General features: G+C 54.0%; 3 protein-coding genes across 4 annotated transcripts; 1 reads left to right on the forward strand and 2 right to left on the reverse strand.

Annotated features, from left to right (window-relative positions):
• Positions 1 to 9,155: 9,155 nt before the first annotated feature.
• On the forward strand, positions 9,156 to 70,337 carry LOC141079311 (calcium-transporting ATPase type 2C member 2-like). The gene is made up of 27 exons (XM_073565311.1): positions 9,156 to 9,470; positions 22,201 to 22,311; positions 30,566 to 30,682; positions 30,850 to 30,939; positions 31,022 to 31,057; positions 37,827 to 37,888; positions 38,590 to 38,698; positions 42,126 to 42,275; positions 51,413 to 51,481; positions 56,523 to 56,598; positions 57,194 to 57,260; positions 57,331 to 57,455; positions 58,677 to 58,774; positions 58,854 to 58,955; positions 59,123 to 59,212; positions 61,242 to 61,343; positions 61,550 to 61,706; positions 61,837 to 62,007; positions 63,025 to 63,122; positions 63,201 to 63,251; positions 63,351 to 63,517; positions 65,103 to 65,171; positions 65,655 to 65,771; positions 68,599 to 68,746; positions 69,124 to 69,219; positions 69,302 to 69,443; positions 70,070 to 70,337. Exons 1-27 carry the CDS (start codon positions 9,186 to 9,188, stop codon positions 70,186 to 70,188), a joined length of 3,024 nt encoding a protein of 1,007 aa, XP_073421412.1. The 5' UTR covers positions 9,156 to 9,185; the 3' UTR covers positions 70,189 to 70,337.
• Positions 70,338 to 70,351: 14 nt separating this feature from the next.
• LOC141079312 (MTOR-associated protein MEAK7-like) lies at positions 70,352 to 84,638 on the reverse strand. 2 transcript variants are annotated; one of them, XM_073565313.1, is made up of 8 exons: positions 84,367 to 84,638; positions 75,491 to 75,639; positions 74,823 to 75,050; positions 74,566 to 74,713; positions 73,652 to 74,077; positions 72,649 to 72,767; positions 72,233 to 72,412; positions 70,352 to 71,975 (listed from the first exon to the last, which is right to left on the reverse strand). In XM_073565313.1, the coding sequence occupies exons 2-8, from the start codon at positions 75,626 to 75,628 to the stop codon at positions 71,859 to 71,861; spliced, it is 1,356 nt and encodes a 451-aa protein (XP_073421414.1). In that variant the 5' UTR covers positions 75,629 to 75,639; positions 84,367 to 84,638; the 3' UTR covers positions 70,352 to 71,858. The 2 variants fall into 2 exon arrangements, with proteins under 2 accessions (XP_073421414.1, XP_073421413.1); XM_073565312.1 differs by having other exon boundaries at positions 84,351 to 84,638.
• Positions 84,639 to 117,430: 32,792 nt separating this feature from the next.
• On the reverse strand, positions 117,431 to 129,633 carry LOC141079313 (coactosin-like protein). Its single transcript, XM_073565314.1, has 4 exons — positions 129,305 to 129,633; positions 124,525 to 124,607; positions 119,145 to 119,302; positions 117,431 to 118,512 (listed from the first exon to the last, which is right to left on the reverse strand). Exons 1-4 carry the CDS (start codon positions 129,379 to 129,381, stop codon positions 118,402 to 118,404), a joined length of 429 nt encoding a protein of 142 aa, XP_073421415.1. The 5' UTR covers positions 129,382 to 129,633; the 3' UTR covers positions 117,431 to 118,401.
• Positions 129,634 to 138,193: the final 8,560 nt, after the last annotated feature.

Raw genomic sequence — 138,193 nt, forward strand, 5'->3', positions numbered from 1 at the left:
TAATAGTGGTAATAGTGGGGTAGTAGTGGTAATAGTGGGGGTAGTAGTGGTAATAGTGGGGGTAGTTGTGGTAATAGTGGGGGTAGTAGTGGTAATAGTGGTAATAGTGGGGTAGTAGTGGTAATAGTGGGGGTAGTTGTGGTAATAGTGGGGGTAGTAGTGGTAATAGTGGTAATAGTGGGGTAGTTGTGGTAATAGTGGTAATAGTGGGTGTTGTGGTAATAGTGGGGGTAATAGTGGGGGTAGTAGTGGTAATAGTGGGGGTAGTAGTGGTAATAGTGGGGGTAGTAGTGGTAATAGTGGTAATAGTGGGGTAGTTGTGGTAATAGTGGGGGTAATAGTGGGGGTAGTAGTGGTAATAGTGGGGGTAGTTGTGGTAATAGTGGGGGTAGTAGTGGTAATAGTGGTAATAGTGGGGTAGTTGTGGTAATAGTGGGGGTAGTAGTGGTAATAGTGGGGGTAGTAGTGGTAATAGTGGTAATAGTGGGGTAGTTGTGGTAATAGTGGGGGTAGTAGTGGTAATAGTGGGGGTAGTAGTGGTAATAGTGGGGGGTAGTAGTGGTAATAGTGGGGTAGTTGTGGTAATAGTGGGGGTAGTAGTGGTAATAGTGGGGGTAGTAGTGGTAATAGTGGGTAATAGTGGGGTAGTTGTGGTAATAGTGGGGGTAGTAGTGGTAATAGTGGGGTAGTTGTGGTAATAGTGGGGGTAATAGTGGGGGTAGTAGTGGTAATAGTGGGGGTAGTTAGTGGGTAATAGTGGGGTAGTTGTGGTAATAGTGGGGGTAGTAGTGGTAATAGTGGTAATAGTGGGGTAGTTGTGGTAATAGTGGGGGTAATAGTGGTAATAGTGGGGGTAATAGTGGTAATAGTGGGGTAGTAGTGGTAATAGTGGGGGTAGTAGTGGTAATAGTGGGGGTAGTTGTGGTAATAGTGGGGGTAGTAGTGGTAATAGTGGGGGTAGTAGTGGTAATAGTGGTAATAGTGGGGTAGTTGTGGTAATAGTGGGGGTAATAGTGGGGGTAGTAGTGGTAATAGTGGGGGTAGTAGTGGTAATAGTGGGGGTAGTTGTGGTAATAGTGGGGGTAGTAGTGGTAATAGTGGGGTAGTTGTGGTAATAGTGGGGGTAATAGTGGGGGTAGTAGTGGTAATAGTGGGGGTAGTAGTGGTAATAGTGGGGTAGTTGTGGTAATAGTGGGGGGTAATAGTGGGGGTAGTAGTGGTAATAGTGGGGGTAGTAGTGGTAATAGTGGGGGTAGTTGTGGTAATAGTGGGGGGTAGTAGTGGTAATAGTGGTAATAGTGGGGTAGTTGTGGTAATAGTGGGGGTAATAGTGGGTAATAGTGGGGGTAATAGTGGTAATAGTGGGGGTAGTAGTGGTTAATAGTGGGGGTAGTAGTGGTAATAGTGGGGGTAGTTGTGGTAATAGTGGGGGTAGTAGTGGTAATAGTGGGGGTAGTAGTGGTAATAGTGGTAATAGTGGGGTAGTTGTGGTAATAGTGGTAATAGTGGGGTAGTTGTGGTAATAGTGGGGGTAGTAGTGGTAATAGTGGTAATAGTGGGGTAGTTGTGGTAATAGTGGGGGTAATAGTGGGGGTAGTAGTGGTAATAGTGGGGGTAGTAGTGGTAATAGTGGGGGTAGTAGTGGTAATAGTGGGGGTAGTAGTGGTAATAGTGGGGGTAGTAGTGGTAATAGTGGGGGTAGTTGTGGTAATAGTGGGGGTAGTTGTGGTAATAGTGGGGGTAGTTGTGGTAATAGTGGGGGTAGTTGTGGTAATAGTGGGGTAGTTGTGGTAATAGTGGGGGTAGTTGTGGTAATAGTGGGGGTAGTTGTGGTAATAGTGGGGTAGTTGTGGTAATAGTGGGGTAGTTGTGGTAATAGTGGGGGTAGTAGTGGGGTAGTAGTGGTGCTCTGCTGTGATGGGGGCGATGCTGTGCAATGATGGGGCGATGCTCTGCAGTGATGGGGGCGATGCTCTGCTCTGTTGGGGGTGATGCTCTGCAGTGATGGGGGTGATGCTCTGCAGTGATGGGGTGATGCTTTGCAGTGATGGGGCGATGTTCTGCTCTGTTGGGGGTGATGCTCTGCAGTGATGGGGGCGATGCTCTGCAGTGATGGGGTGATACTCTGTTGGGGGCGATGCTCTGCAGTGATGGGGGCAATGCTCTGCAGTGATGGGGGCGATGCTCTGCAGTGTTGGGGGTGATGCTCTGCAGTGATGGGGGCGATGCTCTGCAGTGTTGGGGCGATGCTCTGCAGTGTTGGGGGCGATGCTCTGCAGTGTTGGGGGCGATGCTCTGCAGTGATGGGGCGATGCTCTGCAGTGTTGGGGGTGATGCTCTGCAGTGATGGGGCGAGTGTTGGGTGTGATGCTCTGCATTGTTGGGGGCGATGCTCTGCAGTGATAGGGGGCGATGCTCTGCAGTGATGGGGCGATGCTCTGTAGTGTTGGGGGGCGATGCTCTGCAGTGATGGGGGCGATGCTCTGCAGTGTTGGGGGCGATGCTCTGTAGTGTTGGCGGCGATGCTCTGCAGTGATGGGGGTGATGCTCTGCAGTGTTGGGGGCGATGCTCTGCAGTGTTGGGGGCGATGGTCTGCAGGGATGGGGGCGATGGTCTGCAGGGATGGGGGCGATGCTCTGCAGTGATGGGGTGATGCTCTGCAGTGATGGGGGCGATGCTCCTGCAGTGATGGGGGCGATGCTCTGCAGTGATGGGGGCGATGCTCTGCAGTGATAGGGGGGTGATGCTCTGCAGTGATAGGGGGGTGATGCTCTGCAGTGATAGGGGGGTGATGCTCTGCAGTGATAGGGGGGTGATGCTCTGCAGGGATGGGGGCGATGCTCTGCAGGGATGGGGGTGATGCTCTGCAGGGATGGGGGCGATGCTCTGCAGTGATGGGGGCGATGCTCTGCAGTGATGGGGGTGATGCTCTGCAGGGATGGGGGCGATGCTCTGCAGTGATGGGGCGATGCTCTGCAGGGATGGGGGCGATGCTCTGCAGGGATGGGGGCGATGCTCTGCAGTGATAGGGGGGGTGATGCTCTGCAGTGATGGGGGCGATGCTCTGCAGGGATGGGGGCGATGCTCTGCAGTGATAGGGGGGTGATGCTCTGCAGTGATGGGGGTGATGCTCTGCAGTGATGGGGGCGATGCTCTGCAGGGATGGGGGCGATGCTCTGCAGGGATGGGGCGATGCTCTGCAGTGATAGGGGCGATGCTCTGCAGGGATGGGGGTGATGCTCTGCAGTGATGGGGGCGATGCTCTGCAGGGATGGGGGCGATGCTCTGCAGGGATGGGGGCGATGCTCTGCAGTGTTGGCGGCGATGCTCTGCAGTGATGGGGGCGATGCTCTGCAGTGATGGGGGTGATGCTCTGCAGGGATGGGGGCGATGCTCTGCAGTGATAGGGGGGGCGATGCTCTGCAGGGATGGGGGCGATGCTCTGCAGTGATGGGGGTGATGCTCTGCAGGGATGGGGGCGATGCTCTGCAGTGATAGGGGGGCGATGCTCTGCAGTGTTGGGGGGCGATGCTCTGCAGTGATGGGGGTGATGCTCTGCAGGGATGGGGGCGATGCTCTGCAGTGTTGGGGGGCGATGCTCTGCAGTGATGGGGCGATGCTCTGCAGTGATAGGGGGGCGATGCTCTGCAGTGTTGGGGGCGATGCTCTGTAGTGTTGGCGGCGATGCTCTGCAGTGATGGAGGTGATGCTCTGCAGTGATGGGGGCGATGCTCTGCAGTGTTGGGGGCGATGCTCTGTAGTGTTGGCGGCGATGCTCTGCAGTGATGGGGGTGATGCTCTGCAGTGATGGGGGGTGATGCTCTGCAGGGATGGGGGCGATGCTCTGCAGTGATAGGGGGGCGATGCTCTGCAGGGATGGGGGCGATGCTCTGCAGTGATGGGGGCGATGCTCTGCAGGGATGGGGGCGATGCTCTGCAGTGATAGGGGGGCGATGCTCTGCAGTGTTGGGGGGCGATGCTCTGCAGTGATGGGGGGCGATGCTCTGCAGGGATGGGGGCGATGCTCTGCAGTGATGGGGGTGATGCTCTGCAGGGATGGGGGCGATGCTCTGCAGTGATAGGGGGGCGATGCTCTGCAGGGATGGGGGCGATGCTCTGCAGGGATGGGGGCGATGCTCTGCAGTGATAGGGGGGCGATGCTCTGCAGGGATGGGGGCGATGCTCTGCAGTGATGGGGGTGATGCTCTGCAGGGATGGGGGCGATGCTCTGCAGTGATAGGGGGGCGATGCTCTGCAGTGTTGGGGGGCGATGCTCTGCAGTGATGGGGGGTGATGCTCTGCAGGGATGGGGGCGATGCTCTGCAGTGTTGGGGGGCGATGCTCTGCAGTGATGGGGCGATGCTCTGCAGTGATAGGGGGGCGATGCTCTGCAGTGTTGGGGGCGATGCTCTGTAGTGTTGGCGGCGATGCTCTGCAGTGATGGAGTGATGCTCTGCAGTGATGGGGGGCGATGCTCTGCAGTGTTGGGGGCGATGCTCTGTAGTGTTGGCGGCGATGCTCTGCAGTGATGGGGGTGATGCTCTGCAGGGATGGGGGCGATGCTCTGCAGTGATAGGGGGGCGATGCTCTGCAGGGATGGGGGCGATGCTCTGCAGTGATGGGGGTGATGCTCTGCAGGGATGGGGGCGATGCTCTGCAGTGATAGGGGGGCGATGCTCTGCAGTGTTGGGGGGCGATGCTCTGCAGTGATGGGGGCGATGCTCTGCAGGGATGGGGGCGATGCTCTGCAGTGATGGGGGTGATGCTCTGCAGGGATGGGGGCGATGCTCTGCAGTGATAGGGGGGCGATGCTCTGCAGGGATGGGGGCGATGCTCTGCAGGGATGGGGGCGATGCTCTGCAGGGATGGGGGCGATGCTCTGCAGTGTTGGGGGCGATGCTCTGCAGTGATTGGGGGCGATGCTCTGCAGGGATGGGGGCGATGCTCTGCAGTGATAGGGGGGCGATGCTCTGCAGGGATGGGGGCGATGCTCTGCAGTGATGGGGGTGATGCTCTGCAGGGATGGGGGCGATGCTCTGCAGGGATGGGGGCGATGCTCTGCAGTGATAGGGGGGCGATGCTCTGCAGGGATGGGGGCGATGCTCTGCAGTGATGGGGGCGATGCTCTGCAGGGATGGGGGCGATGCTCTGCAGTGATAGGGGGGCGATGCTCTGCAGTGTTGGGGGCGATGCTCTGCAGGGATGGGGGCGATGCTCTGCAGTGATGGGGGCGATGCTCTGCAGGGATGGGGGCGATGCTCTGCAGTGTTGGGGGCGATGCTCTGCAGGGATGGGGGCGATGCTCTGCAGTGTTGGGGGCGATGCTCTGCAGTGTTGGGGGCGATGCTCTGCAGGGATGGGGGCGATGCTCTGCAGGGATTGGGGGTGATGCTCTGCAGTGTTGGGGGCGATGCTCTGCAGGGATGGGGGCGATGCTCTGCAGGGATTGGGGGCGATGCTCTGCAGTGTTGGGGGCGATGCTCTGCAGGGATTGGGGGCGATGCTCTGCAGGGATTGGGGGCGATGCTCTGCAGTGTTGGGGGCGATGCTCTGCAGGGATTGGGGGCGATGCTCTGCAGGGATGGGGGGCGATGCTCTGCAGTGATTGGGGGCGATGCTCTGCAGGGATGGGGGCGATGCTCTGCAGTGATGGGGGCGATGCTCTGCAGTGATAGGGGGGTGATGCTCTGCAGTGATAGGGGGGTGATGCTCTGCAGTGATAGGGGGGTGATGCTCTGCAGTGATAGGGGGGTGATGCTCTGCAGGGATGGGGGCGATGCTCTGCAGGGATGGGGGTGATGCTCTGCAGGGATGGGGGCGATGCTCTGCAGTGATGGGGGCGATGCTCTGCAGTGATGGGGGTGATGCTCTGCAGGGATGGGGGCGATGCTCTGCAGTGATGGGGCGATGCTCTGCAGGGATGGGGGCGATGCTCTGCAGGGATGGGGGCGATGCTCTGCAGTGATAGGGGGGTGATGCTCTGCAGTGATGGGGGCGATGCTCTGCAGGGATGGGGGCGATGCTCTGCAGTGATAGGGGGGTGATGCTCTGCAGTGATGGGGGTGATGCTCTGCAGTGATGGGGGCGATGCTCTGCAGGGATGGGGGCGATGCTCTGCAGGGATGGGGGCGATGCTCTGCAGTGATAGGGGGCGATGCTCTGCAGGGATGGGGGTGATGCTCTGCAGTGATGGGGGCGATGCTCTGCAGGGATGGGGGCGATGCTCTGCAGGGATGGGGGCGATGCTCTGCAGTGTTGGCGGCGATGCTCTGCAGTGATGGGGGCGATGCTCTGCAGTGATGGGGGTGATGCTCTGCAGGGATGGGGGCGATGCTCTGCAGTGATAGGGGGGCGATGCTCTGCAGGGATGGGGGCGATGCTCTGCAGTGATGGGGGTGATGCTCTGCAGGGATGGGGGCGATGCTCTGCAGTGATAGGGGGGCGATGCTCTGCAGTGTTGGGGGGCGATGCTCTGCAGTGATGGGGGTGATGCTCTGCAGGGATGGGGGCGATGCTCTGCAGTGTTGGGGGGCGATGCTCTGCAGTGATGGGGCGATGCTCTGCAGTGATAGGGGGGCGATGCTCTGCAGTGTTGGGGGCGATGCTCTGTAGTGTTGGCGGCGATGCTCTGCAGTGATGGAGGTGATGCTCTGCAGTGATGGGGGCGATGCTCTGCAGTGTTGGGGGCGATGCTCTGTAGTGTTGGCGGCGATGCTCTGCAGTGATGGGGGTGATGCTCTGCAGTGATGGGGGTGATGCTCTGCAGGGATGGGGGCGATGCTCTGCAGTGATAGGGGGGCGATGCTCTGCAGGGATGGGGGCGATGCTCTGCAGTGATGGGGGCGATGCTCTGCAGGGATGGGGGCGATGCTCTGCAGTGATAGGGGGGCGATGCTCTGCAGTGTTGGGGGGCGATGCTCTGCAGTGATGGGGGCGATGCTCTGCAGGGATGGGGGCGATGCTCTGCAGTGATGGGGGTGATGCTCTGCAGGGATGGGGGCGATGCTCTGCAGTGATAGGGGGGGCGATGCTCTGCAGTGATGGGGGCGATGCTCTGCAGGGATGGGGGCGATGCTCTGCAGGGATGGGGGCGATGCTCTGCAGTGATAGGGGGGCGATGCTCTGCAGGGATGGGGGCGATGCTCTGCAGTGATGGGGGCGATGCTCTGCAGGGATGGGGGCGATGCTCTGCAGTGATAGGGGGGCGATGCTCTGCAGTGTTGGGGGGCGATGCTCTGCAGTGATGGGGGTGATGCTCTGCAGGGATGGGGGCGATGCTCTGCAGTGTTGGGGGGCGATGCTCTGCAGTGATGGGGCGATGCTCTGCAGTGATAGGGGGGCGATGCTCTGCAGTGTTGGGGGCGATGCTCTGTAGTGTTGGCGGCGATGCTCTGCAGTGATGGAGGTGATGCTCTGCAGTGATGGGGGCGATGCTCTGCAGTGTTGGGGGCGATGCTCTGTAGTGTTGGCGGCGATGCTCTGCAGTGATGGGGGTGATGCTCTGCAGGGATGGGGCGATGCTCTGCAGTGATAGGGGGGCGATGCTCTGCAGGGATGGGGGCGATGCTCTGCAGTGATGGGGGTGATGCTCTGCAGGGATGGGGGCGATGCTCTGCAGTGATAGGGGGGCGATGCTCTGCAGTGTTTGGGGGGCGATGCTCTGCAGTGATGGGGGCGATGCTCTGCAGGGATGGGGGCGATGCTCTGCAGTGATGGGGGTGATGCTCTGCAGGGATGGGGGCGATGCTCTGCAGTGATAGGGGGGCGATGCTCTGCAGTGATGGGGGCGATGCTCTGCAGGGATGGGGGCGATGCTCTGCAGGGATGGGGGCGATGCTCTGCAGTGTTGGGGGCGATGCTCTGCAGTGATTGGGGGCGATGCTCTGCAGGGATGGGGGCGATGCTCTGCAGTGATAGGGGGGCGATGCTCTGCAGGGATGGGGGCGATGCTCTGCAGTGATGGGGGTGATGCTCTGCAGGGATGGGGGCGATGCTCTGCAGGGATGGGGGCGATGCTCTGCAGTGATAGGGGGGCGATGCTCTGCAGGGATGGGGGCGATGCTCTGCAGTGATGGGGGCGATGCTCTGCAGGGATGGGGGCGATGCTCTGCAGTGATAGGGGGGCGATGCTCTGCAGTGTTGGGGGCGATGCTCTGCAGGGATGGGGGCGATGCTCTGCAGTGATGGGGTGATGCTCTGCAGGGATGGGGGCGATGCTCTGCAGTGTTGGGGGCGATGCTCTGCAGGGATGGGGGCGATGCTCTGCAGTGTTGGGGGCGATGCTCTGCAGTGTTGGGGGCGATGCTCTGCAGGGATGGGGGCGATGCTCTGCAGGGATTGGGGGTGATGCTCTGCAGTGTTGGGGGCGATGCTCTGCAGGGATGGGGCGATGCTCTGCAGGGATTGGGGGCGATGCTCTGCAGTGTTGGGGGCGATGCTCTGCAGGGATTGGGGGGCGATGCTCTGCAGGGATGGGGGCGATGCTCTGCAGTGTTGGGGGCGATGCTCTGCAGGGATGGGGGCGATGCTCTGCAGTGATGGGGGCGATGCTCTGCAGTGATTGGGGGCGATGCTCTGCAGGGATGGGGGCGATGCTCTGCAGTGATAGGGGGGCGATGCTCTGCAGGGATGGGGGCGATGCTCTGCAGTGATAGGGGGGCGATGCTCTGCAGGGATGGGGGCGATGCTCTGCAGTGGTTGGGGGCGATGCTCTGCAGGGATGGGGGCGATGCTCTGCAGTGTTGGGGGCGATGCTCTGCAGGGATGGGGGGCGATGCTCTGCAGTGATTGGGGGCGATGCTCTGCAGGGATGGGGGCGATGCTCTGCAGGGATGGGGGGCGATGCTCTGCAGTGATAGGGGGGGCGATGCTCTGCAGGATGGGGCGATGCTCTGCAGTGATAGGGGGGCGATGCTCTGCAGGGATGGGGGCGAATGCTCTGCAGTGTTGGGGGCGATGCTCTGCAGGATGGGGGCGATGCTCTGCAGTGATGGGGGCGATGCTCTGCAGTGATGGGGGTGATGCTCTGCAGGGATGGGGGCGATGCTCTGCAGGGATGGGGGCGATGCTCTGCAGTGTTGGGGGCGATGCTCTGCAGTGATAGGGGGGCGATGCTCTGTAGATCCCTCCTCGGGCTCCGCCGCAGCCTCGGTGCTGGCTCCGCACATGCGCGGTGCGGCCGGTGATGAGGAGCTGCTCTCCCCGGCCTCCTCTTCCTCCTCCCGGCATGGCCTCCTCCTCCTGTCCCCAGTGCTCGGGCTCCGGGATGGGCCGGCACCTGCTGGAGGAGGGCGGGGCCGCGCTCACCTGTCCCAGGTATAGTCCGGAGCCCCCCGCCCCTCTCCCTCCGGAGCCGCCGCTCGTGTCCCCGGGGAACATGGGGGGGAAGCGGCTGCAGCGACTCCTGCACAACGTGCGCCGCCTGCCCCATAGATACCACCTGCTGGGGGGCAGCGAGCTGAAGGCGGAGGTGAGTGCGAGGAGGCTTCACCTGGGGGGTCACACCGGCACTGGTCACACCTGGGGGGTACACACCGGCACTGGTCACACCTGGGGGGTACACACCGGCACTGGTCACACCTGGGGGGTACACACCGGCACTGGTCACACCTGGGGGGTACACACCGGCACTGGTCACACCTGGGGGGTCACACCGGCACTGGTCACACCTGGGGGCTACACACCGGCACTGGTCACACCTGGGGGCTACACACCGGCACTGGTCACACCTGGGGGCTACACACCGGCACTGGTCACACCTGGGGGGTACACACCGGCACTGGTCACACCTGGGGGGTACACACCGGCACTGGTCACACCTGGGGGGTACACACCGGCACTGGTCACACCTGGGGGGTCACACCGGCACTGGTCACACCTGGGGGCTACACACCGGCACTGGTCACACCTGGGGGCTACACACCGGCACTGGTCACACCTGGGGGCTACACACCGGCACTGGTCACACCTGGGGGCTACACACCGGCACTGGTCACACCTGGGGGGTACACACCGGCACTGGTCACACCTGGGGGCTACACACCGGCACTGGTCACACCTGGGGGCTACACACCGGCACTGGTCACACCTGGGGGGTAGACACCGGCACTGGTCACACCTGGGGGGTAGACACCGGCACTGGTCACACCTGGGGGGTACACACCGGCACTGGTCACACCTGGGGGGTCACACCGGCCACTGGTCACACCTGGGGGGTACACACCGGGCACTGGTCACACCTGGGGGGTACACACCGGCACTGGTCACACCTGGGGGGTACACACCGGGCACTGGTCACACCTGGGGGGTACACACCGGGCACTGGTCACACCTGGGGGGTACACACCGGCACTGGTCACACCTGGGGGGTACACACCGGCACTGGTCACACCTGGGGGGTACACACCGGCACTGGTCACACCTGGGGGGTACACCGGCACTGGTGACACCTGGGGGGTCACACCGGGCACTGGTCACACCTGGGGGGTCACACCGGGCACTGGTCACACCTGGGGGGTACACACCGGCACTGGTCACACCTGGGGGGTCACACCGGCACTGGTCACACCTGGGGGGTCACACCGGGCACTGGTCACACCTGGGGGGTCACACCGGGCACTGGTCACACCTGGGGGGTCACACCGGGCACTGGTCACACCTGGGGGGTACACACCGGCACTGGTCACACCTGGGGGGTCACACCGGGCACTGGTCACACCTGGGGGGTACACACCGGCACTGGTCACACCTGGGGGGTCACACCGGCACTGGTCACACCTGGGGGGTACACACCGGCACTGGTCACACCTGGGGGGTACACACCGGCACTGGTCACACCTGGGGGGTACACACCGGCACTGGTCACACCTGGGGGGTACACACCGGGCACTGGTCACACCTGGGGGGTACACACCGGGCACTGGTCACACCTGGGGGGTACACACCGGGCACTGGTCACACCTGGGGGGTACACACCGGGCACTGGTCACACCTGGGGGGTACACACCGGGCACTGGTCACACCTGGGGGGTACACACCGGGCACTGGTCACACCTGGGGGGTACACACCGGGCACTGGTCACACCTGGGGGGTACACACCGGGCACTGGTCACACCTGGGGGGTACACACCAGGCACTGGTCACACCTGGGGGGTACACACCGGGCACTGGTCACACCTGGGGGGTACACACCGGGCACTGGTCACACCTGGGGGGGTCACACCGGGCACTGGTCACACCTGGGGGGGTCACACCGGGCACTGGTCACACCTGGGGGGGTCACACCGGGCACTGGTCACACCTGGGGGGGTCACACCGGGCACTGGTCACACCTGGGGGGGTCACACCGGGCACTGGTCACACCTGGGGGGTACACACCGGGCACTGGTCACACCTGGGGGGTACACACCGGGCACTGGTCACACCTGGGGGGTACACACCGGGCACTGGTCACACCTGGGGGGTACACACCGGGCACTGGTCACACCTGGGGGGTACACACCGGGCACTGGTCACACCTGGGGGGTACACACCGGGCACTGGTCACACCTGGGGGGTACACACCGGGCACTGGTCACACCTGGGGGGTACACACCGGGCACTGGTCACACCTGGGGGGTACACACCGGGCACTGGTCACACCTGGGGGGTACACACCGGGCACTGGTCACACCTGGGGGGTACACACCGGCACTGGTCACACCTGGGGGGTCACACCGGCACTGGTCACACCTGGGGGGTAGACACCGGCACTGGTCACACCTGGGGGGTAGACACCGGCACTGGTCACACCTGGGGGGTACACACCGGCACTGGTGACACCTGGGGGGTACACACCGGCACTGGTGACACCTGGGGGGTACACACCGGCACTGGTGACACCTGGGGGGTAGACACCGGCACTGGTGACACCTGGGGGGTAGACACCGGCACTGGTGACACCTGGGGGGTAGACACCGGCACTGGTGACACCTGGGGGGTAGACACCGGCACTGGTGACACCTGGGGGGTAGACACCGGCACTGGTGACACCTGGGGGGTAGACACCGGGCACTGGTGACACCTGGGGGGTAGACACCGGCACTGGTGACACCTGGGGGGTACACACCGGGCACTGGTCACACCTGGGGGGTACACACCGGCACTGGTCACACCTGGGGGGTACACACCGGCACTGGTCACACCTATTACATACAGGACATGATGGTGATGCGTGGTATATGAGCAGGGTGTGTATATACACGTGTGTGTTGTGTTTGCGGCCCCCGATCTTGGCTCCACCCTCACCTGGGGGGATTGTATCATGTATAGTGAATGCAGTGCGTCCTGGGGCCGATCATAGAGACGAGGGGTCGGGGGTCCTCATGGATGGCGGGGGGGGTCATCGGTGGATTATTTTTATTACACCCCATGATGATAAAGGATGTGAGTGTTGTTCATCCACCCAGCGCTTCACAGCACTGTCTTCACAGGGTCCGGGTAGTCTGCGCTGCCCCTCGCCCCCTGCGTCGTCGGCCCCAGAGTTGCCGGTGTTGCGTGCTGGTGGTTTGAGGTGTTTGGTGCCTCACTTCTCAGTGTGAGGAGCTGCTCAGCTGTCATGGTCAGTGGCTCGCTGGCAGGCAGCAGCAATTGTCAGGCTGTCATGTCCGCGGGCGCCAGCTGCGCTGTGTACATCTGCTGGATAATGAGATGTGGCAGGTGCTGCGTCCCCCCAGACCTCCCTGATTGGGTGTAAGTGGGGTGCAGTGTCCTCGTGGTTTGTCCTGCGGAGCGCTGCCATCACATGTGTTGGTGATATTACAGGGAGACGCGCAGCCGTGATGACCGGCACGAGCGCCACTTAGTCTCTGCGCAGTTCGCACCCAACAGATGGAGCCACCAGTCAGCGGCTCTGTGGTTTGTGCCACATCCGCTGCGAGTCTCTGCCCTCGGATAGCGCTTCTGTACAGGTGATGGATCTAATGTTACCTGTAATTACCTACTCATGTGAGGGTCCATTCATCCTGACCACTGAACCCTCCTCCTTCCATCTTGTGGCCCCGATCTAACGAGGTCAGATATCACAGGTCGTCCTGCTGCTGAATCTCAGACAATCACAGTACTGGAGTCACCAACTTCTGGCGAGCCCCGTATTTTCAGCAGGATATTTGACTCATGGTTCGGACATTCTCTCATGCTTAGAAAGTCGGGCGACTGGGCCCCTCCCCCCCCCCCCGCTGGCCGGTGGAGTCGGGCGACTGGGCTCCCCCCCCCCCCCCCCCGCTGGCCGGTGGAGTCGGGCGACTGGGCTCCCCCCCCCCCGCTGGCCGGTGGAGTCGGGCGACTGGGCTCCCCCCCCCCCCCCCCCCCCGCTGGCCGGTGGAGTCGGGCGACTGGCCCCCCCCCCCCCCCCCCCCCGCTGGCCGGTGGAGTCGGGCGACTGGGCCCCCCCCCCCCGCTGGCCGGTGGAGTCGGGCGGCTAGGCCTCTCTGGTGATGTTTTCATGCTACTGTGCTACAATGTGGGGCAGGCATGGATGGTTTGGCGCCGTATTCAGGGTAAGGGTCCTTGGCATGCAGAGGTTCTGTCCGGGGCACTGGTCTCCTCATTAGCAATCACACAGGTCACAGGCGTGGTGTCATGGGTTTGGGGTGATTGACACTTCTTCCCGGCTACGTATGACGGTTGCCGCTGTGTTTCAGCCTCGGTGGCGGAGCTTTTCTGGACGCCTCCTGCTCCTCCAGATAAACCTGTTCTTAAACATATAATCCAGCGAGATAAGTGAGCAGTCAGAGCACCGCGTCCGTCCTAGAAGCTTCTTGGTTGTCGTGTGGTCTGGGCGCCAGATAAGGGCCGACCCGGGGTCTGATAATATGGTGGAGTCTGGGCCCCTAGGTCCAATATCCTGATCGTCTGTCTGGAGGAGCCGGCGCGTCCTGCGTTGTACTGACCATTGAGATTAGTCCTCGTTACCCTTGATGCCCGCTGCCAGGTCGCCCCATGATTACAGCTGATCTTATGGGGCACAATCAGCCTGTGCAGCCCCCATACAGTATGTGACTGCACAGCTCGGGGGTCTTACTGTGTGGGGTCACCATCCTCCATCATGTGCTCCTGACCCTTTTAAAGCGAAGCCTTCGTGTAGAGAGCTTGCTGTGACCGGGGTGATTTTCAGGGGGGACAGTGCATTAGTGCAGCACTATGAGTTCAGCTCTGTATAAGTTAATGCTGCACCCGGAGAACCCGTGCCCGGACCGTGTCTAATTCTACATTGTGGTTTTGTGTTTTTGTGTTTGACTTCTGGGCGTTCAGATTCTGAGAATCGCCATCGTCCCACAGAACAATAGATTATTCTGACTGCGTGTCAGGGAAAGCAAATATCGGATTCTGTGTGAATGGACCGAACAGGAATACAGCCGCGAGAGCTCGGGCCGGCACTGTTACCGCTCACCATAGACCTCACAGGCTGTCACTAGACTTCGTCCTGGCGCCCTTATGCCCCCGGGCCTGTGTCCTGGCGCCCTTATGCCCCCGGGCCTGTGTCCTGGCGCCCTTATGCCCCCGGGCCTGTGTCCTGGCGCCCTTATGCCCCCGGGCCTGTGTCCTGGCGCCCTTATGCCCCCGGGCCTGTGTCCTGGCGCCCTTATGCCCCCGGGCCTGTGTCCTGGCGCCCTTATGCCCCCGGGCCTGTGTCCTGGCGCCCTTATGCCCCCGGGCCTGTGTCCTGGCGCCCTTATGCCCCCGGGCCTGTGTCCTGGCGCCCTTATGCCCCCGGGCCTGTGTCCTGGCGCCCTTATGCCCCCGGGCCTGTGTCCTGGCGCCCTTATGCCCCCGGGCCTGTGTCCTGGCGCCCTTATGCCCCCGGGCCTGTGTCCTGGCGCCCTTATGCCCCCGGGCCTGTGTCCTGGCGCCCTTATGCCCCCGGGCCTGTGTCCTGGCGCCCTTATGCCCCCGGGCCTGTGTCCTGGCGCCCTTATGCCCCCGGGCCTGTGTCCTGGCGCCCTTATGCCCCCGGGCCTGTGTCCTGGCGCCCTTATGCCCCCCAACAGATGGCAGGCCTTTATCTTGGTTCTGTATACAGCCGTGTCCTCCCTGTATCCTGTTTCTACGCACCCAGTTCACCATACCCACCCACGCCCACTGACACCCATGTTGACCAGTTTTATGGCCCCTCATGTTGAAGTGATTATGCGGCTTTTATTATCTGTGTCAATACTGAGGATCCGGCCAGCTGAGTGATGGGTCCCTAGGACCAGAGTCGCGTCAGTGTTGTCATGTGCCCGTTGTAGAAGCACAGTGAATTCCCTTGGTGTGAGGCTGCGGTGAGTGGATGGAGCCCTGGTCGCTGCCCCGACATGGCGGATGGACCGACTCCTACATGACGCGCTGCTAGGGCCCGGCCATCAGATGGCCACCTCTCGTCATTACATGAGGGCCATGATTTGGGGTCCGCGCCTTCTCCTATCTTGTGGCCTGCCGCTGCCGTCTCGGGGGTCTTCAGCTTATCACAATGCTGTGAATGGGCTGCATTAAGGGTTAAGCCCATAATCCTCCTGTGCCAGGTCCAGGAGCTGCAGGAACAATGCCCGGTGTGTACCTGTGCCGCCACATTGGGGGAAGCGGTTATCCGCCTCAGCTGCTCACTGTTCCCCTTTTTTTCGGGAAAGTGAAGATTCCAGGTAGCAATGAATAGAGTGGCCGCGCTGGCTCCCCGCTGCTGGATTCTGGCAGAACTAGGTCACCGGGAGGAGGAGGAGGGTGATGGAAGCCGGACGGCTCATCGTCAGCCGCTGATGTCGAGCTGTACGGTCTCCATCTTTGTGGGATGTTAGGCCTGCTTCAAACTTCAGTCTTTTTGCATCAATCACAATCCGTTGCTGGATCCGTTTTTTTCTCATTGACTTGTATTAGCGAAGGATTGTGACGGATCCGTCGGAAAATCTGTGTCCATCGGCCAGAGACAACGTCCATAGGAACGTTTTTTGTCTCCGTTGAAAAGTCAGACAGCGACGGATCCGTCGTCTGCTAGAATGGACACCTATGGGTGACGGATCCATTGCCGTCCGTCATATGATGGAATCCAGCGACGGATTCCGTTTTTTCCATTCATTTATATTAACCCCAAAAGCCTAGCCTTTCCTTTCCTTTCCTTTCCTTTCCTTTCCTTTCCTTTCCTCTGGATCTGTCTTTTCACGGATTGTGACTGATGGCAAAGAGACAGAAGTGTGGAACAGGCCTTAGTAGATGCTTTTTCCAGTCCGGCATCCGCCATTTCAGCAGACAGTAGCGCGGCACTGCTGCATTCTGTGCGGCATTATTATCTGCATGTAGTAATGTGCAGGAATCAGTACACAGCTCAGCCTCCGACTGGACAGGAGGATGATTCCAATCACTCCAGCAAGCAGAGATGAGTAACTGACAGACAGAGGAGGACGGAGCGGAACGTCTCGCCATACACCAGGGACTGCGCCTGTATGAGGAATTGCTGGCAGATGGGGTGTGGGAGGACAAGTCCCAGCATTTCCCGTCATCCTGTGCTGACTCTTATCCCCCAGGATTGTAACTGTACGTGTGGCGCCGCTGATGGCTGACATCTGAGGCCTTGTCACCTGCAGGATGGAGCGGTCACTCTCTGCTGTCACTGGAGCTGTCGCTCAGGTGCGGCACATTGTGCTGTCACTGGAGCTGTCGCTCAGGTGCGGCACATTGTGCTGTCACTGGAGCGGTCGCTCAGGTGCGGCACATTCTGCTGTCACTGGAGCTGTCGCTCAGGTGCGGCACATTCTGCTGTCTCTGGAGCTGTCGCTCAGGTGCGGCACATTCTGCTGTCACTGGAGCTGTCGCTCAGGTGCGGCACATTCTGCTGTCACTGGAGCTGTCGCTCAGGTGCGGCACATTCTGCTGTCACTGGAGCTGTCGCTCAGGTGCGGCACATTCTGCTGTCACTGGAGCTGTCGCTCAGGTGCGGCACATTCTGCTGTCACTGGAGCTGTCGCTCAGGTGCGGCACATTCTGCTGTCACTGGAGCGGTCGCTCAGGTGCGGCACATTCTGCTGTCTCTGGAGCTGTCGCTCAGGTGCGGCACATTCTGATGTCTCTGGAGCTGTCGCTCAGGTGCGGCACATTCTGCTGTCTCTGGAGCTGTCGCTCAGGTGCGGCACATTCTGCTGTCTCTGGAGCTGTCGCTCAGGTGCGGCACATTCTGCTGTCTCTGGAGCTGTCGCTCAGGTGCGGCACATTCTGCTGTCTCTGGAGCTGTCGCTCAGGTGCGGCACATTCTGCTGTCTCTGGAGCTGTCGCTCAGGTGCGGCACATTCTGCTGTCTCTGGAGCTGTCGCTCAGGTGCGGCACATTCTGCTGTCACTGGAGCTGTCGCTCAAGTGCGGCACATTCTGCTGTCTCTGGAGCGGTCGCTCAGGTGCGGCACATTCTGCTGTCTCTGGAGCGGTCGCTCAGGTGCGGCACATTCTGCTGTCTCTGGAGCTGTCGCTCAGGTGCGGCACATTCTGCTGTCTCTGGAGCTGTCGCTCAGGTGCGGCACATTCTGCTGTCACTGGAGCTGTCGCTCAAGTGCGGCACATTCTGCTGTCACTGGAGCTGTCGCTCAGGTGCGGCACATTCTGCTGTCACTGGAGCTGTCGCTCAGGTGCGGCACATTCTGCTGTCACTGGAGCGGTCGCTCAGGTGCGGCACATTCTGCTGTCACTGGAGCTGTCGCTCAGGTGCGGCACATTCTGCTGTCTCTGGAGCTGTCGCTCAGGTGCGGCACATTCTGCTGTCACTGGAGCTGTCGCTCAGGTGCGGCACATTCTGCTGTCTCTGGAGCTGTCGCTCAGGTGCGGCACATTCTGCTGTCTCTGGAGCTGTCGCTCAGGTGCGGCACATTCTGCTGTCTCTGGAGCTGTCGCTCAGGTGCGGCACATTCTGCTGTCACTGGAGCTGTCGCTCAGGGGCGGCACATTCTGCTGTCACTGGAGCTGTCGCTCAGGGGCGGCACATTCTGCTGTCACTTGTATTGCCATCTGGGCATTTCCTCTTAAAGGCACAGTACACCTATATCTTTCTCCTGATAGTCCTTGTGAGGGGCAGTACAGCATCAGTGGTCATTGCTGACATAGAGGTACCTCTGGTGGGTTCTTCAGTCTCCCCACCAAGACTGAATGGTCGCACCTTGTGGATTGTGCGCTGATTACTGTAGGGAAACTGAATGAGCCGTCCAACTTTCTCTGTTAGATCCCCGCTTTCTGTGAGTGATGGGATCCTTGCTGATCTCTAGAGGATGAGGACACATCTGCTTCTGAAGGGTGGTGACCATGCGGCAGAGGTGTGTGCCCTGAGGATCACCATCCACGGCTGCATGATCCGGTGGTGTCCTCGCCTCTGGATAGAATCACTTCTGGTCCTGATGATCCGACTTCAGTGACTGACCCCAGCACAGCGGCAGACCCCTCGCTCTGTGCCCATTATCCAGCTGGAGACCACCCGGCCCCTCACAGCTGCACCCTCTCTGCCTTTCTTGCTTGTCAGGTTCCTCCCCTACTTCAGTTCTTTATATAAACCTTTCACATTCCTGCATCACCTGAGATCTGACACCATTGATCCGCGCATGTCGTGACCTCAATGGAGGATTAATCACATATAGCTCAGAGCGCGTCACTACCTAAGGTGGGGCAGCACTGCGGCGGGCAACTAGGGCAGTCGCCCACAGCCCGAGGAAGAGGAGCCATGTAAGAAACTGCAGGAGCCAACAGATCTCTGGTCACTGTCCAGGATTCTGATACATTGTAACAACTGTGACATTTACATAGGATTAGAGCATTCTGTACTGGGAGTGGCGCTAATGAGAAGAACTACCATTCATGAACCTGTCAGGTGGCAACAATGACCTATATACACCCTGCAAGTACATGGACCCTACCCTCATAAAAAACACAAACCTATCAACTAAATATAACTACTATAATACTGCCCCATACACAAGAATATAACTACTATAATACTGCCCCCTATGTACAAGAATATAACTACTATAATACTGTCCCTATGTACAAGAATATAACTACTATAATACTGCCCCCTATGTACAAGAATATAACTACTATAATACTGCCCCCTATGTACAAGAATATAACTACTATAATACTGCCCCTATGTACAAGAATATAACTACTATAATACTGCTCCCTATGTACGAGAATATAACTACTATAATACTGTCCCCTATGTACAAGAATATAACTACTATAATACTGCCCCTATGTACAAGAATATAACTACTATAATACTGCCCCTATGTACAAGAATATAACTACTATAATACTGCTCCCTATGTACGAGAATATAACTACTATAATACTGCTCCCTATGTACGAGAATATAACTACTATAATACTGCCCCCTATGTACAAGAATATAACTACTATAATACTGCCCCTATGTACAAGAATATAACTACTATAATACTGCTCCCTATGTACGAGAATATAACTACTATAATACTGCCCCCTATGTACAAGAATATAACTACTATAATACTGCCCCCTATGTACAAGAATATAACTACTATAATACTGCCCCCTATGTACAAGAATATAACTACTATAATACTGCTCCCTATGTACGAGAATATAACTACTATAATACTGTCCCTATGTACAAGAATATAACTACTATAATACTGCCCCCTATGTACAAGAATATAACTACTATAATACTGCCCCCTATGTACAAGAATATAACTACTATAATACTGCCCCCTATGTACAAGAATATAACTACTATAATACTGCCCCCTATGTACAAGAATATAACTACTATAATACTGCCCCTATGTACAAGAATATAACTACTATAATACTGCTCCTATGTACAAGAATATAACTACTATAATACTGCCCCCTATGTACAAGAATATAACTACTATAATACTGCTCCTATGTACAAGAATATAACTACTATAATACTGCTCCTATGTACGAGAATATAACTACTATAATACTGTCCCCTATGTACAAGAATATAACTACTATAATACTGCTCCTATGTACAAGAATATAACTACTATAATACTGCTCCCTATGTACGAGAATATAACTACTATAATACTGCCCCCTATGTACAAGAATATAACTACTATAATACTGCTCCTATGTACAAGAATATAACTACTATAATACTGCCCCTATACACAAGAATATAACTACTATAATACTGCCCCCTATGTACAAGAATATAACTACTATAATACTGCTCCTATGTACAAGAATATAACTACTATAATACTGCCCCCTATGTACAAGAATATAACTACTATAATACTGCCCCCTATGTCCAAGAATATAACTACTATAATACTGCTCCTATGTACAAGAATATAACTACTATAATACTGCCCCTATACACAAGAATATGACTACTATAATACTGCTCCTATGTACAAGAATATAACTACTATAATACTGCTCCTATGTACAAGAATATAACTACTATAATACTGGTATGTACAAGAATATAACTACTATAATACTGCCCACCATGTACAAGAATATAACTACTATAATACTGCCCCCCATGTACAAGAATATAACTACTATAATACTGCTCCTATGTACAAGAATATAACTACTATAATACTGCCCCTATGTACAAGAATATAACTACTATAATACTGCTCCTATGTACAAGAATATAACTACTATAATACTGGTATGTACAAGAATATAACTACTATAATACTGCCCCCCATGTACAAGAATATAACTACTATAATACTGCTCCTATGTACAAGAATATAACTACTATAATACTGCTCCTATGTACAAGAATATAACTACTATAATACTGCTCCTATGTACAAGAATATAACTACTATAATACTGCTCCTATGTACAAGAATATAACTACTATAATACTGCTCCTATGTACAAGAATATAACTACTATAATACTGCTCCTATGTACAAGAATATAACTACTATAATACTGCTCCTATGTACAAGAATATAACTACTATAATACTGCCCCCCATGTACAAGAATATAACTACTATAATACTGCCCCTATGTACAAGAATATAACTACTATAATACTGCTCCTATGTACAAGAATATAACTACTATAATACTGCTCCTATGTACAAGAATATAACTACTATAATACTGCTCCTATGTACAAGAATATAACTACTATAATACTGCCTCCTATGTACAAGAATATAACTACTATAATACTGCTCCTATGTACAAGAATATAACTACTATAATACTGCTCCTATGTACAAGAATATAACTACTATAATACTGCTCCCTATGTACAAGAATATAACAACTATAATACTGCCCCCTATGTACAAGAATATAACTACTATAATACTGCCCCCTATGTACAAGAATATATCTACTATAATACTGCCCCTATGTACAAGAATATATCTACTATAATACTGCTCCTATGTACAAGAATATAACTAGTATAATACTGCTCCTATGTACAAGAATATAACTACTATAATACTGACCCCTATGTACAAGAATATAACTACTATAATACTGTCCCTATATACAAGAATATAACTACTATAATACTGACCCCTATGTACAAGAATATAACTACTATAATACTGACCCCTATGTACAAGAATATAACTACTATAATACTGACCCCTATGTACAAGAATATAACTACTATAATACTGCTCCTATGTACATTAATATAACTACTATATTACTGCCCCCTATGTACAAGAATATAACTACTATAATACTGCCCCCTATGTACAAGAATATAACTACTATAATACTGCTCCTATATACAAGAATATAACTACTATAATACTGCCCCTATGTACAAGAATATAACTACTATAATACTGCCCCTATGTACAAGAATATAACTACTATAATACTGCCCCTATGTACAAGAATATAACTACTATAATACTGCTCCTATATACAAGAATATAACTACTATAATACTGCTCCTATATACAAGAATATAACTACTATAATACTGACCCCTATGTACAAGAATATAACTACTATAATACTGCTCCCTATGTACAAGAATATAACTACTATAATACTGCCCCTATGGACGTTTATGTTGGGGGCTTTAGCTGCGCGCTCTTCAGTGTGTCGTATGTTGGGGTTTGGCATTACTTTTCTCAGCTCGGGTAGGCGCTGAGCTCCCGATTGACATATATTAATGATGTCTTATTTCTGCAGGCGGATGATCAGTGTGAGCTAAAATCTGTGGGCCTGGAGGATGAAGTCATCCCGTTACCTGCAAAAGAAGCAAGTCGGCTGGAAGAGAGCGAGCTGCTGAAATATTTGCATGTGAGCGTTTCCTTCACGTTTTGGCGTCTGACCTCCTCTGATTTGCGTTTCCTGGAGCTGTTTATCCTGTTAGATATATTGTTCCATCTTGTCAGTTTTGTGTCCAATGTGACTGGAGCGTTACATAATGTATATGTGTACTAGTGTATATCATGTGCTCATGTTACACATAGAAACCAGAATGATGGCCTCTATTCTTTACACTGCAGGCGGCATCAACAAAACAAAGAAAAATGGAAAGGTTTATGTCATTGTTGCTTTATGACAATGGCTTAAACTGTGACAAGAATGAGGGCTATTAGTGATCGAGAGACTAAAGAAGTTCCTGTCAGCAGTCCCCACATTGCACTTGACCCTGTGTGCAGCGCCCTCTGGCAGTCCTCGCGTGCAGTCGTCCCTGTGTGCAGCGCTCTCGGCAGTCCTCGCATGCAGCGCCTCTGGCAGTCCTCGCATGCAGTCGTCCCTGTGTGCAGCGCTCTCGGCAGTCCTCGCATGCAGCACCTCTGGCAGACCTCGCGTGCCGTCATGCCTGTGTGCAGTGCCCTCTGGCAGACCTCGCGTGCGGTCGTCCCTGTGCGCAGCCCCTTCTGGCACTCCTGGCGTGCGGTCGTCCCTGTGTGCAGCGCCCTCTGGCACTCCTGGCGTGCGGTCGTCCCTGTGTGCACCGCCCTCTGGCACTCCTGGCGTGCGGTCGTCCCTGTGTGCAGCGCCCTCTGGCACTCCTGGCGTGCGGTCGTCCTGTGCGCAGCCCCCTCTGGCACTCCTGGCGTGCGGTCGTCCCTGTGCGCAGCCCCCTCTGGCACTCCTGGCGTGCGGTCGTCCCTGTGCGCAGCCCCCTCTGGCACTCCTGGCGTGCAGTCGTCCCTGTGCGCAGCCCCCTCTGGCACTCCTGGCGTGCGGTCGTCCCTGTGCGCAGCCCCCTCTGGCACTCCTGGCGTGCGGTCGTCCCTGTGTGCAGCGCCTCTGGCAGTCTTCACGTGCTGTCATTCCTGTGTGCAGTGCCCTCTGGCAGTCCTCGCGTGCAGTCGTCCCTGTGCGCAGCCCCCTCTGGTAGTCGTCGTGTGCAGTTGGTCTTTGTGTGCAGCCCCCTCTGGCACTCCTGGCGTGCAGTCGTCCCTATGCGCCGCCCCCTCTGGCACTCCTGGCGTGCAGTTGTCCCTGTGCACAGCCCCGTCTGGCACTCCTGGCGTGCAGTTGGTCTCTGCCTGCAGTGCCCTCTGGCACTCCTGGCGTGCAGTCGTCCCTGTGCGCAGCCCCCTCTGGCACTCCTGGCGTGCAGTCGTCCCTGTGCGCAGCGCCCTCTGGCACTCCTGGCGTGCAGTCGTCCCTGTGCGCAGCCCCCTCTGGCACTCCTGGCGTGCGGTCGTCCCTGTGCGCAGCCCCCTCTGGCACTCCTGGCGTGCGGTCGCCCCTGTGCGCAGCCCCCTCTGGCACTCCTGGCGTGCGGTCGCCCCTGTGTGCAGCCCCCTCTGGCACTCCTGGCGTGCGGTCGTCCCTGTGTGCAGCCCCCTCTGGCACTCCTGGCGTGCGGTCGTCCCTGTGCGCAGCCCCCTCTGGCAGTCCTGGCGTGCGGTCGTCCCTGTGCGCAGCCCCCTCTGGCACTCCTGGCGTGCGGTTGTCCCTGTGCGCAGCCCCCTCTGGCACTCCTGGTGTGCGGTCGTCCCTGTGCGCAGCCCCCTCTGGTAGTCGTCGTGTGCAGTTGGTCTTTGTGTGCAGCCCCCTCTGGCACTCCTGGCGTGCAGTCGTCCCTATGCACAGCCCCCTCTGGCACTCCTGGCGTGCAGTCGTCCCTGTGCACAGCCCCGTCTGGCACTCCTGGCGTGCAGTTGGTCTCTGCCTGCAGTGCCCTCTGGCAGTCCTTATGTGCATTCGTCCCTGTGCGCAGCCCCCTCTGGCACTCCTGGCGTGCAGTCGTCCCTGTGCGCAGCCCCCTCTGGCACTCCTGGCGTGCAGTCGTCCCTGTGCGCAGCCCCCTCTGGCACTCCTGGCGTGCAGTCGTCCCTGTGCGCAGCCCCCTCTGGCACTCCTGGCGTGCAGTTGGTCTCTGCCTGCAGTGCCCTCTGGCAGTCCTTACGTGCATTCGTCCCTGTGCGCAGCCCCCTCTGGCACTCCTGGCGTGCAGTCGTCCCTGTGCGCAGCCCCCTCTGGCACTCCTGGCGTGCAGTCGTCCCTGTGCGCAGCCCCCTCTGGCACTCCTGGCGTGCAGTCGTCCCTGTGCGCAGCCCCCTCTGGCACTCCTGGCGTGCAGTCGTCCCTGTGCGCAGCCCCCTCTGGCACTCCTGGCGTGCAGTCGTCCCTGTGCACAGCCCCGTCTGGCACTCCTGGCGTGCAGTTGGTCTCTGCCTGCAGTGCCCTCTGGCAGTCTTTATGTGCATTCGTCCCTGTGCGCAGCCCCCTCTGGCACTCCTGGCGTGCAGTCGTCCCTGTGCGCAGCCCCCTCTGGCACTCCTGGCGTGCAGTCGTCCCTGTGCGCAGCCCCCTCTGGCACTCCTGGCGTGCAGTCGTCCCTGTGCGCAGCCCCCTCTGGCACTCCTGGCGTGCAGTTGGTCTCTGCCTGCAGTGCCCTCTGGCAGTCCTTACGTGCAGTCGTCCCTGTGTGCAGCCCCCTCTGGCACTCCTGGCGTGCAGTCGTCCCTGTGCGCAGCCCCCTCTGGCACTCCTGGCGTGCAGTCGTCCCTGTGCGCAGCCCCCTCTGGCACTCCTGGCGTGCAGTCGTCCCTGTGCGCAGCCCCCTCTGGCACTCCTGGCGTGCAGTCGTCCCTGTGCGCAGCCCCCTCTGGCACTCCTGGCGTGCAGTCGTCCCTGTGCGCAGCCCCCTCTGGCACTCCTGGCGTGCAGTCGTCCCTGTGCGCAGCCCCCTCTGGCACTCCTGGCGTGCAGTCGTCCCTGTGCGCAGCCCCCTCTGGCACTCCTGGCGTGCAGTCGTCCCTGTGCGCAGCCCCCTCTGGCACTCCTGGCGTGCAGTCGTCCCTGTGCACAGCCCCGTCTGGCACTCCTGGCGTGCAGTTGGTCTCTGCCTGCAGTGCCCTCTGGCAGTCCTTACGTGCATTCGTCCCTGTGCGCAGCCCCCTCTGGCACTCCTGGCGTGCAGTCGTCCCTGTGCGCAGCCCCCTCTGACACTCCTGGCGTGCAGTCGTCCCTGTGCGCAGCCCCCTCTGGCACTCCTGGCGTGCAGTCGTCCCTGTGCGCAGCCCCCTCTGGCACTCCTGGCGTGCAGTCGTCCCTGTGCGCAGCCCCCTCTGGCACTCCTGGCGTGCAGTCGTCCCTGTGCGCAGCCCCCTCTGGCACTCCTGGCGTGCAGTCGTCCCTGTGCGCAGCCCCCTCTGGCACTCCTGGCGTGCAGTCGTCCCTGTGCGCAGCCCCCTCTGGCACTCCTGGCGTGCAGTCGTCCCTGTGCGCAGCCCCCTCTGGCACTCCTGGCGTGCAGTCGTCCCTGTGCGCAGCCCCCTCTGGCACTCCTGGCGTGCAGTCGTCCCTGTGCGCAGCCCCCTCTGGCACTCCTGGCGTGCAGTCGTCCCTGTGCGCAGCCCCCTCTGGCACTCCTGGCGTGCAGTCGTCCCTGTGCGCAGCCCCCTCTGGAACGCCTGGCGTGCAGTCGTCCCTGTGCGCAGCCCCCTCTGGCACTCATGGCGTGCAGTCGTCCCTGTGCGCAGCCCCCTCTGGCACTCCTGGCGTGCAGTCGTCCCTGTGCGCAGCCCCCTCTGGCACTCCTGGCGTGCAGTCGTCCCTGTGCGCAGCCCCCTCTGGCACTCCTGGCGTGCAGTCGTCCCTGTGCGCAGCCCCCTCTGGCACTCCTGGCGTGCAGTCGTCCCTGTGCGCAGCCCCCTCTGGCACTCCTGGCGTGCAGTCGTCCCTGTGCGCAGCCCCCTCTGGCACTCCTGGCGTGCAGTCGTCCCTGTGCGCAGCCCCCTCTGGCACTCCTGGCGTGCAGTCGTCCCTGTGCGCAGCCCCCTCTGGCAGTCCTTATGTGCATTCGTCCCTGTGCGCAGCCCCCTCTGGCACTCCTGGCGTGCAGTCGTCCCTGTGCGCAGCCCCCTCTGGCACTCCTGGCGTGCAGTCGTCCCTGTGCGCAGCCCCCTCTGGCACTCCTGGCGTGCAGTTGGTCTCTGCCTGCAGTGCCCTCTGGCAGTCCTTACGTGCATTCGTCCCTGTGCGCAGCCCCCTCTGGCACTCCTGGCGTGCAGTCGTCCCTGTGCGCAGCCCCCTCTGGCACTCCTGGCGTGCAGTCGTCCCTGTGCGCAGCCCCCTCTGGCACTCCTGGCGTGCAGTCGTCCCTGTGCGCAGCCCCCTCTGGCACTCCTGGCGTGCAGTCGTCCCTGTGCGCAGCCCCCTCTGGCACTCCTGGCGTGCAGTCGTCCCTGTGCGCAGCCCCCTCTGGCACTCCTGGCGTGCAGTCGTCCCTGTGCGCAGCCCCCTCTGGCACTCCTGGCGTGCAGTCGTCCCTGTGCGCAGCCCCCTCTGGCACTCCTGGCGTGCAGTCGTCCCTGTGCGCAGCCCCCTCTGGCACTCCTGGCGTGCAGTCGTCCCTGTGCGCAGCCCCCTCTGGCACTCCTGGCGTGCAGTCGTCCCTGTGCGCAGCCCCCTCTGGCACTCCTGGCGTGCAGTCGTCCCTGTGCGCAGCCCCCTCTGGCACTCCTGGCGTGCAGTCGTCCCTGTGCGCAGCCCCCTCTGGCACTCCTGGCGTGCAGTCGTCCCTGTGCGCAGCCCCCTCTGGCACTCCTGGCGTGCAGTCGTCCCTGTGCGCAGCCCCCTCTGGCACTCCTGGCGTGCAGTCGTCCCTGTGCGCAGCCCCCTCTGGCACTCCTGGCGTGCAGTCGTCCCTGTGCGCAGCCCCCTCTGGCACTCCTGGCGTGCAGCCGTCCCTGTGCGCAGCCCCCTCTGGCACTCCTGGCGTGCAGCCGTCCCTGTGCGCAGCCCCCTCTGGCACTCCTGGCGTGCAGCCGTCCCTGTGCGCAGCCCCCTCTGGCACTCCTGGCGTGCAGCCGTCCCTGTGCGCAGCCCCCTCTGGCACTCCTGGCGTGCAGCCGTCCCTGTGCGCAGCCCCCTCTGGCACTCCTGGCGTGCAGCCGTCCCTGTGCGCAGCCCCCTCTGGCACTCCTGGCGTGCAGCCGTCCCTGTGCGCAGCCCCCTCTGGCACTCCTGGCGTGCAGCCGTCCCTGTGCGCAGCCCCCTCTGGCACTCCTGGCGTGCAGCCGTCCCTGTGCGCAGCCCCCTCTGGCACTCCTGGCGTGCAGCCGTCCCTGTGCGCAGCCCCCTCTGGCACTCCTGGCGTGCAGCCGTCCCTGTGCGCAGCCCCCTCTGGCACTCCTGGCGTGCAGTCGTCCCTGTGCGCAGCCCCCTCTGGCACTCCTGGCGTGCAGTCGTCCCTGTGCGCAGCCCCCTCTGGCACTCCTGGCGTGCAGTCGTCCCTGTGCACAGCCCCGTCTGGCACTCCTGGCGTGCAGTTGGTCTCTGCCTGCAGTGCCCTCTGGCAGTCCTTACGTGCATTCGTCCCTGTGCGCAGCCCCCTCTGGCACTCCTGGCGTGCAGTCGTCCCTGTGCGCAGCCCCCTCTGACACTCCTGGCGTGCAGTCGTCCCTGTGCGCAGCCCCCTCTGGCACTCCTGGCGTGCAGTCGTCCCTGTGCGCAGCCCCCTCTGGCACTCCTGGCGTGCAGTCGTCCCTGTGCGCAGCCCCCTCTGGCAGTCCTTATGTGCATTCGTCCCTGTGCGCAGCCCCCTCTGGCACTCCTGGCGTGCAGTCGTCCCTGTGCGCAGCCCCCTCTGGCACTCCTGGCGTGCAGTCGTCCCTGTGCGCAGCCCCCTCTGGCACTCCTGGCGTGCAGTTGGTCTCTGCCTGCAGTGCCCTCTGGCAGTCCTTACGTGCATTCGTCCCTGTGCGCAGCCCCCTCTGGCACTCCTGGCGTGCAGTCGTCCCTGTGCGCAGCCCCCTCTGGCACTCCTGGCGTGCAGTCGTCCCTGTGCGCATCCCCCTCTGGCACTCCTGGCGTGCAGTCGTCCCTGTGCGCAGCCCCCTCTGGCACTCCTGGCGTGCAGTCGTCCCTGTGCGCAGCCCCCTCTGGCACTCCTGGCGTGCAGTCGTCCCTGTGCGCAGCCCCCTCTGGCACTCCTGGCGTGCAGTCGTCCCTGTGCGCAGCCCCCTCTGGCACTCCTGGCGTGCAGTCGTCCCTGTGCGCAGCCCCCTCTGGCACTCCTGGCGTGCAGTCGTCCCTGTGCGCAGCCCCCTCTGGCACTCCTGGCGTGCAGTCGTCCCTGTGCGCAGCCCCCTCTGGCACTCCTGGCGTGCAGTCGTCCCTGTGCGCAGCCCCCTCTGGCACTCCTGGCGTGCAGTCGTCCCTGTGCGCAGCCCCCTCTGGCACTCCTGGCGTGCAGTCGTCCCTGTGCGCAGCCCCCTCTGGCACTCCTGGCGTGCAGTCGTCCCTGTGCGCAGCCCCCTCTGGCACTCCTGGCGTGCAGTCGTCCCTGTGCGCAGCCCCCTCTGGCACTCCTGGCGTGCAGTCGTCCCTGTGCGCAGCCCCCTCTGGCACTCCTGGCGTGCAGTCGTCCCTGTGCGCAGCCCCCTCTGGCACTCCTGGCGTGCAGTCGTCCCTGTGCGCAGCCCCCTCTGGCACTCCTGGCGTGCAGTCGTCCCTGTGCGCAGCCCCCTCTGGCACTCCTGGCGTGCAGTCGTCCCTGTGCGCAGCCCCCTCTGGCACTCCTGGCGTGCAGTCGTCCCTGTGCGCAGCCCCCTCTGGCACTCCTGGCGTGCAGCCGTCCCTGTGCGCAGCCCCCTCTGGCACTCCTGGCGTGCAGCCGTCCCTGTGCGCAGCCCCCTCTGGCACTCCTGGCGTGCAGCCGTCCCTGTGCGCAGCCCCCTCTAGCACTCCTGGCGTGCAGCCGTCCCTGTGCGCAGCCCCCTCTGGCACTCCTGGCGTGCAGCCGTCCCTGTGCGCAGCCCCCTCTGGCACTCCTGGCGTGCAGCCGTCCCTGTGCGCAGCCCCCTCTGGCACTCCTGGCGTGCAGCCGTCCCTGTGCGCAGCCCCCTCTGGCACTCCTGGCGTGCAGCCGTCCCTGTGCGCAGCCCCCTCTGGCACTCCTGGCGTGCAGCCGTCCCTGTGCGCAGCCCCCTCTGGCACTCCTGGCGTGCAGCCGTCCCTGTGCGCAGCCCCCTCTGGCACTCCTGGCGTGCAGCCGTCCCTGTGCGCAGCCCCCTCTGGCACTCCTGGCGTGCAGTTGGTCTCTGCCTGCAGTGCCCTCTGGCAGTCCTTACGTGCATTCGTCCCTGTGCGCAGCCCCCTCTGGCACTCCTGGCGTGCAGTCGTCCCGGTGCGCAGCCCCCTCTGGCACTCCTGGCGTGCAGTCGTCCCTGTGCGCAGCCCCCTCTGGCACTCCTGGCGTGCAGTCGTCCCTGTGCGCAGCCCCCTCTGGCACTCCTGGCGTGCAGTCGTCCCTGTGCGCAGCCCCCTCTGGCACTCCTGGCGTGCAGTCGTCCCTGTGCGCAGCCCCCTCTGGCACTCCTGGCGTGCAGTCGTCCCTGTGCGCAGCCCCCTCTGGCACTCCTGGCGTGCAGTCGTCCCTGTGCGCAGCCCCCTCTGGCACTCCTGGCGTGCAGTCGTCCCTGTGCGCAGCCCCCTCTGGCACTCCTGGCGTGCAGTCGTCCCTGTGCGCAGCCCCCTCTGGCACTCCTGGCGTGCAGTCGTCCCTGTGCGCAGCCCCCTCTGGCACTCCTGGCGTGCAGTCGTCCCTGTGCGCAGCCCCCTCTGGCACTCCTGGCGTGCAGTCGTCCCTGTGCGCAGCCCCCTCTGGCACTCCTGGCGTGCAGTCGTCCCTGTGCGCAGCCCCCTCTGGCACTCCTGGCGTGCAGTCGTCCCTGTGCGCAGCCCCCTCTGGCACTCCTGGCGTGCAGTCGTCCCTGTGCGCAGCCCCCTCTGGCACTCCTGGCGTGCAGTTGGTCTCTGCATGCAGTGCCCTCTGGCAGTCCTTGCGTGCAGCGCCTCTGGCAGTCTGTGTTTCCTTGACTTTTCCGTGACATTTTGTTGCAGGCCGTGTTACCTGAGCGTCCCCGCGCCCTCCCTCTGTACCCGGCACATTCTTCTCGCTATTGTCTTTGTTGTGTGGGAATGTGTCTCGTCCGTGGGGCGTCTTCACCTCCACCATTGTGTTATCGGACTTTACAGCTATCAGCTGTTAGGAACAAGATATAGAGGCGGGGGGCCCCGGACGTGACCCCGTAATGGCTGGATGTTCTAACCCGCTCTAATGTTCCTCTCCCGCCAGGTGGATGTGGACTCCGGGCTGTCCGAATGCGCCGTGCTCCAGCGCCGCCACCGACATGGCTGGAATGAGTTTCAGGTGGAAAATTCAGATCCCATCTGGAAGAAATACCTGGGACAGGTACGAGCCTCCTACCTAGTGTCACCCTGGTACGGTCTGGCTGAGCGGTATGCCAGCCTTTGTTCCCTGTTATCAGCCGCTCCAGTACATGGTCTCCTGTACTGATCGGCTTGTCACACCATACTGATGGAAATGTTGGTGTCTTTTTTACATTTGTGGTACCCCAGTTCACAAACCCCCTCATCCTGCTGCTGCTGGGCTCCGCTCTGGTCAGTGTTGCAACCAAGGAATACGAGGACGCTGTCAGCATCACCGTGGTAAGATACAGGGCGGTGGATGCCACGCCGCGGGCTGTGATAGTGTCTGGTTCTTTAAATGTCTGATTTCATATCCCCGCAGGCGATTTTAATCGTGGTGACCGTGGCTTTCGTGCAGGTAGGAACTGTCAGCCGTCACCTGAGGGTGGGGAAGCAATGAAGGGCACCGCCAGCTATTGACACCGCCATCCTAGCACACACTGTCCTACTATCTCGTGCCAGCACGTTGTAGATTACGCCACAAACCCTTGTCACTCCTCCCTGGGGTGTCCTGCACCTTGTGCCCTACTCAGGGGCCCACAGAGCCAAATCATCCCCCGGGCCCTCCATCTCTTCACCCCACAGACCCCAGCGTCCCTGATGAACACCCTGTAATAATATTACTGGTTACTGAGAAGCGGATGACCTCAGAACCTACGTAATGATGACCTCATAACCCACCCTGCTGAAGAGTGAAAGTCAGAAAAGATACCTGTGCATTACTCATTTGGGGGATAACTGCAGAGCACGGTTGTGGTGAATGGGCCATGGGTGCAGGAGATTGTGGGGGTGAATGGGCCTCAGGTGCAGGAGATTGTGGGGGTGAATGGGCCTCAGGTGCAGGAGATTGTGGGGGTGAATGGGCCTCAGGTGCAGGAGATTGTGGGGGTGAATGGGCTTCAGGTGCAGGAGATTGTGGGGGTGAATGGGCCTCAGGTGCAGGAGATTGTGGGGGTGTATGGGCCTCAGGTGCAGGAGATTGTGGGGGTGTATGGGCCTCAGGTGCAGGAGATTGTGGGGGTGAACGGGCCTCAGGTGCAGGAGATTGTGGGGGTGTACGGGCCTCAGGTGCAGGAGATTGTGGGGGTGAACGGGCCTCAGGTGCAGGAGATTGTGGGGGTGAACGGGCCTCAGGTGCAGGAGATTGTGGGGGTGAACGGGCCTCAGGTGCAGGAGATTGTGGGGGTGAACGGGCCTCAGGTGCAGGAGATTGTGGGGGTGAACGGGCCTCAGGTGCAGGAGATTGTGGGGGTGAACGGGCCTCAGGTGCAGGAGATTGTGGGGGTGAACGGGCCTCAGGTGCAGGAGATTGTGGGGGTGAACGGGCCTCAGGTGCAGGAGATTGTGGGGGTGAACGGGCCTCAGGTGCAGGAGATTGTGGGGGTGAACGGGCCTCAGGTGCAGGAGATTGTGGGGGTGAACGGGCCTCAGGTGCAGGAGATTGTGGGGGTGAACGGGCCTCAGGTGCAGGAGATTGTGGGGGTGAACGGGCCTCAGGTGCAGGAGATTGTGGGGGTGAACGGGCCTCAGGTGCAGGAGATTGTGGGGGTGAACGGGCCTCAGGTGCAGGAGATTGTGGGGGTGAACGGGCCTCAGGTGCAGGAGATTGTGGGGGTGAACGGGCCTCAGGTGCAGGAGATTGTGGGGGTGAACGGGCCTCAGGTGCAGGAGATTGTGGGGGTGAACGGGCCTCAGGTGCAGGAGATTGTGGGGGTGAACGGGCCTCAGGTGCAGGAGATTGTGGGGGTGAACGGGCCTCAGGTGCAGGAGATTGTGGGGGTGAACGGGCCTCAGGTGCAGGAGATTGTGGGGGTGAACGGGCCTCAGGTGCAGGAGATTGTGGGGGTGAACGGGCCTCAGGTGCAGGAGATTGTGGGGGTGAACGGGCCTCAGGTGCAGGAGATTGTGGGGGTGAACGGGCCTCAGGTGCAGGAGATTGTGGGGGTGAACGGGCCTCAGGTGCAGGAGATTGTGGGGGTGAACGGGCCTCAGGTGCAGGAGATTGTGGGGGTGAACGGGCCTCAGGTGCAGGAGATTGTGGGGGTGAACGGGCCTCAGGTGCAGGAGATTGTGGGGGTGAACGGGCCTCAGGTGCAGGAGATTGTGGGGGTGAACGGGCCTCAGGTGCAGGAGATTGTGGGGGTGAACGGGCCTCAGGTGCAGGAGATTGTGGGGGTGAACGGGCCTCAGGTGCAGGAGATTGTGGGGGTGAACGGGCCTCAGGTGCAGGAGATTGTGGGGGTGAACGGGCCTCAGGTGCAGGAGATTGTGGGGGTGAACGGGCCTCAGGTGCAGGAGATTGTGGGGGTGAACGGGCCTCAGGTGCAGGAGATTGTGGGGGTGAACGGGCCTCAGGTGCAGGAGATTGTGGGGGTGAACGGGCCTCAGGTGCAGGAGATTGTGGGGGTGAACGGGCCTCAGGTGCAGGAGATTGTGGGGGTGAACGGGCCTCAGGTGCAGGAGATTGTGGGGGTGAACGGGCCTCAGGTGCAGGAGATTGTGGGGGTGAACGGGCCTCAGGTGCAGGAGATTGTGGGGGTGAACGGGCCTCAGGTGCAGGAGATTGTGGGGGTGAACGGGCCTCAGGTGCAGGAGATTGTGGGGGTGAACGGGCCTCAGGTGCAGGAGATTGTGGGGGTGAACGGGCCTCAGGTGCAGGAGATTGTGGGGGTGAACGGGCCTCAGGTGCAGGAGATTGTGGGGGTGAACGGGCCTCAGGTGCAGGAGATTGTGGGGGTGAACGGGCCTCAGGTGCAGGAGATTGTGGGGGTGAACGGGCCTCAGGTGCAGGAGATTGTGGGGGTGAACGGGCCTCAGGTGCAGGAGATTGTGGGGGTGAACGGGCCTCAGGTGCAGGAGATTGTGGGGGTGAACGGGCCTCAGGTGCAGGAGATTGTGGGGGTGAACGGGCCTCAGGTGCAGGAGATTGTGGGGGTGAACGGGCCTCAGGTGCAGGAGATTGTGGGGGTGAACGGGCCTCAGGTGCAGGAGATTGTGGGGGTGAACGGGCCTCAGGTGCAGGAGATTGTGGGGGTGAACGGGCCTCAGGTGCAGGAGATTGTGGGGGTGAACGGGCCTCAGGTGCAGGAGATTGTGGGGGTGAACGGGCCTCAGGTGCAGGAGATTGTGGGGGTGAACGGGCCTCAGGTGCAGGAGATTGTGGGGGTGAACGGGCCTCAGGTGCAGGAGATTGTGGGGGTGAACGGGCCTCAGGTGCAGGAGATTGTGGGGGTGAACGGGCCTCAGGTGCAGGAGATTGTGGGGGTGAACGGGCCTCAGGTGCAGGAGATTGTGGGGGTGAACGGGCCTCAGGTGCAGGAGATTGTGGGGGTGAACGGGCCTCAGGTGCAGGAGATTGTGGGGGTGAACGGGCCTCAGGTGCAGGAGATTGTGGGGGTGAACGGGCCTCAGGTGCAGGAGATTGTGGGGGTGAACGGGCCTCAGGTGCAGGAGATTGTGGGGGTGAACGGGCCTCAGGTGCAGGAGATTGTGGGGGTGAACGGGCCTCAGGTGCAGGAGATTGTGGGGGTGAACGGGCCTCAGGTGCAGGAGATTGTGGGGGTGAACGGGCCTCAGGTGCAGGAGATTGTGGGGGTGAACGGGCCTCAGGTGCAGGAGATTGTGGGGGTGAACGGGCCTCAGGTGCAGGAGATTGTGGGGGTGAACGGGCCTCAGGTGCAGGAGATTGTGGGGGTGAACGGGCCTCAGGTGCAGGAGATTGCGGGGGTGAACGGGCCTCAGGTGCAGGAGATTGCGGGGGTGAACGGGCCTCAGGTGCAGGAGATTGCGGGGGTGAACGGGCCTCAGGTGCAGGAGATTGCGGGGGTGAACGGGCCTCAGGTGCAGGAGATTGCGGGGGTGAACGGGCCTCAGGTGCAGGAGATTGCGGGGGTGAACGGGCCTCAGGTGCAGGAGATTGCGGGGGTGAACGGGCCTCAGGTGCAGGAGATTGCGGGGGTGAACGGGCCTCAGGTGCAGGAGATTGCGGGGGTGAACGGGCCTCAGGTGCAGGAGATTGCGGGGGTGAACGGGCCTCAGGTGCAGGAGATTGCGGGGGTGAACGGGCCTCAGGTGCAGGAGATTGCGGGGGTGAACGGGCCTCAGGTGCAGGAGATTGCGGGGGTGAACGGGCCTCAGGTGCAGGAGATTGCGGGGGTGAACGGGCCTCAGGTGCAGGAGATTGCGGGGGTGAACGGGCCTCAGGTGCAGGAGATTGCGGGGGTGAACGGGCCTCAGGTGCAGGAGATTGCGGGGGTGAACGGGCCTCAGGTGCAGGAGATTGCGGGGGTGAACGGGCCTCAGGTGCAGGAGATTGCGGGGGTGAACGGGCCTCAGGTGCAGGAGATTGCGGGGGTGAACGGGCCTCAGGTGCAGGAGATTGCGGGGGTGAACGGGCCTCAGGTGCAGGAGATTGCGGGGGTGAACGGGCCTCAGGTGCAGGAGATTGCGGGGGTGAACGGGCCTCAGGTGCAGGAGATTGCGGGGGTGAACGGGCCTCAGGTGCAGGAGATTGCGGGGGTGAACGGGCCTCAGGTGCAGGAGATTGCGGGGGTGAACGGGCCTCAGGTGCAGGAGATTGCGGGGGTGAACGGGCCTCAGGTGCAGGAGATTGCGGGGGTGAACGGGCCTCAGGTGCAGGAGATTGCGGGGGTGAACGGGCCTCAGGTGCAGGAGATTGCGGGGGTGAACGGGCCTCAGGTGCAGGAGATTGCGGGGGTGAACGGGCCTCAGGTGCAGGAGATTGCGGGGGTGAACGGGCCTCAGGTGCAGGAGATTGCGGGGGTGAACGGGCCTCAGGTGCAGGAGATTGCGGGGGTGAACGGGCCTCAGGTGCAGGAGATTGCGGGGGTGAACGGGCCTCAGGTGCAGGAGATTGCGGGGGTGAACGGGCCTCAGGTGCAGGAGATTGCGGGGGTGAACGGGCCTCAGGTGCAGGAGATTGCGGGGGTGAACGGGCCTCAGGTGCAGGAGATTGCGGGGGTGAACGGGCCTCAGGTGCAGGAGATTGCGGGGGTGAACGGGCCTCAGGTGCAGGAGATTGCGGGGGTGAACGGGCCTCAGGTGCAGGAGATTGCGGGGGTGAACGGGCCTCAGGTGCAGGAGATTGCGGGGGTGAACGGGCCTCAGGTGCAGGAGATTGCGGGGGTGAACGGGCCTCAGGTGCAGGAGATTGCGGGGGTGAACGGGCCTCAGGTGCAGGAGATTGCGGGGGTGAACGGGCCTCAGGTGCAGGAGATTGCGGGGGTGAACGGGCCTCAGGTGCAGGAGATTGCGGGGGTGAACGGGCCTCAGGTGCAGGAGATTGCGGGGGTGAACGGGCCTCAGGTGCAGGAGATTGCGGGGGTGAACGGGCCTCAGGTGCAGGAGATTGCGGGGGTGAACGGGCCTCAGGTGCAGGAGATTGCGGGGGTGAACGGGCCTCAGGTGCAGGAGATTGCGGGGGTGAACGGGCCTCAGGTGCAGGAGATTGCGGGGGTGAACGGGCCTCAGGTGCAGGAGATTGCGGGGGTGAACGGGCCTCAGGTGCAGGAGATTGCGGGGGTGAACGGGCCTCAGGTGCAGGAGATTGCGGGGGTGAACGGGCCTCAGGTGCAGGAGATTGCGGGGGTGAACGGGCCTCAGGTGCAGGAGATTGCGGGGGTGAACGGGCCTCAGGTGCAGGAGATTGCGGGGGTGAACGGGCCTCAGGTGCAGGAGATTGCGGGGGTGAACGGGCCTCAGGTGCAGGAGATTGCGGGGGTGAACGGGCCTCAGGTGCAGGAGATTGCGGGGGTGAACGGGCCTCAGGTGCAGGAGATTGCGGGGGTGAACGGGCCTCAGGTGCAGGAGATTGCGGGGGTGAACGGGCCTCAGGTGCAGGAGATTGCGGGGGTGAACGGGCCTCAGGTGCAGGAGATTGCGGGGGTGAACGGGCCTCAGGTGCAGGAGATTGCGGGGGTGAACGGGCCTCAGGTGCAGGAGATTGCGGGGGTGAACGGGCCTCAGGTGCAGGAGATTGCGGGGGTGAACGGGCCTCAGGTGCAGGAGATTGCGGGGGTGAACGGGCCTCAGGTGCAGGAGATTGCGGGGGTGAACGGGCCTCAGGTGCAGGAGATTGCGGGGGTGAACGGGCCTCAGGTGCAGGAGATTGCGGGGGTGAACGGGCCTCAGGTGCAGGAGATTGCGGGGGTGAACGGGCCTCAGGTGCAGGAGATTGCGGGGGTGAACGGGCCTCAGGTGCAGGAGATTGCGGGGGTGAACGGGCCTCAGGTGCAGGAGATTGCGGGGGTGAACGGGCCTCAGGTGCAGGAGATTGCGGGGGTGAACGGGCCTCAGGTGCAGGAGATTGCGGGGGTGAACGGGCCTCAGGTGCAGGAGATTGCGGGGGTGAACGGGCCTCAGGTGCAGGAGATTGCGGGGGTGAACGGGCCTCAGGTGCAGGAGATTGCGGGGGTGAACGGGCCTCAGGTGCAGGAGATTGCGGGGGTGAACGGGCCTCAGGTGCAGGAGATTGCGGGGGTGAACGGGCCTCAGGTGCAGGAGATTGCGGGGGTGAACGGGCCTCAGGTGCAGGAGATTGCGGGGGTGAACGGGCCTCAGGTGCAGGAGATTGCGGGGGTGAACGGGCCTCAGGTGCAGGAGATTGCGGGGGTGAACGGGCCTCAGGTGCAGGAGATTGCGGGGGTGAACGGGCCTCAGGTGCAGGAGATTGCGGGGGTGAACGGGCCTCAGGTGCAGGAGATTGCGGGGGTGAACGGGCCTCAGGTGCAGGAGATTGCGGGGGTGAACGGGCCTCAGGTGCAGGAGATTGCGGGGGTGAACGGGCCTCAGGTGCAGGAGATTGCGGGGGTGAACGGGCCTCAGGTGCAGGAGATTGCGGGGGTGAACGGGCCTCAGGTGCAGGAGATTGCGGGGGTGAACGGGCCTCAGGTGCAGGAGGTTGCGGGGGTGAACGGGCCTCAGGTGCAGGAGGTTGCGGGGGTGAACGGGCCTCAGGTGCAGGAGGTTGCGGGGGTGAACGGGCCTCAGGTGCAGGAGATTGCGGGGGTGAACGGGCCTCAGGTGCAGGAGATTGCGGGGGTGAACGGGCCTCAGGTGCACCGGATTGCAGCGGATCTAATCCTGATCTCATTCTTTTATATCTTCAGGAATATCGCTCAGAAAAATCTCTCGAGGAGTTAAATAAACTGGTTCCCCCTGAATGTAACTGGTGAGTAATCCAATAATCCTGACAAAAACCCTAAATTCTCTCTGTGGTCATGTGACCGGGTCCATTGTGTTTTGTTTTATGAGCGGTCATAGATACATGTGTAGATATTAACAAGATCACCGCTTGCTGCCTGTGAACGAGCGTAGAGGTTGAAGCCCGAGTACTTGCAGACTCCTGTGCTGTGCTCTGCGGCGGTCCTGTGCACGGCGCCTTTGCTCTGCGGCGGTCCTGTGCACGGCGCCTTTGCTCTGCGACGGTCCTGTGCACGGCGCCTTTGCTCTGCGACGGTCCTGTGCACGGCGCCTTTGCTCTGCGACGGTCCTGTGCACGGCGCCTTTGCTCTTCGACGGTCCTGTGCACGGCGCCTTTGCTCTGCGACGGTCCTGTGCACGGCGCCTTTGCTCTGCGGCGGTCCTGTGCACGGCGCCTTTGCTCTGCGACGGTCCTGTGCACGGCGCCTTTGCTCTGCGGCGGTCCTGTGCACGGCGCCTTTGCTCTGCGGCGGTCCTGTGCACGGCGCCTTTGCTCTGCGGCGGTCCTGTGCACGGAGCCTTTGCTCTGCGGCGGTCCTGTGCACGGCGCCTTTGCTCTGCGGCGGTCCTGTGCACGGCGCCTTTGCTCTGCGGCGGTCCTGTGCACGGCGCCTTTGTGCGCAAGATATTGCTTCTGCGACACATTCACCCTTGTTTCATCGTTTGCAGTGTCCGTGATGGGAAGCTTCAGCACCTTCTTGCTCGAGATCTGGTCCCTGGAGACGTGGTTTGCCTGACGGTCGGTGACCGGGTCCCTGCCGACATCAGACTGATAGAGGTAGTTGTCAGTGTGCAGCGATACATGGTATTAAAGAGGTTCTGCAGCAGTGTGACAATAAGGGAACAGGGTGCTGGTATAATGCCCATGTCCTGATGCCCCGGTGGATTTTCCTCTTGGCTAGGAGACTTGTGAGAAGAGTCACCTATACTTGCCACCCCCACAGCCAAACCCAGTCATCTCTAAACTGGTTCCCAGCAGGTTTCCACCAGTGCCGCTGACCATCCCCCGGTAGAGGAGCAGTATTGTGTGCATTGTTCCTGGTATGACAGTGACGTGTAATCGCAGACAGCAGCGTCCGGGTCGTGTGACGGGGTGCTCCTGTACCCCGTCAGCTGCTGATGTAATAGGTGCCCCTGTGCAGTCACTCTTCCACCGCTACTATTCGCTGGGTGGAGCAGCGTGGCGCGGCCTGTTGAGTATTGTGCTCACTACATCCCTTATGTAATGGCCTTCACATGATCAGGGTGGTAGTCATCACCCCCCATCCTGCACATGATCAGGGTGGTAGTCATCACCCCCCGTCCTGCACATGATCAGGGTGGTAGTCATCACCCCCCGTCCTGCACATGATCAGGGTGGTAGTCATCACCCCCCGTCCTGCACATGATCAGGGTGGTAGTCATCACCCCCCATCCTGCACATGATCAGGGTGGTAGTCATCACCCCCCATCCTGCACATGATCAGGGTGGTAGTCATCACCCCCCGTCATGCACATGATCAGGGTGGTAGTCATCACCCCCCGTCCTGCACATGATCAGGGTGGTAGTCATCACCCCCCGTCCTGCACATGATCAGGGTGGTAGTCATCACCCCCCGTCCTGCACATGATCAGGGTGGTAGTCATCACCCCCGTCCTGCACATGATCAGGGTGGTAGTCATCACCCCCCGTCCTGCACATGATCAGGGTGGTAGTCATCACCCCCCGTCCTGCACATGATCAGGGTGGTAGTCATCACCCCCCGTCCTGCACATGATCAGGGTGGTAGTCATCACCCCCCGTCCTGCACATGATCAGGGTGGTAGTCATCACCCCCCGTCCTGCACATGATCAGGGTGGTAGTCATCACCCCCCATCCTGCACATGATCAGGGTGGTAGTCATCACCCCCCATCCTGCACATGATCAGGGTGGTAGTCATCACCCCCCGTCATGCACATGATCAGGGTGGTAGTCATCACCCCCCGTCCTGCACATGATCAGGGTGGTAGTCATCACCCCCCGTCCTGCACATGATCAGGGTGGTAGTCATCACCCCCCCGTCCTGCACATGATCAGGGTGGTAGTCATCACCCCCCAATGTGGCTGAGTCTACAAGCGAACAGCAGACAGCTTTACCCGTGTGTTATCCCCACATACTGGCGAACCGCAAGTCCCAGCGATGCTTGAAGCATGTCAGCTGCTAATAGTTATTCTCTGGGCCCGACACACCTGCTATCAGGCTTTATCAGGACGTCAGAGGCAGTGGGAGAGCTGCAGAGGACAGGGGCAGAGGACAGGGACAGCTCAGGAGGAGCCTGAGAGCTCCGAGAACAGGGGCAGCTCAGGAGGAGTGGGAGAGCTCCAGAGGACAGGGGCAGCTCAGGAGGAGCGGGAGAGCTCCAGAGGACGGGGACAGCTCAGGAGGAGCGGGAGAGCTCCAGAGGACGGGGACAGCTCAGGAGGAGCCGGAGAGCTCCAGAGGACGGGGACAGCTCAGGAGGAGCCGGAGAGCTCCAGAGGACGGGGACAGCTCAGGAGGAGCCGGAGAGCTCCAGAGGACAGGGGCAGCTCAGGAGGAGTGGGAGAGCTTCAGAGGACGGGGACAGCTCAGGAGGAGCCGGAGAGCTCCAGAGGACGGGGACAGCTCAGGAGGAGCCGGAGAGCTTCAGAGGACGGGGACAGCTCAGGAGGAGCCGGAGAGCTCCAGAGGACGGGGACAGCTCAAGAGGAGCCGGAGAGCTCCAGAGGACGGGGACAGCTCAGGAGGAGTGGGAGAGCTCCAGAGGACAGGGGCAGCTCAGGAGGAGCCGGAGAGCTTCAGAGGAAGGGGAGCCGGGGACAGCTCAGGAGGAGCCGGAGAGCTCCAGAGGACAGGGACAGCTCAGGATGAGTGGGAGAGCTCCAGAGGACAGGGGCAGCTCAGGAGGAGTGGGAGAGCTCCAGAGGACAGGGGCAGCTCAGGAGGAGCCGGAGAGCTCCAGAGGACGGGGACAGCTCAGGAGGAGCCGGAGAGCTCCAGAGGACGGGGACAGCTCAGGAGGAGCCGGAGAGCTCCAGAGGACGGGGACAGCTCAGGAGGAGCCGGAGAGCTCCAGAGGACGGGGACAGCTCAGGAGGAGCCGGAGAGCTCCAGAGGACGGGGACAGCTCAGGAGGAGCCGGAGAGCTCCAGAGGACGGGGACAGCTCAGGAGGAGCCGGAGAGCTCCAGAGGACGGGGACAGCTCAGGAGGAGCCGGAGAGCTCCAGAGGACGGGGACAGCTCAGGAGGAGCCGGAGAGCTCCAGAGGACGGGGACAGCTCAGGAGGAGCCAGAGAGCTCCAGAGGACAGGGGACAGCTCAGGAGGAGCCGGAGAGCTCCAGAGGACAGGGGGCAGCTCAAGAGGAGCCGGAGAGCTCCAGAGGACAGGGGGCAGCTCAAGAGGAGCGGGAGAGCTCCAGAGGACAGGGGGCAGCTCAAGAGGAGTGGGAGAGCTGCAGAGGACGGGGGGGGCAGCTCGGAAGAAGCTGGAGAGCTCCAGAGGAGGGGGGGGTATAGATTGGGAGAAGCTGGAGAGGCTGGGGGGGGGGAGGTGGGGTGGTAGCTCAGGAGGAGCGAGAGAGCTGCAGAGGACGGGGCACCTAGTGAGGAGTCCTGTGATCATATATGGAGGTGTATATAAAGCCACTGACGCCATCACAAGACTCATCAGATCTTTATCTCATTATTACATGGTGTCCTGTTAGCCCGGGACGTTGTATTACAGTACAGGACATTATATTTTTTCTGATTGGCCCAATGATCCCAACCCCAGAGTTCTGTAATGGTTGCCTGTTCTGGCCGCCACGTTCAGGACGCACGTGGTCAAGGTCATGGCTGTTTGCGTCCGCCCGAGTCTCGGTGCCACATGAAGGTATTTGTAGCCGTCCCTCCCCCCGTGTCAATAAGGGAAAGCAAATAATAGAACATAAATTGAGTTTTACCTGCAGTGTGAGCGGAGAGCGGAAGCTCCCGGACTGTCGCCATCTGCCCTCTCCCCGCAGCGCTGGTTTGCTGAAGTCAGGACATCCTAGCGGTTATCAGCACCTCAGTCCCCAATCATCATAATAAACTGTACAGAATCCGACCTCATAATCCTGATCAGAACTGCAGCCTTGTGGAATGGGGGGGACTACAAAGCCCACAATAACCCGACCTGCGACCCCCCATGCTGCAGACTTTTAACACTTCCTTTCTCTCATCAGACGACTGATCTTCTAGTGGATGAATCCAGTTTTACTGGCGAGACAGAACCATGCAGCAAAACGCACGGATCCGTGGACGTAGCGAGCGGCCTCAGCACCCTGAGCAACATCGTCTTCATGGGCACGCTGGTCCGATACGGGAAAGGGAAGGTAAGAGTGTCATGAAATGGGGTTTGAGGTTGCCCCCTAGTTGTCAGGGATTTATTATATCCCACTTTGTAGTTCCGATTTCAGAACTTGCTGCTCTCTGGCGCCCCCCCCTTACCCTCAGGTCAGTCTGGGAACTACACCTAGGATAAGTAGTCACCAGAAAGGCTGCCTTGCCGTGTACTGGCTATTGGGCCCTCTCCAGTGAGGGTGGTATGTATGTCCCCAGACCCAGGGCGGGTAACACACACACAAAACCTCCTTTCCCTTCACTGCCAGACTCTCCCAAATCCCCACAACATTTTGCTGCGATCAGCTCCTCATTCTAGAGTAAAATCAATATTGGGTCAGGAGCCAACCCAAATGGTAGCGTAAATTTAGCACGGAGGACGTGACTGTACGTTACAGAGCAAGGAAAACGAAACTAGTAAATTTTTACAGATTTACTCCAGAAAATATAGGCAGTGTTTACAAAAATATAAAAGATGTTACAAACGACACAAGATACAGTATATACAAATAATTAGAAAATAACATGGATTAAAATATGAAACTTACAGATCTCAGTCAATGGCATGCCATGTGGAGGAGGGGGCAGGGGCACCTTCCCCAAGGGAAAATGGTCTATCCGCACAGCTTCCTAGCTGGCACCCCGGGCAAATGACACCGCTTTGTCTGGGTCTACGAGCTTTATACCTTTTGCCCAAAACTAAGGGTCTTCTGTTATGATTCGGTCACCGAGGAGGATTACTGGGGAATTGGCTAAGCAACCAGGAAACCAGAAAGGTTGGCAACTGAGCGGATTGCAGACCCCTAAACCTGACAACACAACTAGCATTAGCCGTGGGATGTGCCTATGATGCCCTAGACGCCTCGACACAACCAAAGAGTTAACTAAGCCTAAAGCAAGAAAAGGGAAAGCTAAACTGCCCCGGAGTAGAACCCCAAAGGAATAGATAGCCCCCAAAAATATATTGCTGGTGAGACAAGAAGAGGCACAAACACAGGCAGAAAATAGAGTAAGCAAATGATGGGGCCCACACTGTCTAGACAGGATAGGAAAGGAAAGACACTGTCTGCAATCACGCAAAAACCCTAAAAAATCCAACATGTCTGATAAACAAAAAAAACACTGAGGTCTCACGACCTCTCCCCCACTAGATCAGCATTCTGGTGTGAACTGGAAGCAAAACAAAAGATACTGATATAACAGGGAATTAGCAATACTGAACAGAATGACATAAGCTGTGACATATGAGCGGGGTCCAGCACAAATCCCAGCATGGAATAATGCTGAACCCACACAGCAAAGCAGAAAGCAGAGAAAGGCAAAACCTATATCAAATGCAAAAGATTCCAGCAAAGAAATAACTTATCTGAAAGATGCAAGACCAAGGAGGGGAAAAAGCAGACTTCTCGATTCACAGGAAGACAAACAAATCACCAGCAGCAACTGAAGTAAGCTTACTCACTTAAATCCTCCCAGTCTGTAACCCCTGACTTCCAATCATCGTCTTCAGGTGATAGATTTCCATCAACACGGCCAGCTCCAGTACCCACAGCGACCACCAGAGGGAGCCCCGACTCAGAAGTCAGATAAAGAGAGTTCACAACAGTCTTCACCCTGGTTACGCCCCTTTTAGAAAGTTATTAAGAAACTACTATTTGTCATAACTCTGGGTGGAAACCTCGCAAATGAGACGACAGGGTTATTTTTCTTAGTGCAAAATTACCTTTCTTTTGACACCAAACATGGCATATCTATGTATCACTGGGAGACAGGTACCCGTTTCTTAGATTCTGGTGAGCGTGGAGAATAGCTTTAATGATGTAGATCTCAAAAAATATAAGATTCCTGCTTCAACGATTATTCTGTGTTATTATATTCGTGTTTGAATAGACAAAGGAAAATGTGCTTCTAACCTTGTACTTCCGGCTTGAGCTGGTCATACCAGGGTCTCACGTTACACAAAGCTGGAGTAGCTAGAGTGAGAGGGTGAAGAGAGTGCAGCTGCGAGAAGAGAGTGCAGCATGAGGGGTTCAGTGTTAACTGCACAACCTAATGGGGGATGGGGCAGCATGTCAAACCCAGTAGATGCAGCGGAAAGTCCTGGAGGGGTAATCGAAACCATGGAAAATGGTTCATAATTTCCTGACAAAGAGGCAACCACACTACCCCTTCACCAGAGATCAGCGGTGACATCACTGAGAATGCCTCCTATCCATCACCAGAGATCAGCAGTGACATCACTGAGAATGTCTCCTATCCATCATCAGAGATCAGAGGTGACATCACTGAGAATATCTCCTATCCATCACCAGAGATCAGAGGTGACATCACTGAGAATGTCTCCTATCCATCACCAGAGATCAGAGGTGACATCACTGAGAATGTCTCCTATCCATCACTAGAGATCAGAGGTGACATCACTGAGAATGCCTCCTATCACTAGAGGTCAGCGGTGACATCACTGAGAATGCCTCCTCTCCATCACTAGAGATCAGCAGTGACATCACTGAGAATGTCTCCTATCCATCACCAGAGATCAGAGGTGACATCACTGAGAATGTCTCCTATCCATCACCAGAGATCAGAGGTGACATCACTGAGAATGTCTCCTATCCATCACTAGAGATCAGAGGTGACATCACTGAGAATGCCTCCTATCCATCACCAGAGATCAGAGGTGACATCACTGAGAATGTCTCCTATCCATCACCAGAGATCAGAGGTGACATCACTGAGAATGTCTCCTATCCATCACTAGAGATCAGAGGTGACATCACTGAGAATGCCTCCTATCACTAGAGGTCAGCGGTGACATCACTGAGAATGTCTCCTCTCCATCACTAGAGATCAGCAGTGACATCACTGAGAATGTCTCCTATCCATCACCAGAGATCAGAGGTGACATCACTGAGAATGTCTCCTATCCATCACCAGAGATCAGAGGTGACATCACTGAGAATGCCTCCTATCACTAGAGGTCAGCGGTGACATCACTGAGAATGCCTCCTATCCATCACTAGAGATCAGCGGTGACATCACTGAGAATGCCTCCTATCACTAGAGGTCAGCGGTGACATCACTGAGAATGTCTCCTATCCATCACTAGAGATCAGAGGTGACATCACTGAGAATGCCTCCTATCACTAGAGGTCAGCGGTGACATCACTGAGAATGCCTCCTATCCATCACTAGAGATCAGCGGTGACATCACTGAGAATGCCTCCTATCCATCACTAGAGATCAGAGGTGACATCACTGAGAATGCCTCCTATCCATCACTAGAGATCAGCGGTGACATCACTGAGAATGTCTCCTATCACTAGAGGTCAGCGGTGACATCACTGAGAATGCCTCCTATCCATCACTAGAGATCAGAGGTGACATCACTGAGAATGTCTCCTATCCATCACTAGAGATCAGCGGTGACATCAGAGAATGTCTCCTATCCATCACTAGAGATCAGCGGTGACATCAGAGAATGCCTCCTATCCATCACTAGAGATCAGCGGTGACATCACTGAGAATGCCTCCTATCCATCACTAGAGATCAGAGGTGACATCACTGAGAATGCCTCCTATCCATCACCAGAGATCAGAGGTGACATCACTGAGAATGCCTCCTATCCATCACTAGAGATCAGAGGTGACATCACTGAGAATGTCTCTTATCACTAGAGATCAGCGGTGACATCACTGAGAATGCCTCCTATCCATCACTAGAGATCAGAGGTGACATCACTGAGAATGCCTCCTATCCATCACTAGAGATCAGAGGTGACATCACTGAGAATGTCTCCTATCCATCACTAGAGATCAGAGGTGACATCACTGAGAATGCCTCCTATCCATCACTAGAGATCAGAGGTGACATCACTGAGAATGCCTCCTATCCATCACTAGAGATCAGAGGTGACATCACTGAGAATGCCTCCTATCCATCACTAGAGATCAGAGGTGACATCACTGAGAATGTCTCCTATCCATCACTAGAGATCAGAGGTGACATCACTGAGAATGCCTCCTATCCATCACTAGAGATCAGAGGTGACATCACTGAGAATGTCTCCTATCCATCACCAGAGATCAGAGGTGACATCACTGAGAATGTCTCCTATCACTAGAGATCAGCGGTGACATCACTGAGAATGTCTCCTATCCATCACTAGAGATCAGAGGTGACATCACTGAGAATGTCTCCTATCCATCACTAGAGATCAGAGGTGACATCACTGAGAATGTCTCCTATCACTAGAGATCAGCGGTGACATCACTGAGAATGCCTCCTATCCATCACTAGAGATCAGAGGTGACATCACTGAGAATGTCTCCTATCCATCACTAGAGATCAGAGGTGACATCACTGAGAATGCCTCCTATCCATCACTAGAGATCAGAGGTGACATCACTGAGAATGCCTCCTATCCATCACTAGAGATCAGAGGTGACATCACTGAGAATGTCTCCTATCACTAGAGATCAGCGGTGACATCACTGAGAATGCCTCCTATCCATCACTAGAGATCAGAGGTGACATCACTGAGAATGCCTCCTATCCATCACTAGAGATCAGAGGTGACATCACTGAGAATGTCTCCTATCCATCACTAGAGATCAGAGGTGACATCACTGAGAATGCCTCCTATCCATCACTAGAGATCAGAGGTGACATCACTGAGAATGCCTCCTATCCATCACTAGAGATCAGAGGTGACATCACTGAGAATGTCTCCTATCACTAGAGATCAGCGGTGACATCACTGAGAATGCCTCCTATCCATCACTAGAGATCAGAGGTGACATCACTGAGAATGTCTCCTATCCATCACTAGAGATCAGAGGTGACATCACTGAGAATGCCTCCTATCCATCACTAGAGATCAGAGGTGACATCACTGAGAATGCCTCCTATCCATCACTAGAGATCAGAGGTGACATCACTGAGAATGCCTCCTATCCATCACTAGAGATCAGAGGTGACATCACTGAGAATGTCTCCTATCACTAGAGATCAGCGGTGACATCACTGAGAATGCCTCCTATCCATCACTAGAGATCAGCGGTGACATCACTGAGAATGTCTCCTATCCATCACTAGAGATCAGAGGTGACATCACTGAGAATGCCTCCTATCCATCACTAGAGATCAGCGGTGACATCACTGATAATGTCTCCTATCCATCACTAGAGATCAGAGGTGACATCACTGAGAATGCCTCCTATCCATCACTAGAGATCAGAGGTGACATCACTGAGAATGTCTCCTATCCATCACTAGAGATCAGCGGTGACATCACTGAGAATGCCTCCTATCCATCACTAGAGATCAGAGGTGACATCACTGAGAATGCCTCCTATCCATCACTAGAGATCAGAGGTGACATCACTGAGAATGCCTCCTATCCATCACTAGAGATCAGAGGTGACATCACTGAGAATGTCTCCTATCCATCACCAGAGATCAGAGGTGACATCACTGAGAATGCCTCCTATCCATCACTAGAGATCAGAGGTGACATCACTGAGAATGCCTCCTATCCATCACTAGAGATCAGCGGTGACATCACTGAGAATGCCTCCTATCCATCACTAGAGATCAGAGGTGACATCACTGAGAATGCCTCCTATCCATCACTAGAGATCAGAGGTGACATCACTGAGAATGCCTCCTATCCATCACTAGAGATCAGCGGTGACATCACTGAGAATGTCTCCTATCCATCACTAGAGATCAGAGGTGACATCACTGAGAATGCCTCCTATCCATCACTAGAGATCAGCGGTGACATCACTGAGAATGTCTCCTATCCATCACTAGAGATCAGAGGTGACATCACTGAGAATGCCTCCTATCCATCACTAGAGATCAGAGGTGACATCACTGAGAATGTCTCCTATCCATCACTAGAGATCAGCGGTGACATCACTGAGAATGCCTCCTATCCATCACTAGAGATCAGAGGTGACATCACTGAGAATGCCTCCTATCCATCACTAGAGATCAGAGGTGACATCACTGAGAATGCCTCCTATCCATCACTAGAGATCAGAGGTGACATCACTGAGAATGTCTCCTATCCATCACCAGAGATCAGAGGTGACATCACTGAGAATGCCTCCTATCCATCACTAGAGATCAGAGGTGACATCACTGAGAATGCCTCCTATCCATCACCAGAGGTGACATCACTGAGAATGTCTCCTATCCATCACTAGAGATCAGCGGTGACATCACTGAGAATGTCTCCTATCCATCACTAGAGATCAGAGGTGACATCACTGAGAATGCCTCCTATCCATCACTAGAGATCAGAGGTGACATCACTGAGAATGCCTCCTATCCATCACTAGAGATCAGAGGTGACATCACTGAGAATGTCTCCTATCCATCACTAGAGATCAGCGGTGACATCACTGAGAATGTCTCCTATCCATCACTAGAGATCAGAGGTGACATCACTGAGAATGCCTCCTATCCATCACTAGAGATCAGCGGTGACATCACTGAGAATGTCTCCTATCCATCACTAGAGATCAGAGGTGACATCACTGAGAATGTCTCCTATCCATCACCAGAGATCAGAGGTGACATCACTGAGAATGTCTCCTATCCATCACTAGAGATCAGCGGTGACATCACTGAGAATGCCTCCTATCCATCACTAGAGATCAGAGGTGACATCACTGAGAATGTCTCCTATCCATCACCAGAGATCAGAGGTGACATCACTGAGAATGTCTCCTATCCATCACCAGAGATCAGAGGTGACATCACTGAGAATGTCTCCTATCCATCACTAGAGATCAGCGGTGACATCACTGAGAATGCCTCCTATCCATCACTAGAGATCAGCGGTGACATCACTGAGAATGTCTCCTATCCATCACCAGAGATCAGAGGTGACATCACTGAGAATGTCTCCTATCCATCACTAGAGATCAGAGGTGACATCACTGAGAATGCCTCATATCCATCACTAGAGATCAGAGGTGACATCACTGAGAATGCCTCCTATCCATCACTAGAGATCAGAGGTGACATCACTGAGAATGTCTCCTATCCATCACTAGAGATCAGCGGTGACATCACTGAGAATGTCTCCTATCCATCACTAGAGATCAGAGGTGACATCACTGAGAATGCCTCCTATCCATCACTAGATATCAGCGGTGACATCACTGAGAATGTCTCCTATCCATCACTAGAGATCAGAGGTGACATCACTGAGAATGTCTCCTATCCATCACTAGAGATCAGAGGTGACATCACTGAGAATGTCTCCTATCCATCACTAGAGATCAGCGGTGACATCACTGAGAATGCCTCCTATCCATCACTAGAGATCAGAGGTGACATCACTGAGAATGCCTCCTATCCATCACTAGAGATCAGCGGTGACATCACTGAGAATGTCTCCTATCCATCACTAGAGATCAGCGGTGACATCACTGAGAATGTCTCCTATCCATCACTAGAGATCAGAGGTGACATCACTGAGAATGCCTCCTATCCATCACTAGAGATCAGAGGTGACATCACTGAGAATGTCTCCTATCCATCACTAGAGATCAGAGGTGACATCACTGAGAATGTCTCCTATCCATCACCAGAGATCAGCGGTGACATCACTGAGAATGTCTCCTATCCATCACTAGAGATCAGAGGTGACATCACTGAGAATGTCTCCTATCCATCACCAGAGATCAGAGGTGACATCACTGAGAATGCCTCCTATCCATCACTAGAGATCAGAGGTGACATCACTGAGAATGCCTCCTATCCATCACCAGAGATCAGCGGTGACATCACTGAGAATGTCTCCTATCCATCACTAGAGATCAGCTGTGACATCACTGAGAATGCCTCCTATCCATCACCAGAGATCAGAGGTGACATCACTGAGAATGCCTCCTATCCATCACTAGAGATCAGAGGTGACATCACTGAGAATGCCTCCTATCCATCACTAGAGATCAGAGGTGACATCACTGAGAATGCCTCCTATCCATCACCAGAGATCAGCGGTGACATCACTGAGAATGCCTCCTATCCATCACCAGAGATCAGAGGTGACATCACTGAGAATGCCTCCTATCCATCACTAGAGATCAGAGGTGACATCACTGAGAATGCCTCCTATCCATCACTAGAGATCAGAGGTGACATCACTGAGAATGCCTCCTATCCATCACTAGAGATCAGAGGTGACATCACTGAGAATGCCTCCTATCCATCACCAGAGATCAGAGGTGACATCACTGAGAATGTCTCCTATCCATCATTAGAGATCAGAGGTGACATCACTGAGAATGCCTCCTATCCATCACTAGAGATCAGAGGTGACATCACTGAGAATGCCTCCTATCCATCACTAGAGATCAGCGGTGACATCACTGAGAATGTCTCCTATCCATCACCAGAGATCAGAGGTGACATCACTGAGAATGCCTCCTATCCATCACCAGAGATCAGCGGTGACATCACTGAGAATGTCTCCTATCCATCACTAGAGATCAGAGGTGACATCACTGAGAATGTCTCCTATCCATCATTAGAGATCAGAGGTGACATCACTGAGAATGCCTCCTAGCCATCATTAGAGATCAGAGGTGACATCACTGAGAATGCCTCCTAGCCATCATTAGAGATCAGAGGTGACATCACTGAGAATGCCTCCTAGCCATCACCAGAGATCAGAGGTGACATCACTGAGAATGCCTCCTAGCCATCACCAGAGATCAGAGGTGACATCACTGAGAATGCCTCCTAGCCATCACTAGAGATCAGAGGTGACATCACTGAGAATGCCTCCTATCCATCACTAGAGATCAGCGGTGACATCACTGAGAATGTCTCCTATCCATCACTAGAGATCAGAGGTGACATCACTGAGAATGTCTCCTATCCATCACTAGAGATCAGAGGTGACATCACTGAGAATGTCTCCTATCCATCATTAGAGATCAGAGGTGACATCACTGAGAATGCCTCCTATCCATCACCAGAGATCAGAGGTGACATCACTGAGAATGCCTCCTAGCCATCACTAGAGATCAGAGGTGACATCGTGGATATTAATGTCGGATCTTCGTAGATTTCTCGCTTTTCTCATTTCTTGATCTTCCTTTTCAGGGAATCGTCATTTGTGTCGGGGAGAAGTCTCAGTTCGGTGAAGTGTTTAAGATGATGCAGGCGGAGGAGGTTTGTGCAGATTTTCTTGCTTCTTAATGCCTTTTAAGAATACAGGGATTCCTGAGATATGATGCAGGAACAGACAATCTCGCAGCAGAGCTTGTGCCGTAGTGTGGGGTATGTAGTGAACCGTTTGTGGCTGCACATAATGTTGCGCCTGTGCTGTAGGTGTCTCATGTATTGTTGTCCCCCTGTAGTACCTGACGTTCACCATGTATTGGGGAAGATGGTCGGGGTACACCTGGCTCCTCCAGGTTTCCTTATCTCGGGGTTCGATCATCCCGCTGTCTGGTTGCAGATAACACTGTAACAATGTTTTGCCTGATACAAGTCTCATCGTTTATTGTCGATGTCTCGTACTCTCCATTCTACCGTCCCGTCATTGTTCCAGGCTGACGGTCTGCTCAGTACATGGTAGATGTCAGGTACTACGAGGGACACATTGTTACCTACAGCGCAGTCACGCCATTATGTGCAGCCACAAGCTGCACACCACATACCCCCCCTTTCGGCACAAGCTCTGCGCCGTCTGTTCCTCCGGCTTCTCTGTAGTTATTACTGTTTTTATGTCTTTTAGTCAATAAATCTTGAGCGTATAATCTTTGTTTCTTGGAGGATCCTCTTCTTCTGTAGGTCTCTCTACAATCACGGTCCTCCGTGTTACTCTTTAGGGCATTTTATGATGTCATCTGATTATTGCACCCGTGACATCATCATTAACCCTTCACGTAGCAGCTGCCCCTCAGTGCTGCTAGTGATCAGTGTTGTGGGGGTTTATGTTCATCCTCTACTCCAGGATCCCGGGGGGACGTTCCTCCTTGTGAAGCCTGACATGTCGAGGTGAGGAGACTTTTATGCCGCAATGCTCCTCTGGGAAATATACAAATTGTCTCTTTAGAGAGGAAGAAACTAGAACTCCAGCGCCCCCTATTGGAAGTGGCAATGCTAAAAGTCAATATCAGCCCTCTAACGATAGGACTGCGGGTAAAAGCCAAAACCAAAATTTCAATTTGCAAACACTGAAATTAAGATTTTGGTTTTGGAGTTTATCCTATGATTTCTGCCTCTAGGGCATATGACCTGATGTAACAGCAGAATAGTGACTGCAGCTCTGGAGGTGACTGGAGGGTAAGACACGATGTAACAGCAGAATAGTGACTGCAGCTCTGGAGGTGACTGGAGGGTAAGACACAATGTAACAGCAGAATAGTGACTGCAGCTCTGGAGGTGACTGGAGGGTAAGACACAATGTAACAGCAGAATAGTGACTGCAGCTCTGGAGGTGACTGGAGGGTAAGACACAATGTAACAGCAGAATAGTGACTGCAGCTCTGGAGGTGACTGGAGGGTAAGACACAATGTAACAGCAGAATAGTGAGTGCAGCTCTGGAGGTGACTGGAGGATAAGACACGATGTAACAACAGAATAGTGACTGCAGCTCTGGAGGTGACTGGAGGATAAGACATGTAACAGGAGAATAGTGAGTGCAGCTGTGGAGGTGACTGGAGGATGAGACACAATGTAACAGCAGAATAGTGAGTGCAGCTCTGGAGGTGACTGGAGGATAAGACACGATGTAACAGCAGAATAGCGACTGCAGATCTGGAGGTGACTGGAGGATAAGACACGATGTAACAGCAGAATAGTGAGTGCAGCTCTGGAGGTGACTGGAGGATAAGACATGATGTAACAGGAGAATAGTGAGTGCAGCTGTGGAGGTGACTGGAGGATGAGACACAATGTAACAGAATAGTGAGTGCAGCTCTGGAGGTGACTGGATGATAAGACATGATGTAACAGGAGAATAGTGAGTGCAGCTGTGGAGGTGACTGGAGAATAAGACATGATGTAACAGGAGAACAGTGACTAAAGCTCTGGAGGTGACTGGAGGATAAGACAATGTAACAGCAGAATAGTGAGTGCAGCTCTGGAGGTGACTGGAGGATAAGACACGATGTAACAGCAGAATAGTGAGTGCAGCTCTGGAGGTGACTGGAGGGTAAGACACGATGTAACAGCAGAATAGTGACTGCAGCTCTGGAGGTGACTGGAGGATGAGACACGATGTAACAGGAGAATAGTGACTGCAGCTCTGGAGGTGACTGGAGGGTAAGACACAATGTAACAGCAGAATAGTGACTGCAGCTCTGGAGGTGACTGGAGGGTAAGACACAATGTAACAGCAGAATAGTGACTGCAGCTCTGGAGGTGACTGGAGGGTAAGACACAATGTAACAGCAGAGTAGTGAGTGCAGCTCTGGAGGTGACTGGAGGGTAAGACACAATGTAACAGCAGAATAGTGAGTGCAGCTCTGGAGGTGACTGGAGGATAAGACATGATGTAACAGGAGAACAGTGACTAAAGCTCTGGAGGTGACTGGAGGATAAGACAATGTAACAGCAGAATAGTGAGTGCAGCTCTGGAGGTGACTGGAGGATAAGACGATGTAACAGCAGAATAGTGAGTGCAGCTCTGGAGGTGACTGGAGGGTAAGACACGATGTAACAGCAGAATAGTGACTGCAGCTCTGGAGGTGACTGGAGGATAAGACACGATGTAACAGCAGAATAGCGACTGCAGATCTGGAGGTGACTGGAGGATAAGACGATGTAACAGCAGAATAGTGAGTGCAGCTCTGGAGGTGACTGGAGGGTAAGACACGATGTAACAGCAGAATAGTGACTGCAGCTCTGGAGGTGACTGGAGGATGAGACACGATGTAACAGCAGAATAGTGAGTGCAGCTCTGGAGGTGACTGGAGGATAAGACACGATGTAACAGCAGAATAGTGACTGCAGCTCTGGAGGTGACTGGAGGATAAGACGATGTAACAGCAGAATAGTGACTGCAGCTCTGGAGGTGACTGGAGGATAAGACGATGTAACAGCAGAATAGCGAGTGCAGCTCTGGAGGTGACTGGAGGATAAGACACGATGTAACAGCAGAATAGTGACTGCAACTCTGGAGGTGACTGGAGGATAAGACACGATGTAACAGCAGAATAGCGACTGCAGATCTGGAGGTGACTGGAGAATGAGACATGATGTAACAGGAGAATAGTGAGTGCAGCTCTGGAGGATGAGACAATGTAACAGGAGAATAGTGAGTGCAGCTGTGGAGGTGACTGGAGGATGAGACACAATGTAACAGGAGGATAGGGAGTGCAGCTCTGGAGGATGAGACACAATGTAACAGGAGAATAGGGAGTGCAGCTCTGGAGGTGACTGGAGGATGAGACACGATGTAACAGCAGAATAGTGACTGCAGCTCTGGAGGTGACTGGAGGATGAGACACGATGCAACAGCAGAATAGCGACTGCAGCTCTGGAGGTGACTGGAGGATAAGACACAATGTAACAGCAGAATAGCGACTGCAGATCTGGAGGTGACTGGAGGATAAGACACGATGTAACAGCAGAATAGTGAGTGCAGCTCTGGAGGTGACTGGAGGATAAGACATGATGTAACAGGAGAATAGTGAGTGCAGCTGTGGAGGTGACTGGAGGATGAGACACAATGTAACAGAATAGTGAGTGCAGCTCTGGAGGTGACTGGAGGATGAGACGCAATGTAACAGGAGGATAGTGAGTGTAGCTGTGGAGGTGACTGGAGGATGAGACACAATGTAACAGAATAGTGAGTGCAGCTGTGGAGGTGACTGGAGGATGACACACAATGTAACAGCAGAATAGCGACTGCAGATCTGGAGGTTACTGGAGGATATTAAATTAGAAAATGGTAGCACACCAAATATGAAATAGGAATAGCAAAATGGCTTTAGTAATCTAGAAAAACATATGAGATACTTAGCACAAAATTTGGCCAAAAGATGTGATCCCATTCACCAGCGACAAGGTGATCTCAGATTGAATGGGTCCCTATACTGACTGCCTGGTGTGAACGGACCTCTGGCTATAAAGCCTGTGTATATAGGACGATAGGAACCAAACATGTGACTGAAGGCTTTATCATGTTACTAGCCAGAGGTCCGTTCACACCAGGCAGTCAGCATAGGGACCCATTCAATCTGAGATCACCTTGTCGCTGGTGAATGGGATCACATCTTTTGGCCAAATTTTGTGCTAAGTATCTCATATGTTTTTCTAGATTACTAAAGCCATTTTGCTATTCCTATTTCATATTTGGTGTGCTACCATTTTCTAATTTAATATGTAAGTTGCCTTTTGGTATGCACCTATTCAGACTAGTTCTAGATGTGCCGTCAGTTTTTTCTATAACTTGGTTACTGGATGATGACACACAATGTAACAGGAGAATAGTGACTGCAGCTCTGGAGGTGACTGGAGAATAAGACATGATGTAACAGGAGAATAGTGACTGCAGCTCTGGAGGTGACTGGAGGATAAGACATGATGTAACAGGAGAATAGTGACTGCAGCTCTGGAGGTGACTGGAGAATAAGACATGATGTAACAGGAGAATAGTGACTGCAGCTCTGGAGGTGACTGGAGAATAAGACATGATGTAACAGGAGAATAGTGACTGCAGCTCTGGAGGTGACTGGAGGATAAGACATGATGTAACAGGAGAATAGTGACTGCAGCTCTGGAGGTGACTGGAGAATAAGACATGATGTAACAGGAGAATAGTGACTGCAGCTCTGGAGGTGACTGGAGAATAAGACATGATGTAACAGGAGAATAGTGACTGCAGCTCTGGAGGTGACTGGAGAATAAGACATGATGTAACAGGAGAATAGTGACTGCAGCTCTGGAGGTGACTGGAGAATAAGACATGATGTAACAGGAGAATAGTGACTGCAGTGGTCGTTTTTACAGCACAGGTGGAATTCCTGATGTGGGGGCTTAGTGCTGGGAGCATCACACCAAACCCCCCCGATCTGATTCCTGCTTGTGCCCCTAAAGTCAAACCTCTCCCAGTATAGCCCAGTGATAAAATGGTCGCCTGCTGGGAGCCGACCTCCCCAGGTTTATCACCTGTCACCAGGACGTTGGGTGGTGGTGGCGCTGGCGTCGTTTCTTACCGCTCCCAGACGCCATTTCTCATCACTTTCTCTTGTATTTCAGACGCCTAAAACGCCTCTACAGAAAAGTATGGACAGGCTGGGGAAGCAGCTGTCCCTCTGCTCATTCGGGATAATCGGTGAGCCCATCCGCAATATCAACCATCCCCCCGATCACAGACGCTCTGTCGTCACGGCCAGAAAAAATAGTGGGGTGCTGTGGCGTATCAGGGGTATGGTGGGGGCGGCGTGTGTGAGGTATGATGGGGTTTGTGTGGAGTAAGATAAGGTCTGTGTGGAGTAAGATGGGGTCTGTGGAGTAAGATGGGGTCTGTGTGGGGTACAGCGGGGGCAGCATGTGTGGAGTAAGATGGGGTCTGTGTGGGGTATGGCGGGGGCGGCATCTGTGGAGTAAGATGGGGTTTGTGTGGTGTGTCACTATTTTGGATGCTGCTGGTTCTCTTGGGGGTACAAAGAGTACATAGATCATGAGGCACTGCTCTTATTGGAGAGGGGCTGTCTCCCCCGACCTTCTGACCTTTGCCCATCTCGCCCCGTCCTTCTGACCGTTGCCCGTCTCGCCCCGTCCTTCTGACCGTTGCCCGTCTCGCCCCGTCCTTCTGACCGTTGCCCGTCTCGCCCCGTCCTTCTGACCGTTGCCCGTCTCGCCCCGTCCTTCTGACCATTGCCCGTCTCGCCCCGTCCTTCTGACCGTTGTCTATCTCTCCCTCACAGGGCTCATCATGCTGATTGGCTGGCTCCAGGGGAAGCCTCTGCTCAGTATGTTCACCATCGGAGTCAGGTAAGTTCCTCAGATCTCGGATGATGGGGGTTTCCCACCTCAGGTCCTGAGCTCTCGTCTTTGCTTTCAGTTTGGCCGTTGCCGCTATTCCTGAAGGTCTGCCCATCGTGGTCACAGTAACGCTGGCGCTCGGGGTGATGAGAATGGCCAACAAGCGGGTGATTGTCAAGAAGCTGCCAATCGTAGAGACGCTGGGTGAGTGTGAGCGCCAGCTGACCAGGGTGGAAAGTGCCAGCATTGCCAATGCCAACCTCACCCACAGCCCTTCAACAACGCCAACCTGGCTCACAGCCCCTCAACAACGTCAACCTTGCCCAGATCCCCTCAACAAAGCCAACCTTGCCCAGGTCCCCTCAACAAAGCCAACCTTGCCCAGGTCCCCTCAACAAAGCCAACCTTGCCCAGGTCCCCTCAACAACGCCAACCTTGCCCAGATCCCCTCAACAACGCCAACCTTGCCCAGATCCCCTCAACAACGCCAACCTTGCCCAGATCCCCTCAAAAACGCCAACCTTGCCCAGATCCCCTCAACAAAGCCAACCTTGCCCAGATCCCCTCAACAAAGCCAACCTTGCCCAGGTCCCCTCAACAAAGCCAACCTTGCCCAGGTCCCCTCAACAACGCCAACCTTGCCCAGATCCCCTCAAAAACGCCAACCTTGCCCAGATCCCCTCAACAAAGCCAACCTTGCCCAGATCCCTTCAACAAAGCCATCCTTGCCCAGATCCCTTCAACAAAGCCATCCTTGCCCAGATCCCTTCAACAAAGCCATCCTTGCCCAGATCCCTTCAACAAAGCCATCCTTGCCCAGATCCCTTCAACAAAGCCATCCTTGCCCAGATCCCTTCAACAAAGCCATCCTTGCCCAGATCCCTTCAACAAAGCCATCCTTGCCCAGATCCCTTCAACAAAGCCATCCTTGCCCAGATCCCTTCAACAAAGCCATCCTTGCCCAGATCCCTTCAACAAAGCCATCCTTGCCCAGATCCCTTCAACAAAGCCAACCTTGCCCAGATCCCCGCAACAGCGCCAACCTTGCCCAGATCCCCGCAACAGCGCCAACCTTGCCCAGATCCCCGCAACAGCGCCAACCTTGCCCAGATCCCCGCAACAGCGCCAACCTTGCCCAGATCCCCGCAACAGCGCCAACCTTGCCCAGATCCCCGCAACAGCGCCAACCTTGCCCAGATCCCCGCAACAGCGCCAACCTTGCCCAGATCCCCGCAACAGCGCCAACCTTGCCCAGATCCCCGCAACAGCGCCAACCTTGCCCAGAGTCCTGACAACACCGCATTTTATTTCCCAGCTTTCAGTTGTCATTGTGGTGTGGGGGCCACAGAGGCCCCTCCAGTCACTGACCTGTGTCACCATGTCACTGCAGCGGCTCACTAACTCTTGCTTGTTCTTCGCTGTCAGGTTGCTGTAACGTCATCTGCTCCGATAAGACCGGCACTCTGACCGCCAATGAGATGACGGCCACCAGATTAGTGACGTCGGACGGGCTGCACGCAGAGGTAACGAGCTGCCATTCCTATATAATGACCCATCAAGCTCCCCCTCTGCTTCTTTTTATATTTCCCTCTGCTCCCTCAGGTCACCGGCGTCGGCTACGATGGGAAAGGATCCGTCAACTTACTGCCAGCAAATGAGGCGGTGCGGGAATTCTCCAACATCTCCGTAGGAAAACTGGTGGAGGTGAGACATCCGAGGGAGAGCGGCCAACAGCAGCACAGAGTATTACAGCTCTTTAGGTTATTCAGCATTTGTACATTGGGAGGATCCTGGTGAATTCCCCCAGCAGCACAGAGTATTTTTTGGGAGGGTTCCTCTGATGTCATTGATCCGCTCTCTTGTCTGCTTAGGCCGGCTGTGTCGCCAACAATGCCATCATCCGGGGGGACACGCTCATGGGTCAGCCAACAGAGGGCGCCCTACTGGTCCTGGCGAAAAAGGTAAGAGGTTAGTGGTCACAGACCAGAGATGGAGGGTCGCCAGACATGAAGCGGTTAACGTGCACCAGATACATGTCACACAAACCAGTTTGCTGCTTGTTAGTGGAAACAGTCAGCAAGATTGAAGACGATGCCCCACAGCTTAGCCTGGCACTGTAATGTGGGGGGGATTCTCCTCCATCAGAGGCTGGTATAAAGAGGACACTTCCCAGAATGCAATTCATCAAACCATGTTCTGTGCAGCAGTATGAGTGCAGCTCTGGAGTTGCCTGTGAGCTGTATAATCTGTGCCCTCCCTACCCCATAGCAATATCATGTAGGCTGGGGGTCTGCACGCACCGCTGTGAGCGTGGAATGTAGAACAAGAGACTGCAGTCTATTACTCCCTGTTATCAGACATTTCAGTCACTACTTTCCCACAATTCCCTGTAGTACGTGTTGGAGGATAGCATAGGATTGGCGCCGTGCTTGTGCCGCACCTTCACTCAGGACCCTTTTGTCTGATAAGTGATCCTACGCGGCCGTTATCTGCACTGTATATTACAGACACCTGTTCTCGTAGTGGCGCTGTACGCGGTGATCCCCATTCTCGTAGTGGCGCTGTACGCGGTGATCCCCATTCCCGTACTGGCGCTATACGTGGTGATCCCCGTTCTCGTAGTGGCGCTGTACGTGGTGATCCCCGTTCTCGTAGTGGCGCTGTACGTGGTGATCCTCGTTCTCGTAGTGGCTCTGTACGTGGTGATCCCCATTCTCGTAGTGGCGCTGTACGCGGTGATCCCCGTTCTCGTAGTGGCGCTGTACGCGGTGATCCCCGTTCTCGTAGAGGCGCTGTACACGGTGATCTCCGTTCTCGTAGAGGCGCTGTACGTGGTGATCGCTGTTCTCGTAGTGGCGCTGTACGTGGTGATCCCCGTTCTCGTAGTGGCGCTATACGTGGTGATCCCCGTTCTCGTAGTGGCGCTGTACGTGGTGATCCCCGTTCTCGTAGTGGCGCTGTACGTGGTGATCCCCGTTCTCGTAGTGGCGCTGTACGTGGTGATCCCCGTTCTCGTAGTGGCGCTGTACGTGGTGATCCCCGTTCTCGTAGTGGCGCTGTACGTGGTGATCCCCGTTCTCGTAGTGGCGCTGTACGTGGTGATCCCCGTTCTCGTAGTGGCTCTGGAAGTGGTGATCCCCGTTCTCGTAGTGGCGCTGTACGCGGTGATCCCCATTCTCGTAGTGGCGCTGTACGCGGTGATCCCCGTTCTCGTAGTGGCGCTGTACGCGGTGATCTCCGTTCTCGTAGAGGCGCTGTACGCGGTGATCTCCGTTCTCGTAGAGGCGCTGTACGCGGTGATCTCCGTTCTCGTAGAGGCGCTGTACGTGGTGATCGCTGTTCTCGTAGTGGCGCTGTACGCGGTGATCCCCGTTCTCGTAGAGGCGCTGTACGTGGTGATCGCTGTTCTCGTAGTGGCGCTGTACGTGGTGATCCCCATTCTCGTAGTGGCGCTGTGCACTGTGGTCTCCGGATGCCTGTTGTCGCAGTGGCGCCGTACACAGTAGTCTCCGGACGCCACTTGTTGTAGTGGCCCCGTACACGGTGGTCTCCGGACTCCTGTTGTCGCAATGGCGCCGTACACGGTGGTCTCCGGATGCCTGTTGTTGTAGTGGCACCGTACACGGTGGTCTCCGGACGCTTGTTGTTGTAGTGGCACCGTACACGGTGGTCTCCGGACGCCTGTTGTTGTAGTGGCACCGTATACGGTGGTCTCCGGACGCTTGTTGTAGTGGCGCCGTACACGGTGGTCTCTGGACGCCTGCTGTTGTAGTGGCACCGTACACGGTGGTGTCCGGACGCCTGTTGTTGTAGTGGCCCCGTACACGGTGGTCTCCGGACGCCTGTTGTCGTAGTGGCCCCGTACACGGTCTCCGGACGCCTTTTGTTGTCGTGGCCCCGTATACGGTGGTCGTCTGCGGACGCCTGTTGTCTCAGTGGCACGTATCTGCTGTTCTTCTTTGCGCCGTTCACTTTATTCTCCATTTCCAGATGGGCCTCGGAAACGCCGGCGAGAATTACATCCGCAAGAAGGAGATTCCCTTCAGCTCGGAGCAGCGGTGGATGGCCGTGAAGTGCGCAGACAAGATGGAGGTAAAGTACGCTGCCTCCCCAGCTAATCCTCTCCCCCCCCCCCCCCCCCCTGGTGATTGGCCGCCCACACATCCCCCTCCCCCAGCTAATTGTCGTCCGCCTCGCCCCAGGTGATCGGTCGTCCACCCCCCCCCCCCCGTAGCTGACCGTCCACCCCCTTCCCCAGCTGTTCGGCCGCCATCCGTTACTGACGCGCTTTCTTCCAGGGCCGGGAGGAGGAGTACTTCATGAAGGGCGCGTACGAGGAGGTGGTCCAGTACTGCACCACCTATAACAGCGGCGGGATGGCCCTGCCTCTGACCCCACAGCAGAGGGCGCTGTACCTGCAGGAGGAGAAGACCATGGGGAGTCAGGGCCTGAGAGGTACAAGCCCCCCAACCCGGGATCCGATCACCACTGACACATTGTAACAGACCTCCAGCACAGGAGGCAGACTGATGCCGCGGGGAATGATGGGAGTTGTAGTGCTATAATGGCATCTCCCATCTTCCAGTCTTGGCTTTGGCCTCCGGTGCGGAGCTGGGGAAGCTCACCTTCCTGGGACTGATCGGGATCATAGACCCCCCACGTAGCGGAGTGAGCGACGCCGTGCAGACCCTGCTGGACTCCGGGGTCGCAGTGAAGATGATCACAGGGGATGCGCTGGAGACAGCACAGGCCATCGGTGAGCTGCGGACCCCCAGAATGGCCGACTATAAACTGCACCTCCATGGAGTCACAAATCCAACGCTCCAGTCACATCCAGAGCTGCAACCAAACCTCTGCTGGTCTACTGTTATCAGACTGCAGGAGTACAATTCAGTACGGGCACAGCAGAATAGTGAGTGCAGCTCTGGAGGTAACTGGAGGATAAGACACGATGTAACAGCAGAATAGTGACTGCAGCTCTGGAGATGACTGGAGGATGAGACATGATGTAACAGCAGAATAGTGAGTGCAGCTCTGGAGGATAAGACATGATGTAACAGCAGAATAGTGACTGCAGCTCTGGAGGATAAGCTATGATGTAACAGCAGAATAGTGAGTGCAGCTCTGGAGGATAAGACACGATGTAACAGCAGAATAGTGACTGCAGCTCTGGAGGTGACGAGGATAAGACACGATGTAACAGCAGAATAGTGACTGCAGCTCTGGAGGTGACTGGAGGATAAGCTATGATGTAACAGCAGAATAGTGAGTGCAGCTCTGGAGGATAAGACACGATGTAACAGCAGAATAGTGACTGCAGCTCTGGAGGTGACGAGGATAAGACACGATGTAACAGCAGAATAGTGACTGCAGCTCTGGAGGTGACTGGAGGATAAGCTATGATGTAACAGCAGAATAGTGAGTGCAGCTCTGGAGGATAAGACACGATGTAACAGCAGAATAGTGACTGCAGCTCTGGAGGTGATTGGAGGATAAGACACGATGTAGCAGCAGAATAGTGACTGCAGCTCTGGAGGTGACTGGAGGATAAGCTATGATGTAACAGCAGAATAGTGAGTGCAGCTCTGGAGGATAAGACACGATGTAACAGCAGAATAGTGACTGCAGCTCTGGAGGTGACTGGAGGATAAGACACGATGTAACAGCAGAATAGTGACTGCTCTGGAGGTGATTGGAGGTTAGCAGTGAGGGCTCCCCCTGGGTAGAGTGCCCCTCTAGACTGCCCCCCGCACTCACGCCCCGTGTCTCTCAGGCAGGAGCATCGGTCTGACTAACGGACACCTGACGGCGATCTCTGGGGAGGAGCTGGACGCCCTGGAGGAGTTGGCGCTGCCGTCGGTGGTCACTAAGGTCCGCTTCTGTCTTCTTTCTGGGGGGCTGTGGCCGGTGGGGGATTCGGGTTCTGACCTCTGGTTTTGGATCTTCTAGGTGTCCGTGTTCTACAGAACCAGCCCCAAGCACAAGCTGAAGATCATCAAGGTAACGCGGCTCCTGCGCTGACCCTCTGGGGGCCGCGGTCACCCCCATCTGTCCGTCTGTGTAGTAACTCTGCTGCTTGTCCCTGGCGCACCCCTCCAGGCCCTGCAGCGCACCGGAGCCATTGTGGGGATGACGGGGGACGGTGTCAATGACGCAGTCGCTCTCAAGTCGGCCGACATTGGCGTTGCGATGGGAAAAACCGGCACGGACGTCAGTAAGGAGGCGGCGGACATGATCCTGGTGGACGACGACTTCTCTACTATCATGTGAGTAGATAACCCAGGAGCCTGACACATTGTCACAACACTTCAGCTCTGAACATAGGATGGCGTTCAGTCTATCACTGACAGCAAGCAGAGATCTGGAGACAAACTCCGTGAAGTCCATGAAAAGCTTCAGAACTTTCCAGATTCTGCTGATCACTTTCCGTATAAGAGGGGCCTGGCCCTATAGTCGGAGATGATGGGGGTAGTCATCCTGCAGTGATTGCTGTCAGCGCCTGACACTTGTAACGTTTCTGCACCATTAGGCCACATTAGTGGCAGCAGCGGATGTGTGTAGCGGGTGACTGAGCGCAGCGCCCCCCACGTCCCGCGCCGCCAAGTCTGTATGTACAGAGATAACGAGCGGATCCTGCTGTCTCCTGGCAAATAGCCGCCGGTCACAGGTGACATTACCGCTGCCCCGGCCCCCTGCCACCCTGTGTGTCACCGGATCCTTCACCACCACCAGTCCAGCTCCACTGCAAAGGTGTCTGAGCCAGCTGACCTGCAGTGTAAAGCATGGAGGACAGAGCCGCAGCCTGATAGGGCAGAAGCATCACACTCCACAGATGAGTAGTAACAAAGCAGAACCGGGTGCACAATGTACGGCGTCACGGAGAGGGGTGCATTGCATGACACATAGCGTAGACCGAGCCGTGGGTGCACTGCGCAGGGCAAACTGAGCTGTGGGTGCGGGGCGCGCTGTGCAGGGTAGATGGGTCAGGGTCTCTGTCCTGCCACATTCAAGGTCTTTGCCCTGCTGCTGCCACATTCAAGGTCTTTGCCCTGCTGCTGCCACATTCAAGGTCTTTGCCCTGCTGCTGCCACGTTCAGGGTCTCTGCCCCACCGCCGCCTTGTTCAGGGTCTCTGCCCCACCGCCGCCTCATTCAGGGTCTCTGACCCGCCACGTTCAGGGCCTCTGCCCCACCGCCGCCTCGTTCCAGGTCTCTGCCCCACCGCCGCCTCGTTCCAGGTCTCTGCCCCATCGCCGCCTCGTTCAGGGTCTCTGACCCGCCACGTTCAGGGTCTCTGCCCCACCGTCGTCATGTTCAGGGTCTCTGCCCCACCGTCGTCATGTTCAGGGTCTCTGCCCTACCGCCGTCATGTTCAGGGTCTTTGCCTCACCGCCGCCTCGTTCAGGGTCTCTGCCCCACCGCCGCCTCGTTCATGGTCTCTGCCCCGCCGCCGCCTCGTTCAGGGTCTCTGCCCTACCGCCATCATGTTCAGGGTCTCTGCCCCGCCGCCGCCTCGTTCACGGTCTCTGCCCAGCCGCCGCCGCGTTCAGGGTCTCTGCCCCGCCGCCGCCTCGTTCAGGGTCTCTGCCCCGCCGCCGCCTCGTTCAGGGTCTCTGCCCCGCCGCCGCCTCGTTCAGGGTCTCTGCCCCGCCGCCGCCTCGTTCAGGGTCTCTGCCCCGCCGCCGCCTCGTTCAGGGTCTCTGCCCCGCCGCCGCCTCGTTCACGGTCTCTGCCCCGCCGCCGCCTCGTTCAGGGTCTCTGCCCCGCCGCCGCCTCGTTCACGGTCTCTGCCCCGCCGCCGCCTCGTTCAGGGTCTCTGCTGTCCATAGACTGATATTTCCGTGTCTTTCAGGAACGCCATCGAGGAGGGGAAAGGAATCTTCTACAACATCAAGAACTTCGTCCGCTTCCAGCTCAGCACGTAGGTGTCAGCGTTGTCGCCCGCCGACGCTTCTAAGCTTAACGTGCGTCGGCCGCCATATTGCCACAGGGTTGTGACGCCGCTCAGAGTCCTGTTATAGACATGTGCAGCATCATATCTCTTACTCCAGTCACACCCAGAGCTGCAGACCAGGGCAGCGCCACCAGCCCTCGCTGGGCTCCTCTCATGTGCGGCACTCGACAGCATTGCATTGTGGGAGAGATGGTATTTACAGAAGATTGAAACCACATCTCCCACAATGCTCTGTGGCAGATCACGCTCCGACCCTGAGCAAGCGCCAGCACAATGCCAGGTGCAGCTCTAGGTGTGACTGGAGGAATCCCGCAGAGATGATGGGGGTCATCCTGTTTGCTCCTGATCTCTTGTTGTATTATCCGCGCAGCCTTTCTTAGTAATCCCCCGGTGTATTGAGCGTTTATAGTCGGGGGAAACGTACGTCTGACCGCTGCGTCCTCCCCCCAGGAGCATCTCCGCCCTGAGTCTCATCACATTGTCCACCATCATGAATCTCCCCAACCCCCTGAACGCCATGCAGATACTGTGGATCAACATCATCATGGACGGACCCCCAGCCCAGAGGTAACGCCACCAGCAGAACAGTGAGTGCAGCTCTGGAGGACAATGAATGTACACAGTGACTGCACCAGCAGAATAGTGAGTGCAGCTCTGGAGTATAATACAGGATGTAACTCAGGGTCAGTAATGTAATGTATGTACTCAGTGACTGCACGAGCAGAATAGTGAGTGCAGCTCTGGAGTATAATACAGGATGTAACTCAGGATCAGTAATGTATGTACACAGTGACTGCACCAGCAGAATAGTGAGTGCAGCTCTGGAGTATAATACAGGATGTAACTCAGGATCAGTAATGTAATGTATGTACACAGTGACTGCACCAGCAGAATAGTGAGTGCAGCTCTGGAGTATAATACAGGAGGTAACTCAGGATCAGTAATGTAATGTATGTACACAGTGACTGCACCAGCAGGATAGTGAGTGCAGCTCTGAAGTATAATACAGGAGGTAACTCAGGATCAGTAATGTAATGTATGTACACAGTGACTGCACCAGCAGAATAGTGAGTGCAGCTCTGGAGTATAATACAGGAGGTAACTCAGGATCAGTAATGTAATGTATGTACACAGTGACTGCACTAGCAGAATAGTGAGTGCAGCTCTGGGGTATAATACAGGATGTAACTCAGGATCAGTAATGTAATGTATGTACACAGTAACTGCACCAGCAGAATAGTGAGTGCAGCTCTGGAGTATAATACCGGATGTAACTCAGGATCAGTAATGTAATGTATGTACACAGTGACTGCACCAGCAGAATAGTGAGTGCAGCTCTGGGGTATAATACAGGATGTAACTCAGGATCAGTAATGTAATGTATGTACACAGTGACTGCACCAGCAGAATAGTGAGTGCAGCTCTGGAGTATAATACAGGAGGTAACTCAGGATCAGTAATGTAATGTATGTACACAGTGACTGCACCAGCAGAATAGTGAGTGCAGCTCTGGAGTATAATACAGGAGGTAACTCAGGATCAGTAATGTATGTAAACAGTGACTGCACCAGCAGAATAGTGAGTGCAGCTCTGGAGTATAATACAGGAGGTAACTCAGGATCAGTAATGTAATGTATGTACACAGTAACTGCACCAGCAGAATAGTGAGTGCAGCTCTGGAGTATAATACAGGATGTAACTCAGGATCAGTAATGTAATGTATGTACACAGTGACTGCACCAGCAGAATAGTGAGTGCAGCTCTGGAGTATAATACAGGATGTAACTCAGGATCAGTAATGTAATGTATGTACACAGTGACTGCACCAGCAGAATAGTGAGTGCAGCTCTGGAGTATAATACAGGATGTAACTCAGGATCAGTAATGTATGTACACAGTGACTGCACCAGCAGAATAGTGAGTGCAGCTCTGGAGTATAATACAGGATGTAACTCAGGATCAGTAATGTAATGTATGTACACAGTGACTGCACCAGCAGAATAGTGAGTGCAGCTCTGGGGTATAATACAGGATGTAACTCAGGATCAGTAATGTAATGTATGTACACAGTGACTGCACCAGCAGAATAGAGAGTGCAGCTCTGGAGTATAATACAGGAGGTAACTCCGGATCAGTAATGTATGTACACAGTGACTGCACCAGCAGAATAGTGAGTGCAGCTCCGGGGTATAATACAGGATGTAACTCAGTATCAGTAATGTAATGTATGTACACAGTGACTGCACCAGCAGAATAGTGAGTGCAGCTCCGGGGTATAATACAGGATGTAACTCAGGATCAGTAATGTAATGTATGTACACAGTGACTGCACCAGCAGAATAGTGAGTGCAGCTCTGGAGTATAATACAGGATGTAACTCAGGATCAGTAATGTAATGTATGTACACAGTGACTGCACCAGCAGAATAGTGAGTGCAGCTCTGGAGTATAATACAGGAGGTAACTCAGGATCAGTAATGTAATGTATGTACACAGTGACTGCACCAGCAGAATAGTGAGTGCAGCTCTGGGGTATAATACAGGATGTAACTCAGGATCAGTAATGTAATGTATGTACACAGTGACTGCACCAGCAGAATAGCGAGTGCAGCTCTGGAGTATAATACAGGAGGTAACTCAGGATCAGTAATGTAATGTATGTACACAGTGACTGCACCAGCAGAATAGTGAGTGCAGCTCTGGAGTATAATACAGGATGTAACTCAGTATCAGTAATGTAATGTATGTACACAGTGACTGCACCAGCAGAATAGTGAGTGCAGCTCTGGAGTATAATACAGGATGTAACTCAGGATCAGTAATGTAATGTATGTACACAGTGACTGCACCAGCAGAATAGTGCGTGCAGCTCTGGAGTATAATAGAGGATGTAACTCAGGATCAGTAATGTAATGTATGTACACAGTGACTGCACCAGCAGAATAGTGAGTGCAGCTCTGGAGTATAATACAGGATGTAACTCAGGATCAGTAATGTAATGTATGTACACAGTGACTGCACCAGCAGAATAGTGAGTGCAGCTCTGGGGTATAATACAGAATGTAACTCAGGATCAGTAATGTATGTACACAGTGACTGCACCAGCAGAATAGTGAGTGCAGCTCTGGGGTACAATACAGGAGGTAACTCAGGATCAGTAATGTAATGTATGTACACAGTGACTGCACCAGCAGAATAGTGAGTGCAGCTCTGAGGTATAATACAGGAGGTAACTCAGGATCAGTAATGTAATGTATGTACACAGTGACTGCACCAGCAGAATAGTGCGTGCAGCTCTGGAGTATAATAGAGGATGTATACAGTGACGGCGCCAGGCATCCCTTTATCTGCAGCTGAACATAATGAGTCCCTTTAATTAACCCTGTTTTGTCTAGTTTGGGGGTGGAGCCTGTGGATAAAGACGCCATTAAGCAGCCCCCCAGAAATGCCAAGGAAGCGATCCTCAGTAAAGCGTTGCTCCTGAAGATCCTGCTCTCGGCCGCCATCATCATCAGCGGGACGCTCTTCGTCTTCTGGAAGGAGGTTAGATGACTGTAATTGTGGGATAATTGGCAGTGAGTGGAGATGTGGGGGCCCGGGGCTGATGGGGGGGCCGGGACGGGCGTAGTCGCTAATTGCTGGTTGTTTCCTGCACTGACTAATTTGCACAGTGAGGGGAGATGGCGGCGCCGATCATTAACTTATTAGCGGCAGCCATTTGTATGCATTAGAGCCTGAATCATGTGCGGAGGAGATGGGGCGAGTCGCTGCTTCCCGGGCGGTCCTGCACTACAACCCCCAGCAACCTCACACTGCTGATGTTTGTTCTGCCCATTGTTGGATTTCGTTTGGAGGGGGCTCTTGAAGTGAACCCCCCATATCTGTGTCACATGACCTCGCAGTTTATTCTTGACTGTCAGATTCCAGATGGGAAAGTGACTCCGAGAACGACAACCATGACCTTCACCTGCTTCGTGTTTTTCGACATGTTCAATGCCTTGTCCTGCCGTTCCCTGGTGAGTGCACGCACCTTCCTGCTGGGGATCCTGCACGGCCTCCATTCCTGCGCCGGCCCTTTAACACTTTGCTCTTTTCCAGAATAAAACCATCTTTGAGATCGGCCTCTTCAGGAACCGGATGTTCTGGTTATCGGTGGTGGGCTCCATCCTCGGGCAGATGGCCGTCATCTACATTCCTCCCCTGCAGAAAGTGTTCCTGACGCAAAACCTGCACGCACTGGGTGAGTCGGCAGGGACGATGGGATTGATGGTCTGTCATTAGTACGCGACTGCAGGGCAATGAGGAGAGTCAGACCACGGCGTCCAGTGACAATGGTGCAGGTGAGAAAGGTGGGTGCTGAACCAGGACCTGTGCTCTTGGGGTTATCCCCTCCTGGGAAAGCTGAGGGGCTCCCAGCGCGGCGTCCACCTCCGGTCTCGTGGGCTCCCAGCGCGGCGTCCACCTCCGGTCTCGTGGGCTCCCAGCGCGGCGTCCACCTCCGGTCTCGTGGGCTCCCAGCGCGGCGTCCACCTCCGGTCTCGTCGGCTCTGCACAGTACATCTTATGTGGCCATAAAGCTCCGCTCATATGGAGGGGAAAGCTGGGAGACATCCTTGCTGTTCAGGTTAGTAGGCACCCAACTTTCCCCTTGATCTCAGCATTTCCAGCAGGACTGTCCACAGCGACACTCATCTGCTCAATGGGGAACAGGAAGATTGACTATCAGGACCCTGGGAAAGCTGGGTAACAGCAGATTTGACTCCCACCTTTCCCAGAAATCTGAAAAGATTACATTCCCGTTTCTCTGGGGATCGGTAGTGGCAGCGATGTTGGTGGGCTCCAGTCTGACCACGTCTCTTCCCGCAGATCTGCTCTTCCTCACCGGTTTGGCATCCTCCGTCTTCGTGGTGTCGGAGCTGATGAAGTTCTGTGAGCAGGTCTGCTGCCGGAAGAGGACGGTGACCGTCCTGGAGGAAGAAATCTGAGGCTCGCCACCCTGCGCCCCGTCCTCCGCCCCCACCCGTGCACCGCGCCGGCCGCTGCATCACCTATTTATGCCGAGATTTATGGGAGGAAAAATTACCAGAAAGAGTAAACCGAGATATCGGCGGCGCCGCCACCAGGAACAACCACCCCCAGCGGATACTGTTTTTTTTTTTTTTTTTTTTTAATTTACTGATTTTAATTTACAATTAAAGACGAATGTTTTATTTTTTAAATAATGAGAAATAACGAGTCTGACAATGTGTAGAGCGCGCTCCCCCCGCAGAGCATTGCACCCGGGAGACGGCGCAGGCCCCCCTTGCAGAGCATTGCACCCGGGAGACGGTGCGGCCCCCTGCAGAGCATTGCACATGGGAGACAGCGCCACCCCCCTGCAGAGCGTCACACCAGGGAAACAACAGCTCTGTCTGTGTAGCGCGGCCCCCTGCTCACATCTTACACCCGGGAAGTGTAGTAGTCTCCAGAAACTGCGGATGACACGGGGTGAGCGGAGCCATCGGAAGAGGAACGTGACGCCCCCATCCACCGACCTCGCAATATCCACCGCTGCAGGGACAGTCCTGACTCTGTATACAGCAGAGATTGCGCTATATACGGTCTGTGCTGCCACTCGCTGTATATGGCTTGTACGGCATATGCAGACCCCTGCTGTATACGGCCTACAGTGTAATCACAGCAGCTTTCTGGAATAAACTGAATCTTTCAAAGTCCCCAAAAGAAGGAGTCTGAGGCAGTGCCCGGTGTGGTCTGTAGTTGGGGCCTGGTGAGGTCCATAGTCAGGGGCCCAGCGTGGTCTGTGCCTGGTGAGGTCTGTGGTCGGGGCCCGGCATGGTCTGTGTCTGGTGAGGTCTGTAGTTGGGGCCTGGTGAGGTCCATAGTCAGGGGCCCGGCGTGGTCTGTGCCTGGTGAGGTCTGTGGTCGGGGCCCGGCATGGTCTGTGTCTGGTGAGGTCTGTAGTTGGGGCCTGGTGAGGTCCATAGTCAGGGGCCCGGCGTGGTCTGTGCCTGGTGAGGTCTGTGGTCGGGGCCCGGCGTGGTCTGTGCCTGATGAGGTCTGTGGTCGGGGCCCGGCGTGGTCTGTGCCTGCTGAGGTCTGTAGTTGGGGCCTGGTGAGGTCCATAGCCAGGGGCCCGGCGTGGTCTGTGCCTGATGAGGTCTGTGGTCGGGGCCCGGCGTGGTCTGTGCCTGCTGAGGTCTGTAGTTGGGGCCTGGTGAGGTCCATAGCCAGGGGCCCGGCGTGGTCTGTGCCTGATGAGGTCTGTGGTCGGGGCCCGGCGTGGTCTGTGCCTGCTGAGGTCTGTAGTTGGGGCCTGGTGAGGTCCATAGCCAGGGGCCCGGCGTTGTCTGTGCCTGATGAGGTCTGTGGTCGGGGCCCGGCATGGTCTGGGCCTGGGGAGGTCTGTGGCACGCAGGAGAGGACGGTGCTGGAGGACTGGGGATGGGACGGCAGTGCCGCAGCTCACAGCGGAGAGAATAGCAGGCAGCGGACGAAGCCTTTATCCTGCTGCCATCTTGTGGTGATCACAGGTAGCTGCAGACCCACAGCTGAGTTATAACCAATAACCATAGTGGATGAGGCAGATGCGCCCCCCCTGTATAACACCCATCATCCGCAGTCAGCCCTTGTACCGACCACCTCCCGGCCGCTCCTACTACGTTTCATCATCCTCCTTATCTCTCAGGCCATCGCTCTGCCGCATCCGTCCCGTCATCTCCAGCAGCGCCTGCGCCTCGGGGTCGGCATCCAGGATGCTCCTCTTGTTCTTAATCTGGACAGAAGAGGCGACTGTTACATGGGACTGCACACAGGAAAATATCACAAGCGGAGCTGCAGCCACCGCCGCACCTCAGCCGGTATATACAGAGACGGGGGAGGGGGGTGCGGTATATACAGAGACGGGGGAGGGGGGTGCGGTATATACAGAGAAGGGGGAGGGGGGTGCGGTATATACAGAGACGGGGAGGGGGGTGCGGTATATACAGGGATGGGGGGTTTTCCCCTCCGCGCCCCCTGTAGGTCACCCACCTGCAGCTCCTCGCACAGCTCGCCCAGCCCCCACACCTCCAGGGCGTCTATACAGAAGTCCTCGGTGGCGGACAGTTGCGGGCTGTTATACGTCGTACATCGCGGCTTCGCTTTGCTGTGGCCTTTTCCGAAATTGCTGTCGATCCAAAGTCCAAAATAGTCGTGTTGCCCCCCCATACCCTGAGAAAAAAAGGGGGCGGGTTACCAATGCAGGAGGTCATCACACCCCATCCCATCCCCATCCCTATGTTCTCCTGTGCTTCTCTGCTGCCATCTTGTGGCAAACACAGATAACTTCATTTTGGAGGGGGGGGTTGGTGTCTGGATGAGATTTAACCCTTGCCGCCTCATTAATTATAAGCCCCCATCCAGGTGTGGCCGGCAGTGACTGGCACTCAACCCCGGGGGGCGCTTACCAGTCCGTTGGGCATGGTCTGCTGGCTGTGGTTCAGGTACATGTAGTGGTCGTTGTATCCGGTATACGTGAAGATGTCCAAACGCGGAGACACGGTGAACAGGAAGCATCGGCTGTCACCTGGGGACGAGACACCACAATGCAGGGGGCGTCACAGCAGCACAGAGTGACGGAGCACAGCCGGCTCCCCCGGCGGTCCCACTAGAGGTGGGACATGGCTGACGGCACGAGGAAACGCTGCTGGGCTCGTGCCATTAGGGCTCAATAACTAAGATCTGTGTCAGGGGGCTCGGTGCTACGTGTCGGCGGAGGGGCGGCTCGGTGCTACGTGTCGGCGGAGGGGCGGCTCGGTGCTACGTGTCGGCGGAGGGGCGGCTCGGTGCTACGTGTCGGCGGAGGGGCGGCTCGGTGCTACGTGTCGGCGGAGGGGCGGCTCGGTGCTACGTGTCGGCGGAGGGGCGGCTCGGTGCTATGTGTCGGGAGGGGTGCAGTACCACGTGTAGGCGGTTGGGCGGCTCGGTGCCACGTGTCGGCGGAGGGGCGGCTCGGTGCCACGTGTCGGGAGGGGTGCAGTACCACGTGTCGGCGGAGGGGCGGCTCGGTGCCACGTGTCGGCGGAGGGGCGGCTCGGTGCCACGTGTCGGCGGAGGGGCGGCTCGGTGCCACGTGTCGGCGGAGGGGCGGCTCGGTGCTACGTGTCGGCGGAGGGGCGGCTCGGTGCTACGTGTCGGGAGGGGTGCAGTACCACGTGTCGGCGGTGGGGCGGCTCGGTGCCACGTGTCGGCGGAGGGGCGGCTCGGTGCCACGTGTCGGCGGAGGGGCGGCTCGGTGCCACGTGTCGGCGGAGGGGCGGCTCGGTGCCACGTGCCGGCGGAGGGGCGGCTCGGTGCCACGTGCCGATGCATTCGCAGATCAGCCGTGTAACAGTCGGGGAGGTTTTGCTTCTGATGTAAATTCACTGACAGCAGAGATGTGATGGGGGTACACCACCTCCCCCGACTCACCCCGAAACTGCGGCTTCACCTCCCAGTTCTGTGCTGCGAATCCCCCGAAGATGAATCCACCGTCGTCCCTCAGCACCAGCAGGCTGGGTCCCTGGTCCACCACGTGGCCGCACAGCTGGGAGAAGCTCTCACCGTGGACCCTGGTAGAGAAGAGCAGCCTCCATTTGTGCTGCATCTCGGAGGGCAGGTGTGCGTTCAGGTACATGATGGCGGGCAGGTCCAGGAGGCTGACGAAGGACGGCGCCCTCCCCAGGCGGCAGCGCGGCACCAGGCAGCCGACATCTCCATTCTGCCGCAGGACAGAGAAACCCAACGTCACGACCACTCTCAGGAGCGCAGAGACCATGGGGACCTTGTAGAGCCAGTCCTCGATGGCCGCCCTGGAGAAGGAGGAGGAAAGCTCCGCACTGACCAGCGGGGGCCCACCTGCAACAAAAGGGCGACAGTCGGAGTCAGCGCCGCAGCGCCGCAGCGGGCGACAGCCGGAGTCAGCGCCGCAGCGGGCGACAGCCGGAGTCAGCGCCGCAGCGGGCGACAGCCGGAGTCAGCGCCGCAGCGACGCAGAGGGCGACAGCCGGAGTCAGCGCCGCAGCGGACGACAGATGGAGTCAGCGCCGAAGCGACACAGCGGGCGACAACCGGGGCCAGCACAGTTATGTCCTACCCTCCATCCATTTTTGGGTGGTCTCAGCCCCTGGGACCCCTGATTCCGCAGTCATCCCTATAGGATCTGACACCCCCTCCCCCACTCAGGACAGCTGAATCCAGTGCAGGAGATGTCCCCTGTAACCCCGACTTTCCTACATACACAGCGGGGGGGCAATATCAGGGATGTCACATGACCTGGGGGATAACACGTTGCGGCTCTCACGTTTGTCAGGTATAATTAACCCTTTGCCCTCTGGGCTCGTTACCGCTGGGCTCCTGTAACTGTGAAATCAGCTGCTCCGCCAGCGTGCGGACCCCGGAGTCGCAGTCCCGCGTATTTTCCAGGCTCCATCCGGAGAGCGCGTTCTGCTGACGTAGGACGTGGACCGCTGCGCCGATCACATCCGCCAGGAACTGGAAGAAAACAGAAGTCGAAGGTGAGACTCGCCGACATCCGGTGAAATGCACCGGAGTCACCGGAAGCGTGCACCCCTCCCCCATCATTATTACTGCGCACATTCACCTGCTCCACTCGCTGCCCCGTTACTTTCCCGCTGTTGTCCGCTCCGATCATCGGCGCTATGAGCGCGCTCTTCTCCTCGGCCGTCCCGCGCAGGAGCTCAATGATGAACACTGTGTGCTGCTCGCGGGTCACCTCCGGGGCGGCGGGGGCACCGCTGACGTCCACGCTCTGTATCCCATGAAAGATGCGCAGAGACATGGAGGCCGGGAGCGAGGACGCGAGGGAGTCCTGGAGGAAGAAGCAGACGATGGGGGCAGTAGTGCAACGGCCACGGAAAAATGAGGAGACACAGCACCTGACCATGCCGCCCGACGTCACTGACGGATGCGGCCAGACCCCCACGTCCCGAGGTTATGGCCGGATCGCTGCACTGGGGGGGTTGTTTCTCTTGTTTCTTGCTGTCAGTGAATAGAAACCCTTATCTCCAGAATCTGACACCTGCTTCTCACAGCTGAGGGTCCGTGACATTGTATCCGGCGATGCTCTGCAGGCGCCTGCTGTGAACACTGATGGTTCCATTCATCGACAGCAGAGACCAGGGTCAGGTATCAATCACCGGACAAATCGTTACCCGATTTCTCACCCGCCTGCAGCCTCCGCTGGCTGACAACAGAGAGAAGTGGCGGCTGTGCCCGCACCGCAGACCCTCAGAGAGGGAATCTGCTCACCTGGAACCTCGGCAGTCCCACACATTTCTTGCTCGGGTTTCTTGACAAATTGTCAAAGCTCCTCTCTATCTGTGCCCGCTGCTCCGGGGGCACCCGCGCCGCTCGTCTCTGGTAACCGCTGCTCTCCACATTCCCCATCACCGGAGACCCTGCGACGTGTAAAACACAGCAGTGAGCAAAGAGGAGGGCAGAGAGGGGGGAGGGCAGGGGGCAAGCGGAGAGAGCGGCAGGGGCAAGTGGAGAGGGTGGCTGAGAGGGGAGGGGGCAAGCAGAGAAGGTTGCAGAGCGGCGGAGAGGGCAGGGGGCAAGCGGAGAGGGCGGCAGAGAGAGCAAGGGGCAAGCGGAGAGGGCGGCAGAGAGGGCAGGGGGCAAGCGGAGAGGGAGGCAGAGAGCGCAGGGGGCAAGCGGAGAAGGTTGCAGAGCGGCGGAGAGGGCAGGGGGCAAGTGGAGAGAGCGGCAGAGAGGGCAGGGGACAAGCGGAGAAGGTTGCAGAGCGGCGGAGAGGGCAGGGGGCAAGCGGAGAGGGCGGCAGAGAGGGCAGGGGGTAAGCGGAGAGGGCGGCTGAGAGGGGAGGGGGCAGTGGAGAGGGCGGCATAGCGGCAGGTGGCAAGCAGAGAGGGCGGCAGGGGGCAAACAAAGGGTGACAGAGGGCAGGGGGCAGCGGAGAAGGCGGCATAGCGGCAGGTGGCAAGCGGAGAGGGCGGCAGGGGGCAGCGGAGAAGGCGGCATAGCGGCAGGTGGCAAGCGGAGAGGGCGGCAGGGGGCAAACAAAGGGGGGCAGGGGGCAGCGGAGAAGGCGGCATAGCGGCAGGTGGCAGCGGAGAAGGCGGCAGAGCGGTGGAGAGAGCACGTGGCAAGCAGAGAGGGCAGGCAGTAAGCGGAGAGAGCGGCGGAGAGGGCAGGAAGCAAGCAGAGGGTGGCAGAGAGGTGGAGAGGGCAGGGGGTAAGCGGAGAGGGCAGGAAGCAAGCAAAGGGCGGCAGAGAGGGCAGGCGGTAAGCGGAGAGAGCGGCGGAGAGGGCAGGAAGCAAGCAGAGGGTGGCAGAGCGGTGGAGAGGGCAGGAAGCAAGCAAAGGGCGGCAGAGAGGGCAGGGGGCAAGTGGAGAAGGCGGCGGAGAGGGCAGAGGCTGGAGAGGAGTGGCCCGACAGGTGGCGGAGGTATAAGCCCCATGGGAGAGGGGCGGCACAGAAATACACAGACATCAATGCTATCCACCCAGACTGCTCAGGACAGAGGCTGCGGCACCAGCCTCATGTCTCCAATCACCTCCAGAGCTGCAACCAAATCTGTCACTTGTCTGCAGTATAATGTGGAAGCTCAGGACAGTATCAGAGTATTTCAGCAGAACAGTGAGCGCAGCTCTGGAGGTGACAGAGTGGGGCAGTGAGTTCTGATGTTTCCACTATAAATATTATGAACAATCACATGTTATTATTAAGCTTAACCCCATGCCTGCCGGAGAGGAAGACATTATATAGTTCAGCCCTAGAGATATACACCCCCCGCGTCACGGCCCTAGAGATATACACCCCCCGCGTCACGGCCCTAGAGATATACATCCCCCGCGTCACGGCCCTAGAGATATACATCCCCCGCGTCACGGCCCTAGAGATATACATCCCCCGCGTCACGGCCCTAGAGATATACATCCCCCGCGTCACGGCCCTAGAGATATACACCCCCCGCGTCACGGCCCTAGAGATATACATCCCCCGCGTCACGGCCCTAGAGATATACACCCCCCGCGTCACGGCCCTAGAGATATACACCCCCCGCGTCACAGCCCTAGAGATATACACCCCCCGCGTCACAGCCCTAGAGATATACACCCCCCGCGTCACAGCCCTAGAGATATACATTCCCCGCGTCACGGCCCTAGAGATATACACCCCCAGCGTCACAGCCCTAGAGATATACACCCCCCGCGTCACGGCCCTAGAGATATACACCCTTCACGTCACGGCCCTAGAGATATACACCCCCCGCGTCACAGCCCGAGAGATATACACACTTCACGTCACAGCCGTAAAGATATACACCCCCCGCGTCACAGCCCTAGAGATATACACCCTTCACGTCACGGCCCTAGAGATATACACCCCCCGCGTCACAGCCCTAGAGATATACACCCTTCACGTCACGGCCCTAGAGATATACACCCCCCGCGTCACAGCCCTAGAGATATACACCCTTCACGTCACTGCCCTAGAGATATACACCCCCCGCGTCACAGCCCTAGAGATATACACCCTTCACGTCACGGCCCTAGAGATATACACCCCCCGCGTCACAGCCCTAGAGATATACATCCCCCGCGTCACAGCCCTAGAGATATACACCCCCCGCGTCACAGCCCTAGAGATATACACCCCCCGCGTCACGGCCCTAGAGATATACACCCCCCGCGTCACAGCCCTAGAGATATACACCCTTCACGTCACAGCCGTAGAGATATACACCCCCCGCGTCACAGCCCTAGAGATATACACCCCCCGCGTCACAGCCCTAGAGATATACATCCCCCGCGTCACGGCCCTAGAGATATACACCCCCCGCGTCACGGCCCTAGAGATATACACCCTTCACGTCACAGCCCTAGAGATATACACCCCCCGCGTCACAGCCCTAGAGATATACACCCTTCACGTCACTGCCCTAGAGATATACACCCCCCGCGTCACAGCCCTAGAGATATACACCCTTCACGTCACGGCCCTAGAGATATACACCCCCCGCGTCACGGCCCTAGAGATATACATCCCCCGCGTCACAGCCCTAGAGATATACACCCCCCGCGTCACAGCCCTAGAGATATACACCCCCCGCGTCACAGCCCTAGAGATATACACCCCCCGCGTCACGGCCCTAGAGATATACACCCCCCGCGTCACGGCCCTAGAGATATACACCCCCCGCGTCACAGCCCTAGAGATATACACCCTTCACGTCACAGCCGTAGAGATATACACCCCCCGCGTCACAGCCCTAGAGATATACACCCCCCGCGTCACAGCCCTAGAGATATACATCCCCCGCGTCACGGCCCTAGAGATATACACCCCCCGCGTCACGGCCCTAGAGATATACACCCTTCACGTCACAGCCCTAGAGATATACACCCCCCGCGTCACAGCCCTAGAGATATACACCCCCCGCGTCACAGCCCTAGAGATATACACCCCCCGCGTCACAGCCCTAGAGATATACACCCCCCGCGTCACAGCCCTAGAGATATACACCCCCCGCGTCACAGCCCTAGAGATATACACCCCCCGCGTCACGGCCCTAGAGATATACATCCCCCGCGTCACGGCCCTAGAGATATACACCCCCCGCGTCACAGCCCTAGAGATATACACCCCCCGCGTCACGGCCCTAGAGATATACACCCCCCGCGTCACGGCCCTAGAGATATACACCCCCAGCGTCACGGCCCTAGAGATATACACCCCCAGCGTCACGGCCCTAGAGATATACACCCCCCGCGTCACGGCCCTAGAGATATACATCCCCCGCGTCACGGCCCTAGAGATATACACCCCCCGCGTCACGGCCCTAGAGATATACACCCCCAGCGTCACGGCCCTAGAGATATACACCCCCAGCGTCACGGCCCTAGAGATATACACCCCCCGCGTCACGGCCCTAGAGATATACACCCCCCGCGTCACGGCCCTAGAGATATACACCCCCCGCGTCACAGCCCTAGAGATATACACCCCCCGCGTCACAGCCCTAGAGATATACACCCCCCGCGTCACAGCCCTAGAGATATACACCCCCCGCGTCACAGCCCTAGAGATATACACCCCCCGCGTCACAGCCCTAGAGATATACACCCCCCGCGTCACAGCCCTAGAGATATACACCCCCCGCGTCACAGCCCTAGAGATATACACCCCCCGCGTCACAGCCCTAGAGATATACATTCCCCGCGTCACGGCCCTAGAGATATACACCCCCAGCGTCACAGCCCTAGAGATATACACCCCCCGCGTCACGGCCCTAGAGATATACACCCTTCACGTCACGGCCCTAGAGATATACACCCCCCGCGTCACAGCCCGAGAGATATACACACTTCACGTCACAGCCGTAGAGATATACACCCCCCGCGTCACAGCCCTAGAGATATACACCCTTCACGTCACGGCCCTAGAGATATACACCCCCCGCGTCACGGCCCTAGAGATATACACCCTTCACGTCACTGCCCTAGAGATATACACCCCCCGCGTCACAGCCCTAGAGATATACACCCTTCGCGTCACGGCCCTAGAGATATACACCCCCCGCGTCACAGCCCTAGAGATATACATCCCCCGCGTCACAGCCCTAGAGATATACACCCCCCGCGTCACAGCCCTAGAGATATACACCCCCCGCGTCACGGCCCTAGAGATATACACCCCCCGCGTCACAGCCCTAGAGATATACACCCTTCACGTCACAGCCGTAGAGATATACACCCCCCGCGTCACAGCCCTAGAGATATACACCCCCCGCGTCACAGCCCTAGAGATATACATCCCCCGCGTCACGGCCCTAGAGATATACACCCCCCGCGTCACGGCCCTAGAGATATACACCCTTCACGTCACAGCCCTAGAGATATACACCCCCCGCGTCACAGCCCTAGAGATATACACCCTTCACGTCACTGCCCTAGAGATATACACCCCCCGCGTCACAGCCCTAGAGATATACACCCTTCACGTCACGGCCCTAGAGATATACACCCCCCGCGTCACGGCCCTAGAGATATACATCCCCCGCGTCACGGCCCTAGAGATATACAACCCCCGCGTCACAGCCCTAGAGATATACACCCCCCGCGTCACGGCCCTAGAGATATACACCCCCCGCGTCACAGCCCTAGAGATATACACCCTTCACGTCACAGCCGTAGAGATATACACCCCCCGCGTCACAGCCCTAGAGATATACACCCCCCGCGTCACGGCCCTAGAGATATACACCCCCCGCGTCACAGCCCTAGAGATATACATCCCCCGCGTCACGGCCCTAGAGATATACACCCCCCGCGTCACGGCCCTAGAGATATACACCCTTCACGTCACAGCCCTAGAGATATACACCCCCCGCGTCACAGCCCTAGAGATATACACCCCCCGCGTCACAGCCCTAGAGATATACACCCCCCGCGTCACAGCCCTAGAGATATACACCCCCCGCGTCACAGCCCTAGAGATATACACCCCCCGCGTCACAGCCCTAGAGATATACACCCCCCGCGTCACAGCCCTAGAGATATACATCCCCCGCGTCACGGCCCTAGAGATATACACCCCCCGCGTCACGGCCCTAGAGATATACACCCCCCGCGTCACGGCCCTAGAGATATACACCCCCCGCGTCACGGCCCTAGAGATATACACCCCCAGCGTCACGGCCCTAGAGATATACACCCCCAGCGTCACGGCCCTAGAGATATACACCCCCCGCGTCACAGCCCTAGAGATATACATCCCCCGCGTCACGGCCCTAGAGATATACATCCCCCGCGTCACGGCCCTAGAGATATACACCCCCAGCGTCACGGCCCTAGAGATATACACCCCCCGCGTCACAGCCCTAGAGATATACACCCCCCGCGTCACAGCCCTAGAGATATACACCCCCCGCGTCACAGCCCTAGAGATATACACCCCCCGCGTCACAGCCCTAGAGATATACACCCCCCGCGTCACAGCCCTAGAGATATACACCCCCCGCGTCACAGCCCTAGAGATATACACCCCCCGCGTCACAGCCCTAGAGATATACACCCCCCCCGTCACAGCCCTAGAGATATACACCCCCCGCGTCACAGCCCTAGAGATATACACCCCCCGCGTCACAGCCCTAGAGATATACACCCTTCACGTCACAGCCCTAGAGATATACACCCCCCGCGTCACAGCCCTAGAGATATACACCCCCCGCGTCACAGCCCTAGAGATATATCCCCCCCCGTCACAGCCCTAGAGATATACACCCCCCGCGTCACAGCCCTAGAGATATACACCCCCCGCGTCACAGCCCTAGAGATATACACCCTTCACGTCACAGCCGTAGAGATATACACCCTTCACGTCACAGCCGTAGAGATATACACCCCCCGCGTCACAGCCCTAGAGATATACACCCCCCGCGTCACAGCCCTAGAGATATACATCCCCCGCGTCACGGCCCTAGAGATATACACCCCCCGCGTCACGGCCCTAGAGATATACACCCTTCACGTCACGGCCCTAGAGATATACACCCCCCGCGTCACGGCCCTAGAGATATACACCCCCCGCGTCACGGCCCTAGAGATATACACCCCCCGCGTCACGGCCCTAGAGATATACACCCCCCGCGTCACAGCCCTAGAGATATACACCCCCCGCGTCACAGCCCTAGAGATATACACCCCCCGCGTCACAGCCCTAGAGATATACACCCCCCGCGTCACAGCCCTAGAGATATACACCCCCCGCGTCACAGCCCTAGAGATATACACCCCCCGCGTCACAGCCCTAGAGATATACACCCCCCGCGTCACAGCCCTAGAGATATACACCCCCCGCGTCACGGCCCTAGAGATATACATCCCCCGCGTCACGGCCCTAGAGATATACACCCCCCGCGTCACAGCCCTAGAGATATACACCCCCCGCGTCACGGCCCTAGAGATATACACCCCCCGCGTCACGGCCCTAGAGATATACATCCCCCGCGTCACGGCCCTAGAGATATACACCCTTCACGTCACGGCCCTAGAGATATACATCCCCCGCGTCACAGCCCTAGAGATATACACCCCCCGCGTCACAGCCCTAGAGATATACACCCCCCGCGTCACAGCCCTAGAGATATACACCCCCCGCGTCACAGCCCTAGAGATATACACCCTTCACGTCACAGCCCTAGAGATATACATCCCCCGCGTCACGGCCCTAGAGATATACACCCTTCACGTCACGGCCCTAGAGATATACACCCCCCGCGTCACGGCCCTAGAGATATACACCCTTCACGTCACGGCCCTAGAGATATACATCCCCCGCGTCACGGCCCTAGAGATATACACCCTTCACGTCACAGCCCTAGAGATATACACCCCCCGCGTCACAGCCCTAGAGATATACACCCTTCACGTCACGGCCCTAGAGATATACATCCCCCGCGTCACGGCCCTAGAGATATACACCCTTCACGTCACGGCCCTAGAGATATACACCCCCCGCGTCACGGCCCTAGAGATATACACCCTTCACGTCACGGCCCTAGAGATATACATCCCCCGCGTCACGGCCCTAGAGATATACACCCTTCACGTCACGGCCCTAGAGATATACACCCCCCGCGTCACAGCCCTAGAGATATACACCCTTCACGTCACGGCCCTAGAGATATACATCCCCTGCGTCACGGCCCTAGAGATATACACCCTTCACGTCACGGCCCTAGAGATATACACCCCCCGCGTCACAGCCCTAGAGATATACACCCTTCACGTCACGGCCCTAGAGATATACACCCCCCGCGTCACAGCCCTAGAGATATACACCCCCGCGTCACAGCCCTAGAGATATACATCCCCCGCGTCACGGCCCTAGAGATATACACCCCCCGCGTCACGGCCCTAGAGATATACACCCCCCGCGTCACGGCCCTAGAGATATACACCCCCCGCGTCACGGCCCTAGAGATATACACCCTTCACGTCACGGCCCTAGAGATATACACCCCCCTCGTCACAGCCCTAGAGATATACATCCCCAGCGTCACGGCCCTAGAGATATACACCCTTCACGTCACGGCCCTAGAGATATACATCCCCCGCGTCACAGCCCTAGAGATATACACCCCCCGCGTCACGGCCCTAGAGATATACACCCTTCACGTCACGGCCCTAGAGATATACACCCCCCGCGTCACAGCCCTAGAGATATACACCCTTCACGTCACGGCCCTAGAGATATACACCCTTCACGTCACAGCCCTAGAGATATACACCCCCCGCGTCACGGCCCTAGAGATATACACCCTTCACGTCACGGCCCTAGAGATATACATCCCCCGCGTCACGGCCCTAGAGATATACATCCCCCGCGTCACAGCCCTAGAGATATACACCCCCCGCGTCACGGCCCTAGAGATATACACCCCCCGCGTCACGGCCCTAGAGATATACATCCCCCGCGTCACGGCCCTAGAGATATACACCCCCCGCGTCACGGCCCTAGAGATATACACCCCCCGCGTCACAGCCCTAGAGATATACACCCCCCGCGTCACAGCCCTAGAGATATACACCCCCCGCGTCACGGCCCTAGAGATATACACCCCCCGCGTCACAGCCCTAGAGATATACACCCCCCGCGTCACAGCCCTAGAGATATACACCCCCCGCGTCACGGCCCTAGAGATATACATCCCCCGCGTCACGGCCCTAGAGATATACACCCCCCGCGTCACAGCCCTAGAGATATACACCCCCCGCGTCACAGCCCTAGAGATATACACCCCCCGCGTCACGGCCCTAGAGATATACACCCCCCGCGTCACAGCCCTAGAGATATACACCCCCCGCGTCACAGCCCTAGAGATATACACCCCCCGCGTCACGGCCCTAGAGATATACACCCCCCGCGTCACAGCCCTAGAGATATACACCCCCCGCGTCACGGCCCTAGAGATATACACCCCCCGCGTCACGGCCCTAGAGATATACACCCTTCACGTCACGGCCCTAGAGATATACATCCCCCGCGTCACAGCCCTAGAGATATACACCCTTCACGTCACGGCCCTAGAGATATACACCCTTCACGTCACGGCCCTAGAGATATACACCGTCCATGTCTCACCCGCTGCATTCTTTACCTTCTCCTTCTGCGACTTTCTACGCTCCGCCCACCCGTGACGTCAGCTGTTCTCTCCTTTCCCCGCCCTGTGAGGGTTGGATGAATGACAGATTTGTCCGATCAGTTTTGCAGCAGTGGGCGGAGACAACACCAGGGCGGAATGCGGCCGCTCGTCGCCATCTTTGTGACTGGCGGATGAGCCGGGTCCTAGTGCCGGCGGCCAGGCCTCCTCTGTGCAGTAATGAGCAGAGACACCAGGGGCAGCAGCGAGCTCCTGTCTCCATGGTGACCGCAGTGATGGGCGCAGACACCGATTTGTGGACGGTGAGAAGTCGGTTTCTTATTCTTCTTTCTGTAATCATTTTTTTTTTTACAAGTTTGAAAGCAAAAATAAAAAGTCAGAATAATAAATGAAAACCAGGAAATAATAATAATACATTTTATTTTTATAGCGCCGACATATTCCGCAGCACTTTACATTTCAGAGGGGATTTGTACAGACAATAGACATTACAGCATAACAATAATCACATACAGTAGATTATAACAAATACCAAGAGGAGTGAGGGCCCTGCTCGCAAGCTTACAGTCTATGAGGAAAGAGGGAGACACGAGAGGTGGGTGGTAACAGTTGCCCTGATTGTATGGACCAGCCATAATGTTAAGTGTGTAACAGTACAGACACAGAGGGCTAATGGATGCATAAAGCATGTGGGAACATGATGCGGGGAACCTGGTTATGGTAAAACTTTTGGCAGTGCCACACAGGGATAGATTAGGTTAATGTGCTGAGGCGATAGGCCAGTCTGAATAAATGTGTTTTCAGGGCACGCTTAAAATCGTAGGGATTGGGGACTAATCGTATTGACCTGGGAAGTGCATTCCAAAGAATTGGCGCGGCACGTGTAAAGTCTTGGAGACGGGAGTGGGAGGTTCTGACTATTGAGGATGCTAACCTCAGGTCATCAGCAGAACGGAGGGTGCGGGTAGGGTGGTATACTGAAACAAGGGAGGAGATGTAGGGTGGTGCTGAGCCATGGAGGGCTTTGTGGGTGAGGGTAATAAGTTTATACTGAATTCTGGAGTGGATGGGTAGCCAGTGTAATGACTGGCACAAGGTAGAGGCATCGGTGTAACGATTGGTGAGGAATATGATCCTGGCTGCAGCATTCAAGACAGATTGGAGAGGGGAGAGTTTGGTAAGAGGGAGACCGATTAGAAGAGAGTTACAATAGTCGAGACGAGAATGAATAAGAGAAACAGTAAGAGTTTTTGCAGAGTCAAAAGTAAGAAAAGGTCGAATTCTAGAAATGTTTTTGAGGTGCAGATGACAAGAGCGAGCCAGTGATCGAATGTGGGGGGCAAAGGAAAGCTCGGAATCAAGTATGACCCCAAGACAGCGGGCATGTTGCTGGGGAGTAATAGTGGAACCACACACAGAAATGGCAATGTTGGGTATAGGTACATTAGTAGCGGGAGGAAACACCAGGAGTTCAGTCTTTGACAGGTTCAGTTTCAGATATAGTGAGGACATGATGTTAGACGCAGCGTTTAGACAATCGCCGGTGTTTTCTAGAAAGGCTGGCGTGATGTCAGGAGAAGAAGCGTATAATTGGGTGTCATCAGCATAGAGATGGTACTGGAAACAAAATCTACTGATTGTTTGACCAATAGGGGCAGTGTACAAGGAGAAGAGGAGGGGGCCTAGAACCGATCCTTGAGGAACCCCAACAGTAAGGGGAAGGTGAGAGGAGGAGGAACCGGCAAAAGATACAGTAAAGGAGCGGTCAGAGAGATAGGAGGAGAACCAGGAGAGAACGGTGTCCTTGAGGCCAATGGAACGGAGCATAGTGAGGAGGAGCTGATGATCCACAGTGTCGAATGCTGCAGAGAGATCCAAGAGAATTAGCATGGAGTAGTGACCATTAGATTTAGCTGTTAGCAGATCATTAGAGACTTTAGTGAGGGCAGTTTCAGTAGAATGTAAAGAGCGGAAACCGGATTGGAGAGGGTCGAGAAGAGAGTTATCAGAGAGATAGCGGATCAGACAGGAGTGGACCAGGCGTTCCAGGAGTTTATAGATGAAGGGAAGATTAGAGACAGGTCTATAGTTAGCGGCACAGTTTTGGTCGAGGGATGGTTTTTTAAGTAGTGGATGTATGATGGCATGCTTAAATGAGGAGGGAAAGATACCAGAAGAGAGAGAGGTTAAATATTTTAGTTAGGTTTGGGGTGACAGCAGGGGAAAGGGACTGGAGGAGATGTGACGGAAATGGGTCACTGGTGCAAGTGGTTGGGCGAGAAGATGCAAGGAGCCTGCTTACTTCTTCTGTGACTGGTTCAAAATCAGAGAGTGAGTTAGATGCAGTGGGGGAGGGAGGACAGTGCATGGTATGAGGGGATTGGGAGATAATTTCCTGTAGAATCTGGTCAATTTTTTCTTTGAAGTAATTGGCCAGATCGTCAGCTCGGAGCTCCGTGGTTGGGGCCTGTACTCTTGGATTGAGTAGAGAATGAAAAGTGTCAAAGAGACGTTTCGGGTTATTGGACAGTGAGGTGATGAGGGTGGTGAAATAGGTTTGTTTGGAGAGGTGAAGGGCAGTGTTGTATGTTCTGAGCATAAACTTATAATGGATGAAATCTTCGGGTAGGTTGGATTTTCTCCACAGACGTTCGGCGCACCTGGAGCACCGCTGCAGGAAACGTGTTTGCACCGTGTGCCAGGGTTGTCGCCGTCTGCGTTGTGGTGTTCTATGTATAGGAGGAGCAAATTCATCCAGGGCACTTTGAAGTGTTTCATTGTAATGCTTCAGTGCAGAATCAGGACAGGAGAGGGAGGAGATAGGGGCCAATGAAGACTGCAAGTTCTTCATAAGTTTCTGGGTGTTAATGGCCTGTATGCTTCTATAAGTCCGGACACTGGGGGTGACCTGAGCAGCCTGGCAGTTCTTGATAGAGAATGAAAGAAGGTTGTGATCAGAGAGCGGGAGAGGGGAGTTTGTGAAATCATCCACTGCACAAAGCCGAGATAAGACCAAGTCGAGGGAGTTCCCGTCTTCATGCGTTGGAGAATTAGTAAGCTGCAAAAGGCCAAATGAGGAGGTTAGAGATAAAAGGTGAGTAGCAGATGGTGAGAGGGGAAGAGCAATGGGGATGTTGAAATCTCCCATGATGAGGGTAGGGATGTCACAGGAGAAAATGTGGAAGCCAAGTGGCAAAATGATCCAGGAACTGATGGGAGGGGCCGGGAGGACGATACACCACCGCCACTTGCATGGAGAAGGGGGTGTAGAGTCTGACGGCATGGACCTCAAAAGAAGGGAAGACTAGTGAGGGTAGTTGAGGGATAACCTGAAAGGTACATTTTGATGATAGGAGCAGACCAACGCCTCCACCAGCTCTATTGTCTGATCTTGGGGTATGAGAGAAGTGTAGCCCCCCGTATGAAAGAGCAGCAGCAGCAGTAGTGTCTGACTGCTGGATCCAGGTTTCAGTAAGAGCCAAGAGGTTAAGAGAGTTAGGAAGAAGTCATGGATGAAGGAGAGTTTGTTACACACTGAGCGAGAATTCCAAAGGGCACAATTAAGAGAGACAGATGGCATGCAGGGAATATTAATAAGATTAGAGGGGTTTCTGAGTGTAGCAGTTGGGGGGTTTGACTTTCTATAACATGGGGGACCAGGGTTGGGAGCAAATGTCTCCTGCCACTGATAAAACTGGCACAAAAAGGGGCATCAAAGTGGGCAAACAGCCAAAAACACCAATTACCCAATCAGAATGGGAGATTTGGCCACTTTCATGCCCAGAACCTCCAGTGACTGGATGTGAGCGGCCTCACTGTGTGCGGTGACATCAGCGGCCTCACTGTGCGCGGTGACATCAGCGGCCTCACTGTGCGCGGTGACATCAGCGGCCTCACTGTGCGCGGTGATATCAGCGGCCTCACTGTGCGCAGTGACATCAACGGCCTCACTGTGCGCAGTGACATCAGCGGCCTCACTGTGCGCGGTGACATCAGCGGCCTCACTGTGCGTGGTGACATCAGCGGCCTCACTGTGCGCGGTGACATCAGCGGCCTCACTGTGCGCTGTGACATCAGCGGCCTCCCTATGTATGGTGACATCAGCGGCCTCACTGTGCGCTGTGACATCAGCGGCCTCCCTATGTATGGTGACATCAGCGGCCTCACTGTGCGCTGTGACATCAGTGGCCTCCCTATGTATGGTGACATCAGCGGCCTCACTGTGCGCGGTGACATCAGCGGCCTCACTGTGCACGGTGACATCAGCGGCCTCACTGTGCACGGTGACATCGGCGGCCTCACTGTGCATGGTGACATCGGCGGCCTCACTATGGACGGTAACATCGGCGGCCTCACTATGTACGGTGACATCAGCAGCCTCACTGTGCGCGGTGACATCAGCGGCCTCACTGTGCATGGTGACATCAGCGGCCTCACTGTGCACGGTGACATCAGCGGCCTCACTATGTATGGTGACATCAGCGGCCTCACTGTGCGCTGTGACATCAGCGGCCTCCCTATGTATGGTGACATCAGCGGCCTCACTGTGCGCTGTGACATCAGCGGCCTCCCTATGTGCTGCACCACCCTACATCTCCTCCTCATCTCTGTCTACCACCTACCCGTCCTCTCCACAGTGCTGCACCGCCCTACATCTCCTCATCTCTGTCTACCACCTACCCGTCCTCCCCACAGTGCTGCACCGCCCTACATCTCCTCCTCATCTCTGTCTACCACCTACCCGTCCTCTCCACAGTGCTGCACCGCCCTACATCTCCTCATCTCTATCTACCACCTACCCGTCCTCTCCACAGTGCTGCACCGCCCTACATCTCCTCCTCATCTCTGTCTACCACCTACCCATCCTCTCCACAGTGCTGCACCACCCTACATCTCCTCCTCATCTCTATCTACCACCTACCCGTCCTCTCCACAGTGCTGCACTGCCTTACATCTCCTCATCTCTGTCTACCCCCTACCCATCCTCTCCACAGTGCTGCACCACCCTACATCTCCTCCTCATCTCTGTCTACCACCTACCCATCCTCTCCACAGTGCTACACCACCCTACATCTCCTCCTCATCTCTGTCTACCACCTACCCGTCCTCTCCACAGTGATGCACCGCCCGGCACCCTACATCTTCTATCACCTTACATATGGTCTTGGTTCTGCTAGTAATGTAAGACTTGCATCTTCCTCTCTTGTTTCCAGGACATTTCTGTGTCGTCTCATGCATTTCTACTACCCCTGACAACCAGTTGATTTCTTGTGTCTGTAGATTGAGATGTTACTCTTTAATGTCTGAGTGTTCTTGTTTTTCCTGAATTGTGCAGTGCTGGAGAATGTGCTGATTATATACAGAGATTATAATTATTATAGGGGATGCTGTTGTCTCGCAGGTGTCACTTTTTTGTTCAGTGTAATATTATTTCTCATCACTAGATGTCAGCATTGTGACTAGTTCATTACAGTGACCCTTCTGTGCGCTGGTTTTTATCTGCCCTGGATCCAAGGGTTAATTATCCCAGTGTCACTATGTGCCAGAGTATATTACTAGGATGTGTGCACTGTATATAATAGCACTATTACATGCCAGCTCCTACTGAACCCATGCTCCAGCGCAAACATTTGTGCACACTATGGCAGTACTATGTGAGTACCGCATGGCACTATTCATGTATGCTCACAATCAGGTGGAATAATGTAGGCACACTCAGGGGATATAATATTGCCACCGGACAGCGATATTCTGTAGACATTACATGTTGGTACGGTGTGGACACTATTTGGCGGTAATATGTGGACACTATATGCTGTGCTTGTGTAGGCATTAGGCAGTGTTCACACAGGCAATGCGGTTTGGTCCAAGCAGGTGCAGTTTCATTGCTTTCATAAACCTCAGATGGATTCAAAACCCAAAACAGCCTCTTCTGGGCACAAAGGTATCGCGGCTAATCTTCAGCTCATTCAGCAGCGCATATGTCAGTGCGGCTCCCCCCAAAGCAAACTTCACAGAAGAGGCCGATTCCCCGACCACCACCACCAGTCTCGGTGTCACCTTCAGCTCCAGCAGCTTTCAGCGCCAAACAGAAGTGTTCATCTCCAGGCACAGTTCACACTGAACAAGGCTGCAGCTTCCACTCATCACTCTGCAGCTCCAGCACACAGACTGCTCAGCTTTCCTAGCTGCCCCGTGCAGTCTCCATTCATAGAGACCCCGGCACGTCTCTCTCCATCTACAGCTCACATATTGGCTGGTCACTCGCCAGCAGCACACTCCACTCTGCTCCATCCAGCAGACTGACCTCTAGTGACCACAGACCCTGGTGATAGTAAAAAGCTCATCAGGTGCATCTAATCAGGACCTGCAGAGCTAGTACTTAACCCTGTCCTACCTGGCTTTGCTATAGATGGTATTATGTTGATTCTATGTGGCTGTATTATGTGGACACTATTTGGCGGTATTAGGTGAATACTGTATGGCGGTATTAGGTGAATACTGTATGGTGGTATTAGGTGAATACTGTATAGCGGTATTAGGTGAATACTATATGGCGGTATTAGGTGGATGCTATATGGCGGTATTAGGTGGATGCTATATGGCGGTATTAGGTGGATGCTATATGGCGGTATTAGGTGGATGCTATATGGCGGTATTAGGTGGATGCTATATGGCGCTATTATGTGGACACTATTTAGCGGTATTAGGTGAATACTGTATAGCGGTATTAGGTGGATGCTATATGGCGGTATTAGGTGGATGCTATATGGCGATATCCCCACGGTTTGGTACCTTGTCACCACTGAGTGTGCTCTGATCTGCAGGCACTAGCACAATGGCTACCAGCCATATTGCCCGGGAGTGTGGCTGCCAGTGGTGGCGGATGACAGCAGCTCCGGCATTGTCAGATGTTGGGGGATGATAGGTCTCTGGTCACACTGGTGTCATGGCGTCCGTGCTGCTTCTTGTTCTCTGGAAGGATTTTTTTCGCCATATTAGGTAGCGGCAGCTTGGATGGTGAAGTCACATCCTGCAGGTTTGGTTCTTTTATGTTCCGCAGTTGCAGTTAACCCTTTGTGTCGGCGGCAGCCGTGAAATCTCCATAAAAGGGAATAAGAAGTTCCATGATTCAGCGTCTTCCGTGTCCCCAGGAAACATGTGAGCTACAGTTACGACACGGGGTACGGCCGCAGCGCCGAGCACACCGGGGGCAGGGGGTATGAGGCTACCGAGCAACCGGGGGCAGGGGGTATGAGGCTACCACAGCACCGGGCACACCGGGGGCAGGGGGTATGAGGCTACCGAGCACACCGGGGGCAGGGGGTATGAGGCTACCACAGCACCGGGCACACCGGGGGCAGGGGGTATGAGGCTACCGAGCACACCGGGGGCAGGGGGTATGAGGCTACCACAGCACCGGGCACACCGGGGGCAGGGGGTATGAGGCTACCACAGCACCGGGCACACCGGGGGCAGGGGGTATGAGGCTACCGAGCAACCGGGGGCAGGGGGTATGAGGCTACCACAGCACCGAGCAACCGGGGGCAGGGGGTATGAGGCTACCACAGCACCGAGCAACCGGGGGCAGGGGGTATGAGGCTACCACAGCACCGAGCAACCGGGGGCAGGGGGTATGAGGCTACCACAGCACCGGGCACACCGGGGGCAGGGGGTATGAGGCTACCACAGCACCGGGCACACCGGGGGCAGGGGGTATGAGGCTACCGAGCAACCGGGGGCAGGGGGTATGAGGCTGCCGCAGCACCGGGCACACCGGGGGCAGGGGGTATGAGGCTACCGAGCAACCGGGGGCAGGGGGTATGAGGCAACCGGGGGCAGGGGGTATGAGGCTACCACAGCACCGAGCAACCGGGGGCAGGGGGTATGAGGCTACCACAGCACCGAGCAACCGGGGGCAGGGGGTATGAGGCTACCACAGCACCGGGCACACCGGGGGCAGGGGGTATGAGGCTACCACAGCACCGGGCACACCGGGGGCAGGGGGTATGAGGCTACCGAGCAACCGGGGGCAGGGGGTATGAGGCTACCACAGCACCGGGCACACCGGGGGCAGGGGGTATGAGGCTACCGAGCAACCGGGGGCAGGGGGTATGAGGCTGCCGCAGCACCGGGCACACCGGGGGCAGGGGGTATGAGGCTACCGAGCAACCGGGGGCAGGGGGTATGAGGCAACCGGGGGCAGGGGGTATGAGGCTACCACAGCACCGAGCAACCGGGGGCAGGGGGTATGAGGCTACCACAGCACCGAGCAACCGGGGGCAGGGGGTATGAGGCTACCACAGCACCGGGCACACCGGGGGCAGGGGGTATGAGGCTACCACAGCACCGGGCACACCGGGGGCAGGGGGTATGAGGCTACCACAGCACCGAGCAACCGGGGGCAGGGGGTATGAGGCTACCACAGCACCGGGCACACCGGGGGCAGGGGGTATGAGGCTACCGCAGCACCGAGCACACCGGGGGCAGGGGGTATGAGGCTGCCGCAGCACCGAGCACACCGGGGGCAGGGGGTATGAGGCTGCCGCAGCACCGGGCACACCGGGGGCAGGGGGTATGAGGCTACCGCAGCACCGAGCAACCGGGGGCAGGGGGTATGAGGCTGCCGCAGCACCGAGCACACCGGGGGCAGGGGGTATGAGGCTGCCGCAGCACCGGGCACACCGGGGGCAGGGGGTATGAGGCTACCGCAGCACCGAGCACACCGGGGGCAGGGGGTATGAGGCTGCCGCAGCACCGAGCACACCGGGGGCAGGGGGTATGAGGCTGCCGCAGCACCGAGCACACCGGGGGCAGGGGGTATGAGGCTACCACAGCACCGAGCACACCGGGGGCAGGGGGTATGAGGCTACCGAGCACACCGGGGGCAGGGGGTATGAGGCTACCGCAGCACCGAGCACACCGGGGGCAGGGGGTATGAGGCTACCGAGCACACCGGGGGCAGGGGGTATGAGGCTACCGAGCACACCGGGGGCAGGGGGTATGAGGCTACCGAGCACACCGGGGGCAGGGGGTATGAGGCTACCGAGCACACCGGGGGTAGGGGGTATGAGGCTACCGCAGCACCGAGCACACCGGGGGCAGGGGGTATGAGGCTACCGCAGCACCGAGCACACCGGGGGCAGGGAGTATGAGGCTACCGAGCACACCGGGGGCAGGGGGTATGAGGCTACCGAGCACACCGGGGGCAGGGGGTATGAGGCTACCGAGCACACCGGGGGTAGGGGGTATGAGGCTACCGCAGCACCGAGCACACCGGGGGCAGGGGGTATGAGGCTACCGCAGCACCGAGCACACCGGGGGCAGGGAGTATGAGGCTACCGAGCACACCGGGGGCAGGGGGGCATGAGGCTACCGAGCACACCGGGGGCATGAGGCTACCGCAGCACACCGGGGGCAGGGGGTATGAGGCTACCGAGCACACCGGGGGCAGGGGGGTATGAGGCTGCAGTAATGCTTCCTCTATCAGCGGTCACATACAGACCCCTGAGACAGATTAGCCCCAATAGTATCTGCCATGTTCTGTATCATTCAGGAGCCTGAGAAAGCTGGGTGCCTCTGCCCGGGTCTGTGGCAGTCAATGTGGCGATGATTTCTCCGCAGTGTGGAATTTCCTGCGGAGCCGAGTTCGGACCCCAATGATATCCGTGGTGCGGAGCCGGAGGACGGGGTCCTTCATTTATCGCTGCGGACGATATCACCAGAAATAACCGTAATCTCCAGGAAATCCTGGCTCCACAGGACGGATGAGTCTTCGCCGTGCGCCATTTATCAGCTCTCTGCGTCCTCCATTATTTCTGCCCCCAAACTATAATCCTGTTCATCCTGAGCCTCCTGCTTCATGAGCAGAATGCCAGATCCGCTGTGACCACTGACACACACCTTCACCTTAGGCACAGGCGGTGGAAGTTGCTTTAAGTGTTTAGCCCTTTACATTTTTCGCCCTCTCTTGAGAGATCGTTGCTGTGGATTTCCTCAGTTTAGGAGTGGCGCCCCCATGAGTCCAGGACTGGCGCTCACACCCCAGCGCATTCTTCTGGTCTGATGCACAACGCTCAGGGTCCAGGGTCTACGCCTGCGTCCGCCCTGTGATGGGGGATTCCTGCCAGAGAGGAACTGAGGTCAGTTTGATACAAAAACATATGCCCAAGAACAGGCGGCAACACATGCCCCTCCACCAGATCTGTGCAGCAACACATGCCCCTCCACCATATCTGTGCAGCAACACATGCCCCTCCACCATATCTGTGCAGCAACACAGGCCCCTCCACCATATCTGTGCAGCAACACATGCCCCTCCACCATATCTGTGCAGCAACACAGGCCCCTCCACCATATCTGTGCAGCAACACATGCCCCTCCACCAGATCTGTGCAGCAACACAGGCCCCTCCACCAGATCTGTGCAGCAACACATGCCCCTCCACCATATCTGTGCAGCAACACAGGCCCCTCCACCATATCTGTGCAGCAACACATGCCCCTCCACCAGATCTGTGCAGCAACACATGCCCCTCCACCAGATCTATGCAGCAACACAGGCCCCTCCACCAGATCAGAGCGGCAACACATGCCCCTCCACCAGATCTGTGCAGCAACACAGGCCCCTCCACCAGATCAGAGCGGCAACACATGCCCCTCCACCAGATCAGAGCGGCAACACATGCCCCTCCACCAGATCTGTGCAGCAACACAGGCCCCTCCACCAGATCTGTGCAGCAACACATGCCCCTCCACCAGATCTGTGCAGCAACACAGGCCCCTCCACCAGATCAGAGCGGCAACACATGCCCCTCCACCAGATCATAGCGGCAACACATTCCCCTCCACCAGATCTGTGCAGCAACACAGGCCCCTCCACCAGATCTGTGCAGCAACACAGGCCCCTCCACCAGATCAGAGCGGCAACACAGGCCCCTCCACCAGATCTGTGCAGCAACACAGGCCCCTCCACCAGATCTGTGCAGCAACACAGGCCCCTCCACCAGATCTGTGCAGCAACACAGGCCCATCCACCAGATCAGAGCGGCAACACGGGCCTCTCCACCAGATCTGTGCAGCAACACGGGCCCCTCCACCAGATCTGTGCAGCAACACAGGCCCCTCCACCAGATCAGAGCGGCAACACATGCCCCTCCACCAGATCTGTGCAGCAACACATGCCCCTCCACCAGATCAGAGCGGCAACACATGCCCCTCCACCAGATCAGAGCGGCAACACAGGCCCCTCCACAAGACCTGTGCGGCAACACATGCCCCTCCACCAGATCAGAGCGGCAACACATGCCCCTCCACCAGATCAGAGCGGCAACACAGGTTCCTCCACCAGATCTGTGCAGCAACACATGCCCCTCCACCAGATCAGAGCGGCAACACAGGTTCCTCCACCAGATTTGTGCGGCAACACAGGCCCCTCTACCAGATCTGTGCAACACATGCCCCTCCACCAGATCTGTGCGGCAACACATGCCCCTCCACCAGATCAGAGCGGCAACACAGGCCCCTCCACCAGATCTGTGCGGCAACACATGCCCCTCCACCAGATCAGAGCGGCAACACAGGCCCCTCCACCAGATCTGTGCAGCAACACATGCCCCTCCACCAGATCAGAGCGGCAACACAGGTTCCTCCACCAGATCTGTGCGGCAACACAGGCCCCTCTACCAGATCTGTGCAACACATGCCCCTCCACCAGATCTGTGCGGCAACACATGCCCCTCCACCAGATCAGAGCGGCAACACAGGCCCCTCCACCAGATCTGTGCGGCAACACATGCCCCTCCACCAGATCAGAGCGGCAACACAGGCCCCTCCACCAGATCTGTGCGGCAACACATGCCCCTCCACCAGATCAGAGCGGCAACACAGGCCCCTCCACCAGATCTGTGCAGCAACACATGCCCCTCCACCAGATCAGAGCGGCAACACAGGCCCCTCCACCAGATCTGTGCAGCAACACAGGCCCCTCCACCAGATCTGTGCAGCAACACAGGTTCCTCCACCAGATCTGTGCAGCAACACAGGCCCCTCCACCAGATCTGTGTGGCAACACAGGCCCCTCCACCAGATCTGTGTGGCAACACAGGCCCCTCCACCAGATCTGTGCAGCAACACAGGCCCCTCCACCAGATCTGTGTGGCAACAGGGTACGGACTGTGGCTGAGATTCAGTCCTGGCATCTGAAATCCCACCTGACCCAGATGGGAGATATCACTAATGTTACCCTGGATGGAGGAAAGCAAGATTTACTACAAGACCAATATTTCTAATGACACCTGCTGGGGTAAGAGACGGCGTCAGCGACTTATTGCTCCATCACAACTCTTAGCAGTATGGCTGTCATGAGAACAACGAAGCAGACAAGGCGGCCCACGACCAGACAGGCCCTTCCGGCATTTGCCAGAATTACCAGATGGCCAGTCCGGACCTGTTTTCCACCTCACATTGAACAGATTGGTTAGATGTGTCGGGCAGCTATGTCTATTCTTCCTGACCTTCCCATAGGTGGCGGGAGTCATATTGATGACTTACCCAGAGGTCAGTGCTCAGGCAGCACGAGGGCCCAGTGGTTAGCACTGATGCTGTCTGATGATCGTGTCCTGGGTTCACCTCTGACTGAGGTCAATGAGATTCCTCCTCTCAGGTGTATTTTAGAAATTGTAGTCAGTGATTGTAATGGGACCTGCACTAGTTTTCTGACCTTCCCATAACTGCTGAGAGTCCTACTGATGATCTGGCCCGAAGTAAACTCTCAGGCAGCACAGTGGCTCAGTGGATAACTCCATTGCCGTCCTACACTCAGGTCCTTAGTTCATGTCTGACTGAGGTCAATGAGATTCCTCCTCTCAGACCCATCTCTGAAAATGAAATCACTGACCACAAGGGAACCTGCTCTTCCTTCTCATGACCTGTCGGTGGGCACTGATAGACATATTGATGACCTGGCCATCAGGTAATGCTATGGTGGCTCAGTGGTTAGCTCCCTTACCTTTCACTGCTTGGGTTCTTGGTTCTACTCTGACTGAGGTTGGAGTAATTCCTCCTCTCTGTTGTTCTTTAGAAATTGCACATGGAGCTGCTCTAGTTTTTCCTGATCTTCCCATTGGAGCTGCGAGTCACCAATGATGTTGCCGGTGGTTCTCTTGTGAGCAGCACGGTGGCTCAGTGTAAAGTGCTGGTGATCTGCAGCATGGGAGTCCAGGGTTCAAATCCCACCATGGATGACATCTGCAAGGAGCTTGTATGTTCTCCCTGACTGAGCTGCCACCCATGCTCCATAGACATACAGGTAGGGGCCAGTGGTGGTGTTACCTGTATTCTGAGGGTTGGAGGAACATTTGCATTTAGGGACATGAGGGGGCCAAAATTTTACTAAGTCCAAAAACTCCTTTTCACAGCTCAGGCACCGCTGAGCCGCATATATACAAGACAATTTCATGTATCAGGACATTCATCCAATAAGGACTGACAACACTCAGGCTACTTGCCCAATGAAGGGGGCAGGCAAGCAGCCCTCCTGGATGCTGCACAGGTAACACCACCACTGTATGTCTTTGGAGAATGGGTGGCAGCTCAGTCAGGGAGAACATACAGGCTCCTTGCAGATGTCATCCATGGTGGGATTTGAACCCTGGACTCCCATGCTGCAGATCACCAGCACTTTCCACTGAGCCACCGTGCTGCTCACAAGAGAACCACCGGCAAAATCATTGATGACTCACAGCTCCAATGGGAAGATCAGGAAAAACTAGAGCAGCTCCATGTGCAATCTCTAAAGAAGACCTGAGAGGAGGAATTACTCCGACCTCCGTCAGAGTAGAACTAAGGACCCAAGCATTAAAAGGTGATCGAGCTATCCACTGAGCCACCATAGCATTACCTGATGGCCAGGTCATCAATAGCCAAAACAAAACTAAGGACCCACTCAGCTCAGTGGTAAGCTCGATCACCTTTTAACGCTTGGGTCCTTAGTTCTACTCTGACTGAGGTCGGAGTAATTCCTCCTCTCAGGTCTTCTTTAGAGATTGCACATGGAGCTGCTCTAGTTTTTCCTGATCTTCCCATTGGAGCTGTGAGTCATCAATGATTTTGCCGGTGGTTCTCTTGTGAGCAGCACGGTGGCTCAGTGGAAAGTGCTGGTGATCTGCAGCATGGGAGTCCAGGGTTCAAATCCCACCATGGACGACATCTGCAAGGCGCTTGTATGTTCTCCCTGACTGAGCTGCCACCCATGCTCCAAAGACATACAGTGGTGGTGTTACCTGTGCAGCATCCAGGAGGGCTGCTTGCCTGCCCCCTTTATTGGGCAAGTAGCCTGAGTGGTGTCAGTCCTTATTGGATGAGTGTCCTGATACAAGAAGTTGTCTTGTATATATGCGGCTCAGCGGTGCCTGAGCTGTGAAAAGGAGTTTTTGGACTTAGTAAAATTTTGGCCCCCTCATGTCCCTAGATGCAAATGTTCCTCCAACCCTCAGAATACAGGTAACACCACCACTGTATGTCTATGGAGCATGGGTGGCAGCTCAGTCAGGGAGAACATACAAGCTCCTTGCAGATGCCATCCATGGTAGGATTTGAACCCTGGACTCCCATGCTGCAGATCACCGGTACTTTCCACTGAGCCACCGTGCTGCTCACAAGAGAAGCACCGGCAAAATCATTGATGACTCGCAGCTCCAATGGGAAGATCAGGAAAAACTAGAGCAGCTCCATGTGCAATCTCTAAAGAAGACCTGAGAGGAGGAATTACTCCGACCTCAGTCAGAGTAGAACTAAGGACCCAAGCGTTAAAAGGTAATCGAGCTATCCACTGAGCCACCATAGCATTACCTGATGGCCAGGTCATCAATACGTCTATCAGTGCCCACCGACAGGTCATGAGAAGGAGGAGCAGGTTCCCTTGTGGTCACTGATTTCATTTTCGGAGATGGGTCTGAGAGGAGGAATCTCATTGTTCTTGGTCAGAGCTGAAAGTCCCAGTGTCACCATGCTGCCCCGTGGGAGCTTCACCACCAGCACCAGCAGGCTGTGCACTGATCTATGGGATGGGACCAAAAAGCTTTTAGTCTCTGAGTCCTCAGACAAGAGACCGGCGAGGGCGGCCGTTCACTGTGTGACATTTCTGACCCGTCCACGTGCTAGAAAACATCAGGTAATAATCTCCATGACACGGTCTCCAGAGCTCGGTGCACAAGTGTCCTAGATCCATCCCATTCTTGAATGGAGCAGAGGTGCGCAGGCTTATCCTCCACTGCATTCATTGTCTATGGGACTGTCTGACAATAATGGAGCTCTGCGTTCTCAGCTCCACCTCCAAAGACATACTGATAGGATGTGAGTCCTGACAGGGCAATAATGTCTGCAAAGTGAGACCGTTCTTATGAAGCAGAATAAATAAGCATATTGACTTTACAGCACTTTATAGACATCACTGCACCCATCAGGGGTCGTATCTCCTACCGGTCTGTCTTCAGAGCATGGGAGGAAACCCACACAGTCACACAAAATCAGGGCTGTGCAGTCGGTAAGCCAAACCTCCGACTCCCTCATACAGGGCTCATGTTTAAGTGATAAATGTACTATAGTAAAATGGTGACATCATGTTTTTTATTATGATGCAATAATGAAGCCATTTAGATAGAACATAAAATACATTTATTGGAATACAACTTTACAACAAAAAAATTTAGCACATTTATAACTTACTAGCTGAAGAGCCCGGCGCTGCCCGGGCATAGTAACTAACTGTGGTTAGTTATAACAAATTATAATTATCCTCCATCCCATAGTCCCGTGCCCATATACCCATCACATATCCACCATCCTATAGTCCAGTGCCCATATACCCATCACATATCCACCATCCTATAGTCCAGTGCCCATATACCCATCATACACATCCTCCATCCCATAGTCCCGTGCCCATATACCCATCATACATATCCTCCATCCCATAGTCCCGTACCCATATACCCATCACATATCCACCATCCTATAGTCCAGTGCCCATATACCCATCACATATCCACCATCCTATAGTCCAGTGCCCATATACCCATCATACACATCCTCCATCCCATAGTCCCGTGCCCATATACCCATCATACATATCCTCCATCCCATAGTCCCGTACCCATATACCCATCACATATCCACCATCCTATAGTCCAGTGCCCATATACCCATCATACACATCCTCCATCCCATAGTCCCGTGCCCATATACCCATCATACATATCCACCATCCTATAGTCCAGTGCCCATATACCCATCATACACATCCTCCATCCCATAGTCCCGTGCCCATATACCCATCATACACATCCTCCATCCCATAGTCCCGTGCCCATATACCCATCATACATATCCTCCATCCCATAGTCCGGTGCCCATATACCCATCATACATATCCTCCATCCCATAGTCCGGTGCCCATATACCCATCATACATATCCTCCATACCATAGTCCCGTGCCCATATACCCATCATACATATCCTCCATCCCATAGTCCCGTGCCCATATACCCATCATACATATCCTCCATCCCATAGTCCCGTGCCCATATACCCATCACACATCCTCCATCCCATAGTCCCATGCCCATATACCCATCATACATATCCTCCATCCCATAGTCCAGTGCCCATATACCCATCATACATATCCTCCATCCCATAGTCCAGTGCCCATATACCCATCACACATCCTCCATCCCATAGTCCCGTGCCCATATACCCATCATACATATCCTCCATCCCATAGTCCTGTGCCCATATACCCATCATACATATCCTCCATACCATAGTCCCGAGCCCATATACCCATCACACATCCTCCATCCCATAGTCCCATGCCCATATACCCATCATACATATCCTCCATCCCATAGTCCTGTGCCCATATACCCATCATACATATCCTCCATCCCATAGTCCCGTGCCCATATACCCATCATACATATCCTCCATCCCATAGTCCTGTGCCCATATACCCATCATACATATCCTCCATACCATAGTCCCGTGCCCATATACCCATCATACATATCCTCCATACCATAGTCCCGTGCCCATATACCCATCACACATCCTCCATCCCATAGTCCCGTGCCCATATACCCATCATACACATCCTCCATCCCATAGTCCTGTGCCCATATACCCATCATACATATCCTCCATCCCATAGTCCCATGCCCATATACCCATCATACATATCCTCCATCCCATAGTCCCGAGCCCATATACCCATCATACATATCCGCCATCCCATAGTCCGGTGCCCATATACCCATCATACATATCCTCCATACCATAGTCCCGTGCCCATATACCCATCATACATATCCTCCATCCCATAGTCCCGTGCCCATATACCCATCACACATCCTCCATCCCATAGTCCCGTGCCCATATACCCATCATACATATCCTCCATCCCATAGTCCCGTGCCCATATACCCATCATACATATCCTCCATCCCATAGTCCCATGCCCATATACCCATCATACATATCCTCCATCCCATAGTCCCGAGCCCATATACCCATCATACATATCCGCCATCCCATAGTCCGGTGCCCATATACCCATCATACATATCCTCCATACCATAGTCCCGTGCCCATATACCCATCATACATATCCTCCATCCCATAGTCCCGTGCCCATATACCCATCATACATATCCTCCATCCCATAGTCCCATGCCCATATACCCATCATACATATCCTCCATCCCATAGTCCCGTGCCCATATACCCATCATACATATCCTCCATCCCATAGTCCCGTGCCCATATACCCATCATACATATCCTCCATCCCATAGTCCCGTGCCCATATACCCATCATACATATCCTCCATCCCATAGTCCCGTGCCCATATACCCATCACACATCCTCCATCCCATAGTCCCGTGCCCATATACCCATCATACATATCCTCCATCCCATAGTCCCGTGCCCATATACCCGTCATACATATCCTCCATCCCATAGTCCCGTGCCCATATACCCATCATACATATCCTCCATCCCATAGTCCCGTGCCCATATACCCATCATACATATCCTCCATCCCATAGTCCCGTGCCCATATACCCATCATACATATCCTCCATCCCATAGTCCCGTGCCCATATACCCATCACACATCCTCCATCCCATAGTCCAGTGCCCATATACCCATCATACATATCCTCCATCCCATAGTCCCGTGCCCATATACCCATCATACATATCCTCCATCCCATAGTCCCGTGCCCATATACCCATCACACATCCTCCATCCCATAGTCCCATGCCCATATACCCATCATACATATCCTCCATCCCATAGTCCCGTGCCCATATACCCATCATACATATCCTCCATCCCATAGTCCCGTGCCCATATACCCATCACACATCCTCCATCCCATAGTCCAGTGCCCATATACCCATCATACATATCCTCCATCCCATAGTCCCGTGCCCATATACCCATCATACATATCCTCCATCCCATAGTCCCGTGCCCATATACCCATCACACATCCTCCATCCCATAGTCCCATGCCCATATACCCATCATACACATCCTCCATCCCATAGTCCCGTGCCCATATACCCATCATACATATCCTCCATCCCATAGTCCCGTGCCCATATACCCATCATACATATCCTCCATCCCATAGTCCCGTGCCCATATACCCATCACACATCCTCCATCCCATAGTCCCGTGCCCATATACCCATCATACATATCCTCCATCCCATAGTCCCGTGCCCATATACCCGTCATACACATCCTCCATCCCATAGTCCCGTGCCCATATACCCATCATACATATTCTCCATCCCATAGTCCCATGCCCATATACCCGTCATACATATCCTCCATCCCATAGTCCCGTGCCCATATACCCGTCATACATATCCTCCATCCCATAGTCCAGTGCACATATACCCGTCATACATATCCTCCATCCCATAGTCCCGTGCCCATATACCCGTCATACATATCCTCCATCCCATAGTCCAGTGCCCATATACCCGTCATACATATCCTCCATCCCATAGTCCAGTGCACATATACCCGTCATACATATCCTCCATCCCATAGTCCAGTGCACATATACCCGTCATACTTATCCTCCATCCCATAGTCCAGTGCACATATACCCGTCATACATATCCTCCATCCCATAGTCCCATGCCCATATACCCGTCATACACATCCTCCATCCCATAGTCCCGTGCCCATATACCCATCATACATATCCTCCATCCCATAGTCCCATGCCCATATACCCGTCATACATATCCTCCATCCCATAGTCCAGTGCCCATATACCCGTCATACACATCCTCCATCCCATAGTCCCGTGCCCATATACCCATCATACACATCCTCCATCCCATAGTCCCGTGCCCATATACCCATCATACATATCCTCCATCCCATAGTCCAGTGCCCATATACCCGTCATACACATCCTCCATCCCATAGTCCCGTGCCCATATACCCATCATACATATTCTCCATCCCATAGTCCCATGCCCATATACCCGTCATACATATCCTCCATCCCATGGTCCCGTGCCCATATACCCGTCATACATATCCTCCATCCCATAGTCCAGTGCACATATACCCGTCATACATATCCTCCATCCCATAGTCCCGTGCCCATATACCCATCATACATATCCTCCATCCCATAGTCCAGTGCACATATACCCATCATACATACAGTCATGGCCAAAAGTATTGACACCCCTGCAATTCTGTCAGATAATATTCAGTTTCTTCCTGAAAATGATTTCAAACACAAATTCTTTGGTATTATTATCTTCATTTAATTTGTCTTAAATGAAAAAACACAAAAGAGAATGAAGCAAAAAGCAAAACATTGATCATTTCACACAAAACTCCCAAAATGGGCCAGACAAAAGTATTGGCACCCTCAGCCTAATACTTGGTTGCACAACCTTTAGCCAAAATAACTGCGACCAACCGCTTCCAGTAACCATCAATGAGTTTCTTACAATGCTCTGCTGGAATTTTAGGCCATTCTTCTTTGGCAAACTGCTCCAGGTCCCTGATATTTGAAGGGTGCCTTCTCCAAACTGCCATTTTTAGATCTCTCCACAGGTGTTCTATGGGATTCAGGTCTGGACTCATTGCTGGCCACCTTAGAAGTCTCCAGTGCTTTCTCTCAAACCATTTTATAGTACTTTTTGAAGTGTGTTTTGGATCATTGTCCTGCTGGAAGACCCATGACCTCTGAGGGAGACCCAGCTTTCTCACACTGGGCCCTACATTATGCTGCAAAATTTGTTGGTAGTCTTCAGACTTCATAATGTCATGTACACGGTCAAGCAGTCCAGTGCCAGAGGCAGCAAAGCAACCCCAAAACATCAGGGAACCTCCGCCATGTTTGACTGTAGGGACCGTGTTCTTTTCTTTGAATGCCTGTTTTTTTCTCCTGTAAACTCTATGTTGATGCCTTTGCCCAAAAAGCTCTACTTTTGTCTCATCTGACCGGAGAACATTCTTCCAAAACATTTTAGGCTTTTTCAGGTAAGTTTTGGCAAACTCCAGCCTGGCTTTTTTATGTCTCGGGGTAAGAAGTGGGGTCTTCCTGGGTCTCCTACCATACAGTCCCTTTTCATTCAGACGCCGACGGATAGTACGGGTTGACACTGTTGTACCCTCGGACTGCAGGGCAGCTTGAACTTGTTTGGATGTTAGTCGAGGTTCTTTATCCAACATCCGCACAATCTTGCGTTGAAATCTCTTGTCAATTTTTCTTTTCCGTCCACATCTAGGGAGGTTAGCCACAGTGCCATGGGCTTTACACTTCTTGATGACACTGCGCACGGTAGACACAGGAACATTCAGGTCTTTGGAGATGGACTTGTAGCCTTGAGATTGCTCATGCTTCCTCACAATTTGGTTTCTCAAGTCCTCAGACAGTTCTTTGGTCTTCTTTCTTTTCTCCATGCTCAATGTGGTACACACAAGGACACAGGACAGAGGTTGAGTCAACTTTAATCCATGTCACCTGGCTGCAAGTGTGATTTAGTTATTGCCAACACCTGTTAGGTGCCACAGGTAAGTTACAGGTGCTGTTAATTACACAAATTAGAGAAGCATCACATGATTTTTCGAACAGTGCCAATACTTTTTTCCACCCTCTTTTTTATGTTTGTTATGGAATTATATCCAATTTGGCTTTAGGACAATTCTTTTTGTGTTTTTTCATTTAAGACAAATTAAATGAAGATAATAATACCAAAGAATTTGTGTTTGCAATTATTTTCAGTAAGAAACTGAGTATTATCTGACAGAATTGCAGGGGGGTCAATACTTTTGGCCATGACTATATCCTCTATCCCATAGTCCCGTGCACATATACCCATCATACATATCCTCCATCCCATAGTCCAGTGCCCATATACCCATCATACATATCCTCCATCCCATAGTCCCGTGCCCATATACCCATCATACATATCCTCCATCCCATAGTCCCGGGCCCATATACCCGTCATACATATCCTCCATCCCACAGTCCCGTGCCCATATACCCGTCATACATATCCACCATCCCACAGTCCCGTGCCCATATACCCATCATACATATCCTCCATCCCATAGGCCCGTGCCCATATACCCATCATACATATCCACCATCCCATAGTCCAGTGCCCATATACCCATCATACATACTCCATCCCATAGTCCCGTGCCCATATACCCATCATACATATCCACCATCCCATAGTCCAGTGCCCATATACCCATCACACATACTCCATCCCATAGGCCCGTGCCCATATACCCATCATACACATCCTCCATCCCATAGTCCCGTGCCCATATACCCATCATACATATCCACCATCCCATAGTCCAGTGCCCATATACCCATCATACATATCCACCATCCCATAGTCCAGTGCCCATATACCCATCACACATACTCCATCCCATAGGCCCGTGCCCATATACCCATCATACACATCCTCCATCCCATAGTCCCGTGCCCATATACCCATCATACATATTCTCCATCCCATAGGCCCGTGCCCATATACCCATCATACATATCCACCATCCCATAGTCCCGTGCCCATATACCCATCATACATATCCACCATCCCATAGTCCAGTGCCCATATACCCATCATACATACTCCATCCTATAGTCCCGTCCCCATATACCCATCATACATATCCACCATCCCATAGTCCAGTGCCCATATACCCATCACACATACTCCATCCCATAGGCCCGTGCCCATATACCCATCATACATATCCACCATCCCATAGTCCCGTGCCCATATACCCATCATACATATCCTCCATCCCATAGTCCAGTGCCCATATACCCATCATACATATCCTCCATCCCATAGTCCAGTGCCCATATACCCATCATACATATCCACCATCCCATAGTCCAGTGCCCATATACCCATCACACATACTCCATCCCATAGGCCCGTGCCCATATACCCATCATACATATCCACCATCCCATAGTCCCGTGCCCATATGCCCATCATACATATCCACCATCCCATAGTCCAGTGCCCATATACCCATCATACATATCCTCCATCCCATAGTCCCGTGCCCATATACCCATCACACATCCTCCATCCCATAGTCCCGTGCCCATATACCCATCATACATATCTGCCATCCCATAGTCCCATGCCCATATACCCATCACACATCCTCCATCCCATAGTCAACCATTGTGACATCATAATGAGGGGCGGGTCTTGATACGCACACACTTTTTCCCCAGTATGTAGATAGGGGCAAAATTGTTTGGTGAATTGGAACGCGCGTGGTTAAAATTTCGCCTCACAACATAGCTTAGGATGCTCTCGGGGTCCAGACGTGTGACTGTGCCAAATGTTGTGGCTGTAGCTGCGACGGTGCGGATGTCAAGCCGCACTGTGCTCCGTAACATGGATGGCTGATAGATGATGGAGATGGGTGATGGAAGCATTATGGATAGATAGGATTGAAGCAGAGATTATAGAAGAAAGCTACCGAACTTTTGATATCACAATAATTACATGATTACATGGGTATTCCTTCCCAGTTTACCATTTTTACCATATTTATGTCAAGTAATCCAGTCCTGCAAACGCATATGTATGATGCCATATACAAAGCGCCGCCTGTCACGATATGTAGCGACCCCACAGGGGGTAGCTCCGCAGACTGCATGACATACACACAACGGGATGGAAATGGGGAGAGGAAGGCCCTACTGATAGGGATATGAGGGATGGACACCTCCTGCTCAAACCTGAGACTGACCTTGCACTCCCCTAACGCCCTAAGTGGGTCCTTTCCCCCACCGCCGTCAGGAACCTCGCCCATCGCTGTCACCTAGCACTGCCCTGGATAATGCTCTGGCCAGCAAGGGTGCTAGCTTCATCACTGCAGATGGAACGACACAGAGAACAGTGACAAACACGAGACAGACGAGGACAAAGACACCAAACTTAGCTTAACAGCCTTCTCTGCTGCAAAGCACCGCACAGCAGAAGAAAAGCACCCAGACCACAAAACCAGCTGAGACACCACAGCAGCCAGAGAGCTCCTTCCTCCAGGCTTGGTCACTATAGAATGCTCTATCACCGACAGCCAGCTGATGCATCAGGTGACTATGGAAAGGATGGTGGAGCGGTCACCACTTCCATCAGCTGACCTAGACACTCTGCAGTTGCAGCAGGGTTCCAGCAGGGGAAAATGACATCAACCCCCACTGGTCCTGAAAGGAAAAAAGCTCCATTTAAATAAAAGTGGAACCCGAGCTGCCACAAATCCAAAAATGGATGGTGACACCGCCTTATCCTGGCACTGGGTCAGTGGACGGTTCACCACCGGGTCCGGCCGGTCCCATATCTTTATTCTCCAGTGCAGGTTTGTATGTGAGCTGCGGTTATATACTACATATTGTTATAGTAGATAATTTTCTGGAATGCAGGAGAGTTTAGATCTCGACCTCATATAAATATCATACCTCAAAAAAAAAAATTGTCTACATTTAGATTGTTGATAATTGTTATCATTGTGCAAAGAGGAGACGATCACATCAGCTGCATGACCGGCTCCAGGATGAGCATAAACTACAGAGAAGAAAAATCAGAAGATCCACCATGCTCGACCAGTATGGGGAGGTACAAACAACGAGCCGCAATGTAGCTTCATTCTTCACTCAGGGTTATTGTCACTAATGGATGAACATCCAGCCAGAAAGAGGAGAACACCAAATGTCAGTGTCACTATCATATATCCCAAGAATCAATGTGTAATTATTCTGTTCCGTAATTGTCAGCATCATTACTCCCTATTGAAGGTATCAGTGTCATTACCCTGTACCCAAAGTGTTAGTGTCATTATGCTGTAACCCAAGTGTCAGTGTCATTATCTACTATATGGAGGAGGGAAAATGAAGCATACAATGAAAGGAACACCCTGCCTACAGTGAAGCATGGCGAGGAGCTTAGGGAAGTCTACAGTGAAGCATAACGGGCGCTTATTAATTCCTACAGTGTGCATGGTGGTGGCTTGGCGATGCTAGTGTAGCACAGTGGCAGTTGCCGGGTAATACAGTGGCTGTGGACAGCTAGTATAGTGGCTCAGTGGTTAGCACTGGAGTGGTTGGTTCAACTCTGACCAACAATAATGAGATTACACCTCTCAGGTACACTTCAGAAATTAAAATCAATTAACTGATTTGATGTGCGGCAACACACGCTCCTCCACCAGATCTGTGCGGCAACACACGCTCCTCCACCAGATCTGTGCGGCAACACACGCTCCTCCACCAGATCTGTGCGGCAACACACGCTCCTCCACCAGATCTGTGCGGCAACACACGCTCCTCCACCAGATCTGTGCGGCAACACAGGCCCCTCCACCAGATCTGTGCGGCAACACAGGCCCCTCCACCAGATCTGTGCGGCAACACATCGATATCCACTAGGGTGACCGGATCTCATATGGGGGGGAAAAAAAATGTCAGAATCTTGTTCGTCTGGACCCCACAAAACGATTCCCCTTTCCAGATATTGAGATAGCCAAAATTTGAGCTCGATCAAACGACGTTAACCCGTGCCGCTCGTCGCTCAAAGTTTGAAAAAAATCCAAATTGAGGTATTTTAAGATTTAGGTATTTTGCATAACAAATGCCGACAATGATACAAATACAAATGGAATCAAGAAACCAAAAGTCACAATATTCTTTATTGAAATGTATCAGATAAAACAAGAAAAAAATCTGTAACACTGTAACGCCTCCCTGCTGTACTAGTGACAAGAAGAATAAGAGGCATTGCCTGCACCTGGGCCCAGGGACATGCACAGTACCACTTCTCAGTATCGTGCCGGGGGGTCTCACGGCCTCAGATCTGGGGGTCTCCCGGCTGTGGGCGCTTCTATATGACGTATTGTGGCTCTGAGGACGGACAGATAGATCCCCACCAGTCACTGTAGCACTGATGACCGCAGCTCCGGCCGCCATGTTCTCTGTCTTTATTAATGTTCATTTTAATTTCAGCAAGTGACAGAGTAGAAAGATAATTACAGGAGCGACGTCCGTCACCGCAGCGTTCTGCCTGCTATTGTCGGCAGGATGCAGCCAGCACAGTGTCAGTGATACAATGTATCAATGTGAATATGTGACACTGAGCCAGGCATAGAAGAGACTGATGAGTGCTTTATGGCTTTTTATAGGGGCCCACAATGCCAACTTTCCATCCTCAGCCCCCATCTCCCACCCCCAGACCCTCATCTTCCCATCCCTGACTCTCCATCTCCCCACCCTCGATTCCCCATCCCCAATCCACCATCTCACTGATCCCCCATCCACCATCTACCCATCCCCGGACCCTTGTCTCCCCCATCCCCGATGCCCCATCTCTCCGGACGCTCATCCCCCATCTCTCCGATGCCCCATCTCCCCACCCCCGAACCCTCGTCTCCCCATCCTTCCCCCAATCCTTTTTCGAATTTTTGAACCCCTCTCCATAATCTTTGAAAATTCTTGGAGAACAGGAGAAGTCCCAGAAGACTGGAGAAGAGCAAATGTTGTTCCTATCTTCAAAAAAGGGGAAGAAGGTGGACCCAGGCAACTATAGGCTGGTGAGTCTGACTTCTATACCAGGAAAGATCTTTTAACAAATTATTAAACAACATGTATGTCAGTACCTGGATAAGAATGAAGTGATTAAACAGAGTCAGCATGGGTTTGTAACTAATAAGTCATGTCAGACTAACTTAATTTCCTTCTATGATGGTATCACTGATTGGGTGGATCAAGGAAATGCTGTAGATATAGTATATCTTGACTTCAGCAAAGCATTTGACAAAGTCTCTCATACAATCCTTATTGAAAAAATGACTAAGTATGGAATGGACAAGGCAACTGTTAGGTGGATTCATAACTGGCTTAGTGATCGGACCCAAAGAGTGGTCGTAAATGGCTGCACATCCAGTTGGAAGAATGTCTCAAGTGGGGTACCACAGGGCTCTGTCCTGGGCCCAGTATTGTTCAACATCTTTATCAACGATTTAGATGAAGGAATTGAGGGTAAACTGATTAAATTTGCTGATGACACAAAGCTAGGAGGGATAGCTAATACTAGAGAAGAGAGAGAGAGGATTCAAAAAGATTTAAATAAACTGGAGAAGTGGGCAGCAACTAACAGAATGGTTTTTAACAGGGAAAAATGCAAAGTACTACATCTGGGCAATAAAAATGAAAAAAGCATATACAGAATGGGAGGAATAGGGCTAAGCAACAGCACATGTGAAAAAGACTTGGGTATACTAATAGATCACAGACTGAATATGAGTCAACAGTGTGATGCAGCAGCAAAAAAGGCAAATGCAATTCTAGGATGTATTAACAGAAGCATACAGTCTAGATCACGTGAAGTCATTATTTCCCTCTACTCCTCTTTGGTCAGACCTCATCTGGAATATTGTGTCCAGTTTTGGGCACCACATTTTAAAAAAGACATCAACAAACTGGAGCAAGTTCAGAAAAGAGCAACCAGAATGGTGACCGGTCTGCAAACCCTGTCTTATGAGGAAAGGTTGCAGGATTTGGGAATGTTTAGTTTGCAAAAGAGAAGACTGAGAGGAGACTTAATAGCTGTCTACAAATATCTCAAGGGCTGTCACATTGTAGAAGGATCAACTTTATTCTCATTTGCACAAGGAAAGACTAGAAGCAATGGGATGAAACTGAATGGGAGGAGACACAGATTAGATATTAGAAAAACTTTTTGACAGTTAGAGTGATCAATGAGTGGAACAGGCTGCCACGAGAAGTGGTGAGTTCTCCTTCAATAGAAGTCTTCACACAGAGGCTGGACAGACATCTGACTGGGATGATTTAGAGAATCCTGCTTTGAGCAGGGGGTTGGACCAGATGACCCATGAGGTCCCTTCCAACTCTACCATTCTATGATTCTTCCACTTGCGACCCCCCGCACGTCATGTCTCTGTAAGTTATTGGCATCCATCACTCCGGCTCCAGGTCAGCGCTCACATCGCATCCGGCGACATTTACCTTCTAAGTAAAATTCCATTTTTATAGCGGCAATAAGGCGATGGCGAGGAGCAATGGCAGACACTGACCCTGCATGTTAACCCACTCCTTGCTGTGCGGTGATGAAGCAGCCGCTGCGTATGACAATTCACAAGCTGCTGCAGTCATGGAAGGGTTAACTCACAATATCTGGTGACATTTCTGCCGCTGCCATAAAACCCGCTGACATTTCAGGCTCACAGTAATGGTCGTGGCAACGGGTCAGGCTATGGATGCGGTTTTGGACAATTGATGACGGATGTGTCATCGGTAACGACCTGAAAACGGCGCGGTGACAGAGGGGTCACAATTAAAGGGGAAGGAACTGAGTGAGGAGGGACGACGACTCCAGGAACAGAGAAGTTACAGAAAAGGGCACAGCGATATGAGGAATCCATGAAATGAGTCAGCGGCCGACGAGGCCACCACAGAAGACATGCCGCCCGGTGATACCGGGATCTCCTGCAGCCGCAGGGAATGCAGAGCCGCAAAATCAGACGGCTCTCATGGAAAATGCCGGAGCAGTAATGGCGGTTATATTGGTTGTCGCCAGGTGCTAAGTGTTCCCATTCACTGACAGCAAGCAGAGCTCCGGCGAGGAAGTCACAAAGTACTGAACGTCTATAGCCAAGGTCCGTTCACTGGACCCCCAACCCTTACGTCTTCGCTGTGTCATCATCTCTCGCTGATCCCCATCTTTCACTCCCGCACAGACCACCGGACAGGAAAATTACCCTGTGGGACTCTGCTGCTCCTCCTGTCACCACAGCGGCTCAGTGATTACAGGGGAAGCCATTGTCGCCTCCTCACCCTGCTCCTCCAGCTGGACGATCTGCTCCTCTGTACACCATGTGACTATGACTCCGGCTGAGGGGGCCACCAAACACCAGACCAGAGGGAGGAGGAAGGGGAACGACCTGGAGCCAGGAGTCTACTACAATGGTGTGAAAAAGTGTTAACCCCCTTCCTGATTTCCTATTCTTTCTCATGTTTGTCACTTCAATGCTTCCGATCACCAAACAAATATAAATATTAGACAAAGATAACACAATAATCACAAAATGCAGTTTATAAATGAAGGTCTTTATTATTAAGGGAAAAAGAAATCCAAACCTACAGGGTCATGTGTGAAAAAGTGATTACCCCCCCGTCTCGCTTAAAACATAGAGTAACTGTGGTTTATCACATCTTTGGGATGCTGAGGTCACATTCCCTAGCCACACTTAGGTCTGATTAATGCCACACCTGTTGTCAAACAAGAAATCACTTAAATAGGACCTGCCTGACAAAGACTGAAAACTCCTCAAAAGCTAGACATCAGGCTGCAATCAAAAGAAATTCTGAAACAAATGAGAAACAAAGTACCGGTAATTGAGATCTATCAGTCTGGAAAAGGTGATAAAGTCATTACTAAATCTTCGGGACTCCAGCGAACCCAGTGGTGAGAGCCATTATCCACAAATGATGAAAGCCTCGAACAGTGGTGAACCTTCCCAGGAGGCGCAGGCCTACCAAAATTACCCCAAGAACGCAGCGGCAACTCATCTAAGAGGTAAAAAAAAAAAGTCACAACAACATGCAAAGAACTGCAGGCCTCACTTGCCTCAGTTAAGGTAAGTGTTTATGACTCCACCATAAGAATGAGACGGTGCAAAAATGGCCAGCATGGGAGAGAGCCAAGATGAAAACCACTGCTGAGCAATAAGAATATACAGGCTCCTCTCAGTTTTACCAGAAAACATCTTGATGATCTTCCCCAAGACTTTTGGGAGAATACTCTGTGGACTGATGAGACAAAAGTTGAACTTTTTGGAAGGTGTATGTCCCATTATATCTGGGGTAGCAGACACATAGCATTTCAGAAAAGGAACATCATACCAACAGTAAAATATGGTGGTGGTAGTGTGATGCTCTGGGGCTGTTTTGCTGCTTCAGGATCTGAAAGACAAACTGTGGTAAATGGAACCATGATTTCTGTTCTCTACCAAAAAATCCTGAAGGAGAATGTCCGACCGTCTGTTCCCTGACCACAAGTTGAAGCGCACTTGGGGTATGCAGCAACACAATGATCCAAAACACACCAGCAAGTCCACTGAATGGCTCAAGAAAAACAAAATTAAGACTTTGGAGTGACCTAGTCAAAGTCCTGACCTTAATCCTATTGAGATGCTGTAATAACCTTAAAAAGGCAGCTCATGCTCGGAATCTCTCCAACGTGGCTGAATTACAGCAATTCTGCAGAGATGAGCGGCCAAAATTCCTCCAGAACGTTGGAAAAGACTCATTGCCAGTTTCACAAACGCTTAATTGCAGTTCCTGCTGCTACGGGCAGCCCAACCAGTTATTAGGTTTAGGGGACAATCACTTTTTTTTTTTTTTACACAGGACCCTGTAGGTTAGGATTTCTTTTTCCCTTAATAATAAAGACATTCATTTATAGACTGCATTTTGTGATTATTGCGTGAGCTTTGTCTAATATTTACATTTGTTTGGTGATCGGAAGCATTCAAGTGACAAACATCGAAAAGAATAAGAAATCAGGAAGGGGGTGAACACTTTTTCACACAAGTGTATAAAGGGTTCAGAGATAGACGCATGAGGGGAGGGCTCTGTCAGATAAGAAGACATCCAGAATTATAAGTGACACACTGTAGGGGGTCTATGGCGCAGACTGCATATTGGGGTCCAGGAGTTACATGTACCGTGAGACTGGGGCAAAAGACCACCGGATGGCAAGCACCAGGGCCAGAACTGCTCCGTCTGGGTGTGTGCTGTGCTGTGCATGACATGAGTCTCCAGAGCCGCCCTCTGCCATCAGCCGCAGGTCGTCCGCCATGTACCAGTCACCCCAGATACAGTCACTAATATTTACCATCGTCCAGGAGCCGCCTCATCTAATCACATTATCGGCAGCTCGGATCAGACCTGACGCCCTGAATCACAAACCTCCCACATAACGAGTGGCCTCACACCTCCAGAGCTGCAGTCACTGTTCTGCTATTACATCATGTCTTATCCTCCAGTCACCTCCAGAGCTGCACTCACTATTCTGCTATTAGATCATGTCTTATCCTCCAGTCACCTCCAGAGCTGCACTCACTATTCTGCTGTTACATCATGTCTTATCCTCCAGTCACCTCCAGAGCTGCAGTCACTGTTCTGCTATTACATCATGTCTTATCCTCCAGAGCTGCAGTCACTATTCTGCTGTTAAATCGTGTCTTATCCTCCAGTCACCTCCAGAGCTGCACTCACTATTCTGCTGTTACTTCGTGTCTTATCCTCCAGTCACCTCCAGAGCTGCACTCACTATTCTGCTGTTACATCGTGTCTTATCCTCCAGTCACCTCCAGAGCTGCACTCACTATTCTGCTGTTACATCGTGTCTTATCCTCCAGTCACCTCCAGAGATGCACTCACTATTCTGCTGTTACATCATGTCTTATCCTCCAGAGCTGCACTCACTATTCTGCTATTACATCATGTCTTATCCTCCAGTCACCTCCAGAGCTGCACTCACTATTCTGCTGTTACATCATGTCTTATCCTCCAGAGCTGCAGTCACTATTCTGCTGTTACTTCTGTCTTATCCTCCAGTCAATTTCAGAGCTGCAGGAAACACACTTTACTAAAGTTACAGCCTTGTATGTGACTGGAGCGGATGGCACAAGGTAACTCTCGATTAGCAGCCACCAGAGGGATTGTGCGGAGAAGTTCTTGGATAAGTAGGTTAATTATTTCAGAATTGTCTGAATTCCCATCATCCTGGACCCTGATCCCCCTGGGCTGAGGCTCACAGAAGAGCTGGCCTCTCATCATCCCTCCAGGTCATTTCTTTTGGAGGTTGCAGCCTCCTAGGAACGAAAGGGGGAGACCCGGAAAGGGGGAGACCCGGAAAGGGGGAGACCCGGAAAGGGGGAGACCCGGAAAGGGGGAGACAGGGCGCTTCCAATGCGTAGGTCTGTATGGAAAGTAGATGAGTGCACAGCAAGTGTTAGGCTCACCTGACAGGGTTGTGAGAGTCACAACACCTATAATCGCATAAAACAGCGGCAGCAGTCTGCACGAGGTCCAAGGACTTGGTACAAAGAGAAGGCTGGTAGTGCAATAAGAGACTGCGCTGCTGTGGAATTCTACCACAGCAGCGCAGTCTCTTATTGCACTACCAGCCTTCTCAATGTTTACTAACAGGGAGGAATATTTATCTAAGATTCCCGAATGGAGCACCAGGTTACAATCCTCATTCTGCTTCAGAGCATGTTGTAGCCTCACAGGTACCCCTCACAGGACTGGCACTGCCCTCCCCCATACAGCTACCCCCTCACAGGACTGGCACTGCCCTCCCCCATACAGCTACCCCCTCACAGGACTGGCACTGCCCTCCCCCATACAGCTACCCCCCTCACAGGACTGCCCCCTACAGCTACCCCCTCACAGCACTGCCCCCCCATACCGCTACCCCTCACAAGACTGCCCCCCCCCACAGCTACCCCCTCACAGCACTGCCCCCCCATACCGCTACCCCTCACAAGACTGCCCCCCCCCCCCTACAGCTACCCCCTCGCCTCTCATAGCTTCCAGCAGTAGGGGGGAGTGACTTGGGGTAAAGCGGGGTCCCTAACCTGTGGCTCTGCATTAGAATCACACCTAGCACACAGCTGTGAAGATTTGGTCTCCAGCCAGTGACTTCTCCACGTCACCCCACATTTCTAGGAGAAGATTTGGAAGTGCACAGACTGGGGGGTGCAGAGAGGAGGACGCTGCACATAGAGGGGGCTTGAAGTTGGGACAGGTGTGAGAATAGTGTGGGTAAGGTGGGACGTTGTGGATGTAAGTAAACTATGGAGAAGGGGGCACAAGGTCTCGCCCTGAGTTCTGGTGGGACACTGGGTGTTATAGCTTGGGGGGCTCTGGATGTGGCTCACAACCATCTCAGAGGTAAGAAGATTGGGACCACTGGGGTAGAACACTTTCCCCGTCACTAACCGTGCATCAGTTGTGTTGGGGACGGAGCCCCTCATCGTGTCTGAGCCGATAGGCCACTACTGCCCCCATCATCCCACAGGGACGTTGTCTGTCCGGCCTGCGGCAGACACACCACATCGCACAGATCGCCCATTGTCTGGCTCCCGGGTCGTTCCCGCTCCTGTCTGACCCCCTGAATTCTTCTGTATCAGTGGGGGACGCTCCCATGTTTGGGATTTTTTCAATGTAAATTCACATATTTGGTTCAGTGTGTAGGAAGAAAGACCCCTGACCGGACCCCCGAGAGGCTCTGACCCCCACTGCAATAACGCACTGGATGTCTATAGGCTTACCCTACAGTACAGCAATGACTGACCCCTCTGACAGCCCGCCTGTACGTCACGTGTAAGCGGTTGTCAGGCCGCCCACCCAATACACACAAAGCAACACATCATGGGAAAAAAAAACAGTTTTATTCCTGGCGCTTTTTTCTGACCGTTTCTCCGTCCAGTCCACAAAGATTCAGGTTTCCGTCTCCCAGATCATTCACATTTTGGGATTAGGAAATAAAAAGGAATAAAAAAACCTAAAACATTTCATATCAGTAATAAACGTCATTCCTGTAAGCGATAAATGGCGCCAGCCCCCCAGAGAGTGGCGCCCCCCAGAGAGCGGCGGATTCCAGTTTATTTCACAAGCAGAGCCCCCCCATAACCTGGGATATGACAGGCTGACCAGGGGCCGTGAGATGGAGTGCAGTGGAGGCACAGGGGTCTCCGCTGATCACAGGAGATCACTGCTGGAATGTATAAAAAGAAAAAAATCCCCCCATAATAAAAAGTGATGAGGATGGATGATTGACATCTCCAGTCACATTGGATACCACGCCATAACATGGGCTTTACTTCACCCATAGCACAGATAGCAAGATTCTGGGGTGGTGGGCGGAGCTTATTCATCTAAGCCCCACCCCTTATGAGTGGGGGAAGAGAGGCGACAACTGCTGCCCCCTGTGGCTGGATGGAGCAGTCACATGTGGCTGGAGTTGTGTGGTTATACGGGGGCTCTACTGCACATTAAGGAGCCCCCTCGCCGCACCATTGTAGGAGAGAATCCCGAGCTCCGGCATCGTATACGGTTTCCATCTTTCCTGCTGCCAATCTGAAAAGATGACAAACATGGAGGATGAAGCTGGGGGAGTGGCTCTGGAGGAGACCCTCTGCAGTGCAGACCCCGGAGGTGCAGTCCATGGCATCCTGAAGGAAGTGGAGCAGTGAGCGGTGCTGTGACTGCCTGAAGATGGCACATGCCTGCGGAGCAACCAGCAGGGCGGCGTCACTGAGGGACGAGGGAACGGGGAGAGAAGAGTAGAGATCAGAAATAACAGTTTTATCAGCGTCTCCCCGGAGCGGCGCAGAGGGGCCATTATTCCGTCTGGGCGTCGTAGTTGGCACCGCCGGCCTTCTTCAGCTCCCCCCGGATGTAGTTTTCCTCCAGATCCTTGCAGTCAGTGATCACCAGCTCTTTGGCAAAATTCTTAAAAGGAAACAAAAAAAAATAAATAAAAATAATATTTGAAAACATTGCGGAGCCATTATCCAGCAATGAAGCAGCGGAGGGTCCGGGGTCCACGGGACGGGACCCCAATACTCCGAATCTCGTGACCCCAGCAGCCCCATCTACGGGAGATTTAGCCGGAGAGTAAGGGGGGCTGCAACATATATACACAGAAAGTCCACCCTGTCCCCCGATCCCGGGATCATCCGAGAGGAAGAGCTCAACATCGAGGCAACACGAAACACAGCTACATAATAGGGCACAGACCCCCCCCCCCCCCCATATCTGCCCCCTTTGGCCACTAATGATATTCCCTGTACAGAGGGTCTCATTATGAATCCCCCCCACACACACCCAGTGTGACCTGCGGCTCAGCTGCCAGGCTGCAGTGCACCATATGGCGATCTCACGGCTTAGTGCTCCTCACTGGGATAAAGCAGGAGCTCCCAGAAGCCGAGACCCGGAGGTGGCGCTCACTGCCCAGCATATGGGGGGGGCTCTTCTGGACCCCCACCACAAGAGAACATTGTGCAGCCGTTATACATGGCTGCTCCGCTGACAGCGCCAGCACACCGCCCAGACGACGCAGGGGGCGCTCCCGAGCTGCCTACCTGGACCACATCCTTCACCAGGGTCTTGTCGGTGCCAATCTTGGCTCGCTGCAGGCCGCTGACATCTTCGCCGATCCAAGTGATTAAGGCGAATTTCACCCTCTTGCTGAGAGCATCGCCGGTGGTGAATCTGATGTAGGCGAACTGCCGAACGTCGTCTGTAGCGGGAGAAGATGGGGAGACCATCAGGTGCACAGCGATCACAGCACACTGGAGTTGTCATTAAATCTGCCCATTACAATGTATCACTGGTCAGCAGGCGAATCGGAATGGAAGGGCTGAGTGACAAACATGGCCGGCAGGATCGCCCCGTACCAGAAGCTGCGGCAGACGACATATCGGATGGCACCCCGGGGAGGGGAGACCCCAGTATCTATAATATACAGTCCGGTCTCATGACTGAGCAAATGACGGGTCACCTCGACCACCAGTATTGTACAGCCATCACAAGTCTGCACGTGACATCGCATGGGCGCCATTACTTCCACAGCTGCTTGTATCACCTCAGAAATATCTCACAAGTCACATAATAAACATTTCTAATAGGCTGCGGGCACAATCCTGGAGTAAAAGATCTAAAAATGTTGCTAAAAGTTTCCCAAACAGGATGTTACTATTTATCTCTGTATACAAGGAGCTCCCTCTAGTGGTGGCTGCAGACAGGATCTTATCATGTATCTCTGTATACAGGGAGCTCCCCCTAGTGGTGGCTGCAGACAGGATCTTATTTACAGTTGTGGTCAAAAGTATTGACACCCCTGCAATTCTGTCAGATAATACTCAGTTTCTTCCTGAAAATGATTGCAGACACAAATTCTTTGGTATTATCTTCATTTAATTTGTCTTAAATGAAAAAACACAAAAAGAATTGTCCTAAAGCCAAATTGGATATAATTCCACACCAAACATAAAAAAAAAGAGGGAGGACAAAAGTATTGGCACTGTTCGAAAAATCATGTGATGCTTCTTTAATTTGTGTAATTAACAGCACCTGTAACTTACCTGTGGCACCTAACAGGTGTTGGCAATAACTAAATCACACTTGCAGCCAGTTGACATGGATTAAAGTTGACTCCACCTCTGTCCTGTGTCCTTGTGTGCACCACATTGAGCATGGAGAAAAGAAAGAAGACCAAAGAACTGTCTGAGGACTTGAGAATCCAAATTGTGAGGAAGCATGAGCAATCTCAAGGCTACAAGTCCATCTCCAAAGACCTGAATGTTCCTGTGTCTACCGTGCGCAGTGTCATCAAGAAGTGTAAAGCCCATGGCACTGTGGCTAACCTCCCTAGATGTGGACGGAAAAGAAAAATTGACAAGAGATTTCAAAGCAAGATTGTGCGGATGTTGGATAAAGAACCTCGACTAACATCCAAACAAGTTCAAGCTGCTCTGCAGTCCGAGGGTACAACAGTGTCAACCCGTACTATCCGTCAGCGCCTGAATGAAAAGGGACTGTATGGTAGGAGACCCAGGAAGACCCCACTTCTTACCCCGAGACAAAAAAAGCCAGGCTGGAGTTTGCCAAAACTTACCTGAAAAAGCGTAGAACATTTTGGAAGAATGTTCTCTGGTCAGATGAGACAGTAGAGCTTTTTGGGCAAAGGCATCAATATAGAGTTTACAGGAGAAAAAAAAAACAGGCATTCAAAGAAAAAAAAAAAAAACCAAAAAAAAAAAAAAACCACAGTCCCTACAGTCAAACATGGCGGAGGTTCCCTGATGTTTTGGGGTTGCTTTGCTGCCTCTGGCACTGGACTGCTTGACCGTGTGCATGGCATTATGAAGTCTGAAGACTACCAACAAATTCTGCAGCATAATGTAGGACCCAGTGGGAGAAAGCTGGGTCTCCCTCAGAGGTCATGGGTCTTCCAGCAGGACAGTGACCCAAAACACTTCAAAAAGCACTAGAAAATGGTTTGAGAGAAAGCACTGGAGACTTCTAAGGTGGCCAGCAATGAGTCCAGACCTGAATCCCACAGAACACCTGTGGAGAGATCTAAAAATGGCAGTTTGGAGAAGGCACCCTTCAAATATCAGGGACCTGGAGCAGTTTGCCAAAGAAGAATGGTCTAAAATTCCAGCAGAGCATTGTAAGAAACTCACTGATGGTTACCGGAAGCGGTTGGTCTCAGTTATTTTGGCTAAAGGTTGTGCAACCAAGTATTAGGCTGACGGTGCCAATACTTTTGTCTGGCCCATTTTTGGAGTTTTGTGTGAAATGATCAATGTTTTGCTTTTTGCTTCATTCTCTTTTGTGTTTTTTCATTTAAGACAAATTAAATGAAGATAATAATACCAAAGAATTTGTGTTTGCAATCATTTTCAGGAAGAAACTGAGTATTATCTGACAGAATTGCAGGGGTGTCAATACTTTTGGCCACAACTGTATCTCTGTATACAGGGAGCACCCCCAAGTGATGGCTTCAGACAGGATCTTATCATGTATCTCTGCATACAGGGAGCTCCCCCTAGTGGTGGCTGCAGACAGGATCTTATCATGTATCTCTGTATACAGGGAGCTCCCCCTAGTGGTAACTGCAGACAGGATCTTTTTATGTATCTCTGTATACAGGGAGCTCCCACTAGTGGTGGCTGCAGACAGGATCATTTGATGTATCTGTGTATACAGGGAGCTCCCACTAGTGGTGGCTGCAGACAGGATCTTATGTATCTCTGTATACAGGGAGCTCCCACTAGTGGTGGCTGCAGACAGGATCATTTGATGTATCTGTGTATACAGGGAGCTCCCACTAGTGGTGGCTGCAGACAGGATCTTATGTATCTCTGTATACAGGGAGCTCCCCCTAGTGGTAACTGCAGACAGGATCTTTTTATGTATCTCTGTATACAGGGAGCTCCCACTAGTGGTGGCTGCAGACAGGATCATTTGATGTATCTGTGTATACAGGGAGCTCCCACTAGTGGTGGCTGCAGACAGGATCTTATGTATCTCTGTATACAGGGAGCTCCCACTAGTGGTGGCTGCAAACAGGATCTTATGTATCTCTGTATACAGGGAGCTCCCACTAGTGGTGGCTGGAGGCAGGAAGCGTTTTACCGTCTGTCCCTACAGGGGATTTGGAGCTCTGCATCAGAAAGATGCTGTTATTAAGTTAATACAAAAAGAAAACTTAGCCTCAGGTTTGTGGCTTCCCCTCTGGTGTAATGAATATTTATAGATCGGGTCGATGATTTAACAGAACAGATCATCAGCAGGGAATCTTCCGCATTCTTCAATAGATAAGAGACAATGACCCAGGTTGTTCTATTCGCGGAGTTAATGTCCGTCTGCAGATAGAAATTCACTGGCGGTGCCAGGAAGTGTCAGCAGAAAAACCAGCGACTCCGACAGAATATTTGGGGAAGGTAAATATTGTTACAACACATTCTGCTGTTCTGTACATGGATCTAGAGAGGAAATGCGGATCCGCTGCTGGGACGTGACACAACGAGGAGCGGAAGAGACGCACGTCTGCTCGCGGGGCTGTATCCACAGCTGTAGGGTCTGATGGAGGGCGCTGTTCACACATTGCACCTGCAGAATTAGGGCGATTGTGCGACTCATCCTCCGTACACAACCTATAGGAATGGAATATAACCACTCCCCTCTAAATGTCTTTCAACCAATCAGAAGAGCAGAGAGAGCAGACGATTCTTAGGCCCTGATGTCTTCTGGCCCCCAGCTTGGCCCTGCGGAGAATCATTTTCTGGGCACCTTTTGGCCCCTAGTTGACTTTTGGTAGGAGGTTTCCTACATGCCGTTATTTTAAGGATTTTGACTTTCCCTTTAAGTTTGTGTCTTCACCTTGTACCATCACGTCTGAGCCTCCGCTGGATGAGGAATGTCAGGGGCGGCCGGTGTGGGCCAGGACATGTCAGCGTCCGTCACCCACAGCCACTGCCAATAGTGACGTACAAGGAGTACATTGGGAGGGGATGTGATGCTGGGAGTTGTAGTCTCAGGCCCGGGGCAGAGTCGCAGGTCGCGGCCCCATATTTAACCTCTTGTGATCGATCCCTCGTCCTGACTCTACAAACATCAGCAGCAAAGTCCAAATATCATCGAGAAATCCCATTGTTTCCCATCAGTAAAGGTCAAAGAATCAGGACGGAGCCGCGGCCGGAGGACAATGGACACAGAGGGTGAGGAGCAGGTAACGGATGTGCACAAACACGGCAGGTAAACAGCTGAAAGCTGCTGTCACCGCGCTCAGCTGCGCTCCTCGGGGACCCCACAATTACACCGCCACATAATTACACCCCACACTCAGCGCCGGCGTGTCACAACAGAATCAGCGCGGAGCCGACCAGGAACAAATGGAGAGAACACCAAGTAAAAAGATTAACCAATGGGGTGGAAACTGTCAGCACCATGCTGACTGATGGTCCCCTCACTGCTCTACTATGTGGCCATCAGCCATGGCATTACATCCCGCCGCCTGAGAGCTAACAGTCTGGCTGTAAATTCAGCCCTCAGCCGAATGCTCCTGCTTACTGACGGTCTCCTCAGAGGTAATCTCCTGTCATATTATGAATGTGTCTCTTCCTGCAGGGTCATCTCACCGGAGCGCAGCTCTGCTCCTCTATGGCTGCCATTAATGCTGGTGGTCACTAGTGACATACGCGAGGCGTGTCTGTTCTCAGATAGGAGATAATTGGGCACAATACGCTGTATACAGCGGACGGGCAGCACCCCCTCCCCCAGCGGCGCACACAGCGGACGGGCAGCACCCCCTCCCCCAGCGGCGCACACAGCGGACGGGCAGCACCCCCTCCCCCAGCGGCGCACACAGCGGACGGGCAGCACACAGCGGACGGGCAGCACCACCTTCCCCAGCAACGCACACAGCGGACGGGCAGCACCACCTTCCCCAGCAACGCACACAGCGGACGGGCAGCACCCCATGACGCACACAGCGAACGGGCAGAATCCCCCTCCCCCAGCGGCGCACACAGCAGATGGGCAGAATCCCCCTCCCCCAGCAGCACACACAGTGGACGGGCAGCACCCTGCGGCGCACACAGCGGACGGACAGCACCCCCTCCCCCAGCGGCGCACACAGTGGACGGGCAGCACCCCGCGGCGCACACAGCGGACGGACAGCACCCCCTCCCCCAGCGGCGCACACAGCGGACGGGCAGCACCACGCGGCGCACACAGCGGACAGGCAGAATCCCCCTCCCCCAGCGGCGCGGACAGCACCCCGCAGCCCACACAGGGGTGGCTGGGATCCATTTGCTGATCCTCGGTGCAGTCAGGACGGGCCTGAACACGTCCCCCACAATACCATCTCTCCACATTCCACATTCTTGGCCCCGGGGGAGATTTCCTCATTGCCTGCAAGATGCAGTGCAGAGGAGGCGGAGGACCCCTTACCTGTGCAGGTGTTCACAAACTCCTCGTAGCTCGACCCCTGCTCACCTGGGACGATCGTGGATCCCTCATATTTAAATGTGACCCTAAAATGTAGAGAGAAGAGAAATATGAGTGATCAATAGAAGCAGAAACACCAGCGAATATCACCTGCACATATAAGAGCAGCGTACATCACAGGAATCCCAGCAAACGTTATCTGCAAATATCTCCATACTAGCTGAAGAGCCCGGCGCTGCCCGGCCATAGTAACTACGGTTAGTTATAACAAATTATAATGATTATCCTCCATCCCATAGTCCCGTGCCCATATACCCGTCATACATATCCTCCATCCCATAGTCCAGTGCCCATATACCCATCACACATCCTCCATCCCATAGTCCCGTGCCCATATACCCATCCTCCATCCCATAGTCCCGTGCCCATATACCCATCCTCCATCCCATAGTCCCGTGCCCATATACCCATCCTCCATCCCATAGTCCCGTGCCCATATACCCATCACACATCCTCCATCCCATAGTCCCGTGCCCATATACCCATCACACATCCTCCATCCCATAGTCCCATATACCCATCACACATCCTCCATCCCATATACCCATCACACATCCTCCATCCCATAGTCCCATATACCCATCATACACCATCCCATAGTCCCATATACCCATCATACACCATCCCATAGTCCAGTGCCCATATACCCATCACACATCCTCCATCCCATAGTCACGTGCCCATATACCCATCACACATCCTCCATCCCATAGTCCCGTGCCCATATACCCATCACACATCCACCATCCCATAGTCGAGTGTCCATATACCCATCACACATCCTCCATCCCATAGTCCCATATACCCATCATACACCATCCCATAGTCCAGTGCCCATATACCCATCACACATCCTCCATCCCATGTCCATATACCCATCATACATCCTCCATCCCATAGTCCATATACCCATCATACACATCCACCATCCCATAGTCCTGTGCCCATATACCCATCATACATCCTCCATCCCATAGTCCATATACCCATCATACACATCCACCATCCCATAGTCCTGTGCCCATATACCCATCACACATCCTCCATCCCATGCCCATATACCCATCATACACCCTCCATCCCATATCCTCCATCCCATGTCCATATACCCATCATACATCCTCCATCCCATAGTCCATATACCCATCATACACATCCACCATCCCATAGTCCAGTGCCCATATACCCATCATACATCCTCCACCATCCCATAGTCCTGTGTCCATATACCCATCATACATCCTCCATCCCATGTCCATATACCCATCATACATCCTCCATCCCATGTCCATATACCCATCATACATCCTCCATCCCATGTCCATATACCCATCATACATCCTCCATCCCATGTCCATATACCCATCATACATCCTCCATCCCATGTCCATATACCCATCATACATATCCTCCATCCCATGTCCATATACCCATCATACACATCCTCCATCCCATAGTCCCATGCCCATATACCAATCATACATCGAATCCCTGTCATGGCCGCCCAATCTCCAGACCTGAACCCCACTGAGAACCTCTGGAATGTAATCAGGAGGAAGATGGAGAGTCACAAGCCATCACACAAAGAAGAACTGCTGACATTTGTGTATCAGGAGCGGCATAAGGTCACCCAAAAGCCGTGTGAGAGACTGGAGGAAAGCAGCCAAGACGCAGGAAAGCTGGGGTTAACAATCATGGGGATTCCACAGAATACTGATCTCTGAACTCTTCCAGAGGTAAAACATTGGTATTGTTGTGTCTAAATGATTATGACCTTGTTTCTTGGCATTGAGGTCTACAAGCACTCGGCATTTTTTTGTTCTTTTGACCATTTCTCATTTTCACAAAATAAAATTTAGTGCTTGGAGATTCGGAGACATGATGTCAGGAGTTTATAGAATAAAAGAGCAATTTACATTTTACTCAAAAACATAAAGAGAAAAATCAGAGAAACTGAACATTGTGCAGCGGGCTCTTAATGTTTGCCAGAGGTGTGTGTATACACACACACACACACACACACACACACACACAATACAAGCGTATTATATCACACCCATACATCCCATCAGTATATGCTATATATAGAGCAGCAGCGTATATCAGTATATACTATATATAGAGCAGCAGCGTATATCAGTATATGCTATATATAGAGCAGCAGCGTATATCAGTATATGCTATATATAGAGCAGCAGCGTATATCAGTATATGCTATATATAGAGCAGCAGCGTATATCAGTATATGCTATATATAGAGCAGCAGCGTATATCAGTATATGCTATATATAGAGCAGCAGCGTATATCAGTATATACTATATATAGAGCAGCAGCGTATATCAGTATATACTATATATAGAGCAGCAGCGTATATCAGTATACACTATATATAGAGCAGCAGCGTATATCACACCCAGACATCCCATCAGTATATACTATATATAGAGCAGCAGCGTATATCAGTATATCCCATATATAGAGCAGCAGCGTATATCACACCCATACATCCCATCAGTATATACTATATATATATAGCAGCGTATATCACACCCATACATCCCATCAGTGTATACTATATATAGAGCAGCAGCGTATATCACACCCATACATCCCATCAGTATATCCTATATATAGAGCAGCAGTGTATATCAGTATATACTATATATATAGAGCAGCAGCGTATATCAGTATATACTATATATAGAGCAGCAGCGTATATCACACCCATACATCCCATCAGTATATCCCATATATAGAGCAGCAGCGTATATCAGTATATCCCATATATAGAGCAGCAGCGTATATCACCCATACATCCCATCAGTATATGCTATATATAGAGCAGCAGTGTATATCACACCCATACATCCCATCAGTATATGCTATATATAGAGCAGCAGCGTATATCAGTATATGCTATATATAGAGCAGCAGCGTATATCAGTATATGCTATATATAGAGCAGCAGCGTATATCAGTATATGCTATATATAGAGCAGCAGCGTATATCAGTATATGCTATATATAGAGCAGCAGCGTATATCAGTATATGCTATATATAGAGCAGCAGCGTATATCAGTATATGCTATATATAGAGCAGCAGCGTATATCAGTATATGCTATATATAGAGCAGCAGCGTATATCAGTATATCCTATATATAGAGCAGCAGCGTATATCAGTATATACTATATATAGAGCAGCAGCGTATATCAGTATACACTATATATAGAGCAGCAGCGTATATCACACCCAGACATCCCATCAGTATATACTATATATAGAGCAGCAGCGTATATCAGTATATCCCATATATAGAGCAGCAGCGTATATCACACCCATACATCCCATCAGTATATACTATATATATATAGCAGCGTATATCACACCCATACATCCCATCAGTGTATACTATATATAGAGCAGCAGCGTATATCACACCCATACATCCCATCAGTATATCCTATATATAGAGCAGCAGTGTATATCAGTATATACTATATATATAGAGCAGCAGCGTATATCAGTATATACTATATATAGAGCAGCAGCGTATATCACACCCATACATCCCATCAGTATATACTATATATAGAGCAGCAGCGTATATCAGTATATCCCATATATAGAGCAGCAGTGTATATCAGTATATCCCATATATAGAGCAGCAGCGTATATCAGTATATCCCATATATAGAGCAGCAGCGTATATCACCCATACATCCCATCAGTATATGCTATATATAGAGCAGCAGTGTATATCACACCCATACATCCCATCAGTATATACTATATATAGAGCAGCAGCGTATATCACACCCATACATCCCATCAGTATATACTATATATAGAGCAGCAGCGTATATCACACCCATACATCCCATCAGTATATACTATATATAGAGCAGCAGCGTATATCACACCCATACATCCCATCAGTATATACTATATATAGAGCAGCAGCGTATATCACACCCATACATCCCATCAGTATATCCTATATATAGAGCAGCAGCGTATATCACACCCATACATCCCATCAGTATATCCTATATATAGAGCAGCAGCGTATATCACATCCATACATCCCATCAGTATATACTATATATAGAGCAGCAGTGTATATCACACCCATACATCCCATCAGTATATACTATATATAGAGCAGCAGCGTATATCAGTATATACTATATATAGAGCAGCAGTGTATATCACACCCATACATCCCATCAGTATATCCTATATATAGAGCAGCAGTGTATATCACACCCATACATCCCATCAGTATATACTATATATAGAGCAGCAGTGTATATCACACCCATACATCCCATCAGTATATACTATATATAGAGCAGCAGCGTATATCAGTATATACTATATATAGAGCAGCAGTGTATATCACACCCATACATCCCATCAGTATAATCTATATACACACTGTACACATACTTACACAATGTATCACACACATGACATTATAGCAGCAGATAGCGCTGTACACCGCATCATACACACAGCGCAGAGCCGGCTCTCCCCAGGACTGCACAACACACCCTGCAGTGAGCACTGCACGCAGAGTGTCAGCTCTTGAGGCCACATGTCACTCCTGTGTAGTTGGTAGGATGGAAGAGTTACAGGCGGGTTGTCAGTGGGAAGTTGTCGGGTCGGGGGGAGGGGGCGGCCGCGGGGACAGGCCCCTGGTGTCAGACCGCCACTCACCAGCTGATGCCATTAGTGTCGTCTCGGACCAGGTTGTAAGCTTCTCGGCAAGACTCCTTCTCGATCTTAGTCGCCATCCTGGGGTTGCTGCAAGTCACAGGAGAGAGGAGCAGCGAGTGCGGGACACGGGAGCCCTGGGCAGGTGGAGCAGTCCTCGGTGCAGCAGTGCTCGGTGCAGGTGGAGCAGTCCTCGGTGCAGCAGTGCTCGGTGCAGGTGGAGCAGTCCTCGGTGCAGCAGTGCTCGGTGCAGGTGGAGCAGTCGCTTAACCCCCGGCCGGCAGCTGACACTGGGCTGGAGCTGCTCATTCCTTTTCTTCTGTAGCATACATGGGAGGAGCCTCCGGTGGGTGGCCACGCCCCAGTCCCCGCCCACCGCGGCTGTTCTCCTTCCTGTGCGATGCATCCCTGGGACTTCCTGCAGAGCTGCTGCCCCGGCCCCCACTGCACCGCCCGGCACCGCCAGCCTGCTAGTCCGGAACATGCCTGTGCCAGCTGCCGGAGTGCAGCACGTGTCCTGGCAGAGGGGCCTGCAGGCGCTGGATGAGCAGACGGGACCCCCGAGCTGCAGGTAGGACCCCAGCAGGTGGGAGTGAACTGTGCAGGCCAGAGACGGCAGATCCCACACGGATCCCATGCAGAATACACAGGGATCACACACTGATCACACACGGGGATCACACACGGGGATCACACACGGGGATCACACACGGGGATCACACACTGATCACACAGGAATCACATACAGATCACATACAAATCACATGGGGATCACATACAGATCACACACGGGATCACATACAGATCACACACGGGGATCACATACAGATCACACACGGGGATCACATACCGATGACACACGGGGATTACATACAGATCACACCTGGGGATCACATACTGATCACACAGGAATCACATACAGATCACATACAAATCACATGGGGATCACATACAGATCACACACGGGGATCACATACAGATCACACACGGGGATCACACACTGATCACACAGGAATCACATACAGATCACATACAAATCACATGGGGATCACATACAGATCACACACGAGGATCACATACAGATCACACACGGGGATCACATACATACCGATGACACACGGGGATCACATACCGATGACACACGGGATTACATACAGATCACACCTGGGGATCACATACTGATGACACACGGGGATCACATACTGATGACACACGGGGATCACATACTGATGACACACGGGGATCACATACTGATCACACACGGGGATCACATACTGATCACACACGGGGATCACATACTGATCACACACGGGGATCACATACTGATCACACACGGGGATCACATACTGATCACACACGGGGATCACATACTGATCACACAGGAATCACATACAGATCACATACAAATCACATGGGGATCACATACAGATCACACACGGGGATCACATACAGATCACACACGGGGATCACATACATACCGATGACACACGGGGATCACATACCGATGACACACGGGGATTACATACAGATCACACCTGGGGATCACATACTGATCACACACAGGGATCACATACTGATGACACACGGGGATCACATACTGATCACACACGGGGATCACATACTAATAACATACAGATCACACACAGATCACACACAGGAATCACATACAGCTCACACACGGAGATCACACACTGATCACATACAGGGATTTCATACTGATCACACAATCACACATGGGGATCACATAAAGATCACACAGGGATCACATACAAATCACACGGGGATCACACACTGATCACACAGGAATCACATACAGATCACATACAAATCACACGGGGATCACATACAGATCACACACGGGGATCACATACTGATGACACACGGGGATCACATACTGATGACACACGGGGATCACATACTGATGACACACGGGGATCACATACTGATGACACACGGGGATCACATACTGATGACACACGGGGATCACATACTGATGACACACGGGGATCACATACTGATGACACACGGGGATCACATACTGATGACACACGGGGATCACATACTGATGACACACGGGGATCACATACTGATGACACACGGGGATCACACACTAATAAAATAAAGATCACATACAGATCACACACAGAGATCACACACTGATCACATACAGGGATTTCATACTGATCACACAATCACACATGGGGATCACATACAGATCACACAGGGATCACATACAGATCACATACAAATCACACGGGGATCACACACTGATCACACACGGGGATCACATACAGATCACACACAGGGATCACATACTGGTGACACACGGGGATCACACACTAATAACATACAGATCACACACTGATCACATACTGATCAAACACGGGGATCACATACAGATCACACACGGGGATGGATCACATACTGATGACACACGGGGATGGATCACATACTGATGACACACGGGGATCACATACTGATGACACACGGGGATCACATACTGATGACACACGGGGATCACATACTGATGACACACGGGGATCACATACTGATGACACACGGGGATCACATACTGATGACACACGGGGATCACATACTGATGACACACGGGGATCACATACTGATGACACACGGGGATCACATACTGATGACACACGGGGATCACATACTGATGACACACGGGAATCACATACTGATGACACACGGGGATCACATACTGATGACACACGGGGATCACATACTGATGACACACGGGGATCACATACTGATGACACACGGGGATCACATACTGATGACACACGGGGATCACATACTGATGACACACGGGGATCACATACTGATGACACACGGGGATCACATACTGATGACACACGGGGATCACATACTGATGACACACGGGGATCACATACTGATGACACACGGGGATCACATACTGATCACACACGGGGATCACATACTGATGACACACGGGGATCACATACTGATCACACACGGGGATCACACACTAATAACATACAGATCACATAAAGATCACACACAGGGATCACATACAGATCACACACAGGAATCACATACAGCTCACACACGGGGATCACACACTGATCACATAGAGATCACACACTGATCACATACAGGGATTTCATACTGATCACACAATCACACATGGGGATCACATACAGATCACACAGGGATCACATACAGATCACATACAAATCACACGGGGATCACATACAGATCACACACTGATCACACAGGAATCACATACAGATCACATACAAATCACACGGGGATCACATACTGATGACACACGGGGATCACATACTGATGACACACGGGGATCACATACTGATGACACACGGGGATCACACACTAATAACATACAGATCACACACTGATCACATACTGATCACATACTGATCACACACGGGGATCACATACAGATCACACACGGGGATCACATACTGGTGACACACGGGGATCACATACTGATCACACACGGGGATCACACACTAATAACATACAGATCACACACTGATCACATACTGATCACATACTGATCACACACGGGGATCACATACTGGTGACACACGGGGATCACATACTGGTGACACACGGGGATCACACACTGATCACATAAAGATCACACACTGATCACATACAGATCACACACGGGGATCACATACTGATCACACACGAGGATCACATACTGATCACACACGGGGATCACATACTGATCACACACGGGGATCACATACTGATCACACACGGGGATCACATACTAATCACACACGGGGATCACACACTAATAACATACAGATCACACACTGATCACATAGAGATCACACACTGATCACATACTGATCACACACGGGGATCACATACTGATCACACACGGGGATCACACACTGATCACATACAGATCACACATGGGGATCAAATACAGATCACATACCGATCACACACTGATCAAATACACATCACACATGGGGATTACATACAGATCACACACAATCACACACGGGGATCACATACAGATCACACACGGGGATCACAAAGATCACACATGGGGATCACATACTGATCACATACAGATCACACATGGGGATCACATACAGATCACACACGGGGATCACATACAGATCACACACGGGGATCACATACAGATCACACACGGGGATCACATACAGATCACACACGGGGATCACATACAGATCACACACGGGGATCACATACAGATCACACACGGGGATTACATACAGATCACACACGGGGATCACATACAGATCACACACGGGGATCACATACTGATCACACAATCACACACGGGGATCACATACAGATCACACACGGGGATCACATACTGATCACACAATCACACATGGGGATCACACACTGATCACACACTGATCACACACTGATTACACACTGATTACACACTGATTACACACTGATTACACACTGATTACACACTGATTACACACTGATCACAGACTGATCACACACGGGGATCACATACAGATCACACACTGATCACACAGGGATCACATACAGATCACACACTGATCACACATGGGGATCACGTACTGATCACATACAGATCACACACTGATCACACAGGGATCACATACAGATCACACACAGATCACACACGGGGATCACATACAGATCAGACACTGATCACACGGGGATCACATACAGATCACACACAGATCACACACGGGGATCACACACTGATCACACGGGGATCACACACTGATCACATACAAATCACACACGGGGATCACATACAGATCACACACGGGGATCACGCACTGATCACACACTGGTCACATACAGATCACACACGGGGATCACATACAGATCACACACGGGGATCACATACTGATCACACAATCACACACGGGGATCACACACTGATCACATACAGATCACAGACTGATCACACACAGGGAACACATACAGATGACATGGGGATCACATACTGATCACACACGGGGATCACATACTGATCACACACGGGGATCACATACTGATCACACAATCACACACGGGGATCACATGCTGATCACACACGGGGATCACAGACTGATCACACACAGGGAACACATACAGATCACATACTGATCACATACAGATCACACAGAGATCACATACAGATCACACACTGATCACATACAAATCACACACGGGGATCACATACAGATCACACACGGGGATCACACACTGATCACATACAGATCACACACGGGGATCACACACTGATCACACAGGGATCACATACAGATCACACACTGATCACACACGGGGATCACATACTGATTACACACTGATCACATACAGATCACAGACTGATCACACACGGGGATCACATACAGATCACATACTGATCACATACAGATCACACTGATCACACAGGGATCACATACAGATCACATACAGATCACACACGGGGATCACATACAAGATCACACGGGGATCACATACAGATCACACACTGATCACACACGGGGATCACATACTGATTACACACTGATCACAGACTGATCACACACGGGGATCACATACAGATCACATACTGATCACATACAGATCACACTGATCACACAGGGATCACATACAGATCACATACAGATCACACACGGGGATCACATACAAGATCACACGGGGATCACATACAGATCACACACGGGAATCACACACTGATCACATACAAATCACACACGGGGATCACATACAGATCACACACGGGGATCACATACAGATCACACACGGGGATCACATACAGATCACACACGGGGATCACATACTGATCACATGCAGATCACATGGGGATCACCACATACAGATCACACACAGGGATCACATACTGATCAAACTGATCACATACTGATGACACAGGAATTACATACTGATCACATACAGATCACATGGGGATCACATACTGATCACACGGGGATTGCATACTGATCACATACTGATTACACGTGGATCACGCACTGATTACACGGGGATCACACATTGATTACACGGGGATCACATACTGATCACATACAGATCACACAGGAATTACATACTGATCACATACAGATCACACACGGGGATCACAAACTGATCACACACGGGGATCATATACTGATCACACAGGAATCACACACTGATCACATACTGATTACACACAGGGATCACACACGGGTCGCATACTGATCACATGGGAATTACATACTGATCACATACTGATCACACGGAGATCACACGGGGATCACATACAGATCACATACTGATCACATACCGATCACATGGGGATCACATACAGATCACACGGGGATCACATACAGATGACATACAGATCACACGGGGATCACATACTGATCACCTACAGATCACACACGGGGATCACATACAGATCACACACTGATCACATACAGATCAGACATAGCTCATATGTGGATCCTATACCAATCAAACACACACAGATCTCATTAAAAAAACACATACAGATCACATACATACAGATCATACACAGTGCATGGCAGGGTCTTCGCAGCACATCACTGGGGTATCCGGGGGGCACGGGAGGGTCTGGGACCCCCAGAGCTGCTGCTGCCTTGTTCACACTCTGCACAAGGATGCATTATACACAACACCAGACGGCTCCTATCTATTACAAGTGTCAGTGGCGGCATCTGCTGGACAGGTGCAGGAACTGCACAAATAACCACAAAATGCAAATTAACAACAAAACAGCAGTAACACTCGGAATATAATAAACTGACAGGCATAAGAAGTGACATAATATTGTTCTGAGTGTAATATAGTAATAGGAGCTGTAATAATATAATGTGACAGTCCTGGAGGTCACATAGCAGCAAATAACACCACACCTAATGATGAGGATAACCGTAGAATAAAGCTGCGATTACACAACAGTAACATAAACACTGCATGTTACATGCCGCCTTACCGCACCATCACCGGGCTGCACAGCCACCCTCAGAGCAGCACTCTTTGTTCACACACACAGGGGGTTCCTCCGGTATCCAGGGGGCATATATTAGAGGGAACAGAGGGAGTTACTGATGCTGATTGAACCAGAGAGGAACCTGGAGAAAGTGACAATCGCTACGTCCTGAGCGTCAGAAAACCTTATAATGTCACGTGTCTGCTGCGAGACAGCGGGAGCAAACGGCCGCACACCCAGCTCTGAGGACGGAAGAAATCACATCTATTCCAAGCCCCTGTACGCAACATGGCGGCTCTGACAATCAGAACTCTGCAAGCTGAAGATCCCCAGGTTATACCGGCTGTTCATATATAATTATATACAGGAGATGCCCAGGTTATACCGGCTGTTCATATATAATTATATACAGGAGATGCCCAGGTTATACCAGCTGTACATATATAATTATATACAGGAGATGTCCAGGTTATACCAGCTGTACATATATAATTATATACAGGAGATGCCCAGGTTATACCAGCTATATATAATTATATACAGGAGATGCCCAGGTTATACCAGCTGTACATATATAATTATATACAGGAGATGCCCAGGTTATACCAGCTGTACATATATAATTATATACAGGAGATGTCCAGGTTATACCAGCTGTACATATATAATTATATACAGGAGATACTCAGGTTATACCAGCCTGCACATATATAATTATATACAGGAGATGCCCAGGTTATACCGCCTGTACATATATAATTATATACAGGAGATGTCCAGGTTATACCAGCTGTACATATATAATTATATACAGGAGATGTCCAGGTTATACCAGCTGTACATATATAATTATATACAGGAGATGCCCAGGTTATACCGGCTGTACATATATAATTATATACAGGAGATGCCCAGGTTATACCGGCTGTACATATATAATTATATACAGGAGATGTCAGGTTATACCAGCTGTACATATATAATTATATACAGGAGATGCCCAGGTTATACCGGCTGTACATATATAATTATATACAGGAGATGCCCAGGTTATACCAGCTGTACATATATAATTATATACAGGAGATGCCCAGGTTATACCGGCTGTACATATATAATTATATACAGGAGATGTCCAGGTTATACCAGCTGTACATATATAATTATATACAGGAGATGCCCCGAGGTTATACCGGCTGTACATATATAATTATATACAGGAGATGCCAGGTTATACAGCTGTACATATATAATTATATACAGGAGATGCCCAGGTTATACCGGCTGTACATATATAATTATATACAGGAGATGTCCAGGTTATACCGGCTGTACATATATAATTATATACAGGAGATGCCCAGGTTATACCGGCTGTACATATATAATTATATATAGGAGATGTCCCAGGTTATACCAGCTGTACATATATAATTATATACAGGAGATGCCCAGGTTATACCGAGCTGTACATATATAATTATATACAGGAGATGTCCAGGTTATACCAGCTGTACATATATAATTATATACAGGAGATACCCAGGTTATACCGGCTGTACATATATAGTTATATACAGGAGATGCCCAGGTTATACCGGCTGTACATATATAATTATATACAGGAGATGCCCAGGTTATACCAGCTGTACATATATAATTATATACAGGAGATACCCAGGTTATACCGGCTGTACATATATAGTTATATACAGGAGATACCCAGGTTATACCGGCTGTACATATATAATTATATACAGGAGATGCCCAGGTTATACCGGCTGTACATATATCATTATATACAGGAGACTGCCCAGGTTATACCGGCTGTACATATATAGTTATATACAGGAGATGCCCAGGTTATACCGGCTGTACATATATAATTATATACAGGAGATGCCCAGGTTATACCGGCTGTTACATATATAATT

This window comes from Dendrobates tinctorius, unplaced genomic scaffold, assembly GCF_039654945.1.
Source record: "Dendrobates tinctorius isolate UK_male_01 unplaced genomic scaffold, ASM3965494v1 ptg000651l, whole genome shotgun sequence".
Taxonomy (NCBI): domain Eukaryota; kingdom Metazoa; phylum Chordata; class Amphibia; order Anura; family Dendrobatidae; genus Dendrobates; species Dendrobates tinctorius.

Bases quoted from the DNA above. Each gene is read 5' to 3' on its own strand.
- LOC141079311 (XM_073565311.1), top strand. From the start codon at position 9,186: ATGAGGAGCTGCTCTCCCCGGCCTCCTCTTCCTCCTCCCGGCATGGCC. The intron at 42,276-51,412 runs GTAAGAGTGTCA...CTTCCTTTTCAG, and splicing joins TCCGATACGGGAAAGGGAAG to GGAATCGTCATTTGTGTCGG. The intron at 63,252-63,350 runs GTAACGCGGCTC...GCACCCCTCCAG, and splicing joins ACAAGCTGAAGATCATCAAG to GCCCTGCAGCGCACCGGAGC.
- LOC141079312 (XM_073565313.1), bottom strand. From the start codon at position 75,628: ATGGGGAATGTGGAGAGCAGCGGTTACCAGAGACGAGCGGCGCGGGTG. The intron at 75,051-75,490 runs GTGAGCAGATTC...TTCTTCCTCCAG, and splicing joins TGGGACTGCCGAGGTTCCAG to GACTCCCTCGCGTCCTCGCT. The intron at 71,976-72,232 runs GTGGGTGACCTA...TCTTCTGTCCAG, and splicing joins AGCTGTGCGAGGAGCTGCAG to ATTAAGAACAAGAGGAGCAT.
- LOC141079313 (XM_073565314.1), bottom strand. From the start codon at position 129,381: ATGGCGACTAAGATCGAGAAGGAGTCTTGCCGAGAAGCTTACAACCTG. The intron at 124,608-129,304 runs GTGAGTGGCGGT...TCTACATTTTAG, and splicing joins GACACTAATGGCATCAGCTG to GGTCACATTTAAATATGAGG. The intron at 119,303-124,524 runs GTAAGGGGTCCT...CTCCCGCTACAG, and splicing joins GTTTGTGAACACCTGCACAG to ACGACGTTCGGCAGTTCGCC.